Genomic DNA, 115,548 nt, shown 5'->3' with positions numbered 1-115,548 from the left:
AAATCAAATTAGAAAGAAGGCACACATTTTTATCAGTGAGAGTGATTAACAATTGGAACAAATTACCATGGGAAAAGGTGGATTCTCCATCTCGTGAGGTCTTTAAATCAAGACTAGATGCATTTCTGGAAGATATGCTTTAGCCAAACATAAGCTATTTAACAAGTTATTGGGCTCAATACAGGCATACTGGGGCGAAATTTGAAGGAACAGTAATCCACACCATGCAGAGTCAAGCACAGGAGTTTATTTCGTACAGCGCTGGTTGAGTGTCACTTTGCTTATTAGGCTGAGAGACACTGCAGAACAATTAATTACAATAGATTATACGGGGTGCTCATTGGGCAGAAAGAAGCGATGGGAATGGATTTCCCAAGCACCTGGATAGGTTCTAGCAGCAAGACAAGATAAGCACAATAAGCCAGTGGTCTAAAAGTGCACCCCCAGTACGGTGCACCAGCTCTTGCCGGTACGCCATACCAGGGTGTACTGACTTACTTTCACCTCTGAGTTTACCCTTTCATTTCTGTGGGCTAGGATTGGCATACATCTGTGAGGGGAGGGTGTCATAACTCATGTCAATCCTCTCTCCAAACTCTGTCAGGGATTTGAGGGGTATTGTATCACTATCTCCACCCTGCATTAGGGAGTAACCAGGAGGCCTTTCTCAGTGCTTCATGTGTCTATAACTTGTGATAAGGACACCCGATTACATTTGGAGTTATGCTGACTACGCTTACTGGCTTGAAACACACAAGGTTATCCGTTTACTCCAGCTTTCTCTTAGCTATATATTGTTCTTTGTTAGCTAGTCTTCATCTGGACCTATATGAAAAGTTCTTAGCAGAAACCATAGTCAAGATTTTACATCCACAGCAAATGGATTCTGGCCCTTCAAAATGTAATGGCCTGTGATATAGAGGAGGCTAGAATTAGTCTCTTTTGGTCTTAGTCTCTATAAATTGAAGTTATTGCTGGGATTGAAATGGAGCAGAGAGAGCACTATTGCTTTGATCCTGCAAGTACTTATGCATGTGAATAACTTTACACATGTGAGTAGTCCCATTCAATTCAGTGGAACTACATACATATGTGAAGATATTTATGTTCATTTATTTTCAGGATTGGGGCCTAAGAGCTGGAGAGAACGAGAGAAGAACACTGAAGATGAATATTGGAGAAGTAAAATCACAAAAGGGGATTTTTAAAAAGAGTATTTTAAAGAAAATCAAACATGTAAAAAGAATTAAAAATAGCTTATGGGGGGTGGGGGAGAAGACAAACCAACCAGAGGAAGTTAAAACATAGGGCCCAATACTAAAACCTATTGACTTCAGAAGGAGCAGGACTCAGCCCACTGGCAGGCTGCTAGATATAGAAAAGAGAAAAAATTGGAGTAATAGGAGCCCCTACTTTAAGAAAAACACCACATATGCAAGACTTGCATTAAAAAAAAAAGTTGGCTACACTGTTTAGGCAAAGAAGAAACTTCCCTTTCTTCTCCCTCCAATGTCCTTAAAAACAAATTGGGATTTAATTGTTGTTATAATACATTTCTCTAGCGCTGTAAAATTATATGGGGGCATTATAAACACAAGTTTAATTCCTGCAACCCCTTCCTTCCTGAGCAGGGTCAATGGGGATACTCAGGGGAAGAAGCACTTCGTAGCCGAGCAATGAATATGTTCTGGTCTTGCAGCAGGTGGGTAACTTAACTGGCAGAACAGAGTAACTAGTGGCACTCAAAGCTGGCTACTAGGAGCAAGAACAGCTCTCTCTGTTCCTGGGATGGGATAGCGGGGCACTTCCCAGAGGTGAAGTCCGCTTTGTGGGAGGCTCTTATCTCTGTGCGGCGCGCGTGGCGGGCACTGCAGTTCCAGAGGGCGCTGTGTGGGGCGGCAGGGAGGGCGGCACCAGCATGCTCTGCTCTTGCGCCTGCCTCGGGGAAAGAGCTTCCTGGGCTGGGTTCAGACCGTCCCCTCTGCACGTGGGTTCACCGGCGGCCGGCTTGACCCGGAGTGGCCTGGGCGAGCTCCAGGGGCGTCCCGCAGCCCCGTAACAGCAGGGGCCCGGGCAGAGAGCTGCCGGCGGCGCCCACATGGAGGAGTCCGCTTTCCTGGAGATCAGGCGGAGGCTGCAGAGCGGGCTGCTGATTATCCGGTATTGCACAGGAGCGGCTCTGTCCGCGTCCCTCTCTCTGCGCGGGGCCGAGCCCCTTACCTTGCTGCCTGGCTGTGCCTGCTCAGTAGCTCCTGCTTACGGGGCTTTTGGGGGCATGGTGGGGAACCTGGGGTGATTCAGGTGCAACCGCTTGGGTGACAAGAACGTGCACCCCCCCCACCCCAAACTTTTACTGTCCTGTTGGCATTTTGATGCACCCAACGCTCCTTATGTCGCTGGGCTGGTGGTTACCTAGTCACACTCCTTCACCATTCCCCTTGTGTATGCACAGCTGCTATCCCAGCACCGCCTAATCTCACAAGGTAGTCATAGTTTCTAATGGGTTTCAGAGTAGCAGCCCTGTTAGTCTGTATCCGCAAAAGCTCACCTTACCTGATCACTCTCGTTACAGTGTGTATGGGAACACCCATTGTTTCATGTTCTCTGTGTACATAAAATCTGCCCACTGTATTTTCCACTGAATGCATCGGATGAAGTGAGCTGTATCTCATGAAAGCTTGTGCTCAAATAAATTTGTTAGTCTCTAAGGTGCCACAAGTCCTCCTTTTCTTTTTGTAATTTTACTCTTAATGTAATTTCTAATCTTAAAAATCATTACATGTCAACTGAAAAATATTTAGATGGTGCTCATGTATTTACTGAGGTAATTTATCTGATTCTGTTTCATATATTCTTTGAATTCCAAACTTCATAGTGCAAATAAACCTGTTGCCCGCCTTCCCCTCCCTCAATAAATACATAGGTAACTTTCAACAATAACATCTGCAAATGCTTCAAAATCTACTATGCAAAAAGAAAAGGAGTACTTGTGGCACCTTAGAGACTAAACAATTTATTTGAGCATAAGCATCCGATGAAGTGAGCTGTAGCTCACAAAAGCTTATGCTCAAATAAATTAGTTAGTCTCTAAGGTGCCACAAGTACTCCTTTTCTTTTTGCGAACACAGACTAACATGGCTGTTACTCTGAAAATCTACTATGTGGGCACTGTACCTGATTTGTGAAGTTCAATATCTTGACTGCAGAAATCAGCAAAATGCATTCCATATGTAATAAAATGTGTAAAATGTGGATGAAAATGAATGAATATCATACTGCTTGCTATGAATCTTGGAAAAAGTTGGCCCAGTGAGTTTCAAAGGCTCATCAAACCTATACAGAAAGTATTAAAAGTGACGTTTTCCTCTGTGATTTCTGCAAAATACAGTTTCCACATTTAAATGTGTTGGTTTCTTCTAATTAACTAATTTTTCTGGCTCCCTGATAGTATTGTCTGGGAACAGGTAATTATTAACATTAGGAACTGATCCATTTCCTTTTCTAGTTTTAATCTACTCTGAGGGTTCAGTGGGAATTTTATGAGTGCAAGGGATTCAGATGCTTTGGACCCAGTTCTAGCCACATGCAATTTGATGGGAATTTTGCTGGTGATTTAAATGGGAGCAAGACTGGACATTTTACTTATAATTATTGTGGCCCTTCCCACATTATCTTTTAAACATGTAAACATCTTACAGTCTCTCATTTTTGTTTAATTTTGATTCTGATATGCGACTGGGATTTTTGACAGTTAAAACTATGCCTTCCTTTACAGTTTGTTTCATGATTTTAGGTTAAAGAAAAACAGTTACATTGCTGTCTTATTTCCCAATAAATAAATCTTTTTTGTACTAATTTGGAGACAAATATTTGTGGATTGTGGAAAAGCATGCATTCATTTTTGATTTTAATCCATATACATTTCTTAATGTTGGACTCAACAAAACATTGCGTCATCCATAGACACAAAATTTAAATAAATAAAAGTCAGAAGCATTTCAACTTTGAGAAAATTTGTTTGCTTAAACAAGTCAACATTATATATGACTACTAAACCCTCATTGTAAAGCTTTCTTTTTAACTGCTATAAAAATTTGTGTATTTTAAATCTCTAGTGAGCCAAAAGCAGGAAATTTGCCAGTGGATATTACAGTGGCTTCAGGATCATTAGAGATAAAAAGTTGTCAAGCCTGCAAGATGATCAACTTTCCTGCAGAGGTCAGGATTGTTCCTTCTTCCTGTCGAGGACTACAGTATATAGCTGGAGATGGTTTACATGTGAGGCTGCAAGTTCAAGCGGATTCAAATACAAGTAAGGGTGACCAATTATTTTGTTTTCCTTTGATTAGACACTGTATACTAAATTCCTTGAGAAGAAGAAAATCAAGGCCATTGTTTAAAAAATATAATTTTTGGTTACAGGTAATCTGAGACTTTACAAGTTATTTCAAACATATGAGAGAAAAACAAGGAGAGAAAATAACGAGGGCTGTCAAGTGATTAAACAATAATAGAATACCATATATTTACATATTTTGGATGTTTTCTACACTTTCAAAAATGTTGATTTCAATTACGACACAGAATACAAAGTGTACAGTGCTCACTTTTATTTATTTTTGATTACAAGTATTTGCAGTGTAAAAAACAAAAGTAATAGTATTTTTCAATTCACCTAATACAAGTACTATAATGCAATCTCTTTATCATGAAAGTTGAACTTACAAATGTAGAATTATGTACAAAAAAACTGCCTTCAAAAATAAAACCATGTAAAATTTTACAGCCAGCAAGTCCACTCAGTCCTACTTCAGCCAATCGCTCAGACAAACAAGTTTGGTTACAATTTTCAGGAGATAATGCTGCCCACTTCTTGTTTACAATGTCACCTGAAAGAGAGAACCGGTGTTCACATGGCACTGTTGTAGCTAGCTCTGCAAGATACTTACGTGTAAGATGCGCTAAAGACTCATATGTCCCTTCATGCTTCAATCACCATTCCAGAGGACATGGGTCCATGCTGATAACGATCAAAGCAGAGCGGACCAATGCATGTTCATTTTCATTATCTGAGTCAGATGTCACCAGCAGAAGTTGATTTTCTTTTTTGGTCGTTCGGGTTCTGTAGTTTCCGCATTGGAGTGTTGCTCTTTTAAGACTTCTGAAATCATGCTCCACACCTCATCCCTCTCAGATTTTGGAAGGCACTTCAGATTCTTAAACCTTGGGTCCAGTGCTGTAGCTATTTTTAGAAATCTCACATTGGTACCCTCTTTGTGTTTTGTCAAATCTGAAGTGAAAGTGTTCTTAAAATGAATAACGTGCTGGGTCATCGTCCGAGACTGCTAATATATGGGAGAATGAGGATAAAACAGAGCAGGGAACATAAAATTCTCCCCCAAGGAGTTCAGTCACAAATTTAATTAACACATTACTTTTTTAACGAAAATCATCAGCATGGAAGCCTGGCCTCTGGAATGGTGGCCGAAGAATCAGGGGGCATACGAACGTTTAGCATATCTGACACATAAATACCTTGCAATGCTGGCTACAAAAGTGCCATGCTAACGTCTGTTCTCACTTTCAGGTGACGTAAACAAGAAGTGGGCAGCATTATCTCCTGTAAATTGTAACCAAACTTGTCTATCTGAGCGATTGGTTGAAGTAGGAATGAGTGGACCTATAGGCTCTAAAGTTTTACATTGTTTTATTTTCGAATGCACTTATTTTTTTTTAGAGTAGCAGCCGTGTTAGTCTGTATCTGCGAAAAGAAAAGGAGTACTTGTGGCACCTTAGAGACTAACAAATTTATTTGAGCATAAGCTTTCGTGAGCTACAGCATCCGATGAAGTGAGCTGTAGCTCACAAAAGCTTATGCTCAAATAAATTTGTTAGTCTCTAAGGTGCCACAAGTACTCCTTTTCTTTTGTGAGCTACAGCTCACTTCATAGCTCACGAAAGCTTATGCTCAAATAAATTTGTTAGTCTCTGAGGTGCCACAAGTACTCCTTTTCTTTTTGCTTATTTTTTTTGTACATAATTCTACATTTGTAAGTTCAACTTTCATGATAAAGAGATTGCACTACAGTACTTGTATTAATTTAATTGCAAAATACTATTTCTTCTTTTACAGTGCAAAATATTTGTAATAAATATAAAGTGAGTACTGTACACTTTATATTCTGTGTTGTAATTGAAATCAATATATTTTAAAATGTAGAAAACATCCAAAAATATTTAATAAATTTCAATTAGTATTCTATTATTTAACAGTGCGATTAATTGCGATTAATTTTTTAAATTGCGATTAATTTTTTTGAGTTAATCGCATGAGTTAACTGTGATTAATTGACAGCCCTAATTTTTCACTATGGCAACTTAGGGCTCCAGTTTTGAAAATGTGGCATATGCTGCCTACTTCTGCGTCACATCAGATAAGTTCAAATTCATTTGTCCACAATGATACACGTAGCTTTGTCTTGATTCAGTCATATTTATTGATTATTTTTAGTTCTCTGTTATAACTGGGAAAATATGCTGTCTGAACTGGCTTTAGTTGTAGTGTTTTTCTCTTTGCTGGCCAGCAGAGGGTATTGCTATATTGGAAACTGTCATTTTTCTTCTTTGAGAGAGAGCATATTTTGTTGCTATATTATATACCTGTACCTGGTTGACAGTTTAGAATATTGCTCCCCCCGCCCCGCCAACTATCTAGTGTGGTAAATTAAGGGAGGTACCACACACAGCAAAGCCACAGATCAGTAGAGCTTACATTAACAGGGTTAAGACTTAATTTGATCTAAAAGTAACTTTAAAAGGATCCTCTTGATCCTGACACAACTTCAGCCCCTCCAACGTGAAGCTTGCAAAACTGTTAAAAATGACTATTCAAATACAGCATGTATACATTACAGTAAATGCTAGATGCTGTGAATATGGGTCTTCCTTCAGCTCTGCTTGCCTGTTCTCTTCTTGTAAGCAGAAGTGTACAAAGAATTTGATGTGTGGAATGTCAATATTTTTCTTCTTGCTTGTAGTAGTTAGAATCTTAGCTTTCTGGAGCTAATGAGTAGATACCCAGTTTTTTTTATGTGCAAATTTACGTAGATTGAACAGGAACTTGATGTTTGTTATGTCCTCTTTAATATCTATAGAATTAATTTCAACTTTGAGTGAAAGTCTGAAGGCGCAGAAGAGTTGCATCTTTTACTGTCAATCTTGTGGTGAAATCATAATAAAAGAACGGTAAGCAATACAGTTTTATATGTTGTATCTTAAGAAAAGCTGCATAACGTAAGAACATAAAAACGGCCATACTGGGTCAGACCAAAGGTCTATCGAGCCCAGTATCCTGTTTTCTGACGGTGGCCAGTGCCATGTGCTTCAGAGGGAATGAACAGAACAGGTAATCATCAAGTGATCCATCTCCTGTCACTGATTCCCAGCTTCTGGCAAACAGAGGCTAGGGATACCATTCCTGCCCATCCTGGCTAAAAGGCATTGATGGACCTAGTCTCCACGAATTTATCTAGTTCTTTTTTGAACCCTGTTATAGTCTTGGCCTTTACAACATCCTCTGCCGAGGAATTCCACAGGTTGACTGCGTGAAGAAATACTTCCATTTGTTTGTTTTTAAACCTGCTGCCTATTAATTTCATTTGGTGTACCTTTTCTGTACCTTTTCCAATTAGAATCTCTCTCTCTCCTTTTTTGAGACAAGGCAACCACATCTGTGTCGTATACAAGATGTGAGCATATCATGGATTTATATAGAGGCAATATGATATTTTCTGTCTTATTATCTATCTCTTTCCTAATGTTTCCTAACATTCTGTTAGCAGTGGTTGCTATTCATGTTACTTGTGCACTAAGATGGACAGGTTAAAAGTCATATTTTTAAAAGCCTCCTCACCTGTTACTCACTCGTGTACACCAGAGATTGTTAGAAGTGAAATTATCTGAAACAAATCTTCCATCATTTATGCTATTTGTTTACTTTTGGCATGTCACTCGAAGTGGAAAATAACAAGAGACTAGGGGAGACAATGTATTTCAGTGGTTAGGGCACTGGACTGGAATTTAGGAGATCTGGGTTCCTTTCCTGGCTCTGCACTGTACCAGGCAAGCCATTTTGTCTGTCTGTCTGCCTCAGACTTCCCATTTGTGGAATGAGGATGATGAGTCTTACTCTCTTCTGTGTTTTGAGGTATAGGGCTTTTTCATCCATGGATAAGAGGTAAGTATATTTATTAGTCAGTTTCCTTTTCTGGTTCTCCTATGCTAACAAAGCACTTCAGTATTTTGTATTGCAAACAGGGGAAAGTTTAAGTCAAAGAGATTGTTTTGTTTTAAGAAATGTTAATGGTATTAATTAATTAATTATAGCTTTAGGAGCACTTTTTTAATGTAAATGTATACATGCTTTTGTATCATTCTGCATTTCAGGAATCCTGTTTGATTCTGCTCATTCTGTCCTATAAATTCTCCCTTGTCAACAATTTGTACTTACAGTGTGACCAACGAGAGTATGTGTTGGTGGAAAGCTTCCTTTTATCTCTCAGGGAAAGGGTAAAATTAGCCGTTGCCCTGAAAGTTATAGAGTCATAATAAAGAAGTATGATACAATTTTTCTGAAGAGATTTTTCTGTAGTGGTCAGTGTGATTTTGTGGAACCCCACGTGCTGAGCACTGTCTGCTACAGGACTTGAAGAAGCCTGGCACGTGGAGGATGGGGTCTGTGACCAGTAACATCTGTAGCTGTTAGGACACCCTCTCCCATTCCCCCTGTGTGCAAGATTTTAAAACCCTAGATCCGAACTCCTCCAAACTTGGGAAAGTTAATATCTCGAGCTGAACTTTTTATTGAACTCCTACTGCTAAATGGGCCAAATTGGCTTCCCAGTTTTGAGCAGCCCTGAACCTTCCGAAGTGTGTAAGATGTACCTGAACTTTGTGTATCTGCCTTATCTCTGTTTCTTACAAAGTCTGCATATTGCATGTGAATTTTAGTGCAGAGTTGCTGGGTTGTCTAGCTGTTGTGATGAACAATTTGACAGCTTCAGCTGAACGTGTGCACATTCTAACAGATGTACTTGCTATCTCTTAGGATCTGTGTCACTCCTAATATTCAAATTGGCAATTCAGATGTAATCTGTTACTATTATATTGCCATTAACTGTACTGATTTATGACTTACTCTAGTGTAACCAAATGATGATTTTGTGGCTTTTCCATATGAAGTGTTTTAGCAGCTAATTTGTGTTTTATTTTTATATATTTAAAGAATGACCAGAACTTGTTAAGTTCTTGTCAGTAGTATTTGTGATATTTTCAGTTGAAAGCTATCTGAGGCATTTCCATCCCCAAATAAACATTGTTTCAAATTTTAATTAATTTACTATATGCATATGAATGGATACTGCACTCTTCTCTACGCATGAGCACACAGGAGGTCAAATTGGAATAAAAGGGTGAAGTGTGTGGGGCGTGGCAGTGGCTCTCCGCCATGCTTTTCTCCTTTCAGGGAGCCTCTGGTGCTTGGTTGGGCTACACAGATCTGGAAGGTATGGCAGGATGGAGCAGGGTAGCTGCCACTGTATCTGGTGTTCTCCTTTCCCACATTGCCTTATTTCCAAGCTGAAGTCAGTATTGTAGTTAATGCTGTTAGAAACAACGTTAGTTCTCTCTGGCTTTGGCCTCACCAGAGAGAGGGGTAGTGTGCAGATGTATGACAGCTTGTGATAACATAGATTGAAGGGGGAAAGAAGGTTGCAGAGCTGTGTGGAGGGCAGGTCTTTCTTGCAGATGATCAGAGATCCACTGAGTTAGAGCCTGATTCTTTCCACGAGTTTCATGGCTCTCCAGAGATACAGAATCATGCCCTCTGCCCCTTCCATATGACCCAATGGAGGGAAAATTGTCAGATTTTTCCATGGCTTGAAAGCTGCAGAGATTTCAGGATGCTTCTTTCTTTCCTCCTGATTATACTGTAGAAGAGGAGGTTATAGACAAGAAGTACGCCTTTCAGGGCTTTGCTTCTGTTATTCAGTAGCTTTCAGAGACCAGAGCAGAATGTAATTTAAATTAATTTTCATGAATTATCTTATAAGGAGATTGCCCTTTCCATTAGGCCAAAAAATTATTTTTGCTACAAAAGTGCTTTATATGTGCATTGAAAAATCAAATGCAGAATAGAGGGGTTTTTTTAATATTGCATAACATTTATTGTTATGACTGAAATCCAAGTTTTATGTGTAGAGCAAACATCTGACTACTTAATTTATGTTAAAGAAAGGTATATTATTCTAAATTCAGTGAGGGTTTTTGGGGCGGGGTAGTCTACATAAAGTCATCAAATTTTATTTTTCAATTTTATAATGCAAACAGATTTTCAACAGAGAGGATTTTAATATATACTTTCTAAAAAATGATGTTAATGTTGGACTGCAGTTTTGGGGTATTATATAAATTAAAAGAGAGAAGAAAATCTGAAAGTCTTCTTCCAATATAGGAAGAGTAGAGCCTTACGATAGCGTAGGGTCCTATTGAGGGACTGGACCCCTAGTAAGCCCATGTTGTTATATTAGATGGGTTTCAGTGAATCATTGCTCAATACAATTCAAACTCTTCTAAAACTGAACTAGGGCTGCATTAATTTGATGTCATTTATTGAGTTCTAGAGACAGCTAAGGGCCCAGGTCCTGGCTTCTCATTGACAGGTACAAGGCCCAAAATATAATAGAAAAGCTGTATTTCTGCATAGGATGGCCTGTTTAGGAGGGCTCTGCAGCCCCCTGTATGAGGCAAGCTGTGACAACGCTGCAGCTGCTATTGTTATGTAAGGCTGTGTTGGGTACTTGGTGGAGACTAAAGGTCTCTGTCTGGGAAGGCAAGGTGGGGGCTCTGGACTGCAGGTGCAGATCAGACATTGACAGGGGCCTGTTTACAGCAGGCTTTGTTGGTTTCTGTTATGTAATGCTTGAAGAAAACAAATATAATTGTTAAATACAACTCTTGTTGCTGTAAAGCAAAGAATACCATGTAGTAATAGGAGTGGACGGATCTGAGAGCAGTAAGGAAGATAGGATAGGGCATGTGGCAAGCCCCAAAATAACTGGTCAGTTGATGGGACAAATATTGGTTGAATATTTTGAGATAATGTCAAAAGTGATCAAATATTTTAAAGCACTAATTTATTAGAACAGTAATAAAACAGTAAGACTTGATGGTCTCCAGTAGGCTTAGTCTTAGAAAGTTACTTATGCCTAATTTAAAAAAAAAAAGGGTTACTTAAAGTTATTTTAACTCAGAAAAATGCCAAACGCAATAAAATGAAGTTCTAAAAAATGAGAGAATGAAAGTATGATGCAATCAAAAAAGTAGGCCGCCTTCTGCATCAAGGCATTCATGCTGGAACATTTGACAGTATTTGACTATGGTCAAATAATAGGTGGTCAGTTGACTGGCTTGCCAAGCCTTGTCATAACCACACTACGGAGTTTGTAAGGATAGCTGTGTGATGGGTTGGACCCCCCTTTCAGGGTGCTGGGGTACCACTGAGCCCACCTTCCCAGCAGCCTGTGTTTCCCTTAATCTGTGTTGCTCTGACAGGTTCTCAAGCCCCTTTCCAGCACACAAACAGGTAGGGACACATCCAGCTGTAGAATCACATAGAGCCTGCTATCAGCTCTCTGTGGGAGGACTCAGCTAGGGGATTGCCCAGCACTCACATGCTCACCTCCTTTGGAGTATAAACCCCAAATAATATTGTCTTGCGCTGTATAGAAGGATCTGCACAGCGCAAGCTCATAAAAATCACTCCCTCCCTCAATGTGGAGGGAGATATGCACAGCTCCCCCCGCCCCGAAGTTATGAGTTGCATAAACTGGGTTTTGGTATAAACAAGAAATATGTTTAACTACAAAAGGAAAATTTTAAGTGATAATAAGGGATAGCAAACAGAACAAAGCAGATTACCTTAGTAAATAAACAAAAACCGCAAACTGAGCGTCACACACTAGAGAGGTAGGATATAAATTAGCAAATTCTCACCCTGAGTGATAAACAGGCTGGCAGATTCTTAAGGCACAAGTTGCCTTAGCTTTCCCTGGTTTTCATACATAGGCTAAAAATCCTTCTAGCCTGGGACCATCACGTCCCACAGTTTAGTCTTTGTTCCTCAGATGTTTCTAGGTGTGTTGTTGCAGGGAGAGTGAGGTCCCCTCAAAATGTCATTTCCCCCTTTATATTTTCTCCCTACTTGCTGGAAAGCTCTTTTGCTGCGACCTGGGTCAAACTGTTCCCATTGTGTAGTGCTATCTCTGAGAGGTTTTTTATTGTACAGTTTCTGGGGTAATCCTTGTGCTTGTGTGCATTTCCTCAGTAACCCATTAACATTTTTGGCCATTTTACTCTTGTACCTGAAAGGCTGCTTGTGAGTGTTTTTCAACCTCAGGACATGTTTCACCAACACATATATAGCCAAACTTCATTACTTCACATACGACAATAGCACATACAATCCAATGAAGTATTACTGTTGGGCAGATCAAGACTTTCAGAAGACACCTCACAAGGCATAATTTGTATAAGACATCCTAATTACATGACAGTGGTGAATAATGGGGTGTCACAAGCTGACCTTTAAATAGATTTTTACAATATTTCAGCTCTCATCTGCAGACAATATTGATTTTGATAAGGTGATAACGCAATCTGAAATTTATTGTTATCTAGAAAGAAGGAAACCTGTGAAATATTTCACTTCTGCACAAGAATACAGAAGCACAAGAAGGTACCCAAAAAAGTATTGGCCTCTTAAGAGACCTCCTTAGAGAGACATGGTGGTGTAGACTGCAGCGATGGGAAAATATGTGAGCATCTGCTTAGAGATTGTGAGCTAACTTTAGAAAAAAACATATAAATTTTCAAAGTGATAAAGCAGGCAAAATTGCAAGTGCAGGCTTTAAGTAAGGAGACAAGAAACTGTACATAGAAGGCAGCAGAATGAGAAAGATAGGCATGAGGGAAAACACACAAGGAAGCTCAAAGAATGGCCTCAAAATCTTGTAACAAACAGCCTAGAGCAGGGGTGGGCAAACTTTTTGGGCCAAGGGCCACATCTGGGTGGGGAAATTGTAGGCAGGGCAGGGGGTTGGGGTGTGGGAGGGAGTGCGGGGTGTGGGAGGGGTGCAGTATGCAGGAACGGGCTCATAGCAAGGGATAGGGGCAGAGGAGGGGTGCGGGGTGTATGAGGGGGCTCAGGGAAGGGGGTTGGGGTGCAGGAGGGGTGCAGAGTGCAGGAGGAGGCTCAGGGCAGGGGTGCAGGAGGGGTGCGGGGTGTGATGGGGCTCAGGGCAGGGAGTTGGGGTTGCAGGAGGGGTGCGAGTTGCAGGCAGGGGACTTAGGGCAGGGAGTTGGGGGGCGGGGTGCAGGAGGGGTTTGGGCTCCGGCCCTGTGCTGCTTACCTAAAGCGTCTCTGGGGTGGCAGCAGCATGCACCGGGGCTAGGACAGGCTGCCTGCCTGCCTGCCCGCCTGCCCGCCCTGGCCCTGCGCTGCTCCAGGAAGCGTTCCCGGCCAATGGGAGCTGTGGGGAGCGGTGTCTGGAGGCTAGGGCAATGCACAGGCCCCCCCCCCCCCCCCCCCGGACATGGTGCCATCCGCTTCTGAGAGTGGCACGGGGCTTGCGGCAGCACAGGGGGCAATACCACGGGCCGGATCCGGCCTGCGGGCCATAATTTGCCCACCCCTGGCCTAGAGAATGACACGGGAAGTGTGGAAGTAACTGTTCATCTCGCCATTGTCCAGCATTTGGGCAAAAGTGTAGAATTTCTTCACTGTAAGTGAGTGAAGGAATCCACTGATAGCTCTGTGCACTTAAGAAGAACACCACATCTGTGGGACTAGAGGAACACATCTGGGGAATTGTGGTCAGGCTTAGGAGGTTGTGGATAATATGACCATTTAAAAACAAAAAGATGTTCTGAAACATTTTTCTGTATGTTTGTTTGGATTATATTGGTTTAAGGAGTAACTACTGTATTTCAAAATATTTGACTTTTCATTAAAGTAGGCATAAAAGCATGCACTGAGGAGGAATAAGAGAAGAATTACTATTTAAAAAAAAAGAGAAATCTTAAGTTTTGCATTTCATAGGCCAGATGTTCAAAGCAGAAACTGTATGCAAGAAAATAGTGTGTAGGTGTTTCAGACAAATGGAATTGTTCCTGTACACCAGTGTGTGTGTGTATTCTGGCTTTGAGGCATCATGAAATATAGTAGGGTATTTTGAGGCATGTGTGACTTCTGCAAGTTAAATTTGAGTCTAACTTCAGGTTGCATTATCCAGTGCAAGTAAAAGCACTATAGCATTTTTTATTTTGTTTGGTTTGTTTTGCTTGAAAGTCTGATTGCCTCCCTGTGAGCATGGAATGCCTTCAGAATACATAACTGACCTTGCTGAGTGTATACTGCAGAGAGACCTGTATTGATGTTGCATGGACGTCTGATGTAAAAGAGAGAGATGAGAACTTTTTAAAGAGTTTTTTAAAATGCACATTATTATGTTTTTCATGACTATGACTTGATGTATTTATTTTTATCTCATGGTTCACTTCACTAGTTGTCAATGCCAATTTCTGTAGTATAATCGCTGAGATCAGGCTGAGCCTGAGTCTTTCCACCTGTTGGGCATGATGTAAGATTCACCTGTTTATGCAGCCATTTCCCAAATAATCTTGTCATGAGTCACTACCATTGCCTTCTCAGAATTCATCCAATGGGCTTCAACATCTATAAGTAAGTGCCTTTTACTGGAGGAGGGGAGGCCAGCTCTTTCTTTTAGCAGGAATCTCATGTTTGCTTGTTTTTTTTTTAAAGTGTGTTCAGACCCATTGATGACAGGTGCCTTAGAAATGGTTGTAATAGATTGAAATATCTTGTTTTCTTTCCTCTATTAGGACGTTTCTCAGAGTTCTTCCCCTACCAAGTGAAAACTGGAGTGCTTTGGTTGAGGAGTGGTGTTGCCACCCCAATCCCTTTGCCAATAGCACTCTTCATCCTCAGAATAACGACTGTTTTCTTGGACACACTTACTTTCTGGTGAATTCAGGAAGTGAGTCACATGTGCCTGGAACTGAAATAGTCCATTCAAAGACTGAACATTCTGCTTCTGAGAGGGGCTCTACGTGGGTAAAGTATTTTGTTTTAATAAATCTCAAAGCGTGACTTTTTTATTATTTTTTTAATTTTATTTTGGGGAGTGGACATTTCTGTGAAAGATCTTTATAAAGTTCGGGGCTTGTAGAGTTGCTGACATCTATTGTCTAGGAACCAGACTAAACTCTAGCATTTTCAGAACAATTGCTCCTAGTCTTAATATCACCTAGGTACACAAGAAATGATTCAGAAACCTCTGCCTTGAAACACACTTGGAATCATTGTAAAAATACTGTTCAGAGAACCTAGTACTTGCAAAGAAGACCAAGTAAAGCAAAATGGGATTTCATATGGTCAGACAGTGAAGAAGCAAAATCTTTGGGTCACCCTTGATTTGACTGAAATGGAAACAGTGGTCTGTTGCTACAGGCTTTGTATAATCTGATGGGTAGTTAATTAAAACTGTACCTGTGATGTGATAGGAAGATGTCAATCAAAGAATAGCAAAATAAAACCCAAAAGCTAAGAATGGGTGGAATCGAGGGGTAACTACATTTGCTGAAACATTGCTGGACACTGAGAAGTAAATATGAACAAAACAGTTTGGCTATACAAGAACTTGTCAAAATCCAGATGTGGTTTGGGTCCAGATATCCTATTTATGTTCCCACAATGCAAGGGGGCGAGGGTTAGCGATGCAAAGATAGACCCATGTTTTGGGAATATCTTTGTCCCACCACTTTGTCGTGGTTCTGATGCAAAAGCTGCACTTGCCTGGCAAATACTGCCTTCAAGTAATTGACTGGTCTTGTTAGGCTAGGATTAAACAGGCTGAGCCTCTCAGTGAGTCGCACTATGAATTCCATACACTGCTGGTCTCGGTCTCTGCCTCTTCCCATGCTTGACTGAACATCTTCCATGCCCTCTTCTGGGTTTCTTGAGATGCTAGGTGATTCGTTAGCAGAAATTTCTCTCTCTCTGAATAAAGAGTAATCTCAGTCTGTTCAGCACAGCTCTATATTTAGAATACATTGCTGAAATAGTTGTGATTCCAAGAGAATTAGGGCAGTACAACCCCCTTCTCCCACAATCCCTTGGACTGTCAAATCTCCCACAAGCAACTGCTTCCACAGGGAGTGCAAGGGGGGACTGTGAGAGAGGTAGCTGGGTGAGGGGTGCAGCTGAAGCACTTGCAGGTGTAGACATTGGGCAGCTGCGCCCAAAACCAAATGGCTCATTTAGCTGCACTGCATTACTGGTATTTAGACCAGTGTAGTCTTGCCAACTCCATTAGAAATGAGACAAGTCTTCAGTGAAGAGGCACCTGAAGATTTTTTTGAATGTGATGAATCTCCATATTCACTTCCTAAAAATTGCCTTGATATCAAGATTTGTTACTTGGTTGTTTGAAAACCTTGTATCATGCTTGCACTGAAATTCTAATGTCTGCACTCATCAATTTGTAGCATCAGTCAGTTGCCAATCAAAAAGAAAAGGAGTACTTGTGGCACCTTAGAGACTAACCAATTTATTTGAGCATAAGCTTTCGTGAGCTACAGCTCACTTCATCGGATGCTTTCCACAATACGCATCCGATGAAGTGAGCTGTAGCTCACGAAAGCTTATGCTCAAATAAATTGGTTAGTCTCTAAGGTGCCACAAGAACTCCTTTTCTTTTTGCGAATACAGACTAACACGGCTGTTACTCTGAAACTTGCCAATCAAATGAGCACAACCTTAAGATCAAGCAGAAACTGGACTAATTAGGGAAAAATTCATATTGAAATGCAAAGTTCTTCCATAATATGGAGAAAGTTTTAGAAAGTTACAGACAACACAGATTGCTGTTGGCACAAACGTTCTCATTTTATAATATATTCATACAGTCTGCACTAGTATGAAAATTCCTTTTTAATTGCATAACAGTCATTGGAGAGTGTTTGCCTGTGACCAAAACAGTAGTAGGAATATAGCAGAGATACTTAAACAATCCTCTGCAGCCTCCTGTGGCACCAAGACAACATTGTGCCGTGGAAAACATATTGCTCACATTTTAGTCTAACGATGTAACACGGATGTTAAATGTCACATGGTCACACAGCATTCTAATAGTATCTCTGCGGGAAAATATTTTCCCTAAGACAATATCAAGGATCCTTAGAAATAGAAACACACACACACAAAATATTAGGAGAGGATCCACCTCCATCTGCAGATTGCCAGCAGCTGCAAGTTGTCACATAGATATATTGATTTAATTAGTCTGGCTAAAAGTATCATCCTTTTTCTTCAAGCAGTGATACCACTGAGTTCTCAGTGTTTTCAGGTACCATACTGCACAATTCTCAGCCACCGCATGTAACTTTTAGCAGAAAAGGCACTCAAATAGTAGTTATCTGAGGAATACTGTGCTTATAGCTCCCTGGCCCTGCCTTCATTTATTGGGTGTTAAGAAACCCAGTCTCCTTACTTTATTTCTCTCCTTCTTTCTGACAGGGAGTAAGTTCTACTCCACAACTTTTGGGGGAGAGTAAGGAGCAGGCATTGGGAAAGGGGACGAACTGTGCATCTGTTTTTATTGGCTCTAACTCCAGTACAATGGGATCCAGCTTTCTCATGTAATGTATCCTGTTAAGGCTGTAACAGGTCAGCAGAGGCTAGAGAATTCCCAACCCTTGCGTTCCCACTGGAATCTTGGTCGGTGTTTCCTGGCTCAGTTGAGGTTTGCAGGATAGACTATCTCCTCAGTGTCCTAATCATAGGAAATAGGAAGTAGCTGTTTTCCCTGAGGGCAGCGGTGATTCAGTCTCATTAGAAACAAGAGCTAACAGACAGCCATTCTTACTAGGGGCAGCCTCACTTTCACCTGGCAAGTCGAATTCTCAAATGTGCAATGTTTGAGCTGAATTAGGTTCCCATCTCCATCCAAATATTGTTTAGTCTATGAGAAGATACACAGAGCTGGGAGCCAGGAGATCATGAATTTAAATCTCATCTATACCCTGTGCAGTCCTACCTTTGGACTCAGGGCAATCCCATTTCACTAATAAATTAACTGAGGGATTGCATAAGGTTCCTTTTAGCAGAACTAGGAATAGAACCCACATCTCTAATATTCCCAGATGGATACATTTTTTAAGACCAGAATGGACCACTATAAGTATCTAGTCTGATCTCCTGCACAACACAAGCTAAAGAATCTCACCCAGTAATTCTGGCATCAAACCCATAACTTGAGCTATAGCATATTTTTTAGATAAATATCCATTCTTGATTTAAAGGCTTCATGTGACAGAAAATCCACCCTGTCTCTATGTGAGTTGTTCCAATGGTTAATTACACTCACAGTTAAAAATTTTGTACTTTATTCCTAGCTTGAATTTGTCTAGCTTCAGCTTTCAGCCTTGGATTTTGTTATGTCTTTTTCTGCTAGCTAAAGAGCTACAGTCAGAAATCTCTTCCCCATGTAGATACTTGTAGACAGTGATCAAGTCACCTCTTAATCAAAGTAGATTGAGCTTCATAAGATACGTTTTTCAGACCATGAATCATTCTTGTAGCTTTTTTCTGAACTCTTTCCAATTTTTCAACATCCTTTTTGAAGTATGGACTCCAGAACTCTACACAGTATTCCAGTAACTGTCTCACTAATTCTGTATACAGAGGTAATACCACTTTTCTACTCTTACTTAATATTTCTCTTCTTATACATGGAAGGACCATGTTCACGATCTTAGCTACAGCATAACCAACATGAGCTCCCAAGGTAATCTATCATTACCACTGAGTCCTTTTTTTTTTTTTTTTGAAGTCACTGCATTCTAGGATACAATCCCTAATCTTACACGAATTGCCTACATTCTTTGTTCCTAGATGTAATTATAATACAATCTAAGGTCATACATTTACATCACACAATGAGGAAACATTTTTTAAAAAAATGTTCTATTATGAGAAAAGATGATGTGTCATTTATGGTACAGTAGGCAGCAACACACAAATTACATTTGGTCATTTATCATACATTTTGGTGGCTTATATCACACATGAAAGCTTTAAAGTTGAGAGGTATGCTGGCTTTAGTGAAAGGGTGGCTTCATTACAGTTGGAAACCATGGAAAATGGTGACCATATTTTATTAGGGACATACAATAAATGGGGAAAAAGATTTTTTTTCACTAACTTGTTTTATTTATAATACTCTTAGGTGTTACTTTTCTGTGTAGGTACAAGTTAGTCAGGCTTCAATATGATTTTTCAAGTTGAAAGTTTTCTTTTTCAGACTTTTCTAAGCCTAGACAAATGCTTATGTGAAACATATTTGCTGCACATATACCCCAGATGAACAGGTATAATGCTGATTGTGTAGATACTAGATGCACAAATCTTGCTAATGAAATAGTATGAATGAAGGTAAGTGTTGAGCTCAGTTATATCTTTTAAACAATATTCAATTTAAATACGAACTCTGGGTTTAACTTGTACAGTGTCATAAGGGTAGTGGAAGATTTAAATCAAACACACAACTTCTAAGTAACTCAGAAAATTTAGAAGGCTGCAGTGAATGAAATAGTCAAGACACATCTATATGTACATAAACATTCTGAGGAGTGAAGTATAAAGTTCAGTATGCACTCTGGAGACTATTTTAAAATTATACATTCTTTTTCAGAAGAGTTGAATGGCATTTAAATGACATTTTTCTTGTCCTACAGAAATCAAAGGAAAATGCTAGAGTAATTTGTAAGCGCTGCAAGGCAATGCTGGGAGAGACCATATCATCAGGTATGGATTACACAAACAAAACGATACTTGGTTGGCTCACTCACTAAACACTAGAGGTTAAAACTTGTGGAGGAAAATAATTTATCAATAGGATGCTGAGTTGATTCCTGTGGGGGGGGGGGTTCTTCACTTCTGAAAGGGTGAGATTGTTTCCACTGTCAAAACTATGAGGTTATTGGCCCCAGTAATTTATTTTGATTCTTGTTTATGTAGTGCATCTGGCCATATTGTTCTCTGTATTTTAACACTTAGCAAAATGAATGTATTCCTTTTTATATGTTTGAACCATGCTGCTTGCTCTGTTATAAAGTGGATTTGTAGCATAGACCCAGAGTTGTGATATGAACAACTCTGAGCTGAAATAATGGGTAGAGATTTAAATATAAACACAAGCATTTAGATTTAGTTTTAAAAAGATATGTACCTCGAGTATCATGGACCCATTTGCAATTAATCGTGGAATGTATACTTTGTGTACCTTAGTAAATTTTGTTTAGTGTATAGATTAGGTCTGAACTACATAACTAATATAAGCTCAAGTATGCAGTTAGTCTTTCGTAAATAGCCCCTCTAAACAAAATAAGGTAGAATAAACTTTTTATCAATCATGTGCAAACGTTAATTTCTTCAAAGAAAAATCTACTTCCTATCAACTATAACTAATACAGAAGAGAAGGCTACAAAGTCTCATAGCTCAAAAGTTGGCAAAAACTTTGTGAAGTTGATTCATTTGAAATTTGTTAGTCACCTTAATTGATCAATCTACAAGAAATGAACGTTGAAGTACTGTGGTGTTTGATCTTAGTGTATTTAAAAATATAGACTAAATGTTCAAGTTAATAGTCTTGTAGACAATATTTTAATGTACAGAGGAGTACTTTATATGCATGTTTGAAAAACATATTGTAAAATAGGAGTACATAATGTGTGTGTCCAGACTGTGTTAATACTGGTATGTATATCTATAGATCTGTAATTTTATATATAAATATTTGAGTTTATTGCCTGGGAGTGGTATGTATTATTTATTTATATTACATTATATTTTATAAAGCATATAAAATGTGCAAGATGCTGTACAGATCTATAGGAAGATAAGGTCCCTAGTCCCAAAGAGCTTAAAAATCTATACAGACAAAGACAGATAAAAGGGTGGGAGAAAAGGACTTGTCATATAAACAGTGTGGTCAGGGTGAAGGCTGTCAGTTCCATTAAATAATTATAAATGTTCATTTTTATAGATAGATAGAGTTAGTTCTGATTTTTGTTACGTTAACTGCCGCTGTTTTTGTTACTTTGGTTTTTAATCCTTACCTATTGTTTCTTTTTTAATTTTAAATTTTTCCTACTTTCAGTATATTAATTAAACCTTTACACTGCTGCACTCTACGGAGTGAGGGCATAACTGCCCACTGGACACTTTTAGTGCAGGGGCACTAGTTTTAACTAGAAGTTTAAACTAGTGCAATTTACACGCTCTCTTATACCTTGTAAAATATGTTTGTCCTAAATCCTTGGCAGCTTTAATTGCTCTCTGAGTCTTCTGTTTTAGTTCAATCAAATTTCTCTCACCACTAGTAAAAATCTGGTGGCTACCACCTGGGGTAAATGTAAAATAAAACTTTCCTCTGCTTTCAGTTTTTGTGCCTGACATTTACTTTAAAATTTTACTTTCTAAATTGTTGGGCCGATCTCCTGGTGTCCTGGGGAGTGTTTGGCAGACTGGTTATTTATTATTTTCACTAAGCTTTTTGTTTCCTACAACGGGACTGACAAATGTAAAAAGGAAAGAAATGTCAGTGCTGCACTAAATGTAGAATAAGTAGGCTCTGCATTTGAGACCTGTCTATGCTAAATGTGCTACTGCATCACACTGGTTCTGTGATGAGGCTCTGTTTTAGGTCATGCGGTCATTTGATTGGCACCCATGGCAATATGGATAACAACATTGGTTAAAAACTGTTTTAAGTCTCAGTCAATTGGATTGCAAATCCCAGTCAACACTGAAAGAAAGACTAGAATGTGGTTTAATTAGAAATGTGGTTTAACTAGGCCACAACTTTTATTAAATAACACATCTGGGAACTATTTGGCAATAACTATTTGGCCAGTGGAGATCATCCATCCTTTGTAATCCTGGTGAAGAGCTGCTTCAGCACCCTCTCTCCTCCATTCCACCTCCTAGAGGACTACCGTCAGCCCTTCACCCTGTTAGTCCCAGCACAATTGCTTGGACCCCACAGCTGCCCCCCCCAGTACAAGAGTTAAAGGGTTGGGGGAGAGGTGGTTGTCTCCTCACTGTGCAAGACATTGGAAGCCCCAGCCCTGTTACCCACCTTCTTTAGGAGATACCTTCTAATCTACTTCCAGTTCTGGTTCATCAGGGAGCCAGACATCCTATTGACTGAGTACCTGCAGTGGACACCTGCCAAGTTGTGACAAAATGAATTTTACAACCTCGCTTACCTTCTAGATCCTGGGGCTTCTAAGAGGAAGATGAAAAAACCCACACTGCCCAGGCCAGTCTGACAGTGAGAGAAAATTCCTTCCCTGCCCCAAAAAGGTGACTAGCATGATGCCCAGATCAAGGCCCAACACCTGGTCCTGCTCTAATCCTGGGTCAGGGAAGGGGAAGCTTTTCTTCTTAGAGCAGAATGGTACCCCAGAGCAAGGGCAAGGGTTTATAAGTGCTTCCCAGGTGTGTGCAGGAGCCGATAGGCTTATGTCTAATCCTTCTGTCTAACCAATCAGCAACCATGCCCTTCTTAAGCCCACAAGGAGGCTGAGTGCTCACTGCTGGCCCAGAGAAAGCCTCCCCATCTCTGAGGCTGCAGTTGGGGGGAATGCAGGGAACAGAGCCATAAATAAGTATTGTTTGTTGTTCATAGTGCCAGGAGCCTGGTAGCGAACCGGGTCCCCACTGTGTTAGGTGCTGTACAAACACAGAACAAATTATGGTCTTCAGTCTGAGACAAGAGACGACAGACGCAGACCAACAGAGGCTCTGGCCCTGTTTCTGCTGCAGAAAAGGGCTAGCTATGATCTGAAGAGCCTGCACAGGAATTTCTAACCAAACTAGTGCATCATGGAGTGCTGCTGCTCTGGCACTTCTTGTGCTTCAGTGCATGGGGAAATGATTGGGAGGGGCTCATCTAATATATATGCCAAAAATCCCAGACTTTGCCCTTTACCTTTTCTATGAAAAAATCACTTGGTGGCTAGAGAATAAAGTGACTTCTTTAGAACAGCTTACGTAATTCTCAGACCTGAAATCATTTGAACAAATAGCACAACCATACAAATTCCAAAAATCTGATTTTAGAAATATGAATTTATATCTCTTTTTACTACTGTCTCCACACCAGCTGCCTGAGCAGACATACAGCTACCAGTGTCTAACTTTAAAGATACACTGCATAGGCTCAGGTGGTCAGATCTACAGTGCTAATTGCTAAACTCTAAGCAGTGCTGAAAGATGCTGAAATAGACAAGTCATGTACTACTTCTACATCTCTGTATTCGCCAACAACATGAACTTTTTCAGCCGCAATTTCTGCTAAAAAGGATATGAGCAAATGATTCTCCAGGCGCGCACACACTCGTTCTGGGACTGCCTGTATACCTGAATAGTCTAGTCCCACAAGCATAAAAGCTTACATGGAACTTTTGACGTACATTTTGGTATAAGCAAAAGGTTCTAAGGGACTCTCCTCAAACCTTCATAACAAATAATGATGCTAATTCAGACTATTAATAGCCACAAGGAAGTGTATTACCAGATTAATTCTCATGAAAGAGAATCCCAAAATTGTGATTTGTTGCTCCAGACAATAGAAGAAACAAACTTCTGCTCAAATCCCAATGTCCTAAGACCAGACAGAAGTCTTTAGGTTTTATTCCCTAGCATTCAAAGACAAATAAAGGCACTGAACTGGGACACTGATACTCATGCAGAATAACTCTGCTCCAGATATCCATGCATCTGCCTTCAAGAAACCCCAGATTTGCAATATCTGCTCACAGATGTATAGCAATGCTACAGTTTGTGTACTTGTTTTTGTACTGGGAACTAGCCATATTGTACTAGCTGCTTGTGTACAAAAGTGTATATGATGCAACTGTGGGGAGAAAAAGGTTTTTCTATCTCCCCATTTAAAACATTATATTATCTTTGTTTATGTTTATGGAATTAGGTACTTAATAAATACACTTATCTAGCAACCTATAAATAGCTTGTAAAATACAATCTGTGTTTATATTATAAATAAAATATTTTTTCTTTTATACCTACAAAAATATTTTAAAAGAAAAAGATGATCTCGATGGAAGCAGCTATGTCTGCAAAGCTGAAGCAATTCCTCTTCTGACTTTTTTTAAATGTCTGCACTTTAGGTGTGGGTCCTGTACATATCAATACAGAAAGGGCCAGTGTCCTGAGGTAGCCTAACTTTGTTATAGAGAAGTATTGTTTCCACTCTTTTTGAAGAAAGAAGAGAATTAGTCCCCTGAGTTTACTCTTGTTAGAGCCCTGTGTTTGTTATTCACTGGGAAATCATTGGCTGGTAGAGGATACTGAAGTACTGACATAAGTTGCACTGATTTCAGTCCGTTAAGTGTTTTTCATTTCTTGTTCAAGGTTGGCGCATCAATAATAAATAATGGACAAGAGTTTTTAATTGGTATCAGCAAACATTTAAATACATTACATGTTTTTAAAATGATCACTACAGGGGTTTTGGCTCCTGCCTACTCTGGATTTATATGGGGTATAGGGGGAAATGGTTGTTCTGCTTGATGTGAGGTAGGGAATGATACAGATGGCAAAATATTGATCTTGTGATTAGCTCCAAAAAGAGCTAAAGAGATATTTCCTTCTGGCCATGTCTGATTTCTTTACCAGTTATCGAGCTTCTCCTCCTACATGTCAAAATAAGAATTTGGACATCTCTTCCACCGTTTAATTGGATGCTGATCTAGAGTTTAGTGAATGTGGTGATGCAGTATATTACTGTAGAAAATAAATGTACTGGTTCATTGAGTTTTAAAAATTTCCTTTTGTCTGATTTTTAGGGACTACAAAATATTACATCACTGAGATGATTATTCAGCCATCTGGAAAACATTTTGACATGATACCAAGGTATAGAAATCAGATAATGTGTTCAGTTTGGTTATTGAAACAATGTTGTTGAGTGGTAAAGATTAAACTTTTTGGATAGTTACTTTTTTGATATTTAATTAAATATTATGCACTATTAAAATAGCAAAGTTAGGAAATGCAAAAGCACTCTTAACTCAGCCATATAGTATACCTGCTGTATCTTGTGAACTCTTTTCTAATTAAAGGCATAGGTTTATATATTACTGTTTGTGGTAAACTTTACAGAAAGCCAAAATAACTTTGTAGTTGGAACCTTAACCTTTTTTACATTGTTTGACTTTCAGTGACTAAATATGCAAACTTTGTTACTTTGCTAAATTTATGCTATGCTTTCATATAATTGCTAATTACAAGATGGTATCTGACAATCTAAATCACACTTTTTCTGTCCTGTCTGTGTAACCTTTAATTTTAGCTAATACTTGTACTTTCCATTTTTTTTATTTTTATTTTCAGACAATTCAGTTTATGTTGAGGTTACCATAAAATATAGTCTGCTGTGAAGAGAGTTACTGTTCCATTCTGCAAACTCAAAGATATTTCAAATATGTACATCATTATTCACTTGTATGTTGTATGTACACATAGTGCATAAAGTGCAGTATTGGGGTTTTATGCCTTTATCTGCAGCATTTGGCATTGGACTGTGTCAGATACAGGACATTTGACCATATGGATCATTAGTCTACTCAAGTATGGCAATTTTTATTATGCAGGAAAGGGAAAATACTCCAGTTCTTGTTACGGGAAGACAGGAGAGATGGAGGTGAAGAGAGAGAAGCTCTATTTCCGTACAATAATGACTTAAGTCTAGGGGCATTATTTCCATGCCACACTGTAGTGGAATTGACAGCATGGAGAAACCTAGATGCTATATATTTAAAGTTTGCTAGGGGCTCACTGGGTATCAATGGCTAGTTTTGTAAAATATAGTTACTATGAGAACATTCTGTGAAGACTGATTTATTTTAAAACAGGTCTCAGTTTGTACAGAGCATTATAGCTCAGTGTCTCATGGAACTGTCCTCTGCCAGAAGCACATTTAGATTCAGAATACAAGGACATGATGGAAAAGTCTACATCTTGGTATGGCATTTTCTTATAATTGTATAGAAATATATTCATGAGTGTGAACTCCTGACATTTATTCATTGGTTATTATGTGCTTACTTATGTGTGTAAAGGAAATGAGAAAAAGGAGTTGATCGTTCAGATTTATCAGTTGTGCCTGCCTGCCTGCCTGCCTTTGACTCTCTCTTTGTTTTTTCTTTTTAGTTTAGTTTTTAGTTTGCAATGGAAGTTAAGAAGCCACTTGAATTTTTTAGACTAAAAGCTCACTGAAGTCTCAAGCCGTTAATCCAAAGTACTGTACACAGCTATGCTGTTTACATAGAAGTATGTAGTCTTGTCTGTTTACAATATTTCTATGACTGAGGAAATTAAAAAAATATTCTGGAGCCTTATATCTGATACACTTGGGCTGCACCCCTCTTCCTGGAAATGTTGGAAATAGCTCAGACTTGTCCAGGGACCTCTGGGGTGTGGGCACATCCCTTCTGTCCTCATCCCAATTAATCCTGTCTCTGGAAGATCAAACAGAGTAGCAGTTCAGTGTTCTGCCTTATCCTCTGCCATCCTATCTTTTAACTCTTAACTTCAACTAGCACTGCCAGAATCATTTCCCTCCATTTCTTTTCCCCAGAGGGGCCCAAAATATATGGAGCTGTGACCCCGAACAGAACCAGCTGCTGACCATCTTATCTCCACTCACCCTATCCCCATTGTGGTGCAGCATGCCACACTAATAGAAGACAGAAAGCCAGGAGGTGCTCCCATTATGAGGAGGCCCTCTTAAAAGCCACAGGTGGGGAGGTCTGCCGCAGCTGTTCAGTCAGTGGACTCTTAGCTTCTCAGGGAAATAGGTAGTGCTTTGGGATCTCTGTATCCTCCAATGCTAATCAAGACTTCTCTGGTGACACCTTTACAAGAGCTGTTCAGTTCTCTTCAACACTTGGGACTCAACTTGGGCCAAACCAACTTCACCAATGGGGGATTCTCCAGGGCTGAGCCCAAAAATTGCCCTAAAACCACTTAAAAAGGCAGAAAGTCTAGGGTACTCTCCCATGTCTTTAAATAGCTGATGGTGCATTGGCAAGAAGTATGGCATTCTTTCTTTTACCCCCTTTTTCAGAAAGAAAGGATCTGGGCTCCCTCAGTGATGCATTCTTGTATTTCAGAAATGTTTGCATAATAGAGGACGAGGAACTCAACTCCTTGTCCCTGCTGATTTTGTGCTAGCCTTGTGGAATGCGTGGATCATAGATTACAGAAGGGGTAGTTGGGATCGTCTAGTCTGACCTCCCGAATGATGCAGACCATAGAACTTACCCAAAATTATTCCTAGAGCAGATCTTTTAGAAAAACATTCAATCTTGATTTTAAAGTGGTCACTGATGGAGAATCCACCACGATTTATTGTTATATTGTTATAATATAGTTGGTATATTGTTATAATATAATTGGTATATTGTTCCAATGGTTAATTACTCTCACTGTTAAAAATTCACACCTTATTTCCAGTCTGAATTTGTCTAGCTTCAACTTCCAGACATGGGATCTTATTATACCTTTCTCTGCTAGATTGAAGAGCCCATTATTAAATATTTGTTCCCATATAAATGCTTGTACACTGAATCAAGTCCTTCTGGTATGATCAGGCTAACCAGGCATATCTTCATTACCAACTTTAATTTGTCATATTACTAGAGATCTAAGTTTTTTGGACTCATGACATTGTATCCTCAGCCAAACAGGTTCTGTTCTGCTTCTTTCTCCTTCCCTACTAATTTTCGCTTCTTGCTCACTGTGTACCAAATATCTTGGATTGTGGATAAGATGAGGATCCAAAGGATACTTGTTTACCTAATTGTCTTTCTACGACCAGCCTCTTTTTCTACCACACCCAACCAAGGTCCATTTACCTAATTAACACAACTGAATAAGACGTTGCTATTCCGAATTTACATTTATTGAGCAATAAGAATTAAATGTTTCAATATAGTTTTGTAAGCATTCCTCTCATGCAAGACGCATAGTCAGACTTTGGAGCCTTGTGGAGAAGTCTGAACTGTCTCTAGTATTTGCAGGAAGGAGCCAGTGCCTCAAACTGGGGAAGAGTTCAGTCCTAGACAAGAAATCACTGGGTAACAATATTTTCCCCATTAATTGGCACAATTACTTTTAAATGCAGAAACCTTTTTTTTTTTTTTTTAAAGCATTTGTTTTTAGGAAGAGTACCATAGATATGCCACACAGCTGTCTACACCAAGAAAATATTGAACATTTAAGGTTTTGGCTCAACTTCAAGTGCTCAGTTTTTGGGGGGGTGGGTGGGCTTTAATCACTAGAAAAGGTCCAGCAGATTTTTTGCAATTTCTTTGTAAAAAAGAATTTTGTGTACAAAAGGCTATTTGTACAGTGTCAGTATGCGTGCTGCATTGCAAAGTGGTTACAAATAAAAACAAATTGCCAATTAACAGCATTACAGGTGTTAACAAAGACAGATTCTAAGTAAGCATAAAACGCTGGCTCAGCAAGGTTTGATTTTAAAGCAGTGATAGTGGAGCCCCCCAAGCATTTAAAGTTTAACTGTCTTGGACTGAATTGGCAAATAAATATCACACACGAGTAAAGGTTATGAATACATTTTGGGATAACAAAACCCTAAATGGTCAGATACGTACATAAGACTTCAAAGTCCAGATCTCAGGTTCGGAGCAGTATTGGTGAGTTTGCTGGCTGGAAAGTCCCTCTGGAACACATCCACAGCTTGGATGGGCCATTCAGTCCTTTGTTCAAAGCTTCAGTTTGTAGAAAAGTTACTCCAGAGGTAGGAAGCAGGATTGAAAACAAAATGGAGAAGATGCAGCTGCCTTTTTATATCCTTTGCTATGTGGCTTGGACATCCTTTGTCCCAAACACAAACGTACAGCACATGGGCATGGAAAAGCAGAGCCCCCTGTCCACCGGAATGTCCCTACATGTCCTGCTGACTCATAGGTGTAACCCCTGCCTTCTCTCAATGGATTCATTGTTTTTGTGATTGCCTTTGATAGGCGATCAAGCAGGCTGGATAGTGCTAATGCCAATCTATGGGGGGGAGCAGGTGTTACCCGGAAGCACAGCACAAATTTGAAATGCAAATATACCATACATATTTATTACTCACAATACAAGGATGATACTTACATATAAACGTGATTATCATATTTAACGAATTATAACTTTTCCACTGAAACCTTCCATGGCATATCTGTAGGGCCGTACTAAATTCGCGGCTGTGAAAAACGCGTCACGGACTGTGAAAGCTGGTCTTTTGTGTGCTTTTACCCTATACTATACAGATTTCATGGGGGAGACCGGTGTTTTTCAAATTGGGGGTCCTGACCCAATAGGGAGTTTCGGGGTGGGGTTGGTGGTTGCTGTATTGCTGCCCTTACTTCTGTGCTGCCTTCAGAGCTAGGCAGCTGAAGAGCGGCGGCTGTTGGTCAGACGCCCAGCTCTGAAGGCAGCGCCCCTCCAGCACCAGCACAGAAGTAAGGGTAGCAGTACTACAATCCCCATTACAATAGCCTTGCGGTCCCCCCTTCCCCCCGCCAACTCCTTTTTGGGTCAAGATCCCTACAATTACAACACCATGACATATCAGATTTAAATAGCTGAAATCATAAAATTTGCAATTTTTAAAATCCCAAGACCATGAAATTGACCAAAATGGACTGTGAATTTGGCAGGGCCCTACATATGTGGTAAGACTTATTACAATTTTATAATATTGGTATCAATATAATACAGTGTCTCACATATTCTATACAGCATCACACAGTCTAAGAGTCACTGAAAGATCTTGTAACACTTCTCTTTATGTTACATATTTCTGAGGCACCTATTTCTTTCATATCTAAGTCCATCGGTCTATGTGAAATGAGTCAATCCAATTCCTACAGGGTAAATGTCTTTGTTATACAAATCACCATCGTAATTGGCTCTAATTTGCATCCTTGCTGTCATTTTGAGCAGAGTAGTGAGACTGAATGGGCATAGAAGTTGACTTACCTTACCGACCCAAATCGTGGTCCCTCTGTGTCATGCTTGTGGCACAGTAGCAGGACTGTATGTGGAAGCTAGCACTGTTTTTTCTTAGGTTTTTATTACACAAGGTGTAACCCTTCTGTTAGCACAGAGTATGTTGCTTTCCAGGGCTCTCAAATGGACACTGTTGAAAAGTTCTAAATTTACTTTATTTTTTAAGTATTGCTGTAGCAGTTTTTTTTCTTACCAAGTGTTAAATTCAAGGAAATTTGGGAATCCTGATACTGCATGGGAAGAGAAAAATCTATATAGTATCCATAGAATAGCTGAAAGCTCAGATCGAAATTTACAAATATATTAGCCAGAAGTAACATGCATAAATGCTTAGTATCAGAACACTGAGACTGAATTTGGGACTGTTCATACAGGTCAACAACCAGGTCAGAAATAAAATAATTAATACTGGGGAAAAGGAAAATGCTGAAAGAAAATAAATAAGTTCAGAAACTGACAGGCTTAGAAGATGCAGAAATTTCTCACATAACCAATAGTGCCTTTCCTCCAACAGTCTCAGATTTCTGCTATATAATGCACACTCAAACATCAATACAAATCTGTTTGATCTTTGCTAACATGAGACATGGTTTGACAAAGTGGTTGTAATCTGTGGCTTCTGTCCCACAGTGTTACAATGTGTAAACAGAAGCACTTTTCAGATGGATCCAGCTGCCAAGTGAAACTGATTACTAATCTCTAAAAGAGGGTGCAAAAGAAACTGTGAAAGGAGTAGACATATGTTGACGGTGTATCCTCTAGATTAGAGTGAAGGATGCTATTCACTTTCTACTCCTGGGGTAATTCTGTGCCAAAAAATTTAAAAACCTGTGCACAATCTTTTAACATTTTGCAAAATTCTGCATATTTTATTTGTCAAAATAACACACTATAATCATGCCAGTTTCAATTATTTTGGTAATTTATTTCAAAATGCCTGTCTGCAGGAGATAGGAATTCTGTGCTTGCTCAGTGGCACAGAATTCCCCTGGGAGTAATTTTCTGAAGATTCTAGAAGGACTCTAAAAGGGGAAGGGAGAACATATGTGGTGAGTTTTGGTATTTGTGAGTAAGGGACTTGTATTATCATAGAATCATAGAACTGGAAGGGACCTCAAGAGGTCACCTAGTCCAGTCCCCTTTACTCATAGCAGGACGATTATCTAGACCATCCCTGACAGGTGTTTGTCTAACCTGCTCTTAAAATCTCCAAAGGTGGAGATTCCACAACCTGCCTAAGCAATTTATTCCAGTGCTTAACCACCTAACAGGAAGTTTTTCCTAATGTCCGGCCTAAGCAGCCCTTGCTGCAATTTAAGCCCATTGCTTCTTGTCCTATCCTCAGAGGTTAAGAAAAACAATTTTTCTCCCTCCTCCTTGTAGTAACCTTTTACGTATTTGAAAACTGTTATCATGTGCTCTCTTAGTCTTAGTCTTTTCCAGACTAAACAAACCCAGTTTTTTTCAGTCTTCCCTCATAGGTCATGTTTTCTAGACCTTTAATCATTTTTGTTGCTCTTCTTTGGATTCTCTCCAGTTTGTCCACATCCTTCCTAGAGCAAAACTCAGTACAATTAACTAGTGTATAACGTATGTCTCCACTTTCCTGGTCTCCTCCTGAGACATCTTTGAGAGTGTGTCTCATTCCTTCTTTGCAAAAGCCTTGCTACGGTTTTCTAATACTGGGCTTCTGACAACCTGCAATAGTTGTGATCAGTTATATCAAATAGTAAGTGTTATCTGATGTGAACAAACCTGTTAGCAGGGGCTGCAATAAGTCTATCACCAAACTTAATTTAACTTGTCTTAATCTAAGGTCACCCAGGTCTCCAAAAGCAAAAGGCTAGCACAAACTAACCAATAGCAGCACTTAATTCCTACTTTTATAAGTGCACTAGATACTGCGTATAAGAGTCCAAAGATGCATCAAAGTGAATGTTAAAAGCAGCTAAGAAAAGAATCCTATTAAACTTGCCTGCCAATTCAAAGAATAATTAGGTCTTTGGGGAAAAACAATTGGAATTGGCACAGTACAAAGTAATACGTTTAATGAGTGACATACAAAGCAAACTGAAATAATATGCTCAAAGAGAGCGAAAAAATTCTATTAGCTCACTTGTGAAAGTTAATTCCATTTTGGCAACTCATGTTTCTCTACTGCCATAGCCAAGTGAATAAATGAAGAAAAGGGGAGAGACAGGAATGGTTTTGTACTGTGCCTACCACAACAGTGCTTTATCTTGTTTGGGGCCTTGGGGTAACCAACACAAACATTCAGTGATTGAATTAATAATAATACAGTGAAAAGAATTGAGATTTCTCAAAACTTTCCTTTAATATAGACTTCCAGCACTTTTGTGCCAGCAATTAGTATGGAGAAACCTAATTCCCATTATCAGCTCTTTTTATTAGTTTTATTTTCCAAATAAGTGTTGGCTAGAGCCTTTGCCACTCTTGTTAATTAGGCCTGTCTCATCGTTAGTAAACTCTAATGTGCTACGCATTCCCTCTCTGTTTGTTTTAGCTCTATCCAATCTGTTTTAAATACTCTCACTGCCTCTCATTCCTTGGCTTTTCTAATGGGAAATCTCTCAACTGCCGTCCTGTCTTCAGGACTTGACTGTTTCAACACCATTTGCTTGACACATCACTGAAATATAAAATTAGAAAAATCATCCATTAGCTACTGGAGCAATAGTGTTTTGGTGGCTGTTTTTTTTCTAGCAGAGGGAACATGCTACTGCCACAAAGGAAATGCAGATTCACAGTTCTGTTGCTCCTAACACGGATCACAAGAAATTCTGCATCATTTATACATCCCTTGATTTATCTCCACTGGAGCTTACACCACTTTGAACACTTAAGATTATTTAACATAACATGCTAATTCACATCCATTAAAGATTTGTCAGAATACAGTTTTAAATTGTCATGCTCTAGTAAACATCAGGCTTCATGATTTATGTGGCCTAATGTCACCTACTCATAGCAGGTCAGGTTTAAATCCGGAGTAACAGAACAAGTTCAAGCTGCTGGTGTATTCTATAAATAAACTATTGTCTATCCACAGATGTGGCTTTTAAATTCTGACACTTTATTGGTGGAATCTATGGGAAATTCAGCATCCAGCAGTGTTTTTACATTTTTTGAAGATAATTTGAGGCCTGATTCCAGGTCTTCAGGCACATGGAATGCAGTCAAAGTTCTTTATCATCCCTGCATTAAAAACAGGAATAAGGAGTAAGTATCAACTCTTCTTCTATTAAGTTCCGTTCTTTGTTTGGGTTCACAGTCCATAACAACAGTGTTTCTCTAATGAGCCTTCTAGGTACACTTTAGACCTGGGCTGGGGAACCTTTTTTCTGTTGGGCCACTGGCCCACAGGAAAAATCAGTTGCTGGCCACACACAGCCCCGCAATATGAGGGGAGGTGGAGGCGTGGGGCTTCCCTGAGGCTCTGGGGTGGGGTTAGAAACGAGGGGCTCAGGATATGGAAGGGGGCTCTGGGCTGGTGCAGGGGGTTGGGGTGCGGGAGGGGGTGAGGGCTCCGGCTGGGGGTGTGGGCTCTGGGGTGGGGCTGGGGATGAGGGGTTTGGGGTGCAGGAGGTGGCTCTGGGCTTGGGCCAAGGGGTTTGGAGTGTGGGAGCAGGCTCAGGGCTGGGGCAGGGGGTTGGGGAGCATGGTCTGGGAGGATGTTTGCTTGCGGCTCCAGCCCCGCCAGGGGGAGCGGCGAGGCCTGGCAGCATGGAGACTTGCTGAGCGCCGGATGAAATGAAGCAGTGGCCCGGATCTGGCCCACAAGCTGTAGGTTCCCCACCCCTGTGTTAAGCCAATGAGAATCTGGTGACTAAATTCCTGCACCCCACTTTGAAAATGTAGGGGCCAGAACTGCATTATTAATTGAGCTACATTAGTATTACAATATAGGTAGCTAATTGTTTTGCCTTGATGAAGCATAATATGCTCTATTTTTCATGGTTCCTTTTTCATGTTATCTAATCGTACACACACAGAGCCTGATTCTCTCCCTGGCTTTCACCAGCAGAAGCTGGAAGGATCCAGGATGTGAGTTCCAAGAAATGGAAAGTCTAGCTGAAGCTAGACAAACACACTGGCACAAGATGTCCACAAACTGCTGTGACATTTGGGGGCCTGGAACTAGCTAGTACAGCTCATAAAGTGTGAAAAGCTGACCAGGGCAGGGGCAGGGCAAACACAACATATGTCAGTTCAGCACATCTCTTTAGTATCCTCCACCTGTACGACTCCTGTGGTGTCCTGCCCAGAATTTAAAGCTGCTCTCCCCTGGGGAGAATGCCTGTCGGATGGCAGTGGTGATACTTCTGCCTGTCCTTACCTGGTGGCAATCCTACCCCCTCTGTGCAATTTGCACTTTGAAATTTTCATCCGTCTGTTGCAGCTTCAGTGTTAACCCTTCGCACTGAAACGATGCCTTGTTATGCGTATGGTCTGTTAAAGTCCTCTATTTTTAAGCCAAGAGATCCTCAATTCCACATGCTTTTCCTGCAATGGTTACAGTAAACAAGCACGCTGATGGCCTAAATATGCATGAGCAACATATGTAAAAATATAAATGTGAAAGGATACCACTTCATATTCTTGCTAAATAGTAAATTAGGAGTAGATTATTTAGTAATGTGAAAGAGTTTTACAATTAAGTGCTTTTCAAATATAATTTTACAAGTTCTGTGTGTGTGTGTGTGTGTAATTGTAACTTGCCTTGAATCTAATGGTAAGATTATTTTTTTTAAGTTCAAACTGAATACTGTACACTTGGTTTTTCTTGGATATGTCCAAGTCTACTAGAGCTTTCATAAAGAAAACATTTGACTTCTGCAGGCTCTGAAGTGTCAATTATGGAAGAAAAACACTGCCAGAGTAATATTTAGTTAAGGCTGCAATCACGCTTTTAATAACATCATTTTATATTTAAGCCTGTAACTGGTGGTGGATAAAGTTGCTAGAATATTTACATTCACCAATTGCTTTGGTGTTTGCACAGCTGACGGAGTAGGATTTGTTGGGTAATTCGTCTTTCATCTATTGGCTCTATGATGGTAGAGCAGAAAGCATATATGAATAGTGGTTTGGGTTTGTTTTTTTCCCCCTTAAACTCTTGAGGAAAAAAAGTGGTGGATTAAATAGGTATTATAAAACCTACCAGAAAATATCATATCTTGTGATCATATTTTTAAAAGAAAAATATGAACCTCTCAAAAACTTGTGAGAATTTGTGATATATATCATGGTATTTCCACTGATTTTATAGAGACTGCATTCCCAAATATACATAAAAACAATTCAAATACTGAATATTTTGAACATACTCTTCCACCTAATTCATAGAAAGAATGCTCAAATACTGTGAGCAGTGCTTATTTGTGGAGGAGAAATCGTTTTCCTACAGAGTGATGTGGTGATAATTAAAATTATTAATGCAGAAGGTACTGGAAAATATATTGCTGTGTGTGATATAGAGGCTACTTAGTGGCCCTAAATCTCTGTTATAGTAGTCTCACGTATACTGCTGAAACTGCAAATGAGGAATACTGCTGGAATCAGTGCAATTTCTCAAAACAGAAGAAATTGTATATCAACGACTTGAAAACTTGAAGTAGTAGATATTGGATTTTCAGCAGATTTTCATTTTTTATTCTGTATCAAAGAGAAGATTTATCTCCCTTGGCTTAATGCATAGATAACAGCCATATATACTTAATCACTTGCAGTTCGGATACATTAATATCCAAATCCTATTGTGGATTGTTTACAAACTCAAGAATGCACATCATTTAGGGATGCAGAGGCAAAGAGAAATGTCAGAATTTAGAAAAGAGGGAGGTTCTTTTCTGTCAAAGGCTCCATCACAGAACTTTATTTGAGGCTTTACTGCCAGGAGCATGTGCAAGTGTGTCTTTCTCTAGTGGATTGGGTATAAAGTCTCTTTCCAAAGATTAATTAGCATTTATCTTTGGGGTTATTCAGAGTACATCTACACAGCCCAACAAAACAAAACACAACCTCTTGTGGCAGCAAGTCTGAGAGCCGGGGTCAACTGACTCGGGCTTGCATTGCAGGGCTAAAAATAGCAGTGTAGACATTCAGGCTGGAGCTGGAGTGCCGAAACCCGGTGAGGATCTCAGACGCCAGGCTCCAGCCCAAGCCCAAACATGTACACTGCTATTTTTGGCCCCACCATGTGGACCAAAATTAGTTTTCCCTGGCTCTGAGACTTGCTGCCATAGGGCTTTTGTTTTTGTTTTGTTTTGTTTTTCTGTGTTGATGTACCCTCAGTGGCTGCCAGATAGGCATGACTGAGATCTTGGAAAGTACACTCTGACTCACCTGTCAGAAACATCAAGCACAGAAAGAGGATGAGAGGGGTAACAATTTATCTAATTTATCTTCCCTATTAGAACATTTGCTTTAGTTTTTTTAAAAAAGTATATGTGATGTCAGTAACTATAACTAGCACAGTCCATTTATGGGTCTGATGTCTGAAGATCTCCCTGTATTTTTTTTTTTTTTTGAGCTGCTCAGTACTTAGGAATGTTACCTTTTTACTATCATTTTTCTCCTCTTAGCATGAGTTGAAATCAGAAGAACTTGGCTTATGTGAGCATGTGACTAATTGCCCTTCAGAAACCATGCAACAAAACAAAACGTATAAACCTAACTACCTTCTCAACATCTCTCCTTATTCAGATTTTCAAGGGATATTACTATGACGTTATTGCTTGTCTTTTTCTTGTCTGAAGACTTCAGATTCCCTCTGCTTTGTCATCTTTGGTGCTAACTGCTCCAATTAAAATATTTTTAACACACACAAGAAAAACATGTCTGTTTTCCTCCGTCCATAAACAGGAATTCTAAAATACTCTTTGTTTCAGTCTCATACTTAACATCTCTCATTGGTGCAAAAGAACTGTTGCATGATGTAGACCAGGATTGTTCTCATATGCTGTAGCCCTTTTCATGTATGTGGTATCTCAGAGTGTTCTCTAGAGCAGTGAATTACACGCCGGTTGTTCGACTCTGTAGTCCTGAAGCTTGGAACGTGTGGCTCAGGAAGTACGCCGGCTCAGCTGTTCGAATGTGGTACTGTCTGAGCCTTTTAGGGGCACTGTGACGCGTTCCCCATCCAGTCATTTTTTGCTACATCTCCCTACTTGGAGCTTCCAGGACAGGCATGAAAATTGGCTATATATAAATATGGGAAACAAACTGCAATGACTTAGCTAATGCTTTCACATCTACTGATGATAAGCACTACATAAGAGGTACTGGTATAATATTAGTACTCCCAGTCAGTCAAGTGTGTCTGTGGTTTTGTTCTAAATTGACTAGTGTTTTACTTGCAACTGGCAGGTTTATAATAATTTGCGCTTATATAGCACTGTAAAAGCAGGTAACTGTGTCCTGGTAATTGGCTATAGGATTTATTGTATGCAGTCGTGGTCTACTATGTACCCGGGAATCAGTCATCCCCAACTGTTTTCTTTAATGATTTGCAGATAAGATGAAGAAACTGTCCCCTGAATAAGTTGTACTCAAACTTCTTTGCATGACATTTGTTTTGTTTTTTTGCTTTTGCTTTTACAAACAGTTTGGCACAAATGTTCTTGAAAAATAAAATGAAGAGGGGGAAAAAAGAAAATCTTTTCTTACTTTTCTACTCACGTTGCTAAAAATTAAGAATAATTGGGAATAAAAGATCTACAGCTTTTGTGTTTAGCAACAGTGCGCAAACTCATCTAAATTAGACATTAGTGGTTCACTTATGGTTTATTTCTTAAAATGTTGACTTGAAAGAGTATACTGCGGGAGAACTCCATGAATACGGAGATGAACAGCATTGGGATGTACGAGTTAAACAGCAGTATATTTTTATTTGCTCAGCATTGTTTTTTGGTTTCTGCTGATCTGAATAAAGTAGCCATTGAAGCCATAGTCTGAAAATAAATAATATGGAATACATAATAGAGGGAGACTGTTGAGTGAGATTTGCTAGTGGTTGGGAGGGCTGTCTACTTAAATAAATATAATATAAAAGTGAGAAAACAGCTCACTTGCCAGTGTAGTACCTTCATAAGAGGAATTTTTTAGTTCTAACTAGACTACAGAGCCTAGAAATGTTTCTTCTCTTCTCTTCCCATTTTAGTTCTTGGGCTGTTTTTATGAGGCAATCTTGGAGCCCAATTATGATCCTATTGAAATATGTATAGGATTCTCTGCAAGAAAAGGACTGTTCTCAGTGGTAGCTGATAACAGAACAAGGAGTAATGGTCTCAAGTTGCAGTGGGGGAGGTTTAGGTTGGATATTAAGAAAAACTTTTTCACTACGAGGGTGGTGAAACACTGGAATGCATTACCTAGGGAGGTGGTGGAATCTCCTTCCTTAGATATTTTTAAGGTCAGGCTTGACAAAGCCCTGGCTGGGATGATTTAGTTGGGGATTGGTCCTGCTTTGAGCAGGGGGTTGGACTAGATGACCTCCTGAGGTCCCTTCCAACCCTGGTATTCTATGAAAAGTAACAAAATCAAAAACAAAGTACCTCTCCTCTTTCCACTACTTTGAGTGACTTTATGCTTATCCATTCACTACATGCTTTCCAGTTACCTTATACGGAAATCCTGCCTAAGCAAAAACATTTATACATGTGTGATGGGGTAATCTGCCATCAACAGCAATAGTGCCTAGTTGTCAGCCCATCCCACCACCTGTCATGGCTGTTGGAGGGTTTGAAAGATCCTATAGGAAGATAGGGATAGTGAGAGAGCAGCTTCAGGACTGAATAGTGCTTGGAGAGGGAATCCTGTTCCTGTATGTTTAAGGGCCCAGTGTCAGGAGCCTTGCACAGAGGGTGGGGCAAGCCTCCCCTCTCACCCTACGAATTGGGAAGGAGTTGGGAGAAAGTGGAACAGCATAAAGCTGCCTCCTCCCTCATAGCGGGGCAGACACTGACAGGAGAAGGCTGGCCTGATGAACCTTTGAGATTGGAAGGCTAGATGGGAAGGGTGTTTAGCTGAAGGGAGCGGGCAAAAGCCTTGCAGCTGATTAACCTAAGGCAGATGGCCTGAGAGACACTCCTCTTTCTGGAGCTGGAGTTTATGGGGAAACTCCTGCTTGAAGGATGGAAAGAGAGATTATTCTAAGGCCAGGGCTACACTACAGATGTTAAAGCGGCACAGCTATATTGCTTCGGCTGTAGCGCAATAGTGTAGACACTTTGTGCATCAACGGAAAGGGGTTTTCCCTTGCTGCAGTTAATATCACTCTGAGAGGCAGTAGCTGGGACGACAGAAGAATTTTACCTTTGACCTATCCACATCTATGGTGGGACTTAGGCTGACTAACTGTGGTGCTCAGGGTGCAAATTTTTTACAACCTTGAGTGACGTAGCTAGATGGATCTAATTTTTAAGAGTAGACCCGGCTTAAGACAAAGAGGTCCAAGCCACAGCCCCAGTCCCAGAAAGAGGGATAAGGGGGAAACTCCTGTTAAGAGGAGAGAGAGACTGACTATATTAAGGCAAGGAGCAGAGAAAACTGGTAGAAATTACAATCTTGCTGCTGCAGAGAAGAAACTGAGACTGGCTTTTAGGAAACGCTTCCATACCTGGCCTCAGGAGAAGCCGTGATGAACCACAAAGTCAAGGTGAAGGCCACAGAATCTGCAGATCTTGTGAAGTTGCAGGCCTGGATTCTCCTAGCTCTTCCCCGGACCAAGAGGGGAATCGTGGATGTCAAGAATAAAAGAAGCAAAGACCTGATAGAGACTGGGATTGAAAGCCATTAGATCTCGTTTACTATTTTTTGGACTTTTTGGGTAACCTCTAGGAAGGGGAATGGACTGAGCAGTGGAATGGTTGGAGGGCTAGGCCATGGACAACAGACTGTTGTAGCACCAGAACCAACTAATGGGAGTGCTAGACTCAGAGAACCCTTGCAATGCTGAACCTGGATGCTAGGAGGCCCTCTGGAGGTGAGAGGTGTGATTATAGCACATAAGCCCTCAGGGATGGAATTGAATTTTTAGTTTGCTCCTTTTGATTTGTAACCTCATAGCTCTTCCTATTAAAGTTTAGAAGCCAAAATTATTGCTCTGGTCCAGAGGTGCTGAAACAGTCTTTATAAGCAGGGGTGCTGAGAGCCATTGAACCAAATTGTAAACCCTGTATGTAATGGAAACCACTTCAAGCAGGAGGGGTGGCTGCACCCCCAGAACCCCTAGTTCCAGCACCTAGACTCTGGTCTGCCTTCTCTCAAGGAGCTTGTTTCTGTGCTGGTTTAGAATGTTTTTCCTTTCTCTTTAATTGTATGACATGGGTACAGTGAAAAATAATGTGGCAACAGAAAACTTAATATTTTCCTTCTAATTATTTGTAGTGTCGTTAGTCAGGGATGAGGTCTCCTTGTATTGGTACTGTACAAACACATCGGAAGACATAGCTCCTACCCTGAAGAGCTTTGTCAAATTTGTATTATTATTTAATACTCTGGATTTGAATTTAGGGTTTCAAATAATTAATTTGCTAATCCAGGCCAAGAATTTACCGATCTTCTAGAAAAGTATTTGTTCCAAGACACAGTTAGATGCTCAAATACCAGTGGGTATTGTAATACTTTTATTCTGTCTTTTTCAGCACATTCATCTCATGGTGCATTTTTTTTGCAGACAATACTGTCTAGTATCTAAATCCCATGTTATCTTTTTCAGGGAATATTCTTCCATCATTAATGGCGGTTAGGCAAGGAAATCTCTTGTGTATCAATGGGAGAATAAATCCCTGTAAGTTAATAGTAGAACAGTTGCCAAAAATTAAATTCATTTTAATTTTCATTGCATGTACTTTGCTAATGAAAGTTGACCAGAATAACAGTATATTTTATCTCTAATGGTTAGTAGGGAGGAAGGTAAAACATTTGTTAACTAATTCATTATGTGAAAGGATTCACTAAAAGCCTCCTTTGTCTAAAGAAGATGAGTAAGAGAGAAGGAAGATCTTGTTAAGATACTGGACTGGGATGCAGTTCATTTCTCTGGCCAAACCACTTAATCTTTGTGTCTCAGTCCTCCATCTGTAAAATGAGCATAGAGACTTCCTTTCTGTTTTATCTATTCAGATTGTGAGCTCTTCTGAGCACAGACTGTCTTTACTGGGGCCTTTACGAGCTACTTTTACACAGATAATAAGTCTGTTGAAATTACTTACACAGAAAAGATGTGCCATCATTTCTTCCTACCACCTACGAAAAGAGTATTAGAAAATGCTCTTGAGTCTTGTTGGAGAAGCATGTTTTGTACCTTCATTCTGATCCTTTCTTATTCAGGTATTTATTGATGAAGGGTATAGAATAATATCAAGGTTGGAAGGGACCTCAGGAGGTCATCTAGTCCAACCCCCTGCTCAAAGCAGGACCCATTCCCCAGTTTTTGCCCCAGATCCCTAAGTGGCCCCCTCAAGGATTGAACTCACAATCTTGGGTTTAACAGGCCAATGCTCAAACCACTGAGCTATCCTTTCCCCCGGGTACGTTATTATGTGAATGTTCTTCACCTTCTTCTCAGCAAGGCTCTTTCTCATAAATATCTGCTGTGAAAATGGAAGAGGTTTTCCTGTGGAGTAATACATTGTTGGCAAATAACATCTTATGCAAACTGCCTGGCTGCTGAGAGTAATAATGTTAAACAGTGTTGAAGTTAAAGGGCTATCAAAAATACATGAAGAAAACTGAAAAAATGAAGTTAGCGATATCAGTTTGACCACGAGCTGGTTTTAGAAAATGGTTTTTGAATGAAAGGGTACAGTTAGAGAAAATTACAACTTTCTCTTTACAGATGTGTGCTGGAAAAAGTTTCATGGTCAAAAAGTTGTTGATATTTTTACTTTCCATTTCCAGCATATATTTAAAATACATTTGAATTGTTTACTGCTCTGGCATTGATACTGTATCCCCCTTTTTATTGTGTTCTTTTAGCATTATTGTCTGTTTCTCTCAAGATTCTAACCGTGACTCCTAGAAATTGTACTAATGCGTGTGGTTTTATTAGCTTCAGAGGAGCACCATGAGCTAGAAGACTGAGGCCTGGTCTATCCTACGAGTTTATGTCGGATTTAGCAGCGTTAAATTGAATTAACCCTGCACCCATCCACACAACGAAGCCATTTCTTTCGACATAAAGGGCTCTTAAAAACAGATTTCTGTACTCATCCCCAACGAGGGGATTAGCGCTGAAATCGACATCGCTGTTTTGAATTAGGGTTAGTGGGAACGCAATTTGAAGGTATTGGCCTTTGGGAGCTATCCCACAGTGCACCATTGTGACCGCTCTGGACAGCGCTCTGGACAGCACTCTGAACTCGGATGCACTGGCCAGGTGTACAGGAAAAGCCCCGGGAACTTTTGAATCTCATTTCCTGTTTAGCCAGGCGAGCTCATCAGCGCAGGTAACCATGCAGTCCCAGAATTGAAAAAGAGCTCCAGCATGGACCGAATGGGAGGTACGGGATCTGATCGCTGTATGGGGAGAGGAATCCGTGCTATCAGAACTACGTTCCAAAAGACGAAATGCCAAAACATTTCAAAAAAATCTCTGAGGCCATGAGGGACAGAGGCTACATCAGGGACGCCACACAGTGCCGCGTGACACTTAAGGAGCTCAGACAAGCGTACCAGAAAACCAAAGAATCAAACGGACGCTCCAGGACAGAGCCCCAGACATGCCGCTTCTATGCTGAGCTGCATGCAATTCTAGGGGGGAGCCACCACCACCACTCCATCCCTGTCCGTGGACTCCGATGATGGGGTACCCTCCGCCATGCCTGTGGATTTTGCGGATGAGGAGGAGGACGAGCTTAAGGAGAGCACACAGCACACTGTTCTCCCCGACAGCCCGGACCTTTTTCTCACCCTGACTGAAATATCCTCCCAACCCCAAAGAAGCCGGAGAAGGGACCTCTGGTGAGTGTACCTTTTTAAATATAATACACGTTATAAAAGCAAGCATTTTTTAATGATTAAGTAGCCCTGAGGACTTGAGTGGCATTCGTGGCCAGTACAGCTACTGGAAAAGTCTGTTAACGTGTCTGGGGATGGAGCGGAAATCCTCCAGGGACATCTCCATGAAGCTCTCCTGGAGGTACTCTAAAAGCCTTTGCAGAAGGTTTCTGGGGAGAGCAGCTTTATTCCGTTCTCCATGGTAAGACACTTTACCACGCCATGCTAGTAGCAAGTAATCTGGTATCATTGCATGGCAAAGCCTGGCAGCGTATGGTCCCAGTGTTTGCTGGCATTCAAGCAACATCCGTTCTTTATCTCTCTGTGTTACCCTCAGGAGAGTGATATCGTTCATGGTAACCTGGTTGAAATAGGGGAATTTAATTAAGGGGACATTCAGAGGTGGCCATTCCTACTGGGCTATTTGCCTGTGGCTGAAAAGAAATCTTCCCCGCAGTTAGCCACACGGTGGGAGGGGGAGGAGGGCATTGGCGCTGAGTTTGCATTTGGTTAGCAAGGATCTTCTCTGTTACCAGCCACGCGGTGGGGGAAGGGGTAAAGCGATCATCCCAGAGAATAGGGTGGGTGGGGGGTTAGTTTGGTTTCTGCTGCTGCACGTTAACAGGAAAACCGCAGCACTAAATGGCCAACTCAACATGCTTTGCTTGGTATGGGAGAGGAGTGTGCTGCTGTTATGAAGGTTGCAGAAGCCGAAAGACTATGGCTTGCCATGGCCGCCTGCAAGCCGAATTCTGTTGCCCGGCACTGTGTGTGTGATCTCGAACACCAAAGCCACAGGCACTCAATATAAGATGCAAAATGTGACCTTGTACCAAAATCTCATGTGCTATGTAATGTGAATAGTGTTGTTCACCATAAAAGAGTATAGCCATTGTTCTGTAAAATGTATCTTTTTAAATACTTCACTCCCTTTTTTTCCTCCAGCAGCTGCAAATGTTTCAAGCCTCCCTCCTCCATCCCAAAGGCTATCTCAGATAAGGCGGTGAAGAAAACGCACGCGCGATGAATTGTTCTCTGAGCTCATGCAGTCGTCCGGCCCTGACAGAGTTCAGGAGAATGTGTGGAGGGACACAATAGCAGAGTACAGGAAAGTGGCCGATGAACGTGAGGAAAGGTGGCGGCAGGAAGATCAAAGGAGGCATGAGGAAACGCTGGGGCTACTGCGGGATCAAACGGACATGCTCCGGTGTCTGTTGGAGGTTCACGAACGGCAGCAGGATCACAGACTGCCGCTGCAGCCCCTGCTTAACCGCCCTCCCTCCTCCCCAAGTTCCATAGACTCCTCACCGACATGCCCAAGAACACGGAGCGGGGAGGCTCCAGGCACCCAACCACTCCACCCCAGTGGACAGCCCAAGCAACATAAGGCTGGCATTCAAGAAGTTTTAAAGTGGCCTCTTCCTACCCTCCTCCCACATCCCACCTGGGTTACCTTGTGAGTTATCTCCCTATTTTTATAATCAATTAATAAAGAATACATTTTTTTAAACGATAGTGACTTTATTTCCTTTTTAAGCAAGCTGTGATCAAAGGGGGGAGGGCGCGTGGCTTACAGGGAATTTAGAGGCAACCATGGGGGGCGGGTTTTCATCAAGGAGAAACAAACAGAAGTGTCACACAGCACCTTGGCCAGTCGTGAAACTGGTTTTCAAAGCTTCTTTGTTGTGCAGCGCTTCCTGCTGTGCTCTTCTAACCGCCCTGGTGTCTGGCTGCGCATATTCAGCAGCGAGGTGATTTGCATCAACCTCCCACCCCACCATAAACGTCTCCCCCTTACTCTCACAGAGATTGTGGAGCACACAGCAAGCAGCAATAACAATGGGAATATTGGTTTCGCTGAGGTCTAACTGAGACAGTAAACTGCGCCAGCAACCCTTTAAACGTCCAAATGCACACTCTACCACCATTCTGCACTTGCTCAGCCTATAGTTGAATAGCTCCTTACTACTGTCCAGGGTGCCTGTGTACGGCTTCATGAGCCAGGGCATTAAGGGGTAGGCTGGGTCCCCAAGGATAACTATAGGCATTTCAACATCCCCAACAGTTATTTTCTGGTCTGGGAAGTAAATCCCTTCCTGCAGCCGTTTAAATAGACTAGAGTTCCTGAAGACTCGAGCATCATGAACCTTTCCCGCCATCCCACGTTGATGTTGGTGAAACGTCCCTTGTGATCCACCAGTGCTTGCAGCACCACTGAAAAGTACCCCTTGCGGTTTATGTACTGGCTGCCCTGGTGGTCCGGTCCCAAGATAGGGATATGCGTTCTGACTATAGCCCCACCACAGTTAGGGAATCCCATTGCAGCAAAGCCATCTAGTATGATCTGCACCTTTCCCAGAGTCACTACCTTTGATAGCAGCAGCTCAGTGATTGCGTTGGCTACTTGCATCACAGCAACTCCCACAGTAGATTTGCCCATTCCAAATTGATTCCCGACTGACCGGTAGCTGTCTGGCATTGCAAGCTTCCACAGGGCTATTGCCACTCGCTTGTGAACTGTGAGGGCTGCTCTCATCTTGGTATTCTTGTGCTTCAGGGCAGGGGAAAGCAAGTCACAAAGTTCCATGAAAGTGCCCTTACGCATGCAAAAGTTTCGGAGCCACTGGAAATCATCCCAGACCTGCAACACTATGCGGTCCCACCAGTCTGTGCTTGTTTCCCGGGCCCAGAATCGGCTTTCCACAGCATGAGCCTGCCCCAGTAACAAACACCATGATCTCCAAATTGCTGGGGACCGCGCTTTCAGAGAAATCTGTGTTCATGTCCTCATCACCATGCTGCCGTCGCCTCCTCGCCTGGTTTTTTAGGTGCTGGTTCTGCATAAGCTGCACGATAATGCGCGAGGTGTTTTCAATGGTCATAACTGCTGGGGTGAGCTGAACGGGCTCCATGCTTGCTGTGCTATGGCGTCTGCTTGGGCAATCCAGGGAAAAGGGCGCAAAATGATTGTCTGCTGTTGCTTTCACGGAGGGAGGGAGGGAGGGAGGGTTGACTGACGACATTTACCCATAACCACCCATGACAAATTTTTGGCCCCGTCAGGCATTGGGAGCTCAGCCCAGAATTCCAGTGGGCAGCAGGGACTGTGGGAACTGTGGGATAGCTACCCACAGTGCACTGCTCAGAATGTCGACGCTTGCCACGGTACTGTGGACTCTCACTGCCGAATTAATGTGGTTCGTGTGGACGCATGCATTCGACTTTATACAATCTGTTCCCAAAAATCGACTTCTGTAAAATTGGAGTACTTTCGTAGTGTAGATATGGCCTGAGTTTGTGGCTGAAAGCCAGGAACTCCTGAATTCCAGTAGTATCACTACAATGTTATGATTACATCAAGATGCATGTGCTGTAATTTAAAATTTGTATTGTAACTGCTGGGTTTCAGGATGTTGTTTTCTTTCTTTTATTTATTCTGAGAAGGCTACCTCCATCTGGATATCTTGATAATGAGAAAACAGAAATTTGCTCCGTTTTCTCACTTTACTTCCAATTAGTCTTCATCAACTGGGGTATAGTTATTTGTGTAACAGTTTCCTTATTTATTCCAATAGCTTTCAGAAATCACTGTACAGTAATTCATCTCTTTGAAGGTTCTGAAGTGAGTTCTAATTCAGTCTGAGTCCTGTTATTTAAATTCTATAATATTGCACAAGTTTTTCCTTTTGAGCTCCAGGAGTAGAATGTCTGTCTGCATTCCTTCAGTAGCTCTACTTGCAGAAAATGAGGTAAACTGACAAATGACTGACTTATTGAGCAAGGATCTTCATTCTTTTTTATTTTTGGAACCATGCATTAGTTACAGTATGTATTTCCACCCCTGAAATCAGGATAATTATCTTTTTACTGACTTCCTTGTAAAGCACTTTGAGATCTTCAGATGAAAAGTGCTGTAGAAAAGCTTAAGTATTATGATTTTGTTGCTTTGATTTCTTTCTGTCAAATTTTAACTAGGTTCAGTAATGTTAGTATCACAAATTAAAGTGAAGAAGATTGTTGGGACAAAATCTTGAGTAGCATTTCCTTGTAGAGAGTGGCATTTCCATGTCCACTGTGTCAGGTCTGGGCTTGTTTATACTTCCGGCTAAATTGGCACTGCTGTGATTGATGCAGTGGTGTCGATTTAGCAGGTCTGGTGAAGACAAGCTAAATTGATGGCTGAGCTCTCTCCTGTCGACATTTGTACTTCACCTCCCCAAGAGGCGGAAAATAAGTTGGCAGGAGAGTATCTCCTGTCCACATAGTATGGTGCAGACACCGCTGTAACTCGACCTAAGTTACGTCGACTTCAGTTACACAAATGAAGTAGCGTACCTTAGGTTGACTTGCAGCATTAGAGTCGACCAGCCCTTAGAGAGAGAGCGTGGTCTGGTTGATTGCGAGGCTAGGAGCTAGGAACTCATATTGTAATGCCAGCTTTGGTACTGTTTTGCTGTGTGGCATTAGGACAGTCACTTAGAGTAAGATTTTCAAAGGCAGCGAAGCCCTGTTTTCAAAAGTGACTTAAGTATTTAAACTCATTGAAAGTCAATGGGACTTAGACTCCTAAGTTTCTAGGTCACTTTTGAAAACAGGACTTAGATTCCTAAGTTCACGTAGGTGTTCTTGAAAATTTTACCTTCTGTTTGCCTATATCCAAATCTGTATAATAGGGGATGTTCATACAGTACATTATTACTCATCTCACTAGATACTGTGACTAACTGGCCTGGGCTTTGAAAATATAAAAGACAATATACATTTTAATTATTATTCTAAAAATAATATTGTGACTGCTACCTTGCTGAATCATTTATTGTATGCTAATCTTACTAGAAAAAAGATATGCTATCAAGATTTCCTATCAAAGCAAGATTTTATCTCACTATGTATGGCAGAACAAAAATGCAATTCATTCTTCTTTATAATAGCCCTTATCGTTCTTCCTTACTAATACATATAGTTTAGAGATTATTATATTCTAAATGAAACATCTTAATTTAAGTAAGCACAGTTTGATCGCCTCTTATGTTACTAAGTTTAGTACTATGGCTTTTTTTTTCATTAGCGTCAGAATTTGGGATAGGAGAAGTGTAAAGTAGGATGGAAAATATAGTGAAGAAAAAACTACATAACCATTGGTCACTGCTAGGAAGTTAATTTAAAATCTGTTGTCTAAAGCACCTGCAACATCAGTAGTTAAGTCTACAATCATACTAAAAACTCAGAGTGAAAAATGGACTTTGGATCCTAAACCCTAAATTGATACTGGCTATGCTAGTCAGTTTCCTTAGTGACTATTTTGGAGGAATTTTTGTTTGCTGATCTTCCAGCAATCTGCCCATGTGACATCTGTATATAGATATTTATTCCACATTATTAACAAAACTGCTTTTTGAGAGCCCAAGTGGTTTAAATGTGACAATGATGTTATTACGTCAAGGGTTTTATAATTGTAATTTATATAGTTGTGAGCCAAGAGATAGTAGCTTGTAGTATACTCATAAGTTTACAGTTTGTGGGTGTTTGCAGCTAGATATATGGGCTGTGTTTCACATATGACAACTGTAAATACATAACTCCAATAATATCATCCAAATAGCAATATCTAGGTAACAGAGTTTGATAGCTGAATCATTTAACGAGTGTAGAGTATAAAATAAAACTTGCCTTTAATTATATTACATGTTTTATAAATCTGTTAGGCAGACTGCTGACTGAACTATTCAAAGCTCAACTCTTGATTTACAGAACCCCAAAATACTGCCCAGTTCTAAATTAATCAATATTTGTTATGTCTATTGTATTCAACTCCCAGAGGCTGCATAAACTAATGCTACTTGTATTGGCAAAATAACTTAGGTCACTAATTTTAGTTTGCTTTTAATTTCTGTATCAGTAAGGCAAAGTGGGGAATTGGGAGAATGGCAGATGCTGTACGACTTCAGTCTGATCACAGCTAATTTCAGAAGTTGTTTAGGGAATGATTCCATTTGTTCACTACATTTTGTGCGGGAATGCTGCTGTTGTATGTTTGTTTGTTTGTTTATTTGGAAAGTCACATTAATCCAGGATACAAAGTAGGCCTTGGAACTAAACATTTGAAGAATGTCTTAGAGAAGAAAATCAGGGCTTGGGATTTTGCTGGCATTTTCTATTCAAAAGGGCCTATTCTGTTTGAGAACAAGTGACTTACTCAAGTTTCATTTATAGTTTAGGCCAAAATCCAGAGACCCAATACCCACCTTAGGCACTTGGCACAGTAATGGTGGATGTCTGGGTTTGGGGGAGAATCCTGGAGTAAGGAAGGAATCAATCCTCCCAGGCTATAAAGTTGATGTGGAGCTGCTACTTGAGAGGCTATTTCAGTCAAATAGTTTCAGTACAATAACCAAAAGGGAGAGGAGTGGAGAATCCTGTATAGTGGTGGATCACTGGACTCTCATCTAATCAGATTTCCTTCAGAAAGCGGATTGATGAGAGGTGTTCAGGGAAAACTCAGGGGCTGCAGGGAAAGAAGTTGGGGGAGCAGGGCAGGTTTCAGGAAGCTACAGAATTCAGCTTTGGTTGAGAGCCAAGAACTCATGAGTTCTAATTCCTAGCCTTTCACCTGAGACAGTATGAATTAAGGCTCCTGCATAGAGTAGTAGGCCGGTCAAAAATTAGTATGCAGGGATGTGTCCTGGGTCTGCACCTTGTCTTTTGTTTCATTTTGTTTGTTTTAAACAAAATTTATTTTGTCTTATTGAATTTATACCAGTACTTAAAAGAGAACTGAAATTACCATGTTAAGATACTGTGACATTCTGTGCATCGGGGAAACACCCTACACCCCCATGTTCATTTTTATAAAATGATTGTGTGGTATCCAATGCAAAGGTTGTCATGTTGGGAGTCTTCGGAAGGCTCGTGATGCACTAAGCATGGTTGCTATAGTGATGTTATCGGTTATAATTTCATCTATGTAGTTATGAGGCTGAAAACGTGTCCTTGTGGCTTAAAATAAGCCCTGGCAAAAACTCTCCAAGAGCAGAGGGGTAGTTCACACCTCATCAGGTCAGGTATGGGACAAACCCAGCCCAGCCTCACAGGAACAAAAGATGCTGGCCTAGGCAGCAACAAGAGAATCTGTTAGCTCTCGAGTGAGTCACACCCCCCCCCCCTTCATTTGGTCAGTTTGGAACTGCAATGAGGTAATGCTCACCTGATTCTGAAAGGGGCAGCGGGGGGCAAAGCCAAGAGGAAAGAAAGGACATGATAAAAGAGAGACACGTTTGCCCTGCTCTCTCTCTCCCACCTATATCTACAGACACCACACCAAGCGACTGAAGCCCTGATCAAAGGGGAGAGCCTGGCTGAAAGGCAAGCAGCCAGCCTGTGGTGAGAAGCATCTAAGATTGTAAGGGCATTGAAAGTGTTAAGATCAGTTTAGATTTTATTTCATTTGACCAAATCTGACTTTTTATGCTTTGACTTATAATCACTTAAAATCTATCTTTATAGTTAATAAATGTATTTGTTCTATTCTACCTGAAGCAGTGCATTTGGTTTGAAGCATGTCAGAGGCTCCTCTTGGGATAACAAGCCTGGTACACATCGATTTCTTCGTTAAATTGATGAACTCATATAAGCTTGCAGCATCCAGCGGGCATAACTGGACACTACAAGATGGAGGTTCCTAGGTTTCTGTCTGGGACCGGAGGTGTTGGCTAGTGTCATTCAATTGCACAATCCAAGGAGCAGCTTACATGCCAGAGGTTGTGCGTGAACAACCCAGGAATGGGAGTTCTCACAGCAGAGCAGGGTAAGGCTGGCTCCCAGAGTCAAGGATTGGAGTGACCTAGCAGATCACCAGTCCGGATAACACCAGAGGGGAATGTCACAGATTTTATAATTTAAGAATAGATTCATTTTACAGAAGTAAAGAGGACACTTCTTTGTCTTTTTAGTACTTTGGGGGGGTCTGTAATCAAAACCTTGAGATGTGGATATGAAGATTTAAAAAATCAACGAGTGCATGCACTTTGCATTTCTGATTTCAACAAGCTTCACAAGGACTATTTCTTTCCTCTTTTATGCATTGAGCAATATCTTTCAGTGGTATCCGTAAAGATGGCCAAATGACCTTTATAGACTCTCTCTCTTAAGTACACTTATGAAAATAGTGTGTGTGATGATTTGGGGGAGTTTTGTATATCTAATGAATTCTGGTGGTTGATAGGAAATTACTGCATTATGGAATGCCTCAGTGTATGTGGATTCCACCACTTGCTTTCACGTTTGCAGACCAGGGCTAGAGGTGGGATGTTAAACCTTAATGGTTGCCTCTTCAGGTGGAAACATCTTGAGGCAATGGATTGGCTGAAGCTAGGAGACTAGTTCCTCCATCTTCTTTGTAGGGAGGGAGAAGTGCAGAGTGGAAAATCCCCAGCAGCAGAACAAAGAAACCAGGTTTAGTTGATGGGACATATAAATGCAAAGTACTCTCAGACACACAGGAAGGTTGGTCAGGAAAGAGGCTTGCTTTTGTAGCAGTGGGGTGCTGTTTAATTCTGCAAGCAGCCGAGGAAGATGGAAGCTAGCTGACCTGGAGGAGAGAAAGAGAGACTCCATGATTCAGGGGAATCATGTGCAGAAAGGGGAACCTGGACTCCTCAGAAGACTATTCCCAAGCCCAAAGAATTCTCCAGAGTGGTGAGGTACCCGAGGCAGGGAAATGCATACAGGTGTTTTTGTCTACATCTGTGCATTTCTTATGCTATCTAAGTAAAGAGTAATTTGTTTTAGAATCCTGTGGAAGGTCCGTTTATGTGTGTGTTTTACTTCACTATCATGTGCCCCTGATGAGGTAAACGGTAAACCCAGAAAGCCCACATGGCTGGAGGTCTGGGAGAGGGTATGTTTAAGCTATGGGAGAGCCTGAGGGGTCAGCAGTGGTCCCAGGGGCAAGGGAATTGGATTGTGTGGTTGCAACTCTCAGAAGGAGGTGCAAGACCAAGGATCTGCCCTTTGAGAGTATGTTTAGAGACCCCATTCAGGGCCATGCCTGGGATCTGTTCAGACTCAGGAGGCTTAAAGCACAAGGGGCCCAGTGAGGTGGGCTCCAAATAGAAGATCCTGGTGAGCGTCAATCCAGAGGGAGCTCTATCACAGCTGTGTGTGTAATAGTGTGATACTAGTTTAGGGTGTTTACTAAAATATACTTTATATGTGTGTGTGTGTGTGTGTGTGTTTTGTTTTTACAGCATAAAGTAGTCCGTTGCCTGCAATGTGGGATTGATCCCAATCCGTGAGGAGTTTGTTCAAATCTTCTGCTAGGAGGAGGGTAAAGATGACACAGGATGTAAAATGGGGAGGGGGGCCTGAAGGCAGAAGTAAAAGGATCTTCAGGGCTCCATCGGGAAGCTCAGGTATTATAGAGGAGTTGAGGTACAGATAAGAACCAAACTAAACAGATGTAGAATGTTACAGGGTGGGAAGAACATACACACAAATCCACTGGACAGTAAAACTGTTAGCATTTAACTGCCCCAAAGGGGTGAACTACGTGCTTACAATTTGCATAAGCAACAGATTATCAGCTTTAGTATTATTTAAACTTCGGTTTTGTATTTTGTGTATTAAAAATGGACTACCTTGTCTGAAAATAATCTATCACTAGTCAGCTTCTGCAATGATTTATCATAATTGGCTACTATAAATCCATTTCAAATAGTTAGACATATGAATTTCAAGAATCACTTCCCTTAGGCAGCATGAATTCAAACTGCTAGGTAGACATTTTCCCCCCTTCCCCCCCCCCATTTATATGCAAGTGTAAAAATTTTATGACGTTGCTTTAATGAGACCCACTGGGATTTAAGATTATTTATCTAAGCCCTTATTAAACACACACAATTTTCTGTGTAGCCATGCAAAGTGCAGTTTCTCCTCAGACAAAGTATTGTGTTTTAGGAGTTGAATGGGACTTGATGGAGTGCAGCAGAAATCAAGGGAAAAAGGTATTTTTCCCACTAAGTATACTTTGCCTAAGTAAGTACTAACAACTACTGTAAAAGAATTACACTAACAGCACATCCTGATTTTTAAGGCCATTTCACTGGGTTAGAGGAATTGGTGATGGAAAATACTACTACCCATGTCAAAAGAAGGAGCTGGATACTGCTTGAGACACCAGTAGCAGGAATCGGTAGGAAGGAGCCTGCCTCAAGCCCTAGCAGAAGACTGTATTTTCCTGTGTAATTACTTCTTTCTCTTCATCCACACAACTCCAGGGTCCCCTTTGTTTTGCATTACTTCCTGTTCTTGGCTTGTGACCTCAAGTGCTCCTTTCACACACCTCTCTCCTGGGGCCTCCTTTAGCTGGGGGCGCTGCCTCAGCTTTCTTTTGCTGGATCTGTAGGGAATGGAGAATTAAAGAGGAATGTAGTTGCTGGGACACTATCCTCTTAGCTACACCTTTGAACCGCCGATGTAGGTCAGGAAATGAAGCCCTTTCCAGGCAGGGCCTGGACATAACAAATTTGATCTAAAATAAAGTGGTGAAATTAAATCAAGTAAAATCCCAGATTTTTAAGAAAAAGGGACTTCATAAAAATCCAGTGTGCAGCTGGATGAAAAGTTCCAAACACATTTTTAAATCAGTAGATTTATTCTGTCATTGATTTTTGACATCTCTCTATTGGAAAATACTATTTATGTAATTTTTTTTAATCTAACCTTCCCCTCCGCCCCCCACAACCTCACCCTCACATTTTCTCCTCTCTCAATGAATTATTAATTCCTAACATTATCCTCTGTAGCAGACTGATGTTAATAAATGCCTATACCGTATCAGTTCTTTTTATATATTTATTTTTGTGTACATATCTATCATTTTCACCCCCACTATCTGCTGTTTCAGAATAAGCTTTGCCTCTAACCTCTTATTCTTATTCCTTAGTACCAAAGATTGCATGATCTGTCTCTCTTGCTAACATTTCAGCGCTAATGGATGAATTCCAGTCTGTAATCATCCAGCAGGACTGCTGAAGCATCAAGGAAATTGATATTGCAATCTCTTAAAACTGAGTTCATCACCTCTGCAAGTATGTCCAGATTTCATTGGATAGGACATTCCACAGTAAACCTTTTCTCAAACTTCAAACTCCTTTTAGCAGGAGAAAAATCCATAAAACTGCATCATTGCTGGAAAGTCTTAAGGGTATAAGCAACTCAAGAAAAGGCAAATTTTCTAAAGTCAATGTCAGAAACCTTATTTGGGACCTTGACAGTGTAAAATACAGTAATACATTGTATCTTCACTGTGAAAGATCCCATTCATCGAGGTTTCCATGTATGTGGCTCTGAAGGGAAATATAATGAGCATCTGCTGAAAGGGATGGTATTCATCAATATGGATTGCTCCACACAGCGGGATGTGCATGCAGGTTGGCTGTGCACCACCTAACAGTGGGGTGTGGAAAAGGATACGCTGCATAATGTTCCAGTTGATAAACCCATAAACCTTAACTTGAGTAGACCTGGCAGCCCATTGTAATGATTTTGAAGGTTTTCTGAAGAAGTGCACCACTGGGCTGATCTGGCTTACGCAGCTAACCATTAAGCAGCACATGCATACTTTCCACAGAGTGAACCTTGCAGTGTTAATACACGTTTTACAAAAGGCTCTGAGATCATCTTGATTGACTTTGTCAATCAAACTAGAAAAGGAAAAATTGCAGAGTTAACCTCTCCTCTCCATCCTCTAAAATCCTTTCCTCTTTCTGTAGTGCTGGTCCTCACATCACTCCTGGTACTCCTATGTGATTTATAATGTCATCAGTTGATTCTTCATTTGTATTTGTTTCAGGGTACATTTTTTTAATTCTTTTGGACATCTTGTCTTTTTAGGCTATGCCATCATTTGTGAGGTACTCAAATACTGCTCCCAGGGGATGGCTAGAGAGACTGCAGTTTTACTGATAACAGCATGGTCTACTCTCCCACAGTTTGGGTCCATTCGTTGGGTGCTGCTCCCCTGGCCAATTACTCCTGTACTTACTTCTGTTGCAGCTGTGTGCTGGGAGAAACATATGGCAACTCCTTGCAAAAATTCCACCACCCCATGGTGGGAGGGTTGGAGTCCCTTGTGTATAACGAAGCTCAGCCCTGCTTTTTATGCATTGCTGTATCATACTGACTGGTGATGACTTACTCTTGGAGATCATACAATGGAAGAAGTAAAGAAGAGGTTCCCCAGTCTTTCCCTCCTCCTGTCTCTGAGCACATGCTTCTATAAGACAATGAGTTTCACTGAGTAAAGGGGAGTAATTTTGAGAACCTCTTGTTTAAAATGTTGGGTGCAATATAATTGCTTCTCCACTGCTACTTTTAGAATTTCCAAGCAGCGGCAGTGTAAAAATATATTGATTCTACTGCTGCTTGGGAAAGCTCGGATCAACAGCAGAGGCACTAGAGATGGCTGTATGCAGACTCAGGAAGAAATCACTACATTAATTTACATTTTGGAAAATCTTCTCCACAATCATAAGGACTAGAAGAATTAAAAAAATATCCCAGTCTAGCAGATGGAGTTGCAGTGTTAGAAATACTGAAAGACGTCAGTGCAAGCTGAGACTTGTGGCACACCTGGCTGATCAAAACTAGTAAGGAATGCCTCAGCCCCTTGCTGTAACAGAGTGCATTCTGTCAGGGATTCTGATATTCTTCCAACCTCCCTGAAAGACACATTAGTCTAGATGTTCTTAAAAAGAAATCCCTCAGTGTTAGCCCCTAATTTACTATTGTCTAGTCTCATATATATCATTCCTGGGCAAGATTATCAAGAAGATGTAGCAAACCAACTCTAGCAGTATCTGCTCTCCATTAGCATCCTTCTGTGTATGGTATCAGGCCAAGTCATGGTACAGAAATCTCGTTGACTGGGAAACTCCTTAGTTGGGATGGACAGAGGTGAAATACTGATTTTGATTTTTATACAGCTGCATTTGACACGATCACAAGATACTGCTTCTTTGCCTATATGTCCTGGAAGCAAATTATGTAACAACAGTAAACCAGATACTCTAATTCCTTTTTAACAGATATGGGGCCTTATAGGTCAGTGCTATCACTGCTTATATTTGATAATCATGTGCAACTATTAGAAGCAATTGAAAAATTATGTCTGAGATGTTACAGAAAGGTTGCTGAGGCTTATCCATCCCTCTGACTACCTGTGTTGCTCATCCACATGAGCAGTAATGATTCTGCCACATATAACCCTAAGCAGATAAGCAGTGGCTATAGGAATCCAGGACCAAGGGTGAAGGGGTTTGTGTTCTCATCCATCCTCCTGGTTGAGGGTAAGGACATGGGAAGGGACAGGCACATCCTAGAGATCAGAAGATCTGCTGGGCCAAGATGGCTTCCAGCTGACCGAGAAGGGGAAGAGCATCTTCACACACCAACTCGCCAACTAGGGAGGCGGGCTTTAAACTAGGTTCAAAGGGGGCAGGTGACAAAAGCCCCCAAGTAAGCAAAAAAAAAAGGGGGTGACCTTAACAGAGGGCTAGACATTGGAAGGGGGGCATGGAAAAGTACAACAGAGTCATAGGAGCAACAAGAAGGAAATCAGTGCGGGAAATCTGCTCAACATTTTAGTTGTCTAGACATAAATGCAAGGAATATAGGGACTAACAGGAAGAACTGGAAGTATTAGTACATAAGCTAAATTTTGATTTAATTGGCATCACAGAGACTTGGTGGGATAAGTCTCATGACTGGAATATTGGTATAGAGGGGTATAGCTTGTTCAGGAAGGACAGGCTAGGAAAAACCAAGGAGGGTTTGTGAAAATAGAAATCGCATAAAAAGATGCCTAGGGTCTATGGGAAATAAGGCTTTGGGTTCCAAGCTCACAAAATGAGCTCCCTAATTTATCCAATACAGATTTCATTAAAAAAATTCAATGAAATTTAAACTTGCTATTAACCTTTACCAATGTTGAAGATGAACTTGACATGATAATGCTGTTGCGGTTGAAATCAGAACTTCGAGGGTTCATTTGGGGGTGTCTGGGGAGGCCAGGGAGCATGGAGGCAGGAGGAATTGGAGCTGCCTCCCCTCATCCCCTCCAGCCCAGCCTTGCAGGAGGTGATGGACAATCTGACCAGGGGCTCCCCGGTCCCAGGCGCACATCCGGGGAGCAGGGTCAGGGCTCAGGGGTTTGCCCTGCTCCGCCCGCCCAGCTCTCCAATCTGAGAACAGGGTTGGAGCACTGGGGCTTACTCCGCTCTGCCCAACTGGCACTTCGGCCAGGGAGTGGGCAAGCCCCTGCGCTCTGACCCTGCTCCCCAGCTGGAACACCATGCTGGCGGAGCGGGGCAAGTCCCTGACCCCACTCCTCGGCTGGAATGCAGGGCAGGTGGAGCGGGGTAAGCTCCTGACCCCGCTCTCCAGCTGGAGCGCTGGGTGGAGTGGGACAAGCCCCCACACCCCGACATTGTTCTACGGGTACACGCCTGGGGCCGGGGGGATTTGTCCATTGTCCCCCGCAAGGCCAGCTGGAGGCGGCCCTGATTGCTCCTTCCCCATCCTTCCTGCCTCCCCTCCCCCAGCTCCATCGTTGCTCACCCACCTGCATCATTGCCCACCCCCCTGAAGTCGGGGCCCACCCAAGTGTCCCGTCCTGGCTATGCCACTGATCTGCGCATCTTGGCGACCGTGCTGCACTGTGTAAAAGTGAATCCATACTATGTACAAAAATAGAAGGTCACAATTTAATGACTGTGCATAACTGAAACCGTGCAAAAAATACCGTGTAAATCGAGGCCCGACTATACACTTGTTCCGAGGTTCAGCAGGAGGTGGGAGGCAGACCAGTTTAGAGTCTCTGGGTAAAGATAAAGAGGTAAAAAATAGTGGTGATATCATGATGCGGTCTACTACAGACCCCCAAATCAGGAAGAGCAGGCAGATCAGAACACAAAACAGAAATATCCAAAACATAAGATCTGGGAGAAATGCAGGATTTTAACTACCTAGACATCTTTTGGAAAAGTCATACAGCAAAACAAAAAATTTCCAATAAGTTCTTGGAATGTACTGGGGACAACTATTTGTTTCAGAAGTGGAGGAAGTAACCCGGGGGACATCCGTTTTAGACTTGATTCTGATGAACAGGGAGGAATTGGTAGTGAATCTGAAAATAGAAGGCAATTTGAGTGAAAATGATCATAAAATGATGATTTTGAAGGACGGAAAAAGTGAGAGCACCAGAGCAAAGACAATGGATGTCAAAAAAGCAGACATTAAGAAACTGAGAGAAATAGTAGGCAAGGTTTGGTGGGAAGAAAATTTAAGGGAAATTGGAGTTCAGGACAGCTGGCAGTTTCTCAGGGAGACAATATTAAATGCACAAGTGCAAATTATCTTAATGCAAAGGAAAGATAGGAGGAATATAAAGAAGACAATAAGGCTCTATCAGGAGCTCTTTAATGACCTGAAAATCGTACAGCAATGCTACAAAAAGTGGAAACATGGACAAATTGCTAAAGAGGAGTACAAAAGAGTAGCACAACTCCGTAGGGACAGAATCAGAAGGCTAAGACACAAAATGAGTTATACCTAGCCAGAAACATAAAAGGAAATAAAAAGAGGTTCTTTAAATACATTATAGAAATAAAGAGAAAGATGAAGGAAAGTGTAGATCTTCTGCTTAGTGGCAAAGGAGAGCTAATAATTGATGACATCAAGAAAGCTGAGGTGTTTAATGCCTATTTTTCTTCCATCTTCACTAAAAAGTTTAATGGTGACCAGTTATTCAACATAATTAATATTAACAACAAGGGAGAATGAATTGGGAAAGAACAGGTTAAAGAATATTTAGATAAGTTAGATAAAGTCAAGTCAGCAGGGCCTGATGAAATTCATCATAGGGTACTTAAAGAACTAGCTGAAGCGAGCTCAGAACTGTTAGCAATGATCTTTGACAACTCCCGTAGGATGGGTGAGGTCCCAGAGGGCTGAAGAAGGGCAAATGTAGTACCTGTCTTTAAAAAGGGGAACAAAGAGGACCCAACGAATTATAGACCTGTCAGTCTAACTTTGGTACCTGGAAAGATACTAGAACAATGTATTAAACAATCAATTTGTAAACACCTTGAGGATAATAGGGTTATAAGGAATAGCCAGCATGGCTTTGTCAAGAACAAATCATGTCAAACCAACCTAATTTCCTTCTTTGACAAGGTAACTAGCCTAATGGATGGGAGTAAGCAGTAGACATGATATATCTTGATTTTAGTATGACTTTTTATGCAGTTCCACATGACATTCTCCTAAGGAAACTAGGGAAATGGATTTAGATGAAATTACTATAAAATGGGTGCACAACTGGTTGAAAGACCACACTCAGTCAGTATTTAACAATAGATCACTGTCAAACTTGGAGGTCGGATCTAGTGGGGTCCCACAGGGGTCAGTCCTGGTCCGTATTTTCATTAAAGACCTGGATAATGGAATGGAGAGTGTGCTTATAAAATTTGTGGATGACACCAAGAATTTATTTTATTTTTATTTTTATTTTTTGGCAGGGTAATATTTGAATTCAAAATTACCTTGAGAAATTGGACTATTAGTTTGAATTCAGCAAGATCAAGTTCAATCAAGAAAAGTGCAGAGTACTTTAGTTAGGAAGCAAAAAATCAAATGCATGACTACAAAATGGGGAATAATTGGCTTGGTGGTAGTACTGCTGAAAAGGATCTGGAGGTTATAGTGAATCACAAATTGAATGAGTCAACAATGTGATGCAGTTGCAAAAAAGGTTAATATCATTTTGGGGTGTATTAACAGAAGTGTTGTATGTAAGACCCAGGAGGCAATATTCCCATTTTACTCAGCACTGATGAGGCCTCAGCTGGATTGCTGTGTCCAGTTCCGGGTGCCACAATTTAGGAAAGATGTGGACAAATTGGAGAGTCCAGAGGAGAGTAGCAAAAATAATAAAGGGTTTAGAAAACCTGACCAGTGAGGAAAGGTTTAAAAAAAAAAAAAAGAGCCGCCAAACCTAGGCTTGTTTAGTCTTGAGAAATGAAAATTGAGGGGGGATCTGTTAACTGTCTTCATATACGTTAAGAGGACTGTGATTAATTGTTCCCCATGGCCACTGAAGGTAGGACAGGAAGTAATGGGCTTAATCTGCAGCAAAGGAGATTAGGAAAAACTTTCTAACTAAAAGGGAAATTAAGTTTTGGAATAGGCTTCCAAGGGAGATTGTGGAATCTCCTTTTTTTTTTTTTTTTTTTTTTTTTTTGAAGGTTTTTAAAAACATGTTGGACAAACACCTGTCAGGCGTGGTCTAGGTCAGTGATTCTCAGCCTATTTGCCATTGTGGGCTGCATGTGCAACTCTCTCGGTGTTACATGGGCTGCATCCACGCATTATAAATACACTACCTGTATGGCCCTGAGCATGTCAAATGGGTAGCAGCTGTGTGTTGATTGGGCTGCGAGTTGAGAACCTCTGGTCTAGGTTTTCTTGGTCCTGTCTCTGCAGAGGGGGCTGGACTTTATGACTTCTTGAGGCCCCTTCCCACCCTATGTTTCTTTCATTCTCTGATACAGGTTGTGACGTTAGCAGTGTGTCAGTGACATGCTCCTTTGTCTTTTCATCCATTCCAGACAGCACAGTCTACAGTTATTACCATATGTTAAGGAAATAACAAGCCAGCCGTTCTCACATAGGTTAAGATGTATCCAGGAAAGAATGAGGTGGTACTAGATGGAAGAGGAAAACATTTCAAGGAATTGGAAAATGCCACCATTTCCTTTTGAGCTGTGGATATATATACCCTACTGCTGGCAAGAAAAATGCAGCTTTGGGTAATGCTAGAACACGTGTTAATCCTAGATACTCAAAAGCGCAACAATAATCCAAAGTGCCCCATTCTATCACTGACTATCCCATTCCTCCTTGGCAGTGATGCAGCTATTGTAGTCCATGTTTGAATCGGCTCCAGTCAGAACTACTGGAATTGTTTCAACAAGAAGTTCAACACGTTGTGACTTAAAAGCATAGCAGCCTTGCCTCTTCTTCACAGAACAGACACGTTCAATTGAAAGACGGCACATTGTAAATCACTGTCCACACAACATTTATGAGGGTAATTTGGCTCCCCTTTTAATGGGAGGCACATTGGTTCACTGCTGGGAATTCTGCAAATTACATTGTACTCTGGAACTATGCCAGTAACTTTGCATACCATCGATATTTATGAGCAGACGCAACAACCTTCAGCCAGTGCCCAGTAGGAGCTGAGCTTTTGCACTTTCTTGCTCTTGTAGGCTCTGAGTACCAGAGCTTCTGAATTAAAAGAAAGTGCAAGTTCTATTTTTTGTATCTACCTAGGCAAAAATGATGCTGGGAATTAAGAATTAGGTGCATGGAAATAAATCATGAATGACAATTGAAAAAAGGAAGGAAAGAAAATAGTTATATACAAGGATGTGTTCAGCTTTGTTGTTCAGAACTCCTTCTTGTTTTGCATATACACTTCTGTGCTTTGCTCCTCAGTTGCCTCCTATGCCTCCTACATTACAGGAATTCACACTTTCTTTTTCCCCTTTCCACTTTGAGATTCGTTTCAGTGTAAAAACATCAGCAGTTTTTGTAACAATATATAATATTGGGATTGATTTTTACATTTATAAAATTTTATCCGCTAGATCAAATTGATATTTAAAATGTACTAATTCAAGTAGATTGCTAAATTTGTAACACTATTCCTAATGTGATTGTTTACTGTGTCTTAGTATGTTACTGTGTGGTAAGGTGACTTGACGTCCGTGAACTGATGATGCATCCCAGATTCAGGGATTTCCTCTTGTCATTTCAGTTTTCTTCACTTATATGAGTAATCCTATTGTAATCAAAATAATATGTCCTTTCTAATTGCAACAAGCTGAAAATTCATTTAGGACTTACATTTCATAGGATAAAATGTTTTAAACCTGGTAACTTCTTTTTTACAGGGCACTCAATACCATTTTTAACCAAGCTCCAGACACCCAAATTGTCTCAATTAAAATATATATTCCCAGGCAAAAGAATAAGGTATGCCTAACCATTGTTGAGAATATGTATCGTTAACTGAATGGGAAGAATGTTTTATAAGAATGATCAAGATGACTTGAAAGTATAGAAATTCACAGATACCCCAAATTATCTTAATTCTGCACCCATAGTGATGAACTGAGAAAATAAGATATAGGAACTTAGGGCCTACACTATGGGACTTATCGAACCGAGTTATGCAACTCCAGCTATGTGAATAACATGGAACTGACGTAGCTTAGGTCGACCTTTTGCAGTATCTACACCGCCCTGGGTCAATGGGAGAAACTCTCTCATCGACTTACCTTTTGCTTCTCATTCCATTGGAGTACTGGAGTCAATGGGAGAGCAATCTGCGGTCGATTTAGTGGGTCTTCACTAGATCCACTAAATTGACCCCCAGTGATTGATCGCTGCAGCGTCGATCCCCGGTAAGCGTAGACATGTCCTAAGAAGCATGCTGCCGCATCAGTACCAAGAATGCTGCCTCTGTAGAATGCCCAGCTCCTGTCAGACCCGCCTGGTGCAGGTCCTTTTTTGTCTTCTCCCTCCCTATTGGTCTGTTCCACTTCCCTTCCCCCATCCTTTTGAGGCAAGTCTGCCACATCTTCATTATGCTTTGACATTTCAACAGGTATGATCTTCTATGGGAGGGAAAATCCTCTTGGGTCCAGGCTACTCTGTAACTAATTCAGATCCTAGTAAAAGTCCATGTACTTGAAAATAAGTTACTTCCTTCCTGCCATAAAGGAAAAGAATTAACTGGGCTGCTACTGGAGTGCAGATGTTTAGTTTACAAAAAAAAAAACAGTGTCTCCATTCTTGAAATTAAACATTTGCGGAGGAATTTAGTTTACAGGTTCTTTATGGAAGAATTGCATTTATTAGTCTTCCATATCGTTTAAACGTTGGCAAGAGTTTAGTGACTAACAAATCAGCATTAATTTTATGCCATCTTCAGATCATTTCAAGAATAATCATACTTAAAAGTGTGAATAATGTAGCCTCCTAGCATATTGAATGTGTTTTCACATCATCTAGCATACCATAATTGTTTTTCGATTAAACTGCTTTAAAAATGAAGTCAACAAAGACATTTTACTTAACAAGCTTGTCCTTTAGTTCAGTAAAGTCATCTATCCTTTAAAAGTGCTATGGATGGTGGAAAGGATAACTCAGTACTAATGAAGTGTCAGAGTCAGGACTGAGCATTTGTTACCTCTTCACATCAGATTTCTCAGTAAGGCCCCGATTCAGCAAAGCACTTAAGAACTTGCTTAACTTTAAGCACATGCATAATCTCATTTATGTGGTTTTTTTGCACCGGGGTCTAAATATACAATTTATGTGGTAAGATTAGAGCCAAAGAAGTCAAACTACCCCTGTGCCCTGGTGCTCACATTCAGCAGTGCCTTATGTAAAACTTGGTTCATTTCTCAATCATGGTCTACCACTCCTTAGAGTAGCATAGGCTATGATTTCCAAGGCAGCACAGTGAACTTGAGTTGTGACAGCGGAAAGCTGGGAAAAGAAGGGATTGTCTCATGTTGTTTAAAAGCAACTTTTCTGGCCTATTACTGAGGATGATGAGTTCTGTAGTTGCACCCAAACTTCCTTGGCTAAAAGATGGTTGCCATTGATATGCTCCAAAAAGTATGTAAATACCTGAGAGAAAGATAATGTAACAAAACAAAGTCCAGTGCAGATTTTCCAATGACATAGATAACATTTTTCCTGGACTTGAAACATAAAAGGGTCTGATCTCTTATTGATGTGCAAGGGAACTTAAGCAGGTACTGTTTGTTAAGACTAGTGACTGTGTGCACATTTTCCACGTGTTGATGGGAGTGAGACTTCATCTGTCTGTTAACACTTTGTGACACAGTCAGGCCAGATGGCTACAGGAGTATGTTAGAAGGCAGATATATTAGTCCCAGATTAAGTAGATCCCTTTTCCCTGGATAAGGTAACAGGGACAGTTCCAGAACAAGCAGAAACTTGCTGGAACCAATTAAGGCAGGCAGGCTAAGTAGGACACCTGGAGCCAATTAAGAAAAAACTGCTAGAATCAGTTAGGACAGGCTGGCTAATCAGGGCACCTGAGTTTAAAAAGGACCTCACTTCCGTTTGTGGCGTGCATGCGAGGAGCTGGAAGCAAGAGGCAGTAGGAGCTGAGAGTGAGAAGGCATACTGCTGGAGAACTGAGGAGTACAAGCATTATCAGACACCAGGAGAAAGGTCCTGTGGTGAGAATAAAGAAGGTGTTGGGAGGAGGCCAAGGGGAAGTAGCCCAGGGAGTTGTAGCTGTTGTGCAGCTGTTCCAGGAGGCACTCTAGACAGCTACAGTCTACAGGGCCCTGGGCTGTAACCCGGAGTAGAGGGCGGGCCCAGGTTCCCCACAAACCTCCCAACTCCTGATCAGACACAGGAGAAGTTGACCTGGACTGTGGGTTCCACCAGAGGGGAAAGTCTCTGGGCTATTCCCCGGCCCACATGGTGGATCAGCAGAGACTGCAGGGATTATTCTCCTTCCTTTTCCCCATGCTAGCCAGAGATGAGGTTATCTGAGTAAAACAGCAGATTTGAGCCACGAAAGTGGCCAAGCTGAGGGCTGCCGTGAATCTCTGAGGCGAGCAAATCTGCCAATAAGTGCAAGACCCACCAAGTTAAAGGAGGAACTTTGTCACAACTTCTTATGTGGGTTCAGGGAATGACAGAATAAATACATAATTCACAATTTTGATATCTTAAGTCTTGCTCCATCAGGGTGAGGAGAGCTTCTTCTGAGTCTTATTTTGCCTAAACTGGGAATAGAGGGTTCTCAGCTGCTCACACGGTATAACCCATAATTATGATTGGCATGATATCGTTGTTCTCTGGAGTATAGAAAGTTGGATGTGCTTACCTAAAGGGTCTGGTCAGCTGTTTTGGTTGAAGATCTTTGACAGTTTCACCACTAGTCGAATCTGAATAGTCATTTTCATTTTTTGTGAAGTTCACATTTGCAGTTAGAATCAATTTGTTAAACATCAGAAAATACTGGTTGACATTTTCAAAGCAATTTAGGTGATTTAGACACTATCTTCCATTCATTTTCATTGAAGACAGACAAATCCTTGAGACAGCTTTGAAAAAATCTCTCATACTGTTTTAAATCTTTTTCTATCATACATATAACAGCAACATTATTTTCCTTGCTTTGTATCTTTTGCCCAGTACGGTAACATGATTACGATATCACTACTTGAATCCCTGCTGCAGGGATCAAGCCCTTAGGGAAAACTCTGGAAAGGCACAATATACAAAACTACTAGAAAACAAGAGTAAAATGTTGTTCATGGCATTTAATTTTTTATTTCTTAATCTTTATTATTTTGTATCCTCCATTTTAAAAGATCAAAGCATAAAAAGACATACTTTATAGCATTCGTCTTGTGGGCCCCGATTAAGCAGTAGTCTTGTGGGCCCCCATTCAGACTGTTATACCTCCCTCATCGCTATAGTATTGGTGCACCACCCGGAAGTGCGTTTAGCAATGTGACTAGCATTTGCCATGTGACAGATTTTGTTCTCTCCAGAAAGTTATGTGCAGTTCTTATTTTATTTTATTTTTTATTAATTATTTTATGTTTTCTATGCTGGGAGTGGGAGTGTAGGCAAGGTCAAAGAAGTACACCTTGCTGTTGGCAGTCATCCCTAGATCCTGTGAAAGTTGTTGCACTGCATTTGGAGTGGCCCCAGAAAAAGCTCTTACTCTTGCACAAACGAGCTTTGCCCTTGCAATGGACAGCTTCATTGTACTTAAGGAGCCAAGTTGTCAACTATGGTCCTCATCCCAGAGCTTCAGAGATCTTTCATTTGTACTGGGCCCAGACCATTGAGTGCCTTGAAGATAAAGGACTGAGACCTCAAATTTGATTTGGTAGATGGGAAGCCTGTTGGAGAGTGAAGGACAGGTTTCATGTATTTGTGGTAGCTCGTGTTGCTAAGGCGTGCATTGCTGCTTTCTGTGTTATCTAATTCATGCTAATACTATCCCAATTAAGCAGTATTCATTGCCATTCCCTGTTGCTAGACTACATAGGTGCCCAGAGAGACATCCCAAAATTGGACGGCCTGATTAAGAAGATTATGCTGTATTGCTTTTGGGTAATGACACACATTTTTTTAAGCTCTGTGGCAAGCCTCTTTAAAAATTTACTTTCTCATAAAAAGAGATGTAACATGAAGACTGAGATCTGCTATAAGTAATCAACCATATCTGAACAAATTTATAAATAAACCCTTCACGCTAACGTTCATTGGGAATCGAATCATCTGTGAAGCAAAGAATTTATAATAAGAGGGTTGGGGAGTAATTAATATCTTTTTGGTCAAGTAGAATAATTTGTTTTGGGTGATATCTGGAAATTCACACTGGGCTAACCTCAGTATATTCAAGTAATTTGGAAAATTGCCTTTGCTACTTTAAATGTAAGCCTTTTTTCCCAATGAGTGTACTAGTTGATCTCTACAGTAACAGTATATTCTACTTTTAATTTCTACTATTCTAATCGATTTCTAAGTTGTACATGGAGTATTTCAGGGGTTTGGGGTTTTTTACCTCCTTTTGAATATTTACAGTAAACGGTGCTTCTAGCTAGTGATTTTAGTTTTAACTTATGACTGGAAGAATTTTCCTAATAAGGAAATAGCTGACAGGCATGACTGAATTATAACAATGTATAAGGATAGAAGCAAGGATTTAGTGTCCAGCTGCAAAGCACACTCATGTCCTTTTTGCTTAACTCAAGATGTGTGCTGTTCCTAGTTCAGAACCATTTTGTTGAGTACATTTTACTATACCTACTTGCTTTGGGGGTTGGTTTCTAAACTTGACTCATGTCAACTGTCCAGGTTTATTTTCAGCAGTGAGTTCTCCCGTCATAAAATTTAGTCCAAACTAGAGACTTGTGAGACCTCTATTATCCATTTCTAATCTGGGTTCACCTTGGGATAGAATCCTAGAATATCAGGGTTGGAAGGGACCTCAGGAGGTCATCTGGTCCAACCCCCTGCTCAAAGCAGGACCGATCCCCAATTAAATCATCCCAGCCAGGGATTTGTCAAGCCTGACCTTAAAAACTTCTAAGGAAGGAGATTCCACCACCTCCCTAGGTAACGCATTCCATGTTTCACCACCCTCCTAGTGAAAAAGTTTTTCCTAATATCCAACCTAAATCTCCCCCACTGCAACTTGAGACCATTACTCCTTGTCCTGTCATGTGCTACAACTGAGAATAGTCTAGATCCATCCTCTTTGGAACCACCTTTCAGGTAGTTGAAAGCAGCTATCAAATCCCCCCTCATTCTTCTCTTCTGTAGACTAAACAATCCCAGTTCCCTCAGCCTCTCCTCATAAGTCATGTGTTCCAGACCCCAAATCATTTTTGTTGCCCTCCGCTGGACGTTTTCCTTTTTTCCACATCCTTCTTGTAGTGTGGGGCCCAAAACTGGACACAGTATGAGGCCTCACCAATGTCGAATAGAGGGGAACGATCACGTCCCTCAGTCTGCTGGCAATGCCCCTACTTATACATCCCAAAATGCCATTGGCCTTCTTGGCAACAAGGGCACACTGTTGACTCATATCCAGCTTCTCATCCACTGTAACCCCTAGGTCCTTTTCTGCAGAACTGCTGCCTAGCCATTCGGTCCCTAGTCTGTAGCTGTGCATTGGATTCTTCCGTCCTAAGTGCAGGACTCTGCACTTGTCCTTGTTGAACCTCATCAGATTTCTTTTGGCCCAATCCTCCAATTTGTCTAGGTCCCTCTGTATCCTATCCCTACCCTCCAGCATATCTACCTCTCCTCCCAGTTTAGTATCGTCTGCAAACTTGCTGAGGGTGCAATCTACACCATCCTCCAGATCATTTATGAAGATACTGAACAAAACTGGCCCCAGGACCGACCCTTGGGGAACTCCGCTTGATACTGGCTGCCAACTAGACATGGAGCCATTGATCACTACCCATTGAGCCCGACAATCTAGCCAACTTTCTACTCACCTTATAGTGCATTCATCCAGCCCATACTTCTTTAACTTGCTGACAAGAATACTGTGGGAGACAGTGTCAAAAGCTTTGCTGAAGTCAAGGAACAACACGTCCACTGCTTTCCCTTCATCCACAGAACCAGTTAGCTCGTCATAGAAGGCAATTAGATTAGTCAGGCATGACTTGCCCTTGGTGAATCCATGTTGACTGTTTCGGATCACTTTCCTCTCCTCTAAGTGCTTCAGAATTGATTCCTTGAGGACCTGCTCCCTGATTTTTCCAGGGACTGAGGTGAGGCTGACTGGCCTGTAGTTCCCAGGATCCTCCTCCTTCTCTTTTTTAAAGGTGGGCACTACATGGCATTTTGTGACAGAAGAGGAAGTAGCAGTGAGATGCATACACTAGTCGAAACAGGGAAACATAAATAATGAACAGTGTTGAGGTACTCTTTCTGTGCGAGCATCTTCGACCTGATTCTGCAAGGAGCGGAGTGCTTCCTGGGGATGCTGCTCCCACTAGATGCTTAGTACCTCCCAGGAGGCACTCACCTCACATGACTGGGCCTTTTCCAGAGCTGGTGACGTGAAAGCAAGCAATACTTTCTCCTAGATGGCAGTTGAGACAGCTAGTCTATGCAAAATAAAAACAGGCTCTGTAAAATCAATAACTGTATTAGAAAACAATGAAATACTCCACTTTTAACAAAGAGGAGCTTTTCTTTCATCCACATGGACAATTACAGAAGAAGAAAAACATTTTTCAATACTCCCTTGAGTGAGAGAGCAGAAGAAGAATAAAGAAGCAGAGTCTAATAAAACAATAGTAACTGCCCACATATAAACTGGTCAAATGTCACATCGGGGAAGGTTTAGAGAAACAACTTTCAACGATGTAAACTATGCTTTCTTGGATCAGCTAGTCTGAGAGCATGCAAAAGGAGACATTATTCCTGATTTAGTACTAAGAAATCCTAAGGAGTACTAAGGAGTTGGTTTAAGAAGTAACTATAATTGAGCCACTATATAATTAAATCCATACAGTCATACATTCCAAGTCCAGGAGGGACCATTCTGATCATCCCATCTGACCTCTTGTATAACACAGGCCATAGTACTTCCCCAACATCCTTGTGGAAAAAAAAATCTCCAAAAATGAGCACATTGACATATTTTAGAAAAGGATTTAAAATAAAGTAAAAAATCACTTAAGTCAAAACCAAGAAAGTTAAAATCCTTGGATGCCATATGGCAGCTATTTCAGCATAGTGTATGTAATAGAGCCACAGGAATCCTCCCTACTTCCAAATAAAAAAGGAAGAAGGAGGCAAGGGGGGAGGAAAACAGTGTGGTCAAATGCAAAGGTTCAAGAGGCCATTCAAGCAAAACAGGTATTTCTCAAGTAAAAATCGTCATCCCTGAGAAGCCAGTAGAAAGGAGCATAAACTGTGGAAGGTGAAACATAAAATGGAAATTAGGAAAGCTAAGAGGGAGTGTGAAGAGAAAACAGATAACAAGAAATGTTTTAAGTACATAAGAAACAGTAAGTCTGTCACAGAATCAGTGGGTCAGCTAGAGGACCAGCGGTAAAGGGAGCAATTAAGGAAGGTAAGGATATTGCAGATTGAATGAATGAGTGAGTGAGTGAGTTTGTCTTGGTCTATGCCACAGAAAATGGTGGGATGGTACCTGCTCTTTTCAGGTACTCATAGAGATTCAGCTGTTGAAAGAGGAGGTACAAACTAGTGAATTTAACAGCAACCAGTCACCAGGTTTGGTTGATATGTTTCCAGGAGAACTGAAGAAATATAAGAATGAAGTGGCTGACCTGCTAATAAAAATATGTATTTAAATCTGTAACTGCAGTTTGCTCTCAAGCATCGTACTGTCCATTGTCAGAGACAGATTATTGGACTGAATGGACCATTAATCTGATCTGACAGTTCTTACATGAAAGAAAAGGAAGTCTAGATTAACATGTGTTAGCAAACTGGTTGTGCTGGCATTCTGAGCTGATTTTGCTGAAATAATCTGTTATTCCTCAGCGTAAATTGGCAAAAATATTAAAAAAAAAATTATGTTGGCTGCTGTTTCTGTGCTTGAGTGTGATTAGCTCTGAGAATTTCAGTGCATTTTATATTCAAACCAGAAAGCCATATAAAGTAAACTAGGGTTGATTTTGGTTGGTGTAGATTTGTTCCATTGCTATATCATAGAAATCAATTGGCATGAGAGTCCTAGCCCTCCTACCTTTTCATCAGTGATGAGTGACAGTTTTGCTACTGGCTAAAAATAAAAAGGATTCCTAATAATACACTAGCTGTTCTTTTTGCAATATTGTATATGCAAAAATACTGTATGATAGGAAATTGGCAGTGACAGTTGAGATCTGATTCAGAATATTGTTAAAACTTAGAATTACAAATGTAAAAATGAATTGTTCTGATGGGTGCTAAATTGTCTTGTCTCATTATGTATCTTTTTGTAAAATTGGTGATGATAGCAAAATACCTCTCACATTTACCACCTTGTAAGGAAAATACATTGACCTAGAGGACAATGCACACGAAGTAGAACTATTAGGGTATAGAAAACAATACAGTATTTTTTAGCATTTGTTTGAACCATTTGTGCACTGTGTATTTTATGTGAATTAACTTTACATGAATTAATTAACGGGATTTCTTGTTACTTTCCAGCCTTGCCGATGCATGGGAAAATGATATTGGAGTTCATCCTCTAACATTTCCATCAAAAACCTGTTTGGAATTGCTGTTGATATTGAGTTTGAGTAATGCTTGTCTGCCACCTTCACTACGCTGCATGAACTCCTTCCAGGTAATGAACTGTTTTTCATCCAATATAGAGGTGTTATCTGTAGGAAAGAGCAGGCCCCTGGGGATTCATGAAACCCTCCAACTTAAAGGCTTATTAGTTGGGGCTGCACAGCTAGTCGTAATACTAAATACAGCAATGAAGAATTAATTTTTTTAGTATGCAGTTTTCCCCAGAATTTTAATATTTAGACCAAGGTGGGAAGGTATAGCAGATTTTTAAACTGTCCAAGCGAAAGAGCATGTTTAAATAAATGCCACCAGTGACTTTTTAAAAAGGGGAATCTTGAATAGGTAGAACAGTTAAAGTACAATTCCATTAAAACACAGCAATATGTCAAAGCCCTTATAAAAAAGAAAATTAAAGTAACTGTGGTAATAACAAAGAATCAGATTGTGAACCCTTACTTCCTTGGGTGATCACTCCCTTGAATGATGGGATCACTCATGCAAGTAAGTGCGTGTGCATGGCAGTGAAATGGTCGCAATCTGTCCTATTGTAGATTACTGTTCAACAACACCAAACCACAACATCAAACCCTCTCCAGTGAAAGAAATGGGGCTTTTAACATTTCTAATGAAGTAATTATTGAAGAGAAGATAATATAACATAAAATGTGAAAGAGATTTGTATAATTTTTATCTTCTTTACGAATAAGCATGTACAGTTTACAAATGAAATATATAGTCATTTTAACTCATGATAATAAAATGTATTAATTCAGTCTCCTTTAAAATATTCTTTGACTATCCTTGACTCAGTCCATCAATTATATGAATCAACAGTTGATTGGTTTAGGTCAATAAATGTATCTAAATCTATGTCTGATTTAGGGAGTTAACCTAAAATTGTGTTCTATAGTTTAAGTAATTTATGTAAACTATTTTTTCTGTTTTATTGAGATTTCTTTCTAATTGTGTTTACCGTTGTTAAGGTCAAAATAAGTAAATAAAAAGAAATGCCCATAAAAGAAATATTGGGCCAGAACTTCCGCTGGTGTAAAGTGGTGTACCTTTATTGACAGGAATGGCGTTAAATTGATATATACCATCTGAGGATCTGGCCCACTGAGTTGTGAAATAACTAAACATGCAGTTTTTTAGTTGGCTTATCATCTACCCTCTGTGAACTTTAAAAGGGGGTCTGTAGTCTTTTGAACTCTCGAGTGAACAGCAGTTATTGCTGTTTATTTCAGAACGGTGGTTTTTTTGCCCTAGGTCAGAACTGTTATTGAATTGTACCTTTTTTTTTTTTTTTTTTTTTTTGGATCATGAAACTGAGGAATCTTCTATGTGCTGGTGGAATGATATTGCAAAATTACATTTTTTTTTATTTTTTTTTTATAGATTGATGCAGTTGAACAATCTGGGTTGCCTGTTAAACAGTGAACATTCATATAACTTGTTTACTGCCCATAATATGGGGTAAAAGCTTCCCAGTTTTATTTGGGATTAAGAAATAGTTTGAATGAAAGTCTGTTTTTGTATGCTGATGGGATACACCTTGCACTCTTTCTGTGTGTAGTGTTTGAGACTCTGTAGTGGGAGGTTTCTTTGGCTTTATCTGGATGTAGATGGGAATGGAGAAATGATTAGCAAACCCAGAGAGAGATGGATTAGTAAATTCAAGAAATATCTTACCCCTTTTTTAGACAGAAGGTTAGGGCATACGCCTGAAAAAAACATGAGTACCTGCTTTCATATGACAAGTCCCATGAACTTCAATAGGACTACCCTTGTGAGTGAAGTTACTCACGTTGCGAATGTTTTCAGGACTTGGCCCTTAAAGAATAGCTAGTGGTGTTAATTTGCACTGTAATCCTGTGAAGATTGATGTGAAGAATCCTTGTGCCTCTGTAAAGCCCTGTTGATTTCAGTGCACTGATATGGTTAATTTGGGCCCCACTGATTTCACTGGTACTCAGCACTGGCACAATTGCATGTCTCTTTGCAGGATCAGAGCCTTGGCATATGCTATACTCGCGTTGCCAAAGTTCACTATGACATCTGGAGTTAGAGAAGGTTCTTTCCTGAGATGCCGGTTGAATTCTTTTAGTTGCTGGTGATCTATTTGTAAACTCATTTTCCAAATATGACTGTGCACGTGAGAAACTTTTTTTTCCCCCCCAGAGTCCTTGTATGTTAATTTTATGTCCTGACCCAGTGAAGCATTCCGATGTGGCTAACTTCAATGGGGCTGTTCACTTGCTTAGTTCGAAGCATGTGCTTTTGCCGAGTGAGCACTGAAAGGCTAATGGTTTCTATTAGTAAATTGTTGAAACCTTACTTTGTATGTAAATCTAATGAAAATGCAGATGCAGTCACCACCCTGTTGTTCTAATGATAGTGTTAAGAATAGTCTTTCATGCTAAAGATGCCGTTTGTCTATGCTCTTTGCTTGCCTTCCTGTATCAGCTGCTTCTTTAAAATCTGCCTCAGATTCATTTTTCAGAAAGTTTTTTCTGATTTTGCTTGTTGTTGTTCACCTTCTGCACCACAGATATCAGGAATATTATATCCTTTCTTCCATACCTTTCATGGAAAAAACTGACAAGGTATGCAGGAGTCCTGAATAGTGATATCACACCAGGTGAAGTCCCCTATGACCCGAATGAGGGGGAAAAGGATGTTGAGTCTTAAACACAGTGTGGAAAAAACTGGGTTATTTTGTTAAACAAGACAGTCATACTTTAAATGTCATTAAGAAGAAGTAAAGGGCAAAACCAATATTTGTTTTCCTTGGCAGTGCACCTTTAATGTATAATTGTCAGCGGTCTACAAAAGTATTTTGACAGATTTTTTTTAAAAAGTAGATAGAATTAATCTTTTTGGAATTGGGCCAAAAAGAACCTGGAAAGTTTCTTCTTGCCTCAGCAATTGGTGTTTCAACTGATCTAGCCATCCCAAGTAGAAAGCCAATGTTTTATTCAGCAGAGTATTTTTCTTCACAAAACATACATGTATGTTTCTGCTGTAGATTTAGAAAAAATATGCAGTAGGTAGTTCTGAATCCCTAATTGTTGACCTAGACAAGGCACAAGTGAGCACCTGATTTCATCTGTAGCACAGGAGTGATTCATGTATTCAGCTTTCGGAAGTAATAGACAAAGAGTAATCTTTTCCATATCCCAGTGCTAACAGAGACCAAATTTTGTGTAAAGGATGTGGATTCTTCCATCGAATCCTCTCTGTGTTGCAATGCAATGTTGAAGACCGTATAAATCTGATTGGCATAAGTATGGATTGGATTACGTCTGGGTATAAAAAGGCACACAAAGGAAATATGCTTAATTGCTAATAATCTCAGTAATAAACTGTTCTGCCTTGTGCTCCAAAAGAGATCTCTGGGGCCAGTTTAGTGGTCTTCGTATCTGTGCTCACTATAAATTGTCTTCTGTTTTCTAGCAGTGTGCTACTGCTTGCTTAACACTGCTTAGCAAAATAATATTTAAAATATTTTTTCATTCTGGTATGACCCTGTGAAAATGTTTCAATGTGGTTTGTATCACTGAAGTTGCATGTGACAGGAGTGCACCAGAAGGCATCATAACACTAGCTGTCTGAATTTACTGATCAAGTATATACACTACAGCAGGTTTCCACATTGCCTATTTGCGTGAGAGCAGAACATCAATTCTTGGCAGTTTTTGTGGGTCGTATCTTCTTCATTCTTGTGTAATGGCACTGAAATTCTTTGTTGTCTGTAGCTGACATAGGAAGACAAGTGCATGGCAGGAATAAAGAGGAAAAAGTCAAACATGGGCTCACGTAGTCCAGCAACAGGGGCTGCTCTAATTTGCGCTGGTAGATTGCTTCCAAGGAGCCCCTTCAGCAACCAGGATTAATGGAGAACATTGATTTCTGTCCCTGACAAACCCATGGCCCATTTTCTCTACCAAGGGTGCCTGTGGCAGGTGCTCTAGGGCTCACTTGGCCAACTGTGAATTCCTCTGGAGCAGTACAAAGGGGATTTATGAAGGGCTGAGGAGTAAGACTGAGAAGGTTATAAGTAAAGTTTCCTATCCTGTGCTTGCAGTGAGCCTTATTTTGCCCTCCTTTGTTGGGCTCGTTTACATTGTTCAGAAAACTGCTTTAGCTCACTATACTCTTGATCTTTCTGCCTCTCTTCCCTCAGGAGCTGGCAGTTCTTTGCTTTACTATCTGGCTGAACTTCTCTTCATATATTATTTGAAAAATTGGAAGTGCCCATAGCTAGCACCCATTTGACCCATCATCTACTTTCTTATTGAACTGTTCATCTGTTACTTCTGAGCATAAAAGCTGGTCAGATATGTTGGTAAGTTTGTACGTACAGCACAAAGCAGTTAATGCTGGGAGATGCTTTAAAGTGACAAGTAATCTGTTATGTTTTGCTAACGTATCTTGCCTTTCTTTGAATTCCAGCACACTGAACAGAAAATGACTTATATACTGAATTCTTATGATGATATATGGGGTTGTTTAACATATTTCTCTCAGTCTTGTTATTGTGGAAAAACAGGCTTCAGTACCAAGCATCGGCTCTTATGGCCATAGATTGTAACAGTGATTCTGGGAGTTAAACAGATTGCAGTTTTGAATTAGTTTTTACAGTTGCATGACTTTGAAAGAAAGTTGTGTTTTAAGGACTACAGAGCAATGTCAGCATTTCATTTGCTACAATTCTAGAATTTCTTTTCTGTTTAATCCAGTGTAAGTGAAAATTTGTAGCTTCATTAGCCCTTTCTGACAGGAGAAATTAGCTGATGGTACAAAAGGATCATTTTCACATTGTTGTTGCATTATTTATCATAATGGTGCCTCTATAGTTAAGGTTCAGCCAGCTGTGTGTCCTGGTGAATAAATTCCTATTTTAACAATTTATCAAATAATGTGGTGGATTCTCCATCACTTGAAGTCTTTAAATCAAGATTGTATGTCTTTCTAAAATATATGCTCAAGCTCAACCATAAACTATGGGCTGGATGCAGGAATTACTGGCTAAAATTCTGTGGTCATGCAGGAGGTTGGACTAAGTGATTATAATAGTTTCCATTCTTAAAAAAAAACTTTGAATCTATTTATTGTTTTAAACCTGTAACTATTTTGAATTATCTGTTGATAGGGAAATATTTAGTTCTCTTTATTCGTAATTTGATGCACAATAACATTTGGTAGCTCAAGAAACAAATTACTTAGGGAACATCAGAATTTTTAAGTTCATTCGTTATAGGTTGATAACTCCATTTTGTACAGTAATTATTACAGAATAGATATAGATACAGAATTACTATGTTCTGTAATATATATGCACAACAGGGCTGAATTGAACTGTATGCCTTGATGTATTAGAGGCTTCCCATCACCTGCAGCGTATAAAAAGCACTTGCACATTCTCCCACAAATAATAAAATTTCTTTGAGAGGAAATGTGTGGATACTTCTGTTACTTCTTCCAGTCCTTTCTGGAGCAATAGCAGAGCAAAACTTTGAAGGATGTGGTCAGTTTCACCCTTCCTGCTCCTCCTGAGCAATCTGAGCAGCAGAAGTGAACTTATCCATATTCTTGTAAGAGTGACTCTGTTGCTGCCTTGAAACATTTTGGGAAGCAACATTGGAGGCAGGGAAAGACTATATTGTTGCTACTGCTGCTCAAGGCGGTTGACCGGCAGTGAAGTAGGGAAGGATGAAGACTGGGGAGAGAAATTGACTTTAAAAATGGGTCTCCTACCCACCCATACCAGAAAGGAAAATGAAGTAGATTTATACATATCTTGCACCTCTTGTTTAAAAAAAAATTAAAAATTGGGCGTTCCTACCAATAGCTACTGAGGTATGGGGTCTGCCATAAAATGGAATGGAGATGTTTTCTATTATGTATGTACTTGTGGGTGTTTATATTTTGCAAACATCTGGATCCATACCCTTTGATTCATTTACCGAAAATGGTTCAGATTTTCAAAACTATCTTGGGGATTTAGAAACATCTTCTTCCATTAATTTCCATTTCTAAATCTCCTTGACTGCATAGGTGCTTTGAAGTTCTCAACCAGTGTTGATAATCAAGTGGAGAAACTGCTGTTAATACACAGAACATAGCTTCCTTGATATACATATATTCAGTTTTGTTTCTTTGGAGTGACTGTATTTTTTAGTTTTGCTAAAATCACTCTTAAAGTGAAAAATCACAATAACATTAGTGCCAGTCTCTTTTGGCTACTCCAAGAAGATTATCTTGGCTATAGCAGCCCAGCATGGATGCCACTGCTGCAGTAATTTTTGCTGGTTTCAGCTAATTCTGCCAAGGTATCAGTATTCAAGGGGATGATGTAAGACTTAATCTTGTCTGGATTACATATTATTGTTCCCTCTTAAACCATCATATTTCCTGTGGTAAATGATCTAAAACAAAAAAACCCCAACTCTGTCTTGCATTACATCTGCAAATAAATTCTTTATTGTGAGGGTTTAGATAACACTTGTGTACTCTCTTTTTAAGTTTGATTATTTCTCATTTATGGTGATTTATGTCGTATATTACCTCACTTTTATATCTTTCATGCAAACATCAGTTTTGCAGTTTAGTACAATTACAAAGGCTACACTTATTAAAAAAATAAGTTATTGTACTGCATAAAAACACTTCAGAATAAATAGAAAAGAAGTGGTAATATGATGACCAGCCACCACTGGAAGTAACAAGCAATACTGGAAGAATTATACTACTTGAAATATTTCTATGAAGATTGAGAGAGGTTTCCAGGTTCAATTAAGAGATTATGATGCTATTTTTTGTGCCTCTACCATTTTATCATACTTTATTAAGTTGATTTTATTAAATCATCACTCAAACTCTGATATTTCTGTAGTTTACCATAACATTTGTTTGAGCAGCTGTTAGAGCCATCCATCAATTTTTTAATGTGTGACGGTACTTTGTATGTAAAACATGTTTTTCCAGGGCCATACGCAACTTTATATTTGGGGGGGGAAGGGGCTAGAGTTAAAAAAAAAAAAAAAAAAAAGTTATTGAATATAGCTTTAATGAATTGCTTTCTACGTGACTAAATTTGTCAATTTTTAATGAAGTGAGATGAACAAGCTTCTGTTCCAAGCTCAGTGTTTTTCTTGCTTTATTAATGAAAATCCTCAATTTTTGTGGTGGCTACAGACCCCCATGTTCCCAGTTGGCTAAGCCCATTTCTTGTAATTACTTGAGATGATGATAATGGTGAATCAGGGTTCAGAAAGCAGCAATAAAATCCTAAACTGGGATCCAGAATCAGGAACCAAATTATAGCATCACCCCTTTGCTGAGCAGTACCAGATGTCCATGGCCTTGCAGGTCAGCTTTGCAGAGGAGGAGAAATCAGTGACATGGAGTCTGGGTATGTTTTAATATAACTTGTTTTGTTTACACGTATCCTGGAAGAGAGGTGGTTCCCAAAAGCACAAAAGCAATCCCCTTTTTTCAGAAATCTAAGCCTAACTCCAACTCTCTTTACCCTACTCCTTCTACCCAGAATCTTGTATAACAACACACAGCATGTCGTCACAACACTGAATATTTGCTTGCACACTAAGAAAAAGAATTTGGAAGATTAAGTGTAATTTTGTCATGTGGTGACATCTTCAAAAACAATATTTTCGGAACACATGTGAAAAAGTACTAAGGTTCTTTAGACAAGAATAGTATAGGTTTGGTTGTGAAAATCCAGAATGGATTGGTCTGATTAGCGTTCATGTTACCTGATGCACAGTAACAAATGATGTTAGAGCTACGTCTGGTATAGTTTTGTATTCGTTTTCATTAAGACGGTTCTAATTGTTAGTCATTTTCCCCACATTTCAGAACCTGTGCAGGTAGTTGTTATATCCTAATTATTTAGCATTTGCATTACAATATGGTAGGCACCATCTAGTTTTCTATCGTCTAGCACCATTCCCCGAAGTCATGGGCAAATGGAAATTGTCACGTGCTGGTATGTGTGTTGGAAATGGTTCAGTCAATTCTCCATATTATATTTTAGTCTGAATAACTAAAATAAGTTTCTCTATATCAGAGATTCTAGGGAACTTTTCAACATCTCTATGTCTCTATTGTGTTAACTATTCATTGTCCTGTTTGAAACAGTGAGAAAGGAACTCTCCATAAAGGTATGTTTAGGACTTTGCCGTGCTGTCTGTATGGGGCTTAACATAGACACAATTAGCATAGCTTCATCATCACAACCTCAGTCTGCTGCTAGTTGCAGAATTTTGTGATCTACTGCAAAGAAACAGTCTTATCTGGACAGAGCATAGAATCTACTTTTCAAAGAATGTTTGCACCATTTCCCACAACTATTTGTACAAACAAAACTTCACTTGCACACTTCAGGCAGTTTTAAATTAAGGAATTAAAAGATACCTGAAACCAAGTGTGATAGGGGACTTGGAGGGCCAGGCAGCTTAGTGGTTAGTGCACCCAGCTTCTGGCCTCTTGCCCCTCTGTCAGGGCAGTAGAGGTGTCTGTTTGTGACCTTAAGCTGGAAATCTTCAAATTTCCACCCACATCTGGGCTTTGGCCTTTAAAAGGGAGTGGTAGGGGGACATGGGTCCTGGCTCAGTGAGAAACAACACTGGCAAGGGTCCTCCCTGCAGCAAGTCCAAGTTCAGTGCCCTGGGCTACTTCCTACCTATAGTCCAAAAGTCTCTCAACAAACAAGAGAGTCCAAAGGAGTGGGGCCCTGCAGACAATTAATCTGCTGGTTCTCAAAAGGGTGGTGATTGGGGAAGGTGCTGCCAGGAGGCCTTATCCATTCTGTGGTCCCCTCTCAGACTCAACCTTCTGTCTGGTGTCCAAGAGAAGGACCTTCCCTTCTGCAGCCTGTCTTACCCACCCTTTGCCTGGGCTGCTGAGCTCCCTTTTAACCGGCTCCTCCAGCCAGTGCATGCTTGATGGGCCCAGAGGGGCAGAGCTACCTGGACCCAGCATTGCCTTTTAACCCCTTCAGGCCCAGTGTGGGGTTTGTATACTTGATCACACCAAGGCATACTTGGTCCTACTGTCTGTGATTCTGTGAAGGAATGTGGTACCTGTTCCACTGAAATAGATAACTTATTTCTATTTAGGGCTCTATTCCCAGAAGTTTACCTCCTGTAAGCTAGTTTTAGCTCTGGAAAGTTCAGAATTAATAGACTGATTAAGTGAGGGGTATTTTACAGTCTGCCAGCCAACACTGCACAGAGATCTGACATGAGATCCATATATAACAAGCTCTTCAGCCATAAATTTTATGGGGAGTAATAAGTCATTCTTAGATTATAAAGCAATGACTCCATAATGAAGGCTTCTCCTTAATGTTTCATATACTTGATAAGTGCTGCGTGGATGATAGTCGTTGCAGAAGCTTACACTGTATTGCAGTTTGCTTCCTTTAAGAGTCTGGGTATTCTAGAACATATGGAAAAGAGATGTATTCATTATAGTGTTTTTGAATAGAGTAAACGATGCTTTGAAAATACAGGTATTCAACTGTATCAAATTGTAGCTATAGTTCATAATGGGGAAAATTTTATTGTAGATTACAAGGACCTTGAGAAATGTGTCTTGGTGAAAAGAAGCTGCTGCTCAACTCCAGAGTTGTATTGGCAGGCAAGGCAGCTTGACAAGACATTCAGAGGAGTTTGAGACCACATCTGAAGGAGAGTGAAGTGGTAATGACAGGTCTTCAAAGAATCAAATGGAGAAATGAACAGATTAAAGGGGCATACAACCAAGTATCATATGTAGTAGTTATGAAATGGAATAGCAATTTGGCTATGGTGAAGTGCACTGTGGAAGAAAGATAGGCTATTAAAGCTCTTTGTTCTTGACTGTCAGTTGAAGATGAACCTGGAGTGATGCTTTTTATCATGGCCTAGACGTAATGCCTCCAGTGACATACATATAACTTGCCTGCCATCAGAAATCAGAGTCCATCATTCATTGCAGTTTTAGGAATCTTGTCATCTAATCACATCATCCTCATTTAAATCATTGGTCCTTGATCTGTGATTGATAGATGATGATGAATGTAGTGGATGATGCTAGAAAACAAACTAAAGTTTGGAATCAGGAAAAGACAGGAAGTATATGAAGAAACGCAAAAAGGAATCGACCATCCAACAAGTGAGAGGGAAGGATTTGAAGAAAGATTCAAGAGATGAGATGGCCAAGCTGCCTTGCCAATGGCTTATTCCTGCTCCCATTGAAGTAAATAGAAAACTCCCACAGACTATACCGTGAATAGGATTGGCCACTAATTTCCTCCTCTCTAAATGGTATGCTGGTGTGATCAATAATGGAAAATTATAAATGCAATGGCTTCTTAAGCAGCAGCATCAAAAGAGAGGATAGAATGACTCTTTAATTCAAAGACTCTTATACATAATAGTGTGAGAGGAGACAGAGGTATTCCAATATAGCAAATTCATTTTACAGCCTGTCAAGTGAGCATTTGGGGTTTTTTTTCCATGGGTTTTTCTGCAGGAAAGGACAATACAGCTGTTAAGTATTAAAAAAGCCCACTAATACACAAGGATTAATTCATTTGCAATGGAGAAGCTGCTGTGTCTAAGGTGAAGCCTGGCAGCCATTTAATAGTGCACAGAACAACATGCAGTAGTGTAAGAAGGCCATAGCCAATTGAAACTGCAGGAAGAGTTTTGGGTAGACAGACGTAATTGTTGGGATTTTGCCAGGCCACTTGAGTTAACATTCCTTCCTCTTGCTCAGCTTAGCAGCAGCCTAACACATTAAAGGTGAACTGATTTTTGTTTTTTGGAAAGGAAATAAATGTCAAAAAACTTATTAATATATTAACTAATCACTTGGTAGACTCAAATTTGATACTTTTTTCCCTACCCGCTGAGACCCCAATCCAGGTTTTGGATGATACCAATGCTTGTAGAATAACAAACAGATCAGGGAGCTTATGCTGTTTTCAGTAATAGCGATGCTATCAACCTTTGCTGGAGAAACATAAAACCTGAAGTCTGGTCCTGAAAAGCAGATAAGAGGAAATTATCTACAAGTATTTTTTTTAAATACCTTGCTCCCTGAAAAAAATTCTGCCCTGTTGAATCAAGTAACTGAGAATGTAGTCTTAATTGTGCTTATGAACAAACACTACATGTAATTGTCTTGGCTGCTTGGCCCACTCCTGGGATCAGTACCAGATCGCAGAGCACTTCCGTATGGTAAGTGATGCTGGAAATGATAGGGCTCCAGAAGCTTTGGGATTATCTTCTCCACACAGTTGGACCTTACCTTTAGTCATAGTGGTTGACTCTTGTCCTAATCTTGTTCTCTATATCATCAAATACTTTATACTGATAATTTAATGTTGGATATAACGTTCTTTGCTTGTTGGTCCTCCAAACTACTGATACCCTTTTTTGTTTCCATGTTGAGATTCTCCATCCAATCAAAATTGAACATAGTTATTTGTGGAATTTCAGATAACTTAATAATTTGGCCAACACATTTTTATTTTCTCATGAATCGCTTTCCAGACAGTCTGTGGCTCCATATTGTTCAGCTAGGAGCTTTGAAAAGGTGGCCGATAAACCTCTCCATGTTTTCCTTCATTTTGCTTTCTCAGGTTTTCAGCAATGATCTGTGTCCACGTGCATTTCTCATTTCTGTTATATACCATTTTACTCTGTGTCCCTGGTGTAAACTAAGATAAAGGTGGATTTCAGTGGGCTTATGATGGAGAAGTATTGGACATGTGTCCTCTTACATCACCTGGGACAACTGGATTAGCCCCTTCGTACCTTTTCAGGAGAAACTCATGTAACTCAATTCTTCTGTTTCAGTAATTAGTAACTAGCTTTTAATGTTTGCAGTGTTTAGTTGCACTTGTCTCTTCCCTTTAAAGAAAGGCAGAAAAGCTGAGAAGAAAAAAATGTTTTCTTCTGTATAACAATGCGAAACCAATGTTACTTCTTAAAAAAAAGTGTAGGAGATTTGCTGAACAAACAGAAAACTTATTTTAAGTTGCATTCTTTACTGTCTCAGAGAGTAAATGCATTTTCAGCTGTATTTTTATAGAGCAGTAGCTAGTGACTAGTTAAATTAATCACAAATGTCTATTCCTTATGGGTATCCTGGGGATATATTCCATTTGCAGTAGCTGTTTTTCCTATTTAAAGGTGATACTTAGAATGTGGCTAAATATTAGCTATAGAACTTGCTGTGTTAGAAATATTTCTGTTTAGTGGCTCTTCCTTTCCTTACATCCCAGCCCCCAAAACAGTGCGTTTCTTCAAAATATTGTGAAATGTGGGCTATATCCTGGTTCCACTGAAGTCAAAGGGACTTTTATCAACTCCTAGGATGTAACCCAGGATCTTTTAGTACAATTATTTAACAGCAAATAAAATTCATAAATTCCAAGGCCAGATGGGATCACAGTAATAATCTGGTCTGCCTTCTTGTATACCACATGCCATACAACTCCCCCAAAATAATTCCAGTTTGAACTAGAGCATATCTTTAAAAAGAAAAAAATTCAATCTTGATTTAAAAATTGCCAGTGTTGGAGAATCTATCGTGGCTCTTCTTAAATCGTTCCAATGGTTAATTACCCTCACTGTCAAAAAAATTACACTGTATTTGCAGTCTGAATTTGTCTAGCTTCAATTTCCAGCCATTGGATCTTGTTATACTAGACTTTTGTCTGCTAGACTGAAGAGCCTATTGTTAAATATTTGTTCCCCCGTAGGTACTTCTGGACTCTGGTAGTCACCCCTTTACCTTTTCTTTGTTAAATTAAATAGATTGAGCTCCTTGAGTCTATCACTGTAAGGCATGTTTTCTAGTCCTTTAATCGTTCTCCTGGCCCTTCTCTGAACCTTCTCCAATTTATCAACATCCTTCTTCAGTTGTGGATATCAGAACTGGATACAGTATTCCAGCAGCGGTTGCATCGGTACCAAATACAGAAGTGAAATAATCCCTCTATTTCTGCTCAAGATTCTGCTGTTTATGCATCCAAGGATCTCGTTAGCCCTTTTGGCCACAGCATCACCCTGGGAGCTCATGTTCAGCTGATTATTCACCATGACACCCAAATCTTTTTCAGTCACTGCTTCCCAGGAGAGAGTCTCCCATCTTGTAAGTATGGCCTACATTCTTTGTTCCTCGATGTCTACATTTACCTTTGGCCGTATTAAAATTCATACCATTTGCTTGTGCCCAGCTTACCAAGTGATCCAGGTAGCTCTGTATCAATATATGTCAACACACAGCCCACAGCAGCGAATCTCAGCGCCCAGGTCAACTGGGGCTTGTGGGGCTCAGGCTTCCAACAAACTAGCTGAGTAGATATTGCAGCTCACAATATTCTGAAGCCAACCCCCCTCCCTAGTGTTAGAGCCTGAGTTCCAGCTCAAGCCGAAGCATCTACACAGATATTTCAGACATGAAAACCTGAACCCTGAACAAGTCTGTTGCCCCAAGCTCTGAGACTTGCTGCCACGGTCTATGTAGATGTACCCTCAGTGACCTGTTCTCCCCCAATTTTTGTGTCGTCTGCAAGCTTTGTCAGTGATGATTTTATGTTTTTCTTCCAGGCCAATGATAAAAATGGCATAGGGCCAAGAACTGATCCCTGTTGGACCCCACTAGAAAAACACCTGTTGGATAATGAGTCCCCATTTTAATTACATTGAGACCAAACAATTAGCCAGTTTTAAATCCACTTAATGTGTCCATATTATGTGCCAATTAGTGAATGAAGCCTCAATGCTGAGACTTATTGTGCAAAAATTAGAAAACTCAGGGCTTGTCTACACTTAAAATGCTACAGAGGCACAGCTGCGCTGCTTAGCGCTTCAGTGTAGAAATGACCTACACCAACAGGAGGGATTGTCCCTACTGCCTAGGTAATCTATCTCTCCGAGAGGCGGTAACAAGATCGACAGAAGAATTAGTCCATTGATGTAGTGCTGTCTACACGGGGACTTTGGTTACCTTAACTATGCTGCTCGGGGGGTGACTTTTTCACATCCCCCGATCGATGAGTTTAAACCAATCTAGTTTTCTAGTGCAGACAAGGCCTCAGAGTTAAGCTTTTTCCTCACCTGCCTCTGTTATCAAGTGGATCAGAACACAGAAGTGCTGCCTACTTCTGAGCCCTCGTATAAAGATGGCAGCAACTTCTATCCTGGCCCAGCAGTCGGATCTTTGGGCTGATTACAGCACAGGCTCAAGGAACTAGGGCGAGAGAAGGCACTAGAGCAGAGAAGAGTCTGGCCCTGGTGATCTCCTAGTCAGTTACTAATCACACAAATCTGTTTGTAAAAATCAGATGCTATCAGATGAGGCATATTCAGACCAACATGTCTCTTCTTTCAAGCATCAAGACTCAGCCCCTTCAGCTGATCCCTATTTTTACTTCCATAATTTACCCATCCCCAGGTTAACGTGTACGTCTACAATACATTTATGTAAGTCCATTATATTGTTAATATACAAAGCTATTAACTATTGTGCAGGTAATCGCACAAAGACATAAGGAGCGGATAAAATGATAGGAAAAGACTAATGAGCAGTACTTCCCATTGTTATATTGATAAGAGCCCTCACGCTTCTGTGTACGTTTTTAGCTGAATCATTTATATTAGTGCAGTCGTATAGTGGAATGATCTTTCAAACCTGTGAACATCCCAGAAGATAATCCTGTTGGCCCAAATTCATATCGGTGTGACTCTGTTGAAGGTACAGCTTGTGAAGATTCATGAATGGTTTGTACAGTGCTGTGAGGAAGTAAAGCACAATGGGAGAAATTCACCTCTATGCAGAGGAGCAGCTCAGAGCCCATACACCTCTCAAGCCCTTTTTAAGCCCTCATGCCAAGAAAGTCATTCTAAATGGTCAGTGGTCTGCAATATCGTGTACTCGTCTCAAAAAGGGTATTGCAGAACTAGAAGGGATTCATCAAAGAGTAATGAAAATGGGTAGGGAAATAGAAAAATTCATATGAAGGGAGAGGAAAAAGACTGGGATTGTTTACCTTTAGAAAGGAGAGGAAACCCAATGAAAGGGAATGCTTTTTCACGCAGCACATAATGTACTTTGGGACTCATTGCTGCAGGATGTAATTGGGGTGAGCAATTTATCAAGATTCAGAAAGGGAGTAAACACTTTTATAGATAACTCTGCATACTCTTGGTTTACTACTTTAATGCTAACATAAATTTTGGAAGCATTGTTAAATCCCATGCTTCAGGTCTTAAGCCTGACTAAAGGAATTAGGAGAAGACCTAAAGTGGGGGCAGATTATTCCACATCTGTCTAATGCAAGGGTTCTTGAACCTTCCTCTGAAAAATCAGGAGCTGGTCACTATTGGAGGCAGGATACTGGACTATATGGACCATGGGCCTGATCCAGTGTGGCAATTTACTGTTTTCCTGGTATTTAATTAAAATATACTCTCAGAAGCGGGAGGACATAAAATACTGGCACAGCATAAGTGAGTTCAGTACCCTTTCTCCTTAACTAAACCCTGTTTAAGTCTTTGTCCTGTCATCCACGCAGTAGTTTACACACTTTTAAAGCTAACGGAGAACAAGATTAAAATAAGGGTTTAGTGAGACTTAAGTGGTGACTAAACCTTTTACTGGTCTCTGCACAGGAGTGAATATTAGCCTATAGAACAGCGGTTCTCAGCCCGCATGTGGCTCAATTAGCACACAACTGCGGCCAAACTCAGCTGTATGCTAAACGGCAGCCTGCGAGCCAGGGTCCCGCCAGATTCCTGGCTGCCTGGCACGCAGGGGTCTGGGCTGCCCCTCTGCCCAGTGCGGTGGGGTTGGGGCTGCCAGCCCGCTCCATGGGGCGGAAGTCTGGGGTCGGGGCTCCCACCGGGCCCCACAAGCTCTGGGGCAGCCGGCTCGCCTCACGTGGCGGGATCTGGGGCGGGAGTCCGGGGCAGCTGCCCAGCCCCATGAGCTCCGGGCAGCCGCGCGGCAGCCGTTCAGGGTCGGGGTCCAGTCAGCCGCTGCCCTGCCACCGGGCCCCTGCTGCCCAGGCAACGCATACACTGCCCACAATATGTAATAAGTTGTAAACCACTGCTATAGAAGAGTTAAATATACCCTGGTACACACTTCTGAAGTTGAAGAACGGCCAGTGAGAGTGCTATAGTCAAACATCAGTAATCTTATTATTTCACAAACAAGCTTCCTCCGCAAAGCACACATTCTTAATACAGGATTATGTAGAAACCAAGTTTGGCACTGTCTCGCTATTCTGTTTAGGAGTTAAAGTGCAGAAGAAAGTGTTTGAAAATGTAGCAGCTGGAATACACCCTCTTTTCCCCCCACCATTGAGATAAAAATCTATTGAGCCATTTTTCAGGTTATGAAAATTTCCAAAATAATTTCCTTCTGGCCTGAAACCAAACATGAACATTTTCAGCCCAAAAGGTCACAATTCATAATAAGTTATAAGTGACTCAAAGAGCCATTTTCAGCCTTGAAAATAATAGCCCAGCGGGTCTCAAACTGGGGTTCTTGGACCGCAAGGAGTCCTTAGAGATTGCACGGGGGGGGGTCCTCAAAATGCCAGCAGTCACACCAACGATAGACTCTGCAGTAAGAAGCAGGCACACCCATCTCACTGACATCTGTAAGTACTCTGATGCTCTTTTTCTTAAAGTGTTATTAACAGTACAGGTTTGTATGAAGTATACATATACCTTCGTCCGTCAGTTTCTCAGTTGGTGGTCTGTGATTAACATTGCATTTGAAAAGGAGCCCATCGACAAAAAAAAAAGTTTGAGAACCTCTAAGTTTGAGACCCTCATATTTTCAAAATTGAATAATGAAATCCATACTTGGTCACCTAAATAAAAGTTGTCTCTGTTTCATAGCACCCACAGCTCCCATTGAAGTCAGCAGTTTTGAAAATTGGTTGCCAATTTGGTGCTCTAATATAGATTTGGAGTCTAGTTTTAGGCTTCTGGGTTTGCAAATCATAGCCATAGTCACTGACTTCCTGTTGTTTTGATTTACTTTGTTTATGTATAGCATTATTGGAATGTACCTAAAACTTTTGTGATATTATCCCCACATTCTAGCCAAGGACCTGACCCTACTGAACTTAATGTCGAAACTCCCATTGGCTTCAGTGGCGCAGAACAGATGCAAATGAGTAAACTAGCCAGCAGGATATATTGTGGAGAAATAGTAGTGAAAGTTTCTCATTAACACCATTGGATATGAACTTTGCAAGAAAATACTTGGAGCTAGTCTCTGATAGCTGGGTATTTGTTAGAAAAATGAATTAGGAACTGTAGTTGCTGGTTAAGGGAGGGGTTTTTCCATCACTACTTTAAATCACCTTCACTGTTTGAAGTATTCAATGTGTTCAGCCTGTTAGAAAAAAATAGATCCTTACAGTTAAGTACTTGCTTATACTCTGCAGTTATTGGTATGATGTAATATTTTACACGTGGGTAAGTATAGATTTTGAATAGAAGGAATGTAATTACACTGAATAAATGTTTCTCATGAGGGGAAAATTCTCTAGTTCATTTAATTAATGCTTCATGCTCCTAACAGTTAACTAATTTAATTTCACTCCTGGTGTTAAAGGTCTGTGTTTTAATTTTTTGAAAACAGGTTTTTTTTACTTATTAATAGAAATGGTAGATCAGCCAGAGCATTAAAACAAAGAAGTAACTACTATACAATGCATAGTGCATATGCCTGTGTGTATGTATATAAAATATATTTGTTACTTTAGAGAAGTAATAAAACAAATTAAAGCAATGAACAAGAGATATTTGAAATGATCTCTTCTGAGATTTAAGCAACAGAAAGCCAATGAGAAAAAAATTGATTATAGAGAACTTCAAAAGTGATACATCTGGTACATCCTATGTCCTTTAGTCTCCCATGCAAGTAGTCCCATTGACTTCAGTGAGACTGCTCATGCATGTTAGTGTTTGCAGGATCAGGGCACAGATGTGTGTTCTTCTGGGTATGTATATACAATACTGTGCATTTGGTTTTGAGGTGAACAAATTCATGGTACAAAACCAGTAAAAATTGGCAAGCATTCAAGATGAACCGTTAATTGCTGTGCAAATAGTCAGTACGGGGAGAGGCTTTTGGTACAAGTTTAGTATATTCTAGCTAAAAATGTAAATCTGTAGACATAGGTTTGGGCCAAATTCTGATATCCTTACTCACACTGAATAATACGTTACTCCATAAAGAGTCCCATTGACTGGAGTAATATGCTATTAAGGGTATCAGATCTGGCCCCTTGTTTATTGCAGTTGTGCAAAAGAATATATAATGTACCAAAGTGGTGAAAAGGAAAGATATTCCAGTGGTTAAGGCAGTAGCCTAAGATCTGAGATGCCTAGGTTCAAGTTCCTGCTCCACCACAGACTTCCTGGGTGACTTTGGGCATTATAAGCCTGTGTTTACAAATGCTGGACCTGAGTCCCACAGCCATACTAACATGTCCATATTGCACTTTGCATACCTTCTGATTCAGCTCCGCAGCTTGAGTTGTATCCGTACTGCAAGATGACAGGGCTTGGACCCAAGTCTCAGCAGGACTTGGACTCTTGACACCCCACCCTCACTCCTAGCAGGGTCCTAGATGAGTCGTGAGCATTTGCTGACCCGAATCAGACTGATTTGTGTGTGGACAGAACGGGGACTTGGGCTCAAATCTCAATCAAAGCCCAGGCTTAGTGTGCAGCATAGACATACCTAAACTCTCTCTGATTTAGCTCCTCATCTGTAAAATAGGGACTTCTCAACCTCACAACGGGGTTGTGAAGATAAATACATGGAAGATTGTGAGGTGCTCAGATACTATGGTGTTAGGGGCCATATACGTACTTAAGATAGATGACAAATACATATTTTAGATTACTCTAGTTCAGTGGCTCTCAACCTTTCCAGACCACTGTACCCCTCTCAGGAGTCTGATTTGTCTTGTGTACCCTCAAGTTTCACCTCACTTAAACGACTTGCTTACAAAATCAGACATAAATATACAGAAGTGTCACAGCACACTGTTACTGGAAAAATTGCTTACTTTCTTGTATAATTATAAAATAACTCAACTGGAATATAAATATAAATAGTATATAGAGCAATATAAACAAGTCACTGTATGAAATTTTAGTTTGTGCTCACTTCGCTAGTGCTTTTTATGTACCCTATTGTGAAACTAGGCAAAATATCTAGATGAGTTGATGTACCGTTGGAAGACCTCAGCATACCCCCCGGGGTACATGAAACCTGGTTGAGAACCACTGCTCTAGTTGATACATACATTTTAAAAAGTGTAACTTGTGTCTGAACACCAAGTTAATGTGACTTGAAAATATTTAACGGGTTTTGCCATCCTTTCTTACTCATACTGATTGTGGTACCTTACTTTATAGTACCTACTCCTACATTGCAGGATAAGGTACTACTCGCTGTGAGTAAGAGTAGCAGAATTTGGCCTTAAAGTTAGCAAGCTAAAATAATAAACGTGGTTCTTGGAATAATTATCCTTTATATTATCATAGAATATATTGACTGAAAGGCCAGAGCATGTTCTGATTTGTGTATTCAGGTTAATTTGTGTATATTTGCAGTATATGTATTTTGATATACACTTGCAAAATACCTATATGCACATAGACATTCAACATGAAATCACTAAAGTTGCAGTGTCAGTGTATGGATGTTCATGGAACTGATTGTAAAGGAAGAGTTCAGAAAAAAGTTTGTTTTTACAGTTTGAAGACACAATACCTTTTAATTTCTTTCACAAGGTAAATAAAATGTTATTTTAAGGAGAATGGCTTTTCATACAAACATTTCATATAAATTAATTTTAAATTTCTGCCAGCTCTTCATGTTTACAAAACAAAAATGGCTAATATAATTTTGATGATTTTAATAGCTTGTGGTTTTTTATTCATATTGTTTATAATTCACTGTAGTTTATCTGATACCATATCCAGGTAACAGGCTTGTCAATATCTAGTTAATCATTTGTTTGTATTTCTGTTATATTTTTTGTTCCTGTACATCTTTGATACAATAGTTTTCAATGACTGAATTTTTAAAAATGTGTTCAATTGTTTAATACAGTTAAATAATGTTTTAATAGTGCATTTGTAAGTGACCTTTCTAAGGAAAGTGTTTTACATGGTACTTTTTGAAGTCTTAGGTCAGTCAAACAAGCTATAATGATTGCAGTTCTCTGACAAAGTCCCTGTTTTGTAGTTTAATAATCCAAGCAGAAGAATGATACCTCAAGGGAATTATTACACTAGTGTACAATTTATTCATTATAAACTTGTCCTTGAGTGATAAATTGGATACTAAAAGCAGTAAATAAGAGTGAGTATGGAAAGAGGAAGAAGACCTGGAAAAACTGAGTATCATTGACTATGATTAATGCTTTGTAAAAGGAAGATTAAAAAATGAACCTGGAATAGGGTTGCCAACCCTCCAGGATTGGCCTGGTGTCTCCAGGAATTAAAGATTATGTCCTGTGATGACATCTCCAGGAATACATCCAACCAAAATTGGCAACCCTAACCTAGAAAATCCCATGTTGTGAAAGAGAAACATTAGCTTTGTTCTGCGTAATGCTATTTCTAGCATTACATCAGTTCAAGAAGTGGTCACAGAATAGTGAGATGTAATTGTTGTGATCGCCTGAAGCTGGAGAAAATTGAACTGCTGGGAAGCGAGCAAAAAGAACAAACTGTGAAAAATTTAAAAAGAGGAAAAAGAACATGAGGGGGAGAGTGTGTGTCAAGGTGGCTTCTTCAGAGCAATGTTTTACTAGATGCTTTTTATTTTTTATCCAATAAGCAATCAGAATATCATTTTAATAAATCAAAGAACCTGGTGTGGAAAGGAAACTAGGGCGCTAATCGGCGAGAGTAGCTGGAATTTCCAGAGCTATGTAAGATCCTAAAAAAAGGACAAAATGTTAGTAGATATGGATGAACTCAGAAATGTTTTGGTGTTCACAGAACCTCCAGAACTTTTTACTCCCTGTGCCTTGTGATACTTTAAGAACCGGGCTTTTTAAATGAGCTAATTCACTCTAAATAGCATTTAAAATTAATGCAGCAAAACTGTATTCAAGTAAACAATACATTGACCTGCTAACTGAGCCTCATTGCTAGGGCCCTGCCAGATTCACGGTCCATTTTGGTTAATTTTATGGTCGTGGGATTTTAAAAACAATAAATTTCATTATTTCAGATATTTAAATCTGAAATTTCACAGGGTTGTAACTGTGGGGGTCCTGACCCAAAAGGGGCTTGTGGTGGGGTTTGCAAGGTTATTGGGGCATGGGGTCATGGTATTGCCATCCTTACTTTTGCTCTGCTACTGGTAGCAGCACTGCCTTCAGAACTGGGTGGCCAGAGAGCAGTAGCTGCTGGCCAGGAGCCCTGCTCTGAAGGCTGGTATGGTATGGTATGGTATTGGCACCCTTACTTCTGCGCTACCGCCTTCAGATGTGGGCCCTCTCCGGCCCAGCAGCTGCCACTCTCTGGCCGCCCAGCTCTGAAGGCAGCAGTGCAGAAGTAAGGGTGGCCTGGTGTGGTATTGCCACCCTTACTCCTGCGCTGCTGCTGGCGGAGCACTGCCTTCAGAGCTGGGCGCCTGCTCAGCAGCCAACACTCTCAGGCCACCCAGCTCTGAAGACAGTGCAGAAGTAAGGGTGGCCATACCGCGACCCTCCTACAATAAACTTGTGACCCTCCTGTGGCCCCCTTTTGGCTTGGGACCCCAGTTTGAGAAACATTGGTGAAATCTGTATAGTGTAGGATAGAAGTACACAAAAGACCAGATTTCATGGTGGAGACCAGATTTCACGGTCCATGACGCATTTTTCACGGCTGTGAATTTGGTAGGGCGTTACTCATTGCTAACCTGAAAGGGACCACCTATAAGTGTGAACAAATGTTTCAGACCTCAGGATTCATTCAATTCTTGTTGGGACTGCTAAGAAGGCTGTTGTTTGTGGCGGTGGTTGTTTTGCGATTTGGGCACCTATCCCCTAAGAGCTGGGCTGGGATTACAAATGTTCTTCACATGTAGGTCCAACCTGTAGGCACCACTGTAATGCAAATCATGATAATAAACTGCTGAACAAATAGTAAAGACTTTGGGTAGCTTGTGTGTTGGACTGGATTTGAACCTGTAACCTAGAGGCAACAGTCTCTACATAGCCCACAGCCCACTTGAGCTGTTCAGTTCCTGAATGATGTGTATGTTTTTTTAACTGCAAAATCACTTTAATTGCTTTATTATCTGTTTCTTTTTGGAATGTGTCTCATGTTTGAAGCAGGGTGGCTGGAGTGCCTTGAAAATCCACATGCAAGTCTTATATTGTGTGATAGTGAGTACAACTTGTCACCAAATTTATTTTATTTTCACTCATATTCTTTTTTCATAATGTTTATGGTGACCTATTTTTGTGTCTATGAAAAATGATTTCCCCATTCCTTTGTGACATTATTGGCCTAGTAAACTGTTCCGAAGTCACTTGGTGTAGGTGGCATTACTAGGATGAGCATTAATTATTTTCAGGTTGTGATGCATCACCTTTGCGGTGTCTATATTTGTCTTCCAAGTGTGCATCATCCATTGCTAATTATAGGTGGTCTAGAGGGAACAGATTTTCCAAGTCAAACAGACTATTGTAGTGCAGGATACTCTCAGGATATTTTTGAAATGTAGTCAAATTAGCCACTGAAACAGTTGACTATATCCTAACTGATTTTTGCATAATTCCTGGGGTGTTCAGTGTAACTGCACCCATCCAGCAATCCCTCTGAAATGAAAGCATCCCAAATCTAACTCTTCAAACATGTGACTGTCCTGCTCCAATACCCATTCCCAGTCCAACGCTTCATTTCCAGAGTTGTAAAGCAAAGTGATTAAATTCCTTTTCTCTTAAGAAAACCCAAAGAACTTTTGCTCAAGTTCACAATCAGACTAAGAAATGAGGATTCTGTAAAATATTATTTAGTTCTTTTCCTTTCTTGTCTTTCTGCCTCGTTCATGTTTTTCCATCCTACACACTATACTTTTAACAAAAAAGATTTTAACTGAGACAAATTTAGCTGTTGTTGCAACATCAGCCAGCCATATCAAAGAGAGAATGAATTCTTGCTTTTCTTCTTCTGTCCTTGTTTGTTCACAGAGGGAAAGACAATGGTAATAGACATGTTTACTCTTGAGACAGAATCCACTATGTGACTTCTGGTAATGGGTATTTAAGTTTTATTAAAGTCATTTTTTATCATTCTCTATTTAAAAACTTTCAGTGGCATGAGGAATGGCTCATTAGGCAGTTTAGTAATGCAGTTTTTAGATATTAAATGTTTATTTTACGTTGTCCATGCTGGATGATTTTTGCCTTTTAAGGCGTGTTAGTATAATTATATTTGACTTCATTATGTTTAAGGGTGCATCTTCTCTAAGCATCTCTTGAAAGTACATTACCTATGGGAGAATTAGCTCATTACACTCAGATCTGTGATGATCCCATTAGCAAAGCAGTGGGGACTTGAAGTCTTAGAACTACAGACATTGTCTAATTGCAAAGCAAACGGAAGAGAATCTTCCATCATGGTGCAATTTTTGGTGTCCTTTAGATCTATGAACCACCATGACACCTGCACTCCTCTGGGACAGTGCAGATCATAAAGTCCAAGACAAGTGTGTGTGAATGGGGAATAAAGCATTCCCAGTCAAGGGGATCCAACCATGGAACAAACTTCTAAAGAAGATCACGTGAATGCAGAGTCTGGTCATCTTTAGGGGAAACCTTTATTTTAGGAAAGGCCTTTCCGCCATAAAAATGACACTCACAACGATCTACCTTGGCATGGCGCAGAATACAGTGACAGTGAATACAGTGACAATAAATTGCATTTAGATAGCAGTTTTCATCCAAAGAAGCCTGGAATACTTTACAATATACATGCACACGGAACCACCAAAGGGCACCCACATTTGGGCTCAAGAGTAGCAGTCATGCAAATAAGCAGCATATGGCACACTGCACAGCACGCCTGGGCAAGCCCCCATCTTTTACAAAAAGTGAATGGGATCTCTAATGTCTGTATAGAGTTTATAGCACAGTGGTTTTAGATCTCTCCTCTGACCCCCCCCCCCCACATAACATCCATTGTACTCTGTTAATCTACCTAGGAGGGAGCGAGAGCTGATTTGATCCTACTGGAATTTAAATCTGTGGTTTCCACACCTGATGCTTAGACCATTAAACTATCCTCTCTGGCGTTCCAGGGAAGAGGCAGTCAAAATGCTGTATTCTTTATCCTGGGGTGTTTGAGGATACTATTATACATGTGCAGTATTCTACAAGCCTCTCACATGGGTTTTATTTTATGAGTGGTATTTTAAATGGTAGCCTTCAAGAAAAAAATAAGACTAACAGATTCTGTCTGTCAGCCCCAGCAAGGTCAGGTATCTAGTTTTACAAAGAAAACAGTGATAACCAGCATAGTCCACATTCTCTGGGATATCTCCATGAAGGGTCTTATATTCCTTATTGGGCTGAAATACAGAGGACGTGGACTACTTGTGGGGCTAAATTTAGCTCTTGCAGAAGTGGGCACTGGGACAGGAGGCACATACCCTGCAGAAAGGGTTTGAAGGACTTTGAAACCTATCGGGTAGTAGATCAGTATGGCCAGATAAGAATGTGTGAAAGCTGTTTATTCTTTTATGATATGCTTTCTCTGTAAAGCTTTTTGTTCTGAGTGGTTTGCTTTACGAAGGTGGGTTAGTCACTGGTTAACCCTGTCATTGCCCCTGAAAGAGAACAGGAGGCAGGTGCTGAACTAAACTAAGGCCATGTCTACACTTAAAGCTTACAATGGCACTGATATACCAGTACCACTGTGCTACTGTAAGAGCACTCATATAGCTGCATTATGCCAACGGGAGAGAGCTCGATGAGCAGTGGTAGCTATGTTGGTGGGAGACCGTCTTCCTTTGACATAGCACTGTGCACATGAGTGCTTATGCCGGCAAAACTTAAGTCGCTGAGGGGAGGGGTTCACACCCCTGAGGAATAAAAGCTTTGCTGACATAAGTGCTAGCGTAGACATGGCCTTAGATTTGTTCAGGTGATCACAGTGAATTGCAGGAGGAATGGCATCTAAATCCCTGGTCTGGGGGGGAGAGGAACATGGGTTCCCACTTCAAGATAGGTTACAGCTAGCGGCCTGAGACCACAAAGGAGCTCTGACAGACACAACTCCATTAATTTGGCCCAGGATCTCCACACTAAATCCATGAATTGAATTTTCAGAATCTTTCTTCCTTTTGTCCATTTCTTTTAAAAAGATTGAACCATGTCTAGTCTCTTGTTCAGGGCTTTCATTCTTTTCTCCATTGCATATTTAAATGCCATTAAGACCAGAGTTAAATACCACAGCAGAAGCACAGCTGCCATCTTTCCCCTCTCTGAAACAGCCCTCATAAAGGAGATAAGTTTCTGCTTTGGTATCTGTCTCATGGGAAAACTAAAACAGAAGGTTGCACAAGAATGCAAAGCACAAGTTACTTGGCTTGGAACTGCTGGGACTCAACAGAGCCTTCGTTAAACGTGTCTTTTCAGACTGCCCCCACACTTGTGCCCTCAGGCAAACATTTTTTCTACTGCAGTTTAAATCGTTTGCTGTAGAAAATAAGTGCTGCTTAAGTTTGCATGATTAGCTGAGGCTTGCACTTCGTAACAGTATAAAGCAAACAGCATCTGGTCTTGAGAAGGCAAATCCTAAATTCTGTGAATTTTTTTTTTTAATTATTCTGGTTGGATTTAGATCAGTAATTACAATGCAGCATTAGCACCAAGTTTCATCTATATCCATGGTTTGTATTTAAGTCTAACAAAAGTAAATACTGTTGTTCTATCTGTGCCTCTCTACATAACACATGCTACCAGGAATAATGGCTGCTCTGGAAAGAAAATGGGAATAGGCCAACGATGGGGGTTGGGAATGAGACAAAATAAAAATTGTTAGGGTTTGTAGACATTGAAATTTGGATTTTAAAAAATCACTTTTCTCCTTCCCTTAAAACATTTACATTTTTAAGCAATATTTTCCAATATGCTGAAAGGACTTTTGTCTTGATGTAAAATAAAAGCCAGTAGAGACTGACCTTTTGTCTATTCTTTTGGCTGCTCTTAGACTTCCTTCTAAAGCTTGGTCTTGCTTTGGCATGCTGCTATTGTGTCAGCAAAAAGCGCAGCCTGGAACTTCAGAAGGATTGCTCTCTGTTTCATATTTACCTCTGTTATATCGCAAGTACAAACAGCCTAGTGCAACTCAATACTTCTGAGAAATTAACACTGTTAAGAGGGATAAGATGAAAGCATGTATGTTAGTTATAGACTGACTTATTTCATTCAATTTTAAAGGGACACTATTAGGTTGAAAATCATACTTTAAAAAAAATTCTTGCTGAAATTACTACTGAAATCTATTTTATTTTCCACTGGGTGGGTTGTTTACATTTTACTTGTCTCCCAGTTTGGACAATGGAACTACAGTAACTGGATCATATTGTCTCTCACACAGTTTATCCCTGCTCCAGGGAACAGGAAACAGCACAAATTTGCACTTGTGGGATTCCCTTCATATCTTTCCCACTGGGATGTGGAGTTTTCCCTCCTCATTCTTCTCGCAGAAGCAGCAGGGAAGTTGGCTGCTTAGGCAGCAGATCTACTGAGGTCTAGCTTTTCCATGGCTCTGCACTGCATCCAACCCCTCTTTGGGCTCCATGACAGTGTGGCTCTGACAAATATATACTTCCCTTGGGTTCCCCCAGGTGCTGCTGTCAAATTGCTTACAGTGTAACAGATGGACCCATGTAAATTAATACTGATAGGGTCAGCATTAACTTCTCAAATTCCCATGAGTCTGGGTGGATGGAGGATCTCACAGAGGGTTCCTTTCCCTCCAACATCTGGAGCACCAGCTGAGCCACTGTGAGAGGGGGAATGGTGGAACAATATCATAAAGCCTTGCTCCTAACTCCAAACGGTCTGAGTTTTCCTTCCCTCCTCTTGTAACCCATCAGGGCTATTTAGTCCCATCACATCTGTTTCTATTTGGTTTCTATTTAGTTTCACGTCTGTGTTTCCCTGCACTAGCACAATGCTATAATGTTTAGTTTCTTGACACTTCAAGGAAATAGATTGGTTTGTTAAAGTCCACAATGCCATTGGAATGAAAAAATGATGATGATCATGGACACTTTTCTGTTAGTCCTAGGTTTTGTAAAACTATATTTTTATACGGTCCAGTGTTTGGAACTCATTTGAAACTGGCAGTGTCCTTTTAATAGCCACGCTTTTTAGTGGTTTTATAAGATTGTTTCATGAAGGTTTTCATGGTATCTTATCCCTCACGTAATATTTTTGTATTTGAAATTCTGTTTGTTGTTAGAAGTAAAGCAATTAGATTGGCTTTACCATGCTAAGGGCATGATCCTGTCATCCTTGGTGGATCAGGCTCTACGAGCGCAAGCTGATCCTTCTACAGTTTGCTTAGGGCAGAAGTAAGTGCCAGGGATAAAGTAATTATGAAAAGAACTTTTATTCATATTCCGATACATACTTAGGGCCTGGATCATCGGTTCATTATGTTCAAAGTATGCCATGAAACTTCCCAATCTGAGCATAAACCTGGAGCAGTTCTCCTCAGATGTTGTAATTTCTGTCTGTGATTCATCAGAGATGAAAAGTGAACTTCAGGGCACTCCTATCATCTGCTTGTCTCCTGTCTGGCATAGGGGAACGTGGGGACATAGCAAAGCCAAACATAACTTGCTGGTATTCTCCCCAGAGCCTGGAGAATGGATAGTCAGAGCAAAATTTAGAGCAGCCCTGTAGCTGGTGTAGCTCGGATCAGAGCTCTGCATGCTATCAGGAGGCTGTCCTGAGGAAAGTAATCCCATTATTAACATAGGCATGTGTTTGATTACTACATTATTCTCACTGTCCTAGTACTAAATATGCCCCACTCCTTTCAAATGGTTAACGTCCAAATCTAGAAATGTCTGTGCACTTCCAAAAAGCAGTTTCACAGATCTGAATCTTTCCCAAGCCATCAGATGTTGCTTAGGGCATGAGCAAGGCTTTGTCATCCCTGTCTGTCATGCTGTTTGCCAGAATGGCTGCTACGTTGTGTTTCTATAACTCATCTTTTTTACAAGGATAGGTTGGCTGCTATTGCTCAACCCCTTCCTGGATGATCATGGACTGCTTTTCCACTGGTCCCTACCCTTTGACCTGTCCGTCTTGGGTGGTCCTGTGAAGAGTTAAAACTTCCGTAGCATAGTTTTCTGGGTCACTGAAACACACAAGCCTTCCCCCTGTGCCAACGTGCAGACCCCAAGGAAGGAGTTTCATAGATACTGAGGTAATAAATAACTGCCTACTAGCACTTTAGTCTGATAAGGCAGCTGCCTTTTTATTGGGCCCTGCATTCACTGGAGACAGAATGAGGTGGGCATATGTTCAGGTTTAGCAGTTAAATAATATTCCTTCAAAGTCATTTTCATTTTGTTTTTGCAAATGTACTTCCACAACGTGAATTGAGAGTATATGCCAGGAGCCAGTTATTCATGGAGATGTTGCCTGGACAAGATTCAGATGGTTTGCTCCTCCCACTTCCTGGTCTACCTTGATCTTATGCCAGTGCAAACTGAGCACAAATGTTGTGATGAATCAGATAGGATTTAGACCTTAATTAAGAAGATGCAGAATACTTGGTGTCTTCAGACACATCTAGGGGATTTGTCTTAAAATTGTTCTAGGAAAGGATTTGCATCAACCATAACCTGAATATAGACAACGAATAAGCCAAGACTATGACACTTCTTAGCTATAATGGAAAAATCTGCCAACATTTCAGCTGCTCAGTATCCACTTGCTGTCTGCAACAATTACAATAGGACCACATTGGAAAGCTCCACATGTCTATGGGCTTTATTACATGGGAGAGCTGTGCAGAAACTGAAATTTTTGTCCTGTGGAAAACTTTACATTAAAAAAAGTTTTGCATCAGAATAAAAAGTTGAAAATGCAAATTTTTCAATGGAATAGAAATTTTTTAAATATTCCAGGCAGATAGCTGGACCACCACCAACCTGGTTGCCCAAGAAGACGACTGCCCAGGGAAGCCTGTCTGCATAATGGGTTTCTTTCAAAGTTTCATCCTATTGACATGCTCCCATGGAACATTTCGATTCTGTCAAACCAGCATTTTCCAATTAAAAAAAACTTGTTCTGTTGGAAAAACTTTCAACAGTTCTAGGGTTTCCACAAAGCCTGGAAAATACTAACGATGGAAGATATTAATCCTCTAAACTACTGACTCCCACTCTCAAATGGCCAGGAAACCCAGTATACCTTCCACCTTTGCTATCCGTATGAACAGAGACAGCAACTTAATCAATAATCTTAATGGAAAAGTCACAGACAACCAGACTACTGGTGAAAACCTGGTTCCATTGAAGTGAAATGCAAAACTCCTGCTGACTTCAGTGGGGCCATGAGTTCACTCTAGAGATCTAGCAGAAAAAGGGAAGGACAGAAGCAACAATTATTTCAATACAAAACTTGAGATAGATTTTTCTCTTGTATCAATGCAGGATCCTTCTATCTTTCAGTACGTAGTACTGGTAATATCATTACAGTTGATGTGTTTATTTAATTTGACCATTTTATTCCTTGGAGAAGATTATATGCATTTAAATACTTCCCTGTAGAGGGTGTATTTTTTGGTTTTTGTACGGTTATATTTCCCTGCTGTGTAATAAAAAGTAAAATTTAGAAAAGAATGCTTTATGACTGCATTTACAATATTACCAAACTGAATGAAAAAAACCCAGAGTAGATCATCAGAATATTTGATGTCTCCAACAACAAAAGAGTAATAACACTGGGAAATCATAAAAATAGCTAACAATTACTGACAATATTTTAAATACAATAAATTATATAGAATACATACAAATTAAAGATTAAAATTTATTAAATTCTGTTGGTTCAAGGGAAAGCCTATAAAATGCAATAATAGTAAGCTGGAAAAAACTAATAATATCCACCCTCTATTTGTTCAATGACAGGAGGAATTGTATCTTATATGTCTGTATCACAATCATTGTAGATGTACTCATGCACCTTAGCAGGGTTAAAGTATCAAAAAAGTTAATGTTGCAGTTTTCTTCTAACTCTTCAACTAGAGATCTGTGGGTTTGTGGGAGTTTTTGCCCCATCTATCATCCTATTGCCTTTCTGAGCCACACAGACTATTAGCCTCATCAGGGATCACCACAGATAATCTTGCCAAAGCCTGCAAACATGGTATTTCACGCAGTCCCTGTCAGTACCCAGGCTGGGCCGGGGAAGCTAATGATCCCACCAGTGGACAAAATTCAGTAATGAATACTGGTCACATGCCACCTGAGGCATGTTGCACATACGCTAAGAAGAATGCTATGAAAGAGAAGTACCATACAAAACAACTGTGATCTACAAACTAAGTTGTCAAGATAATTAGTTTTCTGAACAATTTACACAAGAATTTTTTTGTTGTTGCAGATAGTACAGTGTACTGAGTCCTTTTCAAGAAACTCAATCTGGTTTATATTAGCCAACTTTTAAATGCTGATTTTGTATTCTATGTATCCTTACTTGTGCCAAGAAAAATTGCTTTAATCTACTATTTGTTTCAAAATATTATAATTTTATTCTATTTCACAATATTGAATAAAGTCTCAGCATTCCATCTTGCTAGTTTTCACAGTACAAGAAGCTGGTAACAACTTCAGATAATGAATGAATACAGACTCTCCATTTTCAGGTTCTTTATAGATGCATAGTGCAGCGCAGCACAGCCATATACGTACGTACATACGTACACGCAAAAGACAAATCACACCAGCTTGTATTTATTGTAAATGGTAAAATGGCAGAAATGTTGACACACATTCTCAGAAAGTTAAGAAAGGTGGCTTATTTTGTATCTACCAAGAGTCAGTATCTCTTTGATTGTCATCACAACTGGAAGCTGCCATTTTTTTTACTCTTCCAGCGGCTGTGACAAATGCATTGGAATAAACTGGGTTAAGATGAATCCAGATAAAATGGGGAAATGATGGTGATAGGTAGGAAGAAATTAACTGGATTGTGAGTCCACTTATGTTAGTTCTGTGTGCCAGACTGCCAGCAATCTGGTTGCAATATCATGATCATGATCAACTGATGCTGTTGTTCCAATCTTGGTGGCAGGTAGTGCCTTTTCATTGAAGTCCTATTTTTTGTGACCATTTCTTTCTGAAATGCAGACCTCATAACAGCAATCATTGCCTTTGTAACCCCCAGGCCACATTACTGCAATGTTCTCTATTTGAGCTTAGCACTGAAAAAGCCCAACACTCATCACTCAGTTGGACAAATAGCTATGAGCCCATAGTACCAGTGTTTTATGACCTGCTTTGGCATCCTCTTTATTTCTGGGCACAGTTCAACATGGTTAGTCATGAAGTACAAAACCCTTTCTCCATGTTCCCTTGCAGTTATGAGCCACTGGGCTGATCTCACTATTGGTTCCTGAGGTTAATATCTCTATCTGCACTAGAGATCTTATACCCCTGGGACTTGATTCCTCCTGTGGTCTGCCAGAACTGTAACCAAATTCAGCGTACAATGCAAGATAGGTTTACCATATTTCAGGTTCCCAAAAAGAGAACACTTCTGGGGTGGGGGATCTGGAGGGAGGGCACAGTTGGGGAAGCTGGAGGAGGTACCTGCAGCAGGGGTACTCACTTGAAGTTGGGGGCAGTATCACTCTCTATCATGCCGGCAGGTGCAAGTCTGGAATGCAGCGACAGCAGTCAGTCAGTGCCTTCCTGTGGGACCCCCTCCCCAGGGCTGGGAATGGAGCCTGGGTGGGCTGGATCCAGCAGCTGTCGACCAATCAGGAAGTGGACCAATCGGGACTCTTTCTGAGTTAAAGCGTCTGCTCTGCAAAAATCCTGGACATTTCCTGTTGTTTGATAAATTTGTCCGGACAGAGGACGGAGCCTCAAAAAAAAAAAAGAAAAAAAGTAATGTCTGGGAAAACCTGGATGTATGGTAACCCTAGTGCCAGACAAATTGTTTTGTCAAGTTTTTGAAACTTTTGCCTTAATTTTTATAAGAGATTGGGTGCTAGTTGGGAATGACAGGGGTAATTGTTGGACCTTTAATGTTGTTCGTACTTTAAAAAAAATTATAACAATTGGGTGCTGATAGATGTTTTTTAGATGTACGTATAGTTAAAGACAGTGTTAGCAATACCGGTTTGCTCAGGAAGAAATAGATGTCCATGCAGGTTAATTTTAGACCTTCTTGAAACTTTCTGATAACATTTTATTTGGCAGGTGTTTTTCATACAAGCTGTAATCTCAAAGTGTTTCACAGAGTTAAAGAATACAACAGAGTGTTTAGTAAGAACACCAGAAAACAGTGTTGTAAAGGCATTCCATAATGAATAAATTAAGGATTTGGTCATAGGTCCGACAAAAAAATTACGAGGAATAGGTGAGGGAGAAAAGCCGTTATTTGTAGAAGAAGTTTGAAAAGCAATGGAGACTCAGTGAGCCAGAGAGATAAAAGAAGGCTGTTCCAGAAGGCAGAAGCTGCTGGAGAGAAATCTCTTTGCACAGTATTACCATTCTGGACAGAACAGATAGAGAGGATGTCTGGTGTTAGATGAGCAGAGGCAAGGCTCAAGCTAGATGAGCAATGTATTCAAACAAAACACAAGATCTGTGTGTTCAGAGTACGTAGGCAATTCTGTGGAGCTGACAGTAGATACAGGAGTAAGAGAAAAGTTAAAGGTGAAAAATGATGCCAAAGTTACAAGCAGTGGAGGCAAAAGGGCTGTCTGAATTGAGGGAGATAAAGAAGATGGAGTTGGAGAGAATTCTCCTCTTTGCTAAGAAAAGGACAAGTGGTTCTTTCTTTGAGGCAATCAGCTTTAGGAAGCAGAGATTAAGCTACATGCTTATTTCATCAAAACACAAAAACAACTCAGTCAAAAGCTGAGTTTCAGTATATAATCATGGGGATCACAAACTTTCAAACTACTCCTACTTTTTACTCCCTCCAAAGTGAGAGAATGCTGCATAAATAAAGGGGAGTGTGTGCTTTTAAAGGTTAGGGACACAGGATTTCTAATACCTATATGTTTCATACCAGTAAAATACACAGGTGTACATGGCATTCCAATACAACCCCTATTCATTATCACTTCACAGGGGGAAATGTACTTAAGTTCTTTCTCATTTAACTACAACTGTAAAGTTAAAGCGAAAGAACTTTTGCATGTAGGCAATCCTATCTGATTCATCACAACATTTGTGCTCAGTTTGCACTGGCATAAGATCAAGCTAGACTAGGAAGTGGGAGGAGCAAACCATCTGCATCTTGTCCAGGCAACATCTCCATGAATAACTGGCTCCTGGCATATATTTCTTAATTCAAAGCAAACATTTGAGTGTCTTTTGAGTATTCCTTTGGCCATCTGATCAGAAAGAAATCTTTTATTCTGTGCAGCTCTATATTCAATCCCTTCCAGTTCATCATATTTAGTACATTCTTTAAATGCAGTATCAAACAGTCTGGGGATTAAAGATCAGCATGACATCCACATACATGTAGTCTAATAGTTTACAAACCCAAGATGATATTGAGCTTTACTAGAGCTGTAATTGCTTGTATAGTTGATCCATTGGAGTTGCAAGGAGCATGGAGGAAAAAGGTCAGCATGTGTCTAATGACTCTTCTTCTTGCTGTGTTTTTATGAGGCATCAGTTCTGTTCACTGGATGTTTTCAGCAATATGCTAAATGCCCTATTGGCTTTTTCATCTTTCCATAGTGGCTTTAATGCATTTTCTGAACTACCTTTTTGATCAGCATAGTATTAAGCTTCCCCAGTTTAATAGTTAGCTGTTTTGCTTACTCTGGAGGTCCACTTTGCTCATACGTTGTTCCTAGTTGTTTAAAGTCACATCCTAAATGTGTTCTAGTATGGGTTGCCAGTTCTGAGGAAGGCTGAAAAGAACATGGAGGGAAAGCCACTTCATGGAGATGAACCAATAGCCAATAGGATCGGCCCATTTACTCCCACAAATCCTTGGGCTTTTTGTATTTGGCAGGTCACACTCCCTGTCCCTTCTATATTGCCATTAGCCCTGCACACCAAAGGGAGAAGGTGGATCATTTTCCATGCAGTGTTTGTCATGTAGTTTTCCTCCTTCCAGGATTTTTCTTTAAAAAAAAAATGATGCGGTGTGCGTGGTGTGTGGACCCTAAAACTGGTGGTCATTCTAACATTAGAGTTCACCACACCAGTAACAAAAGTGAGCTCCTGCATCACCACACTGGGTAACAAGAAGCCAAAATACAGTCCCCTTACATAGCCCAGCCCGTATCACCACCCAGACATCTGATCTTTCTGATGAGAGGTTACTGAAAAACAGATTCATCGTATATAAGGTTCTTCTAATCCCAAGGATCAGCCACTCCCCCAGGTCAATATATATACTTACTTATAGATAGATAGATTTTACCAAATACCACACATGTAGCCAATCCTTTAGTAACTAAAAACTAAAGGTTTATTAATACAAAAAGAAAATAAGAGTTATTAATTGGTTAAAGGAAACGTGTACGTTACAGTTATTTCAGAGTTTGCAGGTCAGGATAATAGCAGTGATGTTAAATCTGCTACCTTATAGTAATTCTCTCTGGTTCACTCAAATAGATTGGGTGTCATCAGTCCATTGTCCAAAGCTTCCTTTTGTTAGAAATCATCTCCAAAGATATGGGGCAGAATTGAAGACAAAAAAGTGATGTCACAGTCTCCTTTTATACTTTTAGCCCAAGTGTATGGAAAGTTACTGGCAAAAGATGGAGTCTTAAATCACATGTCCTTATGTGCCTTGCTGAATCACAAGGTAGCCATTGCCTCAATGCGTTCTAAAACGTCTTCAGGAGGGGCTCACTGGGTGAGCTGATTGTCCTTAATGGGCCATCAAGCAGGCTGCCTTGTCTAGATGCAAATCTGTCTTGGGGTACCATCCAAGAAAACAACACGTTTGAGGTACAAAGTCTTAGCCAATATTCATAACTTCATATACAAAGATGATACATGGATTTAAACAGGATAATAATACTTAGCAGTCTATAACTTTTCTATTGATACCTTACATGTCACACTTGTACAAGATTTATTGCAACTTTATAACAGTGGTGACTGTATTAGTGTAATTAGTTATCTTCCTTTTTATGCAGCATCACAGATGTGTCTTGGACTATTTCTTATTCACTTGGAAATCAGAATGAGTTTTTCCATTAACTCTGATGAGGTCAGGATTTCATAGCAGATAGAGACAACGTTCTTAAAACAAGCTAATATTTTGGGCAAAATGGGGAGTATATCAGGGATTAAAATCGAAACCAGTTTCAGAATACTGTCAGATGTCTTCTTAAATTAGAAAAGATGAACACCTTTTACTTTTGTTATTTAGAAACAAACTGTATTTCTGATGCAAGGACAAAAATGTGTATACATGACTTTCCCTCACAGAAATACAGACCAGAGAATCTTGCTAATCCTTGTTGCAACTGTGAAAAATCCTACAGTTGATTTAATTCAGCAGCAAGTATTGAAAACTGAGTTTGAGAACATTAAGGGGATAAACAGAAAAGTAGAATAAACATATTAAAACTATCTTCAGCATTTAACAATCACTTCTTTGGGAAAAGTACTGCACAGCTTTGGGTAAATGCACTTTTCTGTGAAATGATAAGTGCAACGTTTCTTTGAATTGCAGGAGTCCTTTATGCTTTTTCTCGCCATGCTGAAGCTAACAATTGTTTTTTGTTTTGTTCTCTTTTACAGGTTGCCTTTTTGAAGATGTGAAGAATCCAGACATGCTAACTGAAAATTATTCTCAAGTTAACCTTCAAATAAAATACAGAAATATAAGGATCGTTTTCATTAGGGTGACTTTCCAGCAAAAGTCACTGAGGGTACAAAACGTGAAGATAATATTTAATTATTATTTTAGCTTTGATATTTGTTGGATTTTTGGTTTTGAAAGAGCAAAGCCAATGACAGAGAAAGTTGGTTCAGACAGGCATACATTACAAGACTGGAGTTCTGAGAGTGACTTATGTCTGACTGCTGGGGTGACCTTAATGATGACCTCTTAATCATCAGGGGAGAAGAAATCAATTATCTAGATGGAGCAGTGGCTGATAGTAACTTAGGTATTTTATGTGGAAAATGAAGAACTGGCAGCCAGGAGAGGGTATAAAATATTTAATATAGTGAATTCCAACTAAGAAATATATATGCAACTTTTACCACTTTTCTCACTTTTTTGAGTTGGCAGAGGTAATCAGAAAACTAGAACTGTAATATGTAAACTGTTGTTTTCCAGCAACCTTATGTATGTAGAATATACATTATTTCCATATTAAATCCTACTCCCTAATCAAGAGAGAAAGTGGTATTTACATGCCTGAACCCTATGTAAAACTGAATGAAATTGATAATGCATTGGTTAAAGTTCACAAACAAAAAGTTTTTATGATTACTTAAAAGAAATGATCTTGCAACTACAAAAAGAAGGGTGTCTGGATATAAGCCTCATAGAAGTTGCTAAATTGAGAATCCTGGAGACAGAAATCATCTGTTTGCAAAGCACGTGCATCTCAGGTTGTGACAACATAAACTTCCCCACGCAGCCCTTTCTAGACTTTCCTAGGTGCCTCAGTCCTGGCTTGGAGGGACCATATCTATGGAGTAGTTCAGTCTTTATGGCCCATTCAGTACTTTCTCTTATGAGACTGTCAACAAAAATTGACAAGCGAGTTAGTGCTGATTGGAGTTGGTGGCAGTTTCTGTGTTGTAGACACTTATCTACTTGTAATTGGACTGATACCACCAAATGCATTCCATGTGGAACAAATAACCTTGCACTGTTTCCATTTTTGGAGTGGACCTCTCATTCTTTAGTTGTCAGTAATCACTTTGGTCTCCATTGTGCAGAGAGAGTGTCAGAGAGGATTTGTATATATGCGTGGGCAGCGGAGGGAAAGATGAGCTATTCATCTCTGCATAAGCATCACTACTACCATAATTCAGCAGCCACCCTGTACTCTGCCTAAGATAAGGATATGGCTGAACTGTATGAGAAAATTAATATTGCGGATTCCTTTTGTATTGTATATCTGAGCCCTGTATTAACACACATTCAGAACCCTGCCCATTTTGTAACCTTAATCTATTTTCTTATGTGTCCTCAAGATTGCCACAGAATACCATTGGGGCCAAAAATTTAGCATGATTCAAAAACGGGTCACACATTTATATGGATAACTAGATGATCCAGAGTTATACTAGTTTATGCTACCATACATTTTGGTTAGAGTTATTAAACACCTTTATTCAGGTTTTAAACTAATCTCTAAGTATCAGGGTTACGAGGAGACCGAATATAGGATGCAGATTAGCCCACTTTTGTCTATTCTGTTTTGTGCCTTCCTCTGAAGCATCTGGTGCCGTCCACTTTTGGAGACAGAATACTGGATTAGCTGGACCCTGGGTCTGATCCAGTCTCACTGTTCTTATGTCCTGAAGTTGCTTGGGAGAAGCATTTCTACTGAAAATAGTGGAAGAAATCCTGTTTGTACAGGCTATTTTTTTTTTCTTAAACAATTAAGAAATAAGAGAGACAAGATGGGTGAGGTAATATCTTTTATTGGACCAACTTCTGTTGCTGAAAGAGACAGCTTTTGAGCTTACCCCACCCACCGTCTCTCTCTTTAATATCCTGGGACCAACACAGCAACAACTACAATGCAAACAATTAAGAAATAAGAAAGTTGTGAGCTTGTCAAAGGACAACTCTTTAAGAGGAATGGGTTTAGAGGGAGAGATTCTTATTACAAAGAGCTTCTTTTAAAACACTGGTTTCAGAGTAACAGCCGTGTTCGTCTGTATTCGCAAAAAGAAAAGGAGGACTTGTGGCACCTTAGAGACTAACCAATTTATTTGAGCATGAGCTTTCGTGAGCTACAGCTCACTTCATCGGATGCATACTGTGGAAATTGCAGAAGACATTATATACACAGACACCATGAAACAATACCTCCTCCCACCCCACTCTCCTGCTGGTAATAGCTTATCTAAAGTGATCATCAAGTTGGGCCATTTCCAGCACAAATCCAGGTTTTCTCACCCTCCGCCCCCCCACAGACAAACTCACTCTCTTGCTGGTAATAGCCCATCAAAGGTGACCACTGTCTTCACAATGTGTATGATAATCAATTTTTCACATATATTCTGGGGCTATATTGTGTACTTCCATGACAATTTGTCTGTATAACAATGGTGAGTCATTTTGATTTTTCTCTTATGAATAAAATTAATTTTTCACTAATTTTTTTCCATTTTTGTTGTGCTCTGTTGTATGCTGGTCTCTGCTTTCCAGAATATGATTAGGCCAATCTAGGAGGGAAAACATTGAAATGACAGATTGCTACACTGTGATTGTAAAGCCACTTTCCTCCTATTTCAATGCCCCCTGTTGTGATTTTGCATCAATAGAGCAATCTGTTCCAGAGAGTATTTATGCTTCGTATGTTTAAAATCTGTCATTGTGTCAGTTTCTCCTACATAATATGGTATTAGGGACATAAATAGTTAATATACTTCTAATGGCAAATGAGGTTCTGAGATGGCAGGTGCAGGCAAATCATTAACTTGATTTATCAGCAATACAGAAGAAAATATCTGCATGAAGTGGGGCACTATAAATAAATATAAATCAAACCCCTCCTGGCTAGTTTATCACTCTCAGAAAACCTTGTAGAATATCACAGTGAAATGTCCTGCTTCTAGTGTGTTCAGCTTGAAAGGATTCCTGGGGAAGTATATGGGAGAGGAGACAGCCGAGGTAGCATTAGGCCAAATGTGCAGCCTCACAAAGCCATGCTCTTCAGGAATCTTTTTTTGTTTTTAAACCTGGTCTTCGTCCCACTTTCCAGAAAGGTGAGGGTTGTGAGCTGCCAAAGACAAGCATTTCTGGTTCTGGTTGAGTTATCTTTCCTGCAATTATTAAGTTATTTGGACAGGTACCCAGAAAACATCAGCCCACGTACAGTAATGTATAAATGTATCAGAAGTGTTCTTGTCTGAAATTAAGTTTATTTGCCAGTATTCAGAAGAAGGGGAGAAAAGTCAATAATGTCCCCTTACGAGCATTCATTGTGATGATAGGTGATGCATTATTCAGCTTGTAACTGTTTATATAATAGACAAGTTGTCTAATTTTTTTTCTTTTAAATCTTTCAGCATTTTTAAAATCTCTTTTCATAGGCACTGGTGTACTTGAATCCTGATGAGTTCAGTTGTTGCCTTTTTAAAACTCATTACTTATAATGCTTTATAAAAATATGGCAATCTTCATGTGAGCAGGTTATTTTTGCACACTACTTCTTGTCACAACATCCTTATGATCATTCACAATTAATGGTAAATCTAATGTCATTTTTTAAATTCCACATTTATATGTGTCCAAAATAGAAATGTTGCTTATTTTTCAAGTTTATAAAGGGTGCACATCAGAAGACCTCATACGCATGAACAAAAAAAAAATATTTTTTTGCACAATACCTACAAGCCCTTAGTTACAAGATAAAATAAAGCGTTTCAATTCTGGTTTAAAATAAATAGAGTGATTCCACAGAGAAGCATTTTGGGGTTTTAAACACAGCGTATGTCTACACTGCAATAAAACACCTGTGGCTGACCTGTCATCTGTCACAGGCTGCGAAGCTATAGAAGTTCAGTGTAGACATCCGGTCTCAAACCAAAGCTTGGATGTGACACTGCTGTTGGATAGCCCTGCAGCTTGAGCTCTGCGAGCCTGAGTCAGCTGACACGGGTTAGCAGCAAATGTTTTATTGCAGTGTAGACATACTTTAACGTGCTTTTGTCAGTTCCCTTTTCCGTATTGTGCTGTCTTTCAACAGTTAATTGACTGTTAACTTCGAATAAATCTAGATAAAAACAGTGTTTGAAGTGTGAGCATGTATAAAATTGGTTTTAATTGTAAAATGTCCTTTTCTATTACATTACATCTGAGGATTTCTATGCATTTTACAAACGTTAACATACGGTCTGGCAGAGCTGCAAAATTTATCTAAATCTTCTGAATATAGAACCTGTCCTTTAAAAATGTGTCAAGTTTCATTCATAATTTGAAACCATGTTTTCCTTTAAAACTTTTATAAGCATCACAGAGGCCTTGATCCTGCTGTGCATAGTGAGTCGGGGTGACAAGTTGCTTCACACCGGCATCAGTGTGGGTGGAGATTAAATACCAGCAAAAGTGAAGACAAGCAGTAGGGGGCAGGACTTCAGTGGAGCAATGACAATCTATACCAACTGAGGATCTCTCCCTAGGCCAGTTCCTTTGCACTGGATAGACATAAGTCACAAGCCCTTAGTGCTCCCTCTTTCTTGCCTTCAACAGTGTAGAATAAAAAATGGTAGCGTGGGCCTGGGGCATGTCTAAGGAGACATGGCTTAAGTGTGATCATCATGCACTGAAGGGTCAGTGCAGCTCATAATTGCTGACCACTGTAGAAAGGTGTTGGCTATAAAACAAGGAGAGGGGAGAGAGAAATCCAGTCAATGCCTTTCAATGCTGGACGGTTAAATTATAGATTAACAGGGTTATTGAGTTTACAAATTCATGCAGTGTCCTGGCTCTTCTCTGAACTGCTTTGGCAATTTTGTCAGCTGTTGCACTGTCTGTGGCTAATATGAAGGGTGAGACGCACACAGTGATCCAATTGTATAGTTAGTGTAGGCTGTTTTCTCAGATTACCAGACATGCCCTTTACCGGGTTTTGATTTATGTGGACCTAATAAGAGCAGAGCAACCATGGTCCTTTGTCTGAGCTTTGAAAGGAATCTGAGTATGGGACAATTTACAGCTTGTGCTTTGTCGCTGAAGAAGAAAAGTGTTTTTGTTAAATTGCTGGAACACATATGCCAGAATTTATGAAGCAAACTGAAAATGCACTAAATTAAGGGTATCTTTTAAATACATGGCTATTCAGAGGGTTTGAGCCACTATTTTAGTTGATTCAGGATAATTATTAAAATCATATTTTGAGCCTGTGATGTGCAAATATGACTTGACTGTTGCGAGCTCTTATCTTCAGTAGACAAAGAGCAATGTTCCAGTCCAGCAAACACAGCTGTGGCAGATCTGGCATTTATGCAGTTCTCTGCTTAACTGAGCAAACAATGCATGGGGGAGCCCAGTAGTATACCTGTGAGCATGATGCAGCAGCGGCCTCCAGAATATGCTTAAAAGTAAAATAAACTAAACCACTTTTTTGAAAAGGGAATTATTGCCTACTCCTGCAAATTTTTTCCTGGCAGCTACAGTTACTGTGAAGAAGCATCTTTGGTGGTTGTGGTGGTGGTGGTGAGGGAGGGTGGGTGAGGGGGGATTAAATTTGTGAATAGAAATTATTTGTGAATAGAATATATATGATTCTTTCTTCAGTACCACCATGTGACTGGCGGATATATTTTAAAAATATACTACTGAGTTATTTCACAAATATATGAAAACACTGGTCGTTTTATGATGACACTTTAAAATCTGCATCTTTTCCCCTCTTCTAGATTTTGGCCCCAATTCAGCAAGGCCTTTAACATTTGCCTAACTTTAAGCACATGAGTAGTCTTCTTAAAGTCTTGCTGAATCAGGGTTTTTATTTTCAGTGATTTTACCAATCTACATGTCACTAGTTTCCATTTCCACCAAATACTGTCAGTAATATATAACTCAGCAGTTTCTTCTGTAACCTTATTGTCATAGCTGCTCACAGCCAGAAATCAAGTTTATGATCACAGGAGCAAAATAATTTTCATCTTCCATGACCATGATACGGGGGATGTTTTATTAGAAAATTGAGAGCCATCTGCACTAGTTTCTCTAGATTGCTTCTCTCCTTCCTTTCCTTTAATGTTTTGCAGAATTACATTGCTTTGGTACTCTCTCTCTTCAGCAAAAGGCAATTTTGTGAAATGGATTCCCGACTGCACTGATGAAGTTAGAACAGTTTGGCACAGGGTTGGAGACCAAGATGCTGCAGTGAAAAATGAGCTCCGTCAACAAAAACTGATTTGTAATCATAAAATGTGGACAAGGTGGTGAATTTTGTACAATCTGTCAGTCACCCGCTTTCAGGTGTATCCACCATCCTGAGGGAGCTGTTACCTGTCAGAAATATCTGTGGACTTTAATCTGTCAACTCTTGTTCAATGTCAAATTACATCAGAGCATGTTCTTTCTCATCTTTGACCGCTGCAGCTTTCCCTTAATGATCTCCTTGGGCCAAACGAACTTTAGAAACAATCTTATCTGAAGCGTTGCAATTATTTACTCTTCCTATGATTATGATGAAAATATTATTGGTTGATTTTTAAGGCCTCAGCTATACAGTGCCTCTCATTTGTATAATTCCTTAGGTGTTGGTCATGCCAGGTGCTCAAAAACTGCTGATTCTTTGTCAAAACAAATTTATTTGAAGCTGATGCTTATTAGTACATCCACTAGGAGATGACCTCACACCCTGAGCCACCTGTTTAAAGTCATGAGTGTGCTTTATGGCTGGCCTCAGACACTATTACCAAGGCAGTTTATTTAGAGGGAGTGTCTAGCTGCCATGTTTTTCGTGTGTACCATGTGGCATAGTGTCTCATGCCACATATTGGAAAACTTCTATTTCTGTTAAACAGAGTCAGTAGCTATGCAGTGTATTTGTGCTTGCTTGATCTTGGAGGAGGGATAGCTCAGTGGTGTGAGCATTGGCCTGTTAAACCCAGGGTTGTGAGTTCAATCTTTGAGAGGGTGATTTAGGGATCTGGAGCAAAAATTGAGGATTGGTCCTGCTTTGAGCAGGGGGTTGGAGTAGATGACCTCCTGAGGTCCCTTCCAACCCTCAGATTCTATTATCTCTGTTGTTTTTTCTCTCTCTCTTTAATTTTTTCCATCTGGTTTGGAAAAGGGCAGCCTGGGACATTTTGATACGAAACACATATATTAAAAAGATTAGTCTATGTAATATATGTACAAGTAAATCATATGGAGAATTTGCCCTCCCCTAAATAAATCACGTTTACCCTTCCTGGCAGTCTCAGCAGATAGATCAAGAATAGAGTGGGCGTGGAGACTTAAGCCCCCTTTTATCCCTAGATATGGTTCTTTCATAAAAGAGATGATGCTCATTGGTGGACACTTGGGGAAGCTTGTCATGCTTTGGCCACTGCTTTATCTCTCTAGAAGATGGGAAGCACATGATCCTCCAGAGCTGTCATACCAACATCTTTTCTGATCAGAGCAGAAGGATAGTCCAGTGGTTATGGCACTAGTCTGGGACTTGAAGATCTGAGTTCAATTCTCTGCTCTCTTCCCTGTTTTGCCTTGGGCGCCTCAGTTACCCATTTGTAAGATGGGGGAATATTAGCACGTTCCTAACCTCACAGGAATGGTGTGAGGATAAAATACATTAAAGGTTGTGAGGTGCTATAAATACATAGACTGACAGATCATTAATTCACCATACGCTGTTTTATTAAAAATGTCTACCTATTTTAGCCTCCACTAACACTTGCTAGGCATTTGAGCACATATTTGAAATGCCTTTGTTCCAAGTGTCTGCTAGAAGATGATGTTATTTCCCTCTCTTAACTTGTAATGCATTTATACTCTCTGTGATTTATGTAACTATGAATAAGAGCTGAAGTGCTACACCCAGGAGAGGATGGATTGTGGGCGTATACCAAAACTATTAGCCTAGAGCTAAATCTTCAACACTATAATCCCCAGTACAATGTCTTTTGAGAGAATGCTTTAAACGTGGATGTATTTAATATTTTTTGGAGGAGTTTCATTACTTTGATATGTCTGAATTCTCTAAAAATAGCTGACATCTCCCTTTATAACACTATGAGATCTTAGTGACATTAGATATTATCAGTCACAGTTTAAGCTGTTGGTAGATCAAGGAAATAGCAAGGTTTCTATTGCAAATGCAGTTTGTAGATGTATTTAGGCCTATTTGCTGATGAACCTTATATGATGCTGGCAGAACAGCTGCCAGCTCATACCAAGGCCCCG

At 40.2% G+C, this 115,548-nt stretch overlaps 1 protein-coding gene across 2 annotated transcripts; it reads left to right on the top strand.

The window, feature by feature from the left end:
• The first annotated feature begins 1,948 nt into the window (after positions 1-1,948).
• UBE3D (ubiquitin protein ligase E3D) lies at positions 1,949-109,687 on the top strand. 2 transcript variants are annotated; one of them, XM_074948036.1, is made up of 10 exons: positions 1,949-2,160; positions 4,116-4,312; positions 7,155-7,245; positions 14,959-15,190; positions 19,873-19,942; positions 25,013-25,082; positions 26,081-26,189; positions 33,319-33,488; positions 71,100-71,238; positions 107,235-109,687. In XM_074948036.1, exons 1-10 carry the CDS (start codon positions 2,099-2,101, stop codon positions 107,253-107,255), a joined length of 1,161 nt encoding a protein of 386 aa, XP_074804137.1. In that variant the 5' UTR covers positions 1,949-2,098; the 3' UTR covers positions 107,256-109,687. The 2 variants fall into 2 exon arrangements, with proteins under 2 accessions (XP_074804137.1, XP_074804138.1); XM_074948037.1 differs by lacking the exon at positions 107,235-109,687 and adding an exon at positions 72,592-73,156 and having other exon boundaries at positions 71,100-71,268.
• The last annotated feature ends 5,861 nt before the right edge of the window (positions 109,688-115,548 follow it).

Source organism: Natator depressus, chromosome 3 (assembly GCF_965152275.1).
Source record: "Natator depressus isolate rNatDep1 chromosome 3, rNatDep2.hap1, whole genome shotgun sequence".
NCBI classification, from domain to species: Eukaryota; Metazoa; Chordata; order Testudines; family Cheloniidae; genus Natator; species Natator depressus.
Note: the sequence above shows the minus strand (reverse complement) of the source record. Positions and strands in the feature narration are given on the sequence as shown.

Coding starts and splice junctions, on each gene's coding strand:
- UBE3D (XM_074948037.1), top strand. CDS start 2,099: ATGGAGGAGTCCGCTTTCCTGGAGATCAGGCGGAGGCTGCAGAGCGGG. Junction 26,190..33,318: donor ATGGAAAAGTCTACATCTTG/GTATGGCATTTT, acceptor GTCTATCCACAG/ATGTGGCTTTTAAATTCTGA. Junction 33,489..71,099: donor ATTAAAAACAGGAATAAGGA/GTAAGTATCAAC, acceptor GTTACTTTCCAG/CCTTGCCGATGCATGGGAAA.